The sequence below is a fragment of the Mytilus californianus genome, unplaced genomic scaffold (assembly GCF_021869535.1).
Source record: "Mytilus californianus isolate M0D057914Y unplaced genomic scaffold, xbMytCali1.0.p SCAF_5, whole genome shotgun sequence".
NCBI classification, from domain to species: Eukaryota; Metazoa; Mollusca; class Bivalvia; order Mytilida; family Mytilidae; genus Mytilus; species Mytilus californianus.
Window position 1 is genome coordinate 1,840,306 of NW_026262701.1, and position 144,179 is coordinate 1,984,484.

At 32.2% G+C, this 144,179-nt stretch overlaps 1 protein-coding gene and 1 long non-coding RNA gene across 4 annotated transcripts; both read right to left on the reverse strand.

Annotated features, from left to right (window-relative positions):
- Positions 1-7,810: 7,810 nt before the first annotated feature.
- LOC127701029 (uncharacterized) lies at positions 7,811-108,860 on the reverse strand. Of its 2 annotated transcripts, none has more exons than XM_052204799.1 (15): positions 108,792-108,860; positions 105,963-106,045; positions 104,160-104,228; positions 103,381-103,428; positions 95,462-95,545; positions 92,671-92,900; positions 69,523-69,751; positions 49,252-49,358; positions 39,078-39,140; positions 35,349-35,874; positions 33,920-34,030; positions 32,609-32,811; positions 23,533-23,710; positions 10,723-10,788; positions 7,811-7,998 (listed from the first exon to the last, which is right to left on the reverse strand). In XM_052204799.1, exons 1-14 carry the CDS (start codon positions 108,809-108,811, stop codon positions 10,742-10,744), a joined length of 1,998 nt encoding a protein of 665 aa, XP_052060759.1. In that variant the 5' UTR covers positions 108,812-108,860; the 3' UTR covers positions 7,811-7,998; positions 10,723-10,741. The 2 variants fall into 2 exon arrangements, with proteins under 2 accessions (XP_052060759.1, XP_052060758.1); XM_052204798.1 differs by having other exon boundaries at positions 7,811-8,001.
- Positions 26,420-30,902, reverse strand: LOC127701038 (uncharacterized). 2 transcript variants are annotated; one of them, XR_007981805.1, is made up of 3 exons: positions 29,941-30,902; positions 28,706-28,785; positions 26,420-27,067 (listed from the first exon to the last, which is right to left on the reverse strand). It is a non-coding gene; the product is annotated as an uncharacterized LOC127701038 (long non-coding RNA). The 2 variants fall into 2 exon arrangements; XR_007981804.1 differs by lacking the exon at positions 29,941-30,902 and having other exon boundaries at positions 28,706-29,933.
- Positions 108,861-144,179: the final 35,319 nt, after the last annotated feature.

Consider the following 144,179-nt stretch of genomic DNA (forward strand, 5'->3'; position numbering starts at 1 on the left):
TCCGTTAGTTTTACTACTGAATCATCTTTTATTTCGTCGGGCGATATTGTGTTAATGCAGACTGCGAAAACCGTTATAACCAATATGTCAGACACTTGTAACGGGGAAATAAGACTGTTGCTGGACCCTGGAAGTCAACGCACATATGTTTCTTAAACATTAGCTAGAAAACTTAAATTGAAAGTTGAATCCGTTGAAGAAGTATCCGTTATTACCTTTGGGTCCGATAAGCCGAAATTAGTGAAAACAGGAAAGGTCACACTACAGATGAAATTAGCGGATGGGACAAAAATGAAAATAAGTGCAAATGTAGTGCCAAAAATTACAGGAAGTGTACTTCGGAGACCCATTTCGGTTAAAAAGTGTCAAAATTATGAATATTTGTGGAATAACTTTAGTCTTGCGGACACCCTTCCGACAGAAAATGAGAAAACAACAATTGAGCTGCTCATAGGTAACGATTATATAGACATAATTTGACCCGAGAAAATTGAAATTCAGCCAGGACTATACTTGCTAGGTTCTAAATTTGGTTGGATGATCACCGGTCGAACTTCAGAAAAATCAGACGGCTTTGAGGAGCCCAGTATGTTGATTTTAAACTATGGAACAAATGCTCTCCCATTATTAGACTCATGTGCCTTTACTGCTATTGATAAATCCATGACTGTAAAACCACCGCTAGAAGATTTTGGGAATCTTGAAACAATAGGCATCAGTGAACCGTCTGAAAATTCTAATGATACAAAGGCATAAGAACAATTTAACAATTCTGTTTAGTGCACGAATGAACGCTACTTGGTATGCTGGCCGTGGAAATCCGAACTCGAAACACTTCATGATAACAAGGAACTGGCGTACGGAAGATATCGGTCCTTGTTGCATAGATAGAGAAACAAACCAGAACTGTTTGAAAATTATGATAAAATTATCAATGAGCAATGTGTAAAAGGGATTATCGAAAAGGTAGATAATGACCGATAAACATGTGGATCATACAACTCATTATATACCACATCATGCAGTAGTAGATTCAACAAAGCCGACAAAAAAGGTTAGGGTTGTTTACGATGCGTCAGCGAAAACAAGAGATGGTAATAAAAGTCTGAATAACTGTTTATACAGAGGACCCGTGATGTTGAAAGATCTTTGTGGATTATTACTCCGTTTCCGAATGTTCAAATATGCTGTTGTTGCTGACATCGAAAAAGCCTTTTTGCAACTCGGATTGCAGAACCCAGACAGAGATGTGACCAGATTTTTCTGGGCAAAAGACTGAACAATGCCGTTTTTTAATATCAATAACGTTCAAATATATAGATTTTGGCGTGCCCCGTTTGGGGTAATTTCAAGCCCTTTTCTCTTAGTAGCAACAATTGACTTGCATCTGCAGAAGTATAATAACCAGTTGCTACAAAGATTCAAGATAATATCTATGTAGATAATTTGCGTACAAGAGTCAATACTAACGATTAATTGAAAGAACTGTATACTGAATCCAAAAACATGTTTCAAGAAGCTTCAATGAATCTTAGGGATTGGTGTTCAAACTCAGCACAGTTCATGTCCGAAATACCGAAGCAGGATCAAGCAAACAGAGAGAGAGATTGAAAGTGATTGGCATTACTTGGACTATCAAAGATGATAAACTTTCAATGTCTGGACCCAAATTAGAATCTTAAGAGTTGTCAAGTACGAAGAGAGAAATTTTGCAATCAATTGCATTAATATTTGATCCGTTAGGAATCTTTTCACCAGTTACTTTGCTTGGAAAATTATTATTACAAACATTATGGAGTAAAAAAGTTGACTGGGATTTTAAGTTGTCCGAAAATGACTGCGACTTATGGAAAGAAATTGCATTTGACTTTAAACAAATACAAACACATACCATTGATAGATACATATGATTAGATGGCAAGTGTACATATCAGTTACTTTGTTTTTGTGATGTTTCAACAAAGGCTTATGCTTGTGCAATTTACTTGCGTCATGAAACAGATGAATCATGCCGAGTCGACTTGATTTATTCAAAAACCCGGCTTGCTCCAATTAAGAAAATCAGCATACCGAGATTAGAACTTCTTACCATTATCATAGGAATAAGATGCTTAGCATTTATTGAAAGCCATCTTAAGATCACTGTACAGAAGAAATTTTTATGGACAGATTCACAGTGTGTCATTCATTGGATAGCGTCGAAAAAACAAATGTCAACATTTGTCGAAAATCGTTTAAAAGAGATAAGACAATGCACTGATACCGAATTACGTTATGTATCAACCGATATAAATCCAGCTGACATTGCAAGTCGTGGAATACAGGAGTTTATTGCGATGCGATCAAAAATTAGAATCACCGTATAGTATGTAATGCGAAAACTTTTCAAGTTTGATTAGACTATTGAGAATAACTGCTTGGGTACAAAGATTTATTAGAAAACTAAAAAAGGACACTATTTCTGGACCGCTTACTGCAAAGGAAATTGAAGATGCAAAATTCATGTGGATTGTTCACATTCAAAGGAAACATTTTGCAAAGGAGATACATGATATAACTAAAAACAAGTCAAGTAATATTATACGTCAGTTAGGTCTTACAATAGACAACAACGGAATAATTCGATGTGTAGGTAGAATTGAACACGCAGACATTTCCGAAAATGCAAAACGACCTATCTTGTTACCGAAGAAAGAAGCATTCACAAAACTTCTGATTTACAACTACCACAGGAACTTGTTACATGTTGGAGTTTCTCAAACGTTATCACAAATTAGACAAAAATATTAGATTCCGCAAGGTAGATCAACAGTCCGCCGTATAAGATGCCGTTCATCCCTCCACTCCCTAAGAAAAGAGTAACTGAATCTAGTCCGTACACGTACACCGGAATAGACTACTTTGGTCCGCTTTATGTAAAAACTGTGAATAGATCTGAAAAAGTGTGGGTCTGTTTATACACCTGCTTAGTTGTGCATGCAATTCATCTGGAACTAATGCTTGATATGACTACCGATCAATTTTTACTTGGATTCCGAAGATTTATGCCCGTTGTGGAACTCCAATACAAATTATTTCAAATAATACTCTACAGTTTAAAGCCGCAAGTAATGTAGTACAACAGGAATGGAAAAAGGTTCTTAACGATTCGGATATTCAAAACTATGTGTCTAACAAGGGCATAAGTTGGAAATTCATAGTATAACTAGCCCCTTGGATGGGTGGTTTTTACGCGAGACTAGTGGGACTTGCAAAGCGTTCATTGCGAAAAACCATAGGAAAGGTTTGTTTTAGCGTTGAACAATTACGAACACTTTTAACAGAAGTTGAAGCCGTGGTAAATAGTAGACCGTTAGCATACATTGGTGAGGATATTGACTCTAATATTGTGTTAACACCGTCTTGTTTCCTCAGTCTAAATAAACACAACGGAATTCCAGAGCGAATCGATAATGACGAAGATCCAGAATATAAACCACAGTTTAGTTCAACTGATGATCTTTTGGAAATTTGGAAAAAAGGTCAAAAACATTTAAACAGATTCTGGAAAGTGTGGCGTGATGATTATCTGCTCAGCATTCGTGAAAGAACAACCGTTAAACTTAAAGAGAAAAGAGTGCGCTCAAATCAGTATCCACAGATTGGTGACATTGTTTTGATCAAGGACGATCTTCCGAGAGGAATGTGGAAAATTTGTCAAATTATAAACTTATCCAAAAGTAGTGACGAACAATGTAGATCAGCAAATAAAGGTATTATTGCCATCGAAGAACACTTAAAACAGAACTTTGAACTTCTTATATCCTTTGGAACGTCACGATGACAATGTTGAACAAACTGACAATGTTAATAATGTTGAACAGAACTCAAAGTGTGAGACGCAAACTTCATCTACTAGACATCAGAGACGTGCTGCGGAACAAGCAAAACAGAAAATCCATGAGTGGACGTCTTGATAGTGAACTTTGACTTTAATTTGTGTAATATACTTTCTGTTCCTTGGAAGTGTCACAAAGAACGCGAGTTTATTTTATTAACTGACATTCTGTGAACAATATTTTTCTGTATCGACTATTAATTCAATTTCAATCTTTTTTATAATTCAATTCAGTTTAACTTTACATTTATCATCGGAAAATTGTGATACCTATTTTAGCAAGTTTTTTGATAGACAGAAATTATCTCCCTTGAAAACGTGGGCCAAACAAAAACAAATAGAACTTTAAATTAGTATCAATGTGGACTGTATTATTGTAACATCTATATTATTAATAGAACATAGATTAGAAACGAATGGTTTATTCTTTCGCCACAATCATGAAGAATAAAGATAAAGATATATCATGTACTTTGATCATGATTTGTAAAACACAGGATGACAAGTAAATTTAAGACACAATTCCAAATTTTCAGAATATGTCAAGCCAAACTGAAAAATAGAATGTCGAGAATCTGTCGGGAAATTGCAAGTCAGTTTTCAAATGTCAAAATTTGTCAAGAAGTTTTAAGACCATATTTAGGATGTCGATAATTTGTTGATTAAATTTTATACACATTTGATATAAATCCGGATTTATTAAGACACATTAAGACAAAAGTCATACTTTTAAAGAATGTCGAGTAATTGTTCATGCAAATTGAGACAGAAATTGGTCTTTTCAGACTTTTGGGTTTTTGTAGTGCTGGCTTCGAAGTTATGCTCCCTTATTAAAATTAAAATTTTTGTTGAACAATGACTGTCTTGGGGATTGGTTAATATTTCCCAACTGGAAAGAAGGGGGCGAATTATTTTGATGATTGGACAATTATTTGTTTGTTTTTTGTTATTTTGTTTGGGGTGGGGTTTCTGTCATATCAGAAAACATTTAGAGGTAGTTTCAGAATTTTTTAAAAAGGTTGCACACTCTTTCATAATTTAAAAAAAAAAATTGTTCAGGCCTAATCAAATTTTACCTTAAATTCCGTAAAATTTGAGAGAATTAATAAACAGATAAGGGTTGAGTGGACACATTTTTAAAAACTATTTTGATAATTAAGATTTATGATAAGCAAAAAAAATGAGCAGTTCAATATGAATCTTTTTCATGATCCATCATTTTCGAAAATAAAAAGCATTTTAAGGATTCAATAAAACGTATTTGACAAGATTAAGTTGTGTTTCTTTTTACGTCAATTTTCAAAGTAACTGAAAACCAGTTCAACAGAAAATCAGAAATATTGTATATAGTCAAGGACGATTATAGATGTCAAGAAAAAGGACGCATACATAATGCATGTTGTAAACATATAATAGGTAGAATATAGTGTTTTAAATTACCCTCACGGTCACACATGGCTTGTACATTATTGCTGGGGAACCCATTTCTGTTAATAAATGCAGGTTCATCAATACTAGGCCCAGTAATCCGTAGGTGGGTCCCATCAATGCATCCACCAACGTTTGGAAAACCAGCTTTTTCGTAAAATCAAGCCCTTATTACGTTCTTCCTCTGGTAATCAAGCCACTATATGAACTGATCCTTTCTGGCACATAATGACTCCGTGATACGGTCCATCAACCAAGACTCAGTTGATTTATCAAATTTAATTGTGTCATCAACAACATGCAGTTGAGATCCACTGCCATAAATCCGCAAGGCAATCATAATCTGTTGCTTCACTGAAAGGGCTGTCTCTTTGTTTGCCCCACGCGTCAGATCCCCTCTCATTGAATCCGACAAGTACTCAATGGTCAAATTTATACCTCTGTCTTAACTCCTCATAAGAAATTTCCCATTAAAGAGGGTCAAAACCGCGAAAATGACGCTCTCGTCTTATCACAGGTGCTTGAAACAAAGCATTGACAGCTATCTTATATTTAGGTTAATTAACTGATTAAAATTTAGTCAACCTTAATGAACTCGATTAAATATAACGACACTTTGACAATTTTAAACGACTCGTTAAATTTAATGTTCAATGTTTTGAACATAAATTTGATAGCTACATTTGGCGTTTGAATTCGAATTTCAATTGTTCCTGTCGGAATATTACGGTATGGTTTATCCTTATGTTTGAAGGCCGTACTTAATTAGCCCTTACATGTATTGGCTTCAGGTTGGAATTAAATATTACCTCTTTTTTTAACAGTTAGAATAATCGGGATAGAACAAATTTATCCTATAACAATTCTAAATAAGAACTACAAATCTAAAAAATCGTAATAGTAACAAATATAAAAAAAAATAAGTATTAATCATGAAAATTAACAATGGTATCTCAAAATAATTGTTTGAAATACTTTAAAGTCAGTAAAATATAAAATCATTACATCCAAATGTGCAACAATATTAATCATAGCAGGCTTTGGTTTAAACAAAAGTTGCTGTTTTTTTATTTGACAATACGTATGCTGATATATATCACTAAATAAAATTGGAGAAAAACAACTACTTCACGTTTTTTTGATAATATCAACATTATTATCCTTCAACAAAGTCAAATATAATGACGACTTCAGTATGTATACTAAGGAAAGTTATCCCGTTGAACTCACTTTAAAATAAAGCTAATACTAACAATGACCACTGCCCTTTCCTCGATCTTGATATATATATCCTCAACGGGAAGCTTAATAAAAAAAATTACGATAAAAGAGATGATTTTTCATTTCCTATCGTTAAATATCCATTTTTAGATGGTGACGTTCCTTTGTCACCATCTTACGGTCTTTATATATCTCAACTTGTACGATTCGCTCGTGTTTGTAACAATGTATTAGATTTTAGCGAGAGAAATTTTGTATTACTGAAACATTATTACACCAGGGTTTTCGTTATCACAAACTAGTCAAAACATTTACTAAATTTTATCATCGGTACAAGGACATCATTAGTAAATATATCTCAACATGTAGACATCTTATACGTTCAGGTATTTCACATCCAATCTTTTATTGTAATATTCTTTACAAAGCACAAAAATGTCAGTATTCACCTCAAAAGCTAACAAAACCTTTAAACAGACTTATTAAGAAGGGATATAGTTACGATTATATTAACGATTGCATATTTTGGCTTTAATATTGATTCACTTATAGGGTCTTTGCATCGGAATTAAATATATTTATTCTTAAACCAGTTGTTGGCATGACACGGGTTATGTTCTTCTCATATATTTTATGATGGTATAATACAAACCCCTAACGGGAGAAATTGTGCTTGATTTTCATATAATGAAGACATAATCTTTCAATCAGTTTTATTAAGGTCTGGAGCTGGCATGTCAGTAACTGCTAGTAGTCCTATTAGTCCTTTGTTAATTTACGTATTATTGTCATTTTGTTTAGTTTCTTTTGTTACCTAATCTGACATCGGACACGGACTTCTCTTTAACTGAGTTTTACTATGCGTATTGTTATGCGTTTGTTTTTTCTACATTGGCTAGAGGTATAGGGGGAGGGTTGACATCTCAAAAAAAATATTTAACCCCGCCGCATTTTGCGCCTGTCCTAAGTCAGGAGCCTCTGGCCTTTGTTAGTCTTGTATGATTTTTAATTTTAGTTTCTTGTGTATAATTCGGAGTTTAGTATGACGTCCATTATCACTGAACTAGTAACATATTTGTTTAGGGGCCTGCTGAAGGACTCCCCCGGGTGCGGTAGTTTCTAGCTGCATTGAAGACCCATTGGTGGCCTTCGGCTGTTGTCTGCTCTATGGTCGGGTTGTTGTCTCTTTGACACATTCCCCATTTCCATTCTTAATTTTTCTAATAAGAAAATAAAACAGTTTTGATTTATATTTAATATTATGTTAAGCGAAGAAGAACTACATGTTATTCGTTAATTGTTTGTCTCATGTTATTTCCCATATATCTGCATACTACATATATTGATTTATTTGACAGTTAATCAGAAAGTTAAAAAAATTCACCACACACCTATTTACATATGTGTGACTACAGCAAAAACACTTTCGATAGGGACAATTTGATAGTTTCCAAATATCCAGAACCACTCAGCTGCTAAAACGAAAAAAAAAGCATTACATTACACATGACGGGGAAGTTCGCGAACTTTTATATTTAGATTATCAGAAATAAAAAATAATTTGATATGACATAAAGAGGATTCCGAAGCACATCCTTTAATACCAGTTTTTAAGAAACAAGGAGGTAAATCAAGATCGATTTATTAACCTAAATTTATTTAAACCTCATATTAAGTAAGCAAGTACATGAAATATAAATCTAAGATAATCGAATCAACCGCTTTCATTTAGTCGCTGCATTTGTTTGCACCTGTCCTAAGTCAAGAATCTGATGTTCAGTAGTTGTCGTTTGTTGATGTAGTTCATAAGTGTTTCTCGTTTCTCGTTTTTTATATAGATTAGACCGTTGGTTTTCCCGTTTGAATGGTTTTACACTAGTAATTTTTGGGGCCCTTTATAGCTTACTGTTCGGTGTGAGCCAAGGCTCCGTGTTGAAGACCGTACTTTGACCTATAATGGTTCACTTTTTTAAATTGTGACTTGGATGGAGAGTTGTCTCATTGCTACTCATACCACATCTTCTTATATCTATATAAGTGTTCATGGTATATAAAGTAGTGATTGATACGTGTGCCATAGACAATATCTTACAAGAACTGTACGACAAAACAACAACACGCGTACCGTGTAGGATGACAGCTAGTACATCATATGAGATTAAAAGAATTAAAATAGTGATGTACAGTACGTGCATTATGCATAAAAAATAAGAATATCAATAATCTAAACAAAAATATAAAATGAATGCTCATGCATATGTTTATTCATTGATTTATAAACATTTGTTTTAGTTATTTAAGTAAAATGTGTTCACAGCGATGATAACGCAGCGGAAAACGAAACCCACTTAATTATTTAAAAAAAAAAACTTTATATAGTAATAAAAAACTTAAACAAGTTGCGACAGATACCAGAGGGACAGTAAAACTCATAGATTGAAATAAACTGACAACGCCATGGCTAAAAATGAAAAAGAGAAGCAGACAAATAATAGTACACAAGACACAACATAGAAAACTGAAGACTAAGCAACACGAACCCCACCAAAAATCGGGGGTGATCTTAGGTGCTCCGGAAGGGTAAGCAGATCCTGCTCCACAAGTGGCAGCCGTCGTGTTACTTATGTTATTACAAATCCGGTAAATAGTCTAATTCGGTATGTCACATTCGTGAAAAGGGAAGGGAAGGAATTGTAATTACGACATAGGGAACATATCCGATATCATCTGTGAAACGGTTATCCCATAACGGTCTGCCAACTCGTGATGGGGTCTGTCAAATTTACGAAGGGATAATTTCAACTTCACCATTTGGAACTCTTGGTTTAATAGCTTCCTTGTGAGCAGCAACCCTCTATCAAGAAAATCGTGATGGGAAATACAAGGTGGGGTATATTGTTTCAATTTGGAGATATATACTCTGTATGCAGGCACTGCTGGAATGTTGCTACATAGAAATGGAAAGTTCACAATTTGGAAGCTGAAGTCATCTCTTTTGTGATAAAGTTTTGTTTACAACCTACCTTCATTGTCAATTTCTAAATGTAAATCAAGATATGAGGCAGACGTAACTGTATCTGTAGTATCCTTTACCTGGTCTAGTTCGATGGGATAGATTCGTTCAACAAAGTCACCAAATTTTGTATTATTTAGTAAGATATTATTATCCATATAGCGGAAGTTAAAGGATACTGCTAACTTCTAATCTTTCTTCCTAAGAAATTTCTGTATGAAGTCAGCCTCATAATAATAAAGAAACATGTCGGCACAATGGGTTCCCATTGGAATCCGACAGTTTGTTGAAAAATACGTCCTTCAAACGTAAATAGTTACCAAAGGTACCAGGATTATGATTTAATACGCCAGACGCGCGTTTCGTCTACATAAGAATCATCAGTGACGTTCAAATCAAAATATCTATAAAGCCAAACAAGTACAAAGTTGAAGAGCATTGAGGAAAAAAAATCTGTGCCAAATACGGCTAAGTTATATATGCCTGGGATACGAAAATCCTTAGTTTTTCGAAAAATCCAAAATTTTGTAAGCAAGAAATTTACTAAAATGACCATATAATTGATATTCATGTCAACACCGAAGTGCTGACTACTGGGCTGGTGATACCCTCGGGGACGAAACGTCCACCAGCAGTGGCATTGACTCTGTGGTGTAAATTGTTATCAAAGGTACCAGGATTATAATTTAATACGTAACAAATACTTTGTCAATCAGGGAATCAAGCATGTTGATAATGTCAGTTTCAGAGAATTTTTTGTTTGAATCAGATGTACAAAGTAGGATTTATCACTTCCCAAGACAAGATACTTATATCTACGTTCACCATTCTTTTTTATGAAACAAAGCAATACCAACTCTTTCAAATTGTCTTTTAGTTTGGAATGGGGAATACTTGTGTAAATTGTAAAAAAGTCAAATGTTTTAATACTATTGCAAGATGAGAGAGTCTTAGATTGTATGTACTCTAAAATATCTTTGGATTTTTTTAGTATCCACATCTGATTCACGCCACCTCTAGAATAGGCAGTTTCACAATAACTTTGAAGCCTTGCTTTTATAGCTGATAAAATAGATGTTAATAATTTAGTCTATGAACTATTATTTGAATAACTGATTCCTTCAACCACGAAGCAGAGGGGCTCAACCTACATAAAAGAACTTTGCAAAGTACGTCAGCTTACCAAAATAGTTATCTGTTTATCATTGTATTCTTTCACACATAACATCAGCTAACCTGTCATTTTTGTCTGTAAAAATTAAAACAAAAGCATTACTTTTCATGATCTAAGTATCGATTCCTAAGATAACGAATATTGTCCCGACCAAACTGTGAAAACATTAACAGTAAAATAAACATTTTCTGTAAAAAAAAGAACAGTTTGAAACTGACTAATGTAAAATCAATTCTTACTATGAAAGATAAATGTTTCAATCTCATGAAAGCTCAATGCCTTATCATTAAAAAATGTTTAATTTTATAACCTACGATATTTTTAAATATGTTATTGCACTTTTAAATCAAATTTGATATTATTAACCGGTTTGTATAGCCTTTCATGGTAACTAATGATATTATATCAAGTAGCAAAGGAAGTATGTTTTTGTTATATTTTGAATTGGTGTCTTAATGTTATTGTGGATCGGCAAATGATGAAAAAGTTCCTTAGTTAACAAGTTTAAATAACATAAATACCTCATGGAATGTTAATGTCTTAAAATGTCTATCAGTTATCTAACTTCTGAAAAATGTTTGTCGTAAATAACAAATGTGGTACAAAAGACTTTAAAACAGCCTTAGCTGTCGTTACCAGATTTGCATCGAATAACCCACTGCTAATACATAACTAAACCCCTTCTTAACATAATTTGTGAACAATATTCGAAAAAAACTGTTCTTCAACTTTATACATAGTAAGGACATTTTTAGATAGTCCTATATGGAAAGCACATTGCATCTTAAAATGATATAAAATAACTCTGAAAATCACCGTTTTTGACCTAGCAGTATTGGCACATGAAGTATAGGTTTATTTTAAAGGTACAACAGTAATACTGTCGTATAAAACTTCAATCGACCCGATTTACTTTTCGAAGTAAATTCGTAAGAAGGTAAATATTTGGCGAATTACCTGCTTTTATCCATATTTTATGTCCGAATATGTGTCACATATTTACCAACATTGTTGTAGTCCTACATCAAACGATCACAGTATATTATTTGCAAGAAACTTTCTCATAAAGGATGAAAACATTACAGGCAAGAAAATTCTATCTAAAAAAATAAATACCTATGATCTACCTTACAGATGCTGCCGTTAGAGCTTGCGACTCTGAAATGATTTATCGACTAGAGCCCGAATAATTTGCCCAAGAATGCAGTTTATCACGAAGCTTGTCTGACCACATACTTGGTATATAGACCACAATCCGCTGACAAATTTGCGTATGATATGGCCTTTGAAAGTAGTTAACATTATAGACAAAGACCTTATACGTGACAAAAAGTCTCTTGTAATGTCATCGATTTTGACAATGAACCAGTCTTTTTTGCCAGATACAATTAGTAAAATCTACTGTGATTCCTCTAAAGTTTAGGCTAATCTTGGGAAGCACTACAAGAATACCAATGTATACTTTGTTCAACAAGGAAGGCAAACCCAGCATTGTATTTGCTAGCAAAATTTTTATTGGAATTTTATGCATGCTTGTCTTTTCATTTAATATGTGATTATGTTATTTGTCTTTATGCCCAATTGTTTTTCTTTGTTGACATAATTGTTTTTTTTAAATTGATTTATAATATATACCAGTAGCAACATTTCAGTCTATAACGGTCATTTTGGTCTGATCCGGTTTTAATCGAATGAATTTACCGCTAAGGAAAACGTTAAGACCTGTTCATACTTTCAGACGCTGTTCCGATATATTGTGTTTAGTCAGATCAGTCGTGTCAAATTATATATATATATACAATCAAAGGGGAAGCATACGCTCTTTTGGCCCATGAATCTGACACTGACATAATTAAACAATTAACAAATTTGTAAAGAAATAATATAAAGAGTGTTTTGTATTCCTTAAACTGGGAATATTCTATGATATTTTGTGGACAATATAAATCGTAAATCGTTGTTCCAAAGTCATACCAGATAGATAAAATAATTGTAGTTTCTGACAAAAAGAACATATTTTAGAATTACCAAATAATTGCAATCGGATTTGGATTAGTTTTTTGCTCAAAGGAATATATTTATAGAAAAACAAAGAATATGAAGTATCCTCCAATGACCGATATCAGTTAATGCACAACAACAAAAAAGCACACACACAAACATCTGAGGAATAACGCTTTTATTGCTCTACCTCATCTCAAAGTGACAATGAGGCCTTAAACACGAAGCAATCAAACTCTCACCTCACTGCAAGTTTAAGACGGCCCCTATGACCGGCTTGAGAGGAATTCTGTGGAAATATAATTTGAATACACTTTATAAGATGTAACACCACCTAATTAGGACCAGTCAATAAATAACATTCTTGAAAGTAATAAACATTAAAAGCTAAATAGTTAATACGCATAAGGATACATCTTAAACTTTGTAGCATATATTTGAGTAAGTAAGGTATCAGATGAAAGGTGCTGTAAGATTTTTTAAAATATATATTCCTTCATAGTCATTATTTTGAGATCGAATTTAATTAGTTTCATATTTTTAAAATATGTTCCAAAACAAGAAAAAAATCAAACAGATTCGTTTGGATGTGACATGTCTTTTAAAATAATAACAGTTAAAATATTGTGGGAGGAGGGTTGAAGTTAAAGACTGAAAAGTGAAACCTTGTTCTGTTATCTATGTACCATAAGTTTTGGTACATATCTCGACGATTACTCGTTATCAATATATATTCATGTCTTTGGGGAAGACAATTAATTAACACTAATGTTTGTTTTTTTCGTAAGAGACATGGTTGCAAAATTCGTTTTACGTTCAATTCAAATTTTTGAAGATCTTCTTTCTTCATTTATGCTTTAAAATTAAAAACCTACAAACATTATGAAAATTTTTATTCTCAAACTAGACAGAATGAAAGATCAATACATGTTTGCAAGTGTACAAAGGGTGTTTTAAAAAACCAGAAAATTTCTTCGTCCGAGGATATGAATTCGATGTTAAATGTCCTTTAGTAACTTTGCAATACCCAGCCATGTCTTTTCCGTATATTGTGTGGCGTGATGGGCAAATTAAGAAGCCATTACTTTTATAATGAACAACTGCTCAGTTCAATTCTATTTTATATTCCAGCAATATATTTTCCGCGAATATGGCATTCATGTCCAATTGTCATCATGTCGGCCCGGATTTTATGCGTAGAAGTTCACTTAATAACGATGTTTTCAAATGTTATAATATGTAAACCTGCAATTAATTACCTTCTTAGATAGTATTTATATATCTTTTTGATGAAGGAATCGGTAGTTTGTCCTTAAATGTCCTGGTTATCTGTTTACATGTTAACCAGAAATAGGGACCATGTAACTGTATTTATTTTTAGCACAAGATGCTAAAAAAAGTATGACATTTTTTTTGTTTAAATCTGACGTTCACCTAGGCAGTTCATTACATTACAGTCGCAATATATTATTGTATTTAGTTATATTTTGCTCATATATTGTATTAACAATAATGTTACACACCATTTAAACTTAAATATTCGTAGGATTAAAATAAAACATTTATTTACTGGAAACATTATATTTTCCTTGCATATTAAATTTTTAATTTAAAGTTTTCTTGATTTGCACAGTCACAATACTTGTCATCTTCTTCAATGGTACATCTTCATAGTAACTGTTTCCTGTTATTCCAATTGGTTAAGTTTGTGTTAAAGGTGGTTTTGATGACCCTGTTTTGCCTTTTCCTAGCGTTCTATGAAATGTCCAAATCTTTGGCATTCAACATTGTGTTTCAAGTTGATCTCTTCTTTTTTTTTTTGTGTTTCTATTCTATGTTACTTTTCTCTTCCTGATGTTGCATATACAATTGTTGGATAGTTGATTGAAAAAGAGGGACGAAAGATACCAGAGGGACAGTCAAACTCATAAATCGAAAAAAACTGACAACGCCATGGCTAAAAATGAAAAAGACAAACAGACAAACAATAGTACACATGACACAACATAGAAAACTAAAGAATAAGCAACACGAACCCCACCAAAAACTAGGGGTGATCTCAGGTGCTCCGGAAGGGTAAGCAGATCCTGCTCCACATGTGGAACCCGTCCTGTTGCTCATGTTATTACAAATCCGGCAAATAGTCAAATTCGGAAGGGAACTTTCTCCTGTTCGTCTAGAAAGACCTCACCCAGTTCTACCTAATAGTTATCAAAGGTACCAGGCTTATAATTTAGTATCTAAACAATTTCTTCGTCATAGTCTGGCACAAAATCCTCCTCTTTAGTGAAGTTAATTGTGGTTTTGTGTACATCAGTTTAGATCGGCATGACTGTGTCTTTTCTTTTTGTTAGTCTGTTGAGTTACTTTCACAACATAATATGTCCAAGGTAAGTGTTTCACTCTTCATCAGGTCGCATTTTGATGGTTTAAAAACTGTGCGCCGCTCCTTGCCGACCTTTTTTTATTTTCATATGAATCGGAGTTCCTTCAGACACTTGTCAAAACAAGAAGATCAAAGAAGCCAAATTATTCATTTTACTTTCAGATATATTGATGATGTTCTTTCCATGAACAATCCGCATTTTTCTGATTGGGTTCCATTTATATATACCCCCCCCCCCCCCCCCCCCCCCCCCCCCAGAACTAGAAATTAAAGAAACAACAAACACAGCTTCCTCCACCTTATTTTTAGAATTTTTTGACATACACAGTCATCTCAGTATTATTATCTATGACAAACGAGACGATTTTAATTTTAAAATTATGAATTTCCCCCACCTTAGTAGCAATATACCAACTTCACCTTCATATGGGATATGCATTTCCCAACTTATTTGATATTCAAGAGCTTGCAGCTACTACTCAAGACTTTATAAAACGTCACCAGTGTCTGAGTAGAAAGATGATGAAGCAGAGGTGTGTCAAAGAACGTCTCGTCCTTTTTCTAAAAAAGTTCATCGGAAGGTACCAAGACCTTGTTGATAAATGTTTCGTATCAACCTTACAAATTATTCATGATGGTCTTGGTGTATAGATTCTGCGTTCTGACGTTGTTTATCATTTTAAAAATCTTTTATTTGTCTTTGTTTTATTTTTAATTTTATTTTTACTGTTTGGTCTGTTTTTGGTGATATCCATTTGACGTGGCTCGGTACTTGTACATCCCGTCAATGTGTTGTTTGTATTATCTTTCATTGTTGCTGGTGTGTTTTGTACATGTGACTTTTGTGTTTCTTTGGTACATATGAAAGACTCTACTTTTAAACATCCCGCCATCATGTTATTGTTCTAATATAATGCCATTATGCTATTGTTCTATTATAATTTTGAAAACACCTTGAACGACAAAATTATTCTATATCTCTTCCTGTGTGACGTGTACGTTCTGACGTCAAACACGCAACTCTTCACTAGAGTCGATGTGAACCTTGCCATTCAGTCACAGGACTTCAAGTATTTCAATCAGGGTTTAAGGTAGATGAGCGGGGATGGGGAAAGGGAGGGGGAGGGGGTCTAAATTAAACTCCATAGAATTTTTTCATCATTTGTCTTAATGTAATCTTTATCATGCTTTTTTCAAAAACATAATAAAGATTGTGGGTCACGGGGCTTATTTTCACGCTTCAGGTTGTGCAAAATTGTAAGATTTTGTATAGTTCATGCATGGAAAACCCAATTTTATGCAAGAAAACGAAAACTACACAATAGTATTTTGAGATAAACTATCAGATAAGAAAATAAAAAAATGGGATCACGAAACTCGTTTTCTTGCTACATAATAAAATAGGTAAATTCCTAACACGTTCTATTGTAAAATAGACTTCAAATATTTCAATCCTTTATGGGTTGATTTATTATACATATATAAGTAACCAATGAATGTGGTTGTTAAATTTGATAGATGCTTTTTTGTGCTTCTTTGTTAAAATATTTGTTTGTTTTGTTCTTATTGAGATTGTGACACGGTGATGACTGCTGTACCCTTTTTTTGACCATTTTATCTATTATGTATGTTTTGTTCACGCATCGTTGTAAATATAATGAAATTTAATGCGACTGTCATACAAGTAAGAGGTTTAGCGCTATGAAACTAGGTTCAATCCACCATTTTCTATATTTAAAACTTCCTGTACCAAGTCAGGAATATGACAGTTGTTGTCCATTCGTTTAATGTGTTTTATCATTAGATTTTGCCATTTGATTAGGAACTTTCCGTTTTAAATTTTCCTCGGAGTTCAGTATTTTTGTGATTTTACCTTTTTCAATTTCAAACCAGCTTTGATGAGTCTTTGGAATTAATTGTCTAATCTTGTTAAGTGTTCATGATAGTCTGAACTGAAGATGATGATATCATCAAGATATATAAGGAGAAGTTTCCAATGTAATCCAAATGTCATTTTACACTATTCATACAGTCCATATTTTGTGATTAAAGCTGTCTTTGGTTGGTCTTTTTCTTCCGACTGCAATTGCCAATAACCACTTTGAAGATCAAGATTACCAAATAAAGATGCTGAGACTAGGCAGTTGAGGCACATATCTATTCTGTGCAATGGATAGAAATCCTTTATGGTAAGGTCATTATATTTTCTAAAGTCTAAGCACCACCGGACAGTATTGTCTTTCTTTCGAACGAATACGAAATTTGAGGCCAATGCTAATTTAGATGGTTGGATCATCCAATTTGGTAGTTGCTCATCAAGGTTTTTCATGTCTTCGTTCTCAAATGCTTCTGATGTCATTCTTAGTAGTTGTCTAACCGGAGCAGCCCTAGCTGGATCAGTTCGATGTTTAACTAGTGAACATGTTCCTAAATCAGTTTTGAAGAGGCAAACATCTTGCTGTTCCTCTATAGAACTTCAGCTAGTTTTACTTTGATTATTTTACTCTCTATGCTTTTACTGCCTCTGTCATGAAGATCTTTGAGTTATTCTGGCAAGAATTGAAGCTCGGCCGTGTTCACCTGTTCATTCAGTTCATTGTTTTTACAAATATGTATCTCAGGTTCCCACTTTTTGGGTATATTTCCTTTTCTTAGGCATCAGGCAATGAAAAGTTATAGGATCAGCAACACAATCTTTTTTCAATCCCATTTCAAAGCACACATTCAATGTTTCTATCTACTTGATCCTCATATGTCTTGTACTATCTACTAAGTCTGCTTTACTCTTGCAATAGCGGGCTGACACTTGGCTGTTAGTCTCAGCCCGTTTTTATTTAACGGTTTTCCGTCTGAAGCCAGTCATTGTGTCTGTTTCTGATTAGAACATGACCTCGCATAAAACTGTAAATACAGAAAATATTTCGATGCTTTTATTGTTGCGAAAAATGCGACAGGGTTATAATTGCAATATATTAAACTCACCTTTTGACGTTTTTATATGAATTTAACAGAATTATTCTCAATATCGCAAAAGTTATAATCACATTTTAGTCTAAAATGACGAAATTGCAATAATGAATGCACGTAATAATTTCTGATTTAACAGTATTCTTCTTCATTACAAGCATAGAATCTTTTTGTTGCTTTGCCTCTGATTGGTGTCTTTTTTCTGCCATCATGCTTTTTTACTGTTAAATTTTTTTCTTTGGCTGGAATGAATTGAAAGTTGGTAGTCTTGTGTTCTTTATGTTTTCAACAGACTTCAGTTGGTAACTTCATTTGTGATACTTTCTGTAATCTCTCTACCAAAGTGATTAAGACGCTCCTCTGTAACAAATCTTTTACGTCCAACTCGTCTCACTTCTATGTCCTCAGACTGGTCAATTTCAATTTGCCTTATTTGAGTTTTGCTTCTCTTTCCATATTTGCATGTAGTGTGCCATGCTACAAAATTGATTGTTTCCTCCATAGTGTGAGGTCTTTTTGTCACAACACCATAGGTAATACTTTGATCATTTAATCCATTTAACATATATTAATTTAAAATATTGTTAAATAGTTGATTACCCATGCATGGATATGCCTTTCGGACCATTGTTTAAATGCGAGCAGCATATTCATTTATTGATAGATTGCAACACTTTTCTATAGGTTTCAGGCAGGTAGTTTTGGAATTTTGGGTCCTCAATGCTCTCCAACTTTGTACATGTTGGGCTTTATAACTATTTTGATCTGAGCGTCACTGATGAGTCTTATGTAGACGAAACGCGCGTCTGGCGTATTAAATTATAATCCTGGTACCTTTAATAACTTGTTTGTTATCTCCAAATCTTTTTCTCATATCTTTGGATAAAAGTCGATATGAGCTTCCTGTGTCATACGGTAGCTCAAATGTATTTTTTGCAGCTTCGTCTTTAAGCACCAGTAATATTTTCTCAGCCTGACGTCTTCGTCCAAAATATTTCTTTCAGCAATTATTTCGAATTGCATCTGCAATGTACTGTACGTCAGGAGCCTGTAATTCAGTGGTTGTCGTTTGTTTATGTGTTACATATTTGCTTTTCCTTCATTTTTTTGTACATAAATTAGGCCGTTAGTTTTCTCGTTTGAATTGTTTTACATTGTCATTTCGGGACCTTTTATGCGGTATGGGCTTTGCTCATTGTTGAATACCGTACGATGACCTATAGTTGTTAATTTCTGTGTCATTTTGGTCTCTTGTGGAGAGTTGTCTCATTGGCAATCATACCACATCTTTTTTTTTTATATTCAGTCACATCTTCCGTTGTAGAATTGTAGTCTTGAGTAATAACTATCTTGTATGCTAGATGTAGAAACGGTTCGATATCGCATTTGTTTTGTTGTCTAGTATAATCTGGTTGAAAATTTGCTGTCTTGTATACTAGTATTCTGATTGAAAAATTATGCTGTTTTGAATCTGGTTGTCAATTTTGTTGTCTTGTATCTGGTTGAATATTCTGCTGACTTGCATATTCTGATTGACAATTGTGTTGTCTTGTATCTGGTTCAACATTCTGCTGTCTTGTATATTCTGGTTGAAAATTTAGCTGTATTCTATAATCTGGATGGACATTCTGTTCTTTTGTATAATCTGGTTGAACCTTTTGCTGTCTGTAAAAATCTCTTTCATTTTCAATTTCCCTTGAAATTTAGCCAGATAGATGACGTATTCCAAAAACTCATCAAATTGTGACCTGATAAAGAGAGAAAATACTGTATCTTGGACACATAATGTTCTGAAAGTCACAAGCACCAAGTTAACCTAACAGACTCAAAAACCGGCAGAAAAAACACAGTTATGTCAATCTCAACTGATGTAAACACAAACACAATTTCCTGCACTGACGAGGAGAAATTTATGCCAAACTGTGACGAAGATATTGTTCAGTTAGAACTCGTTAGGATCTTCCAAGATGTACATATGGTATTAAACCAAATCCCTTAATAAGAAAACTTATTGAAAATGGGAAAAACTAGAAAGTCCCTAGGCCGATGAAAGAAGTATAAAAGTGCCCGGGACTTTGAACATACTCTAGACAGATAATCAAAGGTTTCAGTGAGATAGCTGCTCCATTTGACTAGTAAGAATGTCACGTTCAATCGGACAGAAGCTGCTCAAAGACGTTATGATAATTTGAAAACAGCTTTGTGCACCAGTCCAGTATTGCCATACCCACACCTAGATGGAAAATTTATCCTGGACACAGACGCATCTAAAAATGGTATAGGTGCAGCTATTCACCAAGTACAAGAAGGTAAAATGCGAAGGTAATCGCATTTGCATATAAGAAATTAGACAAAACAGAACAAAGATACCGCGTCACAAGAAGATAACTCTTAGCCATGGTAACATTTGTCCACCAATACAGACATTATACAGAAAATTCATCGTCAGAACTGACCATGGGTCTCTAAAATGGCTATTTGGATTCAAAGATCTTCAAAGTCAACTACACCGTCGTGGTTTAACCATCAAAACCCTGATGCACTTTCTCGACAAGAACATGGGGATACAGAGTACATTCATTCTTCATAGGTTGCATTTCTGTAAATATTTACAGTGCAATTTCCCATAGGAACTCCTTTTACGGCTAAAACTGTACCACTTTTACTATGAAGTTTTGAAAAAAATCTTATCCTAGAATTGAAAGTTCATATGCACTACAATTTTTTTCAAAGGTCAAAATATGGGGCTGTGCGGCATATTTTCAACGTTCATATGCCCTGAACTTCTCAGAGTTTAAACTAACACTAATTTTCTTAACTACCCTACCTCGAATGTAGGGTTACCACAGATTTCAATATAAACAATATGCACATGTATATTTACTGGTAACATTCCCAATTTATGTCTCTGTGAGATGCAACACAGAGAGCATAACTGGGAACCATTATGTAAACAAAATTAATTTTCTATGAATATTCTAGATCTCCCCAAAAGAGGCGTGGTTTGAGAAACAGCTGTATTTACAAAGTGCAACCTTCAAACAACTTGAAAGATACATGTAAGGCCTGTTAAGAGTCAGATGAGCAATGGGAAAATTTCAAGACCAAAGTAGATGATTTAAAAAAAACGATTTCCAATGTTACAGTTAGAGCTGTATTGGCCAGGTCTCAAACAGACCCGAGTGGTTAGCTAAATACTCAGCTAGCGACATGCAGTCTCTCCAAAAAGAAGACACAGACTTGACGTATTTGCACCAGTGGAAAATAGAAGGAAATATACCAGACAGAGAAAAGTGTGCAAGTGTAACCCAGTTGTAGGACGATATTGTTTAAACAAGGAGAATTTTGAAATGATTGATGGTATTATTTATCAGAAATAGACCAATACCAAGAAAAATCAAATCATTTACAGTTGCTTATTAAAGAAAGATATCTTGACCTTGAGCCATAAGGTGTAACACCACTAAAAAGTTATCAAGGGTACCAGGATTATAACTTAATACGCAAGACGTGCGTTTCGTTTACATAAGATTCATCAGTGACGCTCAGATAAAAATAGTTATAAAGCCAAAAAAGTACAATTCACTAATTCGGCCCAAAAAGCACAAACCAGAAAGTAGTACATATTTAACACAACATAGTTCCTACTCATGAGTGTAACTTTCAAAATATGTAGAATATTTATGCATTGTTGGTATCAAATGAAAGCCGAATGACTGATGATCATTGTTAAACACTTTTTAACTTTTAATTGTGATTATTAAAAAGACTGCACTAGATGTTATAAAGAGGGTACATTTTGCCTGTTTATCAGATCTGAAGTACCTGTTTTGGTACATCCGAAATTATGGGAACCAGTTTTTTCTTATATGTTATTAAAGTTATGTTGATTTTTTTCATTACAAGACACCATAAAGTGTTGCTTTGACATGCAATGATTGTCACTTTATTTGAACTTAAACAAAAGAGCTGACTCTGCGTGAAATTGAGGAATTTAACATAGAAAGCAATAGGGCCATGACTTAGTGGTGTACTTTTTATTACAGATAATCATCAGAAATTCAGTTTTTAGAAGTTGTACTTATTCCAATAAAAACAAGTCATATTTGATGAAAGTAATCATGTTTAATCATCTTTTTTTTTGGATGAACAGTTCTGTTAGTGGGAAATTTCAGCTCTTAAATTGACATTATTAGGTATTTTAGCCTTTTACATGTTTTATGGTCACACACCATGCATGCAGCAAGACTTGACTTCAAATTCTTATTTTTGCATTTTTGGGGGATTGCAATTAATAAAACATGTATATAATGACTTGTTTATTGTAAAACAAAATAGCTATTGGTCAAATAATCCTATGATTTTCTTCAAGTTTTATTGGTTATCTTGTGATAGCCTTTTACAATCTAGGTAATTGGTAAATACTCATATAAGAATTCCAAAATCTCACTGTACATGCAATTTAGAACTATTTTAGCAAGTTATCCAGCTGAAAGATATATAAACTGCTCTTTATAGTCTATAATGTACCCCAGAAATATGGTTTATATAAAAAATGTCCCTTTTCCAATTTGAACAAAAAAGGGGGACAATTTTCTCAATTATGTTTGAGGTTTGGTCTAATATATTTTTTATTGAATGAACAAACTCTGATGAAATATGACTATTTGTAAGGACATTGTTTCCAGAAGTTATTGAATACAACAATAATATTGAGAATAATAAAAGTATATTGGACATTGGTTATATCCATTTGCAGTTTTCTATGAATAACCCATATGGTACTACCAGTCAAATCTGAGCTTGAAATTAGTATTTAGAATATAGCTGGATGTATTTTTATTGTTTGAAATAGATAAAAGAACAGCATAAAGTCATGCTGAAGTCAGTATAGTAATTTTGGTTCTGTTATAGGTGTAATACCACTAATTTGCCCGGCTAGAAAGCACATACCAGAAAGTATTATATATTTTACAATTTTTTTGTAATTCAAGTGTATAATCCACATGAGGGGGAGCAACTCCTAAAATTATTCTGACTCACTGGATGGATTTTAACCCGATCTGAAACTTTTAAACGTTAATGTTAAAGTTATGCCTTAATTCGCCTAAAACTGTCTTAACAGATCGTAATCTAACGCTGGAGCCTTCTGTCTTGTTTGAACAGACCGAATACGACATATCGAAATAGTCTGTTTGTTTTGTTCACACATTGTTGTCAATACAATGTAATAGTATGTGACTGTCATACATTTTAGAGGTTGACCTAGCTATAAGCCCCCATTTTCTACACGAAGATATGTTTGTACCTAGTCAGGAATATGACAGTTGTTATTCATTCGTTAGATGTGCTTGGACTTTTAATTTTAATATTTGATATGAGACTTTGCTTTAAATGTTCCATGAAGTTCGGTAATTTGTAATCCTACATTTATATGGTAAATTGATAATTCACATACAACTTACCATTGTAGTAGACAAATTCAAAGTCCTTTTGTTTTCCTTTTAGCAATATCTCCATTATTTTTTCTACAGTGGTGTAAAATTTGATTACTTCCGTCTTCATCTGCTTTTCTGATATTATGTTTGCCTCTTTCATTTGGTATATCACATCGACTGGTGGGGCATATTGGCCAAAAAAACACTATTTAACATAGAAATAAATTATTGCAATTATATCGAAAAAGTGATAAGCGTGAACGTTCCATTTCTATGTATCATATTCTAGCAGCGCCTGCAGACGGAGTACATATCTACCAATTGATACGATATTCAAGAGCTCGTATTTCATATCATTATTTCCTTGATAGAAGGTTGCTGCTAGGAAACTATTAAACCATGAGTTGAATGGTGAAGATGAAATCATTCCTTTTTAAGGTTTACGGACGCCATCACAAGTTAGTAGACCGTAACCAAATATCCATTTCATAGATGATAGTGGATATGTTCTTAATGTCGATATGTCAACCGCGTCCCTCTTTTTTGAAAGTGACCTACATAATTTGACTTATTACTTGGTTTATATTAACATGAACACCTTGCAGGATGCTACACGTGGAGTACGATCTTTTTACGCTCCCAGAGCACCTTAAATCACTCCCCCCTAGTATTTGGTGCGGTTCGTGTTGCTCAGTCTTTAGTTTTCTATGTCGTGTTTTGTGTACTATTTTTTTTTTATCTGGTTATCTTTTTTGTTTTTTTTAGCCATGACGTCAGTTTTTATTTATCGACTTTTGAGTTTGAATGTCCATCTGGTAATGTTTGCCCCTATTTCGCTCCATATTTAAAAACAAAACAAAAATGTTGGGAAATTTGAATTAATTGGAATGCATACAACTAAACAGGCAGTACTCTATACAATAGAGATGTATCTAACATGAAATATATAAAACATTTGACAGTTCAGTGTAACTATATTAACATAACCCACAATTGTTTATAAATTTTGGGACATCTTTTGGATAGTAACGCCGACTGTACAATAAATCAAACATGAACAATGTAAAAAAAAAGCAGATAAAACTAGTATACTTCTGAATAGCAAATATATTGCTATATTGCTCAAACTAAGTAAACTTGTTTTTCAAATTGACAAAATTGAGAATGAAGACGAGAATTGCTTCAAAAAGATAATAGCCCGACTAAAGAACATACAGCAGCACAATGCCACTAAGTGTTCTTTGACACATCGGGAACATACCGCAACCGGACGCAGGCTTCAGCTGGCCCCTAAACAATAAGGTATACATTTTCAGCAAAAATAATCGTCACTCCGAAACATATACTTAAACCATAATTAAAAAAAGCAAAACAGGACTAACAAACGCCAAAGGTTCCTGACTTGGGACAGGCCCAAAAATGTGGCGTGGTTTAACATGCTTGATGAGATCTCTATCTTGCCCCTATTTATCGTTGTTAATTTAAAGTTGTTGTGAATTTGACACATTCCACGTTTACATTCACAATTGTATAATTTGTTTTACTTACCTTTTAATGCATTTATTATGGTCAGTTCAAATTAATGTGTTCCAACATTTTTTGTTAAGAGCCAGTCTGTGGTAAAATCATGCAAAATGGTCCGAATCCAAAATTATCCAATCAGACTGATATTTTGTATTTTTGATACCTTATATGTAATAACTTTTTGTGCAAAATATTTTGAAAAAATATTCAGCCAATATGTATGCAGAACATTCGATAATTGTCTATTTCTGTACTGACAAAAGGCCATTTTAAGCCTATTTTAGGGTATTTTGACCTGGTTTTTTGTACTATTATAGAAAAGTTGTAGCTTAATGATAATTAATACCTTAACAAACAACTTAAAATGAAAGAAAATTAGGATAGTTTTCAAAGTTTGACATTTCTCAATACCCCTACTAGCAGGTTGATATTGCATGGTTTTGAAAAAGTGCCGATTCAGCAAAATTTGTCTTGTAAGATCATGTTTTGTTTTTAATAAAATGTAATACAGCATGAAGCTTATATATTTATCTACAAAATGCAAGAAAATGGGGCTCGGCAAATGATACCTTCTTACGATAAAATAACAATTTAGGATGAACAAGATGTCAATTATGCCTTATTTATGAATTTTTTATTGGTTACAAGAGAAACTTTACAAATGTATGTGGTAGTAAAAATATAAGAAAATAATAACAGATATAATGTTTATTGCTTATCTTGATTGATTAAACTCAGTTTAACTTAGTTTTAATTGAAAATATACTACAGGAGTAGGCCTGGTAAGACCCCTTTTAAGCCCCAAAATTTAGCATTTTTACAATTTGTTTAAAATACATGTATTAACTTATCGCTACTTATTGAAGTCACTTTTCAAAAGTAGACTACTTCAGTTACTTTAAAATCATTTTTAATGGGCTGTTGTTTTACAATACTATGAACATTCAACAGGTACTATCATCATTAATTTATGTAGAATTTCTGAAATCTTCACAATTTTAGCATTTGTGCTAATTTTAGACATTTGTTGTCTAAAATGGATATGGCCACTTTTGTTCAGTCTTGATATTTAAATACATGTTGTATTTGATGATATTACATACACATATAAAAATTGAGACTTGGTGCTTCTTACCTAGAAAAGGGGGTCCATTTTTTATATTGGAATTAATCTTTATAAGCTTTTTGTCAAATATCAAGCAGATGCTGAGAAAAGTGTTACTTAAATTTTGTGACGCTAACATGAATGACAAATAGTGATCCCTATGTAGCTTCTCGGATAAAAGTCGACATAACAACAATGTTAAGTTTCCTCATAGAATGTAACCTCAAATAACTTGAGGCATGTGAATAAGAGTTAGCCTATTACTACCACAGACAAACAAAAATATTTCAAATGGAAATAAAATTTATTTTATACCTACATGAATAAAAACAAATATACAGATAAATGGTTCAACTGTCGTGCAGACATTTTAATTAAAATGGTTATATAACTATTCAGGCTGTTTGCTTATAATTTTACTGTCATATAATATTAGCGGAGTCTGCCATAAAGAGAAACATGCAAAACGGTCTGAAAACATGCAAACAGTGATAAGATCTGAAGCCAGGTTGGATGACTATTCAGGTCTAAGTTAGTAAGTATGCATCAATGAGAGCTTCAGTCAAAACATCCTGTTGTAATATTGATTGTGTTTCGTCTGTTTTCCTCTTTTCTACTACAGATCAGAACACTTTATCGACTTGTATTGTGCAGGTAAAACAAAATTCAAAATCAAATCAATAATTTCTGATGATAATTTTGTAGAAAAAGCCATTGGATTTTTTTGATACATCATCCCATGCCAGATTCAATTGGTTCCTAAATGGTGGATACTTTCCATTTCAAAGGAAATGCAAGCCTCTGTTGAGTTTCTCTTGGTCAGAAATGTTATCTGTTTCCCAATCTGATGCTAAATATTATGAAAAATTAGTTGATGCTGTGAATATACTCCTATGAGAACCTGAGTATCTTTAATTTGGCTTTCATCTCCATCTAAAAAGATAAAAAATAAATCTACAAATGTACTTTAAAAAAAAAATATATCCCTTATTAAATTAAAGATAAATGAATTCTCAAATATACAATGTCCATGATATATGAGATAACTATGAAATCTCTTTGGTTGGGACCCAATGAAAAAAAAATATATAAGATATCTCAACTGGTGGAGTAAAATCATTGCTTTACCACATCTAGTATATCTGATAAAACCTCAATGTCTTAATGCAAAAACTTAACCAAACCATTCATGCAGAAACTGTAGGCCAAAGTGACCTTATCAATAGTAACAATTTTGTACTACCCAAGATATCTATCCACTAGCTATAGTCAAGTATCAATGTAATACCATGTCTATTATCTTACAGAAAGACCTAAACACACAAAATTTACAAAGTTGCTCAAGTGGAAAATGTAGGTCAACATTACCTTTATAAAAGTGAATCATGTTGGACTATCCAAAATCAATACACTGGTTAAGTATCAAAGCTGTACAATTTTGTACCCGAGATATTGACCTTAATGCAAAAAACTTAACCATGTCACTCATGTGGAAAATGTAGGTCAAGGTGACCTAATTTTTATCATTTACCCTATTGCTCTACCCAAAACCTATTCACTGGTCAAATATCATAGCTATACTACATGTTTTATGACTATATCCCGTGTCACTTAAGTGAATATGTAGGTCATAATGACCTAATTATAAATGTTTATTAGGAAATTCTAATATGAGGTTTTTGATTGAATCCAAGTCCATGATAAAACTAATACAAAGCTATACCCAGTACTGTAAATTCAGAAATTATTGCGTGCATTAATAACTAAGATTTTGTAATGTAATTTTAGACTGAAATGCGAATTTAATTTTTGCAATATTCAGAAAAATCCAGTTTAAATCATATAGTAAATTTCAAAATGCGAGTTTAAATTAGTGCGATTATAACCCTGTCGCATTTTTCGCAATGATAAAAACCTCGCAATAATTTCAGAATTTACAGTAATATTTTTGACATTATCACTTTTTTGGTAATGGTTAAAAATTTTACCACTGGTCGTCTCATGATTCCCTAACCTCCACCCCTTCCCACTAAATATATCTCTGTACATTTTACAATCAGTTTAAAATTTTCAAAATGCCTTTCAATTGCCCCTGTAAATAAACTATGTGGGGATGTATAAGAACCCTGCCACATCATATCTCTGATTTTGTTAGATGTATTTATGCTCTGTGCCAATCTGATGAGTTAAGCCTCAACTGACACATGACTGATTTCTTATGTTGTACTATTACACTACTGTCCCAGGTTAGATGAGGGTTGGCGCCTTCAAACGAATTTAACCTCAAAGTGGTTGTTGTTTGTTTCTGTATACCATATTTGTTTTTCGTTCATTGTTTTGTACATATATTTACTCATTCTAAATAGTTTAACATTTGTGATTTCTGGGCCTTTGATAGCTGACTATGCGGTATGGGCTTTGTTCATTGTTGAAGGCCATACAGTGACCTATAGTTGTTAAATTTTATGTCATCTAGTCTCTTGTGGAGCATTGTCACATTTGCAATCAATTCAAATCAATTCTTTTTTTTTATAAATTCAATAACATTCTCATACATGTATGTTTTCTTACCATAATCTTTTTTGTATCAACTATGATTCCTCCATCAGCTACTGTTTGTCTAATCTTGGTAAAACACTGCTTGCAGAGACCTACAATGTATGCCTTTGTGAAAAAATGGAATAATGCAGCCAGTCAATGGTACCATACACACTAAAAACATCAATAAAACACGATCATGTCAATGTCCAGATGAGCAATGTTTCAGCGTGAACAATCAATCAATTTATAAACCTGTTGTTCTACGGCATGATGCCAGCGGATAAATTATAATAGAAAAATCTGTTTTATCAAATTAAAGGTTGAAACTAATTTATTTACAAAAAGGCATGCCTCATTTGAATACATGGACATGATGGAGACATTATTAAAGTCAGTAAGCAGAATGAATATCAGGACCACATGTAAAACGTAATACAACTTCAAGTGAGAAACTCACACCCTATAAAAACCTAGATTTTGTGCTTTCATTTCAGACAAATAAAAGGTGAATTGAGATTTTAGTGACAAAAACAAAACAAGTTTAACCTCACTACATTTATGTGTGCCCTTTCCAACTAAGGAATATATTATAGGTTGGTTTTTACATGTACATGTAATACCGCCGATATGTCCTTGCTTCAATAGATATTTATAATTTACAATTTTTTGTATCTAGACCATATATACATGTACATTTAGTGCAGGTTGTTTTTTTTTATATTTAATGACTCATTTCTGGTAATTTACAGCTCGCAATTAGATGGTGGTTGTGCATGTTGCATATATCACATATCTACATGTATTAGAAATAAATGCCTTTTTCCATATACATGTATATATGTTCATTGTATCACATAATTATATACCTCGCCACTATGTCATGCATATGTGGCAGTTTTAAAAATTAATCTTTTCATAATACAGTGGTGGATCCATCCAGGGAGGGACCGGTGGTCAACATAATTATGACGTCTTGAAAGGCCATTTTATTTTATGGCTATGCCTATGGCGCCTGCGTCGCAATAAGGCGTCAAGCATGTCAAAGCAAAAAAAATAAAATAGCCTTTCAAGACGTCATATATATTTGGACTAGGGACCAGTTGGTTAGAACCTTTCCTTTTTTTTGCTGATTAATGCTTTTGAATAGGGACACATGGATGAACCTCCCTTTTTATCCTCCTAAGAACCACCATCCTCCCCCCCTTTTTTTTAAATTGGCTAGATCCATCCCTGTCATAATTAACTAATTTATTTTTGTAGTTTACCTGACCCTTTTGGAATTAGTTGTCATTACAAAAGTCAGTATTCTTATGATAGGGTTAGTGTGGTTCCTCCATCACTATCAGCTTTTCACCTTTTGGAGTTTTGCCTAAATGTCAGCAGGACGATCTTTGAATCCACACTTTGTTGAATAGTCCCGCCAATATATCCCCAAAACGTCTCTGTGCCATCGGCATGGACATATTGACAATTTCATAGCAGCACGATCAACAGAAAGCAATGTCACTTATGTGTATAAAATACTAGTAGTCCTCCTGGAACATGTGGAAAGTTTGATAAACAGGCCTCACTGCCCTCAGTGCGGTGGATAAATTCAAGGTGGTGGTGGTGTCCTTTGTACAAAGATAAACCTTGCCTAACAGATGAGTTGTATAGGGTTTTGATTGTCCACAACAACCTCCAAGATTAGAAAAATCGGACCGAACAGAGACGTCTGATTTTCATAACTGGAAGCTGCCATATTGCCAGTGAAAGATTTCCACTAAGGGAGACAATTCAACCACAAAAATAACTTGAGGCTACCTTTGGGTAACTTAAAGTTAAATTTTGCAAATTAACAAAAAAAAAAAACAAACATTTAGCCAGAAATATTTTTCAACATAAAATAAATCAATTTTAGCCCAGTTACCACCTACTTTAAGCAATTTTAGTTAAATAACAAGAAACAAAAACAATTAGAATTATTGCATTTTATGGTTATTTTAATAGTATTTTTGATCAACTTTCCATTATTTGCCAAGCTGAAAATTTTTACCTGTCTTAGAACTGATATACACCTTTCACAATATTATAAAAGTTAAGAATAAAAAATATGATCTTGAGAGGAAACTGCTATTGAGTACATGTAGTATATACAAGTTGTTTATAACATCTGTTGCGCGAACTTTCTGGCAACCTGCCAAAAGGTCCGAAATTCTCAAAAAGCTATTTTTTTGGTTTAAAACTAATGTTCCTTCACAATATGGTAAAAATAATATTTCATTTAAATGCTATATCAATTATCCAGACCCTTAAAAAGTGCCTAAATAAGGTGTATTTTCTAGCCATTTTTTAAAATAATTCACTAATATGCAAATCAGGCGGTTTAATGGAAAATAGCGCAAATTAACAACAAAAATTTTTTTTTTATCTTAACTCCTGAACACCTAAAGTTTTTGGAAATATATATAATTTTGGCAAGTTGTAACTACCAATTTGGACGAAATTTGGGATTTTGCATGGTTTTATGGCAGACTGGCTCTTAAACGTACCTGTCAGAGTTATGAAAATCACTGGGACAAAGTCTGATTTTGATGTTTTCTTGAATTGGGTCCTATGCCAGGTCGGATCAGTTCTAAAGCCTACAGCAGCTTAATTGTGACCTATCAAAACGACTGGTTATCACGTACACCCATCTGTATTGATGGGCTACGGTTGTTATGTCAGCACTTAATATTATGATGTTTATTGTATGCTACGTCTTCCGCAGGAATAGGTTACCTTAATCCGAATTTTGCAAAACCTTTCGAAATATCAGTGCTCTTTAGCTTCGTACTTTACTTGAACTTCTTAGCTGTTCACGCGGCACTGATACTGTAGACGAAACGCGTGTCTGGGGTACATTTTGTTGTACCTGGTATATATAATGAGTTTATTGTATACTTGTATAAGGTTACATATTGGGAACACTAGGAAGGCAGCGTCTCAAAATCAGCAAACAAAAACCAAGAAAATAAGGAATCCTCCAATGGTTGCGGTTGAAGATATTGTAATGCTGACATTTTTTAACACTTTATATGAATTGTGTTTCAGTCTTTAAAATAAAGAGCAAAAACTTACTTTGTAAAAAAATGTAATTTTAGGGCAATAAGTCATCTGTTAAGTTTTGAGAAAGCAGCAGTAGGTAGAAATTGACTCTCTTGTGATTTTGGCTCTATCAGATTCAGTTATTTCTATTTTGTTATTAATAGACATTAAATACATTTTCACCGAATTGTTTTTGTTTACAATGGTTGTCATGTTTGTTTGCAGGCAGACATAAAACAAAACACACAAAGTTTAAACAAAATAACATTCAGATCCAAAGTTTGGCTAAATTTTATAGAACATTCAGATAACATGATTAATTGTAGAACCACTAAATCAATTTCAAAAAAATATGAAAGGCCATATCATCCGAACAATGTTGGATTACTGACTTCTGGTTTTGGATAGATAGATACGTATGATATTTGACGGGAATAATTATGTCGATGAGTTATCCACCTTTTAAAATACATAGGACAGTAATGTGCCTTTTTGTGCTTCTTTGTTTGTTTTATAGTGATTAAAATAATAACACAATGTTGACTGCTGTACCCCTGATTTTGACATTTTTTACCTATTATGTCTGATTGTTTTGTTCACACATCGTTGTTGATATAATGGAATTTGATGCGACTGTCATACTAGTGAGAGGTTCAGCTAGCTATAAAATCAGGTTCAATCCACATTGTTATCCATTTGTTTGATGTGTTTGAGCGTTTGATTTTGCCATTTAATTAGGGACTTTCATTTTTGAGTTCAGTACTTTTTATGCAACGGTACAATTACACAACGATTAAAAATATGAAGACAATGGATCATCAGATCAAGAACGAAGCGCAACTTTTCCCAATGTAAACATATATTTACCGTATTTTCATCGTCATGTAACTGGTATGCAGTTAACTGGTAGGATCTTTGGGATCCTTTTGTTGGTGTTGTGTCTGTTAATTTGCTGACGTCTTTTAAATTTGCCTCTATTTTGCAGCTTTCTGGGACGACAATAAACAGCTTTTTTTCAAAGTTATTGATTCCGCGATCTTTCATTATTTCTGCCCTTTTTCGTTTCACCTCTACGAAATAACAAATGGAAATTGCAAAGAAAATTAGGTTGATTGACTGCCAGTTGATTCACAACTTGTAATGTTGTTAAAATATAAATTATCGCTATTTCACGAAATTTTCCTTTGATCTTGTTAATGACTGATAATTTCCATTCTCATCACAGAATTTGAAATTGCCTTTCAATATCATCATTGTCGTGAAATTGCTTGGACTTATGTTGAGAAAATAATTGTGTGGAGTTCAAGATTACGTATTCGTTACAGAAAATAAAATAAAAATAAGACTTCTCTTATACTGAGTTTTACTGTGCGTACTGTTGTGCGTTTGTTTTTTCCACATTGGCTAGAGGGTCAGGAGCCTCTGGCCTTTGTTAGTCTTGTATCATTTTTAATGATAGTTTCCTGTTTATAATTTGGAGTTTAGTATGACGTCCATTATCACTGAACTAGTATACATATTTGTTTAGGGGCCAGCTGAAGGATGCCTCCTAAAGCGGGAGTTTTTCGCTGCATTGAAGACCCATTGGTGGCATTCGGCTGTTGTCTGCTCTATGGTCAGGTTGTTGTCTATTTGAAACATTCCTCATTTCCATTCTAAATTTTATCATCATAGAAGTGCGTCATTGTTTGTGATGATCAGTGGCGTCTGTCGTTGTTGAAAGATGTTTGTTGTTTTCTGTGGTTTGATTTAATCCTGGTATCTATAATGAGTTTATTTGCATGTTATGTTGACTACTATATTAATTGTGCTTTCAGTTTCTCAGTGATGAGTGTTTTTGCGTATTTTGTGCTGTATTTCTGTCACGTAGTGTTGTCATTTAAGCTATATGTTTTTTGAACATTGCCATAAAAGCGGGAGGTTTGGCAAGCCCTTTAACCAGGATCAACCAAACATTTTTTCGTTAAATGTCCTATACCAAGTCAGAAATACGGCTGACTTTACCGAATAGTTCGTTTCATTGTATGTTGGCGTTTGTTTGTGTTGCACTTCAGTGTTCCTGTTGTTCTTTTGTTTTCCTCGGTTTTGGTTTGTTACCTGAAATTGTTGTCTCTAAATCGATTTATGTCTCTTAAACACCGGTATAATACTGTTGCCTGTACTTATATCATAGCTAACCTGGCAAAACCTTGTTAAGGTAATTGACTGCATAACCCCATGCCAATCCAACTGCAGCTTCTCCTGGTCTCAGATATAAATCTGCCGACCTATCCAGTTCGACGTCCGAACCTAGAAATGTTAAATGCAACAATGATTGTTTTTTTAAAGTAACGAAAGTTGACTTTTACTATTAACAAAACGTACATACGATTTTGTGTATCTGTTGAACTACAAATGCTAAGTTTCCGTAAAAGCAACGAAAATATTACAATAGAAAAAGTGTATTTATGTATCGTGATGGTGAACTTTGAAGACATACGATAATATGATGAAAAGTTTAGATATTAGATTTTAGTTTGGTTCAACGAAATTTATACGATATATTTGGTTTACAGTTTGATTTAGAAGAAACACCGACATAGCTAGATAATACAATCAATTATCTAATTACTACCACAATTTGATATCAATAAGTATTGTAATTTTCATTGTTAATAATAAATGTAATACCAGTATTACAAATCTAATCTTAAATCAATCCTTATTCTATCGTATTTTTGGGAAATATTTTTACAAATTCAAATGTGACGTCACTTTGTGTGTGTTTTTAGAATTTCAAATTTAACGTCACTTTGTGCGTTGAGGCTTTGGGTAACTCGGCTGTGTATTTTTATGTGCTAGATTAGGTTGTTTTATGTAATGTATCCGTTTTTATTCTGTAGTTAGTCACCACTTCAGTTTTATCATGTATATCTATTATATAGTCATTTTTTTATAAAATTTACGGTTTGCAAAAGTATGAATTATTCTAAATAATAAGGATGTTCTTATCCCAGGCAGAAAACCCTAGCCGTATTGGGCACAACTTTTTTGGAACGTTTGGTCCTCAGTGCTCTTCAACTTTGTACTTGTTTTGCCTTTCGAACTTTTTTCGTCCGAGCGTCACTGGTTAGTCTTGTGTTGACGAAACGCACGTCTGGCGTATTAAATTTTAAACCTGGTACTTTTTGTTAGCTATTATTCGTGTGTTTCTCTGTCCTATATGTTCTCCCATTTATTTGTATTGTAGTCTTGTCATGTAATGTTGTCATTTTAATGTTATATTTAACATTGACATTACAGCGGGAGGTTTGGCATGCCACAAAACCAGGTTCAACCCACCATTTTTTTTCTTAAAATGTCCTGTTCCAAGTCAGGAAAATGGCCATTGTTATATTATAGTTCGTTTCTATGTGTGTTACATTTTATTGTTGTGTTTCTGTTGTGTCGTTGTTCTCCTCTTATATTTGATGCGTTTCCCTCAGTTTTAGTTTGTAACCCGGATTTGTTTTTTTCTCTATCGATTTATGAGTTTCGAACAGCGGTATACTAATGTTGCCTTTATTTACATGTAAGTTCTATAAGATAATATGAGAACAAATAACTAACAATGAACAATGAAAATTACCGCTCAAAACTTTGAACAAAGTGTGAACTATATCTGTGGTGATGTCACTGTAAGGAATGCAGGTAACCCATCTTAGATCATCATTTATGTGCAATTCATCGCTTTTATTGACAACGGCAACTGTTTGGACTTTTCTTGATTCAAGTATACTTTTCAATGCAGCAGCAATTGTGAAGGACATCAACGTTTTGTTCTCCGACCATATGCCTTTTGACATTTTATCAAACCAACCCTTTTCTGGTGTTGGAGAATCCTGTTTCTCGTCTAAAAGCACAACCCAGCGGCATTTAGTTGCAGCGAATTTTAAGGTTTCCAACCAGTCCTGTCCTAAACAATCTTTCTCCGACAAAATTTGCAGGTTCTTTTTTTTTAATTCTTGACTGATTTCTTCCACTGCTTGCATTTGCAACTTATCGTTGCTGTTGGCAAGTGAAGATTGAGCAACAAAAGCATCAAATTCATATACGACGTCTTTGTTTTCTTCTGCCGACAGTAGTTTTTTTTCCATCAATGAAGGTCGCGGTATCTTCATAAAATAATATAACGAAATGAAAATAATGAATTAGAATAACAAATGCGCATCTTGCATAGTAATGTTTACTAAATAGAGAATACGATGCATTTAATGAGAAAAAATTGAGTCAAATACAAATGGAAAAAAGTTAATAATATTTCAAAAAATCAGATAGTAAAAAAAAGAAGATGTGGTAATATTGTCAATGAAACAATTCTTCACAAGAAACCAAAATGACACAGAAATTAACAACTGTAGGTCTGTTTATGTTTTATTTTTGCTTAAACAATGTTAAATCGTTAATATCAACAGTGTGTATTTATACTGACAATCAAAAAGTACATATAATTAACAATTGTCTAAAATAAAACTATATTACAGCTATGTGTTTATGTATTAGAGCACATTCGAGACATAGTTGTTACTTAAAACAGCAAAGGCTGTTCTCAGTTTCAAATACGTCATAAGCATTTTCACAAGCCAAGTTTTCACGTATTCTTGAAATATTCAAATATACAATTCATATATAAAACCTTTTTTTATTAGAGATAATTAATCCGTTTCATTCCCTTATAGACAATGATCGAAGATCAATTCCATGTTGTACTGGTATGTCCGATTTTTACAGATATAAGCAGACATTGTTTTTACCATTATGGTGTCAAAGCCTTTCCGAATATCTTTTTTGATATAAATACACAATTCTCCAGATCACTTTCCACTTCTTGGAGATAAGGGCCTAATTGATGTAATCCCATCAATTATTTTTAGACAATTTGCAAATCACAATGATTTTTTTAGACAGATAGAATATATCATTATCCGAGACCGATTAACAAACCCTGAGTCCTCAAATAATAAAATCTATTCATTATATACCAATTGATATTCGATCATCATCTCTATTTTATTATTTACTGATACAAATTAGTTAACACAAAAATCTATGATAAACGGGACGATTTCAACTTCCCAATTATCAATTTACCATTTCTCAGCAGGAACATACCCTCTGCCACTTCGTATGGTGTTTACATATCTCAGTTGATACGTTATGGTCGTGCATGTTCACACTATACGGACTTCATATACAGGAGTGTGATCCTAATTCAGAAACTGCTCCAACAAAGTTATGAGGAGGAAAGATAAAAAATGACACTCCGTACATTTTATGGACAACATCACGAATATTTTGATCCATACGATGTGTCTTTGTCCAAACTAACTAAGGACATTTTCACACGTGTTAGATTGTGGTTTGTCAACACGTCGTTTGGTCTGATCTTTTAATTACCGAACGTGACTTATTCCCGATTTTGACTGTTTTGCTGAGTGTTAATTCGCATTGCTATAAGATGTGTCACGGTACTTTTCTATCCAAAATTCATGTATTTAGTTTTGATGTGATATTTGTTATTCTCATCGGATTTTGTCAAATATCTTATCGTTTGTAGTTGTAAATCTTATTTTTTTCTGTTGTATTCGTGTGTTATGGTAATTACATCCCATCTCCTTTGTTCTACCAGGGGTGATCTAAGCCGGATCACCCCTACCAGATCACCCCAGCTGAAGTTTCCTTGTTCTGCATGCTTTCCTTTGTTCTGTAACTTTTTGGCGGGAATGGTAAATCCACAATAACACTTAGAAATATTTATACGGAAAAGACTAACTTTCAAAATTTGTGTTGAAAAAATCCATTGTCTATGCTTGGGTTCGAACTAAAGACCTTTAGCATATAACTCCACACGTCAAACCCCTATACCCGGACGACTGGATACAAACTGTTAGTAATTAAACATATTTAAAGGAAACAAGATAACTCGTCCCACTCGAAATCGCCCAACTTTTTCACCAACTCGCCCCTTTTTTATAAATAGCGCCCCACTTTAGTACTATTTAAGTGAAGACTGTATCTGAGTGAGGAAAGTTGTCAAGACTAAATCCATCGTGGATTTTCTATTTTTCATAAGTGGGGCGAGTTGGCAGACCTTTATTCAATGGGATTTTAAAACTTTTCATAGGTTTGGCGAGTTGGTAAACAAGAGTGGGCCGATTTTTTAGAAAGTGGCGATTTAGTGTGGGGCCGATTGGCCAGTGTGGCGAGTTGACATGGTTTCATATTTAAACATCGTAATCGGGGGTCACAAAGGGTTTATATTATATAGTAATATATAAAGTATATTATAATGGATGTGTGGCGGTCTAAACTGGATTTTTTGAATTGTTAATGTTTTTTTCATATAATATAGAACAGCTTGGATGTAAAATAGTTATCCCATTCGGACTTGGTGTGTCAGTGTGAGATCACCCGCGTCCTCATGGGATAACTATTACAAATAATAATCACCCAGTTCATTTATTTGATTTTAGTTTTGGGTCAACTAAACTTATACGATATATTTGGTTAACAGTTTGATATAGAAGAAACACCGACATATAATAAGGTTATAACTTTGTATGATCGTTGTTTTCAAACACTTATTCACTGGCTATATAAATTTAAGAAACTGGCTGCACCAGTCTCCGACTTGTCAGTTTCACTTTTGTTTTCATTTGCATCCGAATCGTCGCGTTATTTTAATTGTGACACGATAATTTCGTTTTCACCTCCATCGTTCATTTACAACGTTGGTATAGCCGAATAAAAAGCCAGAATATTATCATAAAATATTTCATCACGATCGAAACATTGCCGGAATATTTATCATGTTGAATACGGGCAGTATTAGGATAAAGAAGTCATACGATACCCATTTGTATGTTATAATTGTCCAACTGTTGGTTTATCGGAATGATGGTTATTATTTTCAAATTAGATTCAGAACTGACCCTTAAATCAACAGAGGAATCACATTGAATTCATGTTTCAGTAAAATCTTACCTGTTATGTTGACTTACTGGGTAAATATTAATGTAGATCATATAGACCTGATTTTATAGTCACTTTTGCAGAGTATTCTCTACTATTGACAATATCATGGTAATGTATTTTTTAAATACAATTAATTTTTTATTTGTAAGACGCTATACTACAAGTGCTTGTCGATTAGGTTTGTGGTAAACAATACAAAAATCAAACATTAAATGCAAAATACAAAATTTAGTTACGGTGTTTTATATATAATATGTATCAAAATAAAAAAAAAACGTGAATCAACATTGATCTAGAAATGATATACGGAGAAAGCATTGAAATAGTCGATTCTTAATCTTACCTTTGTATTCTTTTCAATTACAGTAGTAGCTTTTGTAGTGCACGGAAAAATCATCTGCATGCTCTGTACCAAAACAAAAGAAAGATATGTTCTCGTATATTGCAGCTTAAATTGTTTTACAAACAAGGTAGAATATTTAGCATACAGATGGCTGCAGTCCTAACCTATACAGCAAGTTAACTTGATAACCAATCATTTGGTCTGGTCAAAGTTAACCTGTGACCGGATTTAGGACTGCTCAGACCAGTCCTAGGACCACAATGTAGCTAACATGAAAGGCGGACTCAGTCCTAGGACTGTTTTTATGTATTCCGAAAAGTTAACGTAGAAACAGGTCCGCTACTGATAAAAGTTAACTTCGAAACCAGTCCTACCATAAATTAAGATAAGTTAACTCCAACCGAACCAGACCTGATCTAAAATTAACTTTTGGCTGGTCTGCTTAATACAAAGTTAACTTGGAACCAGGACCGCTCTACATCAATTTAAAAAACAAATATATTTTATAATGTCTTTGTTTCTTGGTATAAATATAAAAGGCACCAATACAGAAATATAAAGTCAATTTAATACTTCCTTGATATAAAAAGTTACACTATTAAATACCTGTATTTTTAAATAAAGTACGCATAAAACTGTTCTTGTTATACAAATTGATATTTATCCGTGATCTGTTTTTCTATAAATTAAAAAACGATGTTGGTGCCAATGCTTACGGCCATTGACTATTTATTCCAATACATATCAAATTCTTTAAATGGTATAAACCATATTTGCACTTTATTACATGCATGTAAATTAATATTGCCACATGGTAAATCAGCAATATTTTTATAATAGAGATGACAGCACAATTGGAACACAATGACTACAAAATTTTGTCTGCATAAATTTAAAATGTCAGCATAAATTAAAAACGATGTTGGTTCCAATGCTTACGGCCATTGACTATTTATTCCAATACATGCATGGTAAATCAGCAATATTTTTATAACAGAGATGACAGCACAATTGGAACACAATGACTACAAAATTTTGTCTGCATAAATTTAAAATGTCAGCATGTCCTTCTTTTGTTCAATATATTGATACGTAACAAAATTTCAGTAGTTTTGATACCGTATCAACAAAAACGTACCATATTTGCATTTTATCATGTGAATCTATATAGCCGCATAATAATTCAGTAATATTTTTATGTCAGGAGGTATTGTATAATACAAATGACAGCAATATTGGAATAAAATGACTACAACATTTTGTACGCATACATTAAGAGTGCCATCATGTCCTCTTTTTTTTCAAAATAATGTCTTGCAACAAAATCTCAGTAGTTTTGATTACTCAGGCTGACTCCTTTAACAAAATAATTTAACCGCATAAACCAAAACTGACCATATTTGCACTTTATTATATAAATCTATACAGCCAGATAATAATTCAGTAAAATTTTATGTCAGGATGTATTGTATTATAGAAATGAGAGCAATATTAGAAAAAAATTACTACAAAATTTTGGCAGCATCAATTCAGAGTCCCAAAATGTACTCCTTTTGTTCGATATATTGATACTTAACAAAATTTCAGTTATTTTGATACCTCAGGCTGACTTGTACAACAAAATTATTTGACTGCATCAAGCTAAACAAACCATATTTTCACTTTATTTTGTAAATCTATATAGCTGCATAATAACTCAGTTATATTATATGTAAGAATGTATTGTATTATACAAATGACAGCAATATTGAAACACAATGTGATTACAAAATTGTGTCCGCATGCATTTACATTGACAGCATGAACTGTTTTTATTCAAAATATTGTCTCGCAACAAAATTTCAGTAGTTATGATACGTCCTTCTATAACAAAAGTAATTGACCACATCAACCAAAACTGACCATATTTGCACTTTATTTTGTAAATCTATATTGCTGCATAGTAAATCAGCAATATGTTTATGACAGAATTGAATGAATAATACAAATGACAGCAATATTGGAACATAATAACTACAAAATCTTGTCCACATACATTTAGAGTGTCAGCATATCCTCCTTTTGTTCAATATACATGGTATATTGGTAATTAACAAACTGTCAGTTGTTTTGATACCTCTGGCTGACTGGTATAGCACATTTATCTGAACGTATCAACCAAAACTGACCATATTTGCACTTTAGTATATAAATCTATATGCCTGCATTATAAATCAGTTTTTTTTTTCTATGTCAGGATGGATTGTATAATTAAAATGAAAGCTATATTGGAAAACAATGAATTCAAAAAATTTTCTCGATTAATTTAGATTGTCAGCATTTGATCTCTATATACATAATATTGCAGCGTCACTAAATTTGTAGTTCAGGATGGAGTGTATAACAAAACTATTTGACCGCATCATTCAACACTGACATGTCTGCATGATTACATTTGTACTTTATAATGAAAAGTATAAGAATTTCTCTTCTGGGAATGGTACACTGTTGTTATATTGGGAAAAAAGAACAATGCGATTACATATTAAAAGATCAGATCTGATATGAAAAGTCTTAAACACGGTAATCTGTCATTAACAGACCTGTCGTCAGGTCTGGTCAATATCAGAATTGTCCACATGTCTGGGCAGGAGCAGACATGTACACATGTCTGGTCTGGGGCAGACCTGTTCTCAGGACTGGTCAAAAGCAGACTGTTTACAGGTCTGGTCAGGAACCTGTCAATAGGTCTGCAGCTGTCCTAAAAAAGCAGACCGTAGGTCCGGTCTACCAACAACGAAGTTAACTTGCTTGTCTGCTTTAAATTTCTCAAGTTAACTTGGAAAGCAGTCAACAAGTCTGCTCCAAGTTAACTTTTTCGCACCCATCTGTATTAGTAATAGTACAAATTATGTATGGTGTATAGGGAACTCGGATGATTCTCGTTTAGAACTATTGTTTAAACGTAAAATGGTTCTGTTTAATACTTTACAAAATTGAAAACAACACGTTTAATAATTCCATGCGTCCGAAGCGCTTTTCTGGATTTACCTTCATCAGGAACGCTCACAGCCAAACATTTGAAATCCGAGGGATGTATAAGTACCGAAACAGTTCAAGAGCTATATGACAAAAATATTAAAACAAATAGCCAAATTCATCTAAGGTCAACTTTGCCTGAGGGAGTTGAAACCTTAGTTTCTTTATAATTTCAAAATTTAACAACGGACAATTTTAGAAAGGTTTGTTATAAATCATGTCAGTACCGAAGTACTGACTACTGAGCTGATGATACCCTCGGGGACTGATAGTCCACCAGCAGAGGTATCGACCCAGTGATGTAAAAAATTGAAAACAACACGTTTAATAATTTCATGCGTCCGAAGCGCTTTTCTGGATTTACAATTGGAGAACTGCAGGTTTTTATCATTTATATAAAGTGCCATTTCAAAATCTGACAAAATTTAGATGAATTTCATATGGTAAATGATTTGTTTATCCAATATTTTTATAATAAAGACGGGCAAAAGGTACAAGAGGGACATTCAAACTTAAATGTCGAGAAGAAAATGAACGCAGTGGCAAAATAAAAGAAGCAAAATGCAAAACGACAAACAACAGTAAACAAAACCCGGCGATAATAAAAAAAAAATGATGTGATATGCTAGCCAATAAAACAACTCTTCACAAAAGACCAAATGACACTCAAATTAACAATTATAGGTCACAGTCCGGCCTTTAACAATAAGAAAAGCCAATACCGCATATTCCGCCCCGAAATGACAAATGTAATACAATTCAACGAGAAAACTAACAACATAATTTATGTAAAAAACAAAGAACGAAAAACAAATATGTAACACATCAACAAACAACAACCACTAATTTACAGGCTCCTGACTTAGGACAGGCACATACATACAGAATGTGGCGGTGGTGTACTTGTTTGAAAGCTCTAACCCTCCCCTAATCTTGGACAGTGGTGTAACAGTCCAACATAAGAACGCACTATGAAACTCTGTTGAAAAAGGCTTAACTCATTAGATGGATATAAGTCTACTTCACAATTGGAACATATTCGTCATCATTAGTGAAACATATTTTATGTAACAGTCAACTCTCAACGTTTGATGGCGTCTGTCAAAAATTTGAAGGAATGATTCAATTTCAACACTTGAAACTATTGTTTAAAAGCTTTCTTATGAGCAGCAACTGTCTATCAAAAACATTGTGAACAGTAATTGACAAAAAAAAATCGTAAAAGCTGGGACATGTATACGCCATATGCAGGAATTGCTGAGATTTAACTATATAGAAATTGAAAGGTCACAACTGGGAAAATGAAACTATACCTTTCGTCGAAATGTATTGTTCTCAACCAAACCTCATTGTCAATTTCAGATGAAAGTCAAAATACAAGGCAGACATAAATGTATCTGATGTATCTTTTATGTCAAGTTCAACGGGATAGATGCATCCATCCTAGTCAACAAAATTTGTATTATTTAAAGAAAAAAACATGATCAATAGTGAAGTTCAAGCTTCGTTTTATTCTTCCTAGGATGCTGATGTAAGAAGACCCCGCATATGAATTCAAGCCGATGAGCACATCTCGTTCTTGTGGGAATGCCGCTTGTTTGTTGAAAACGCGTTCTCGAAACGTAACAAATATGTTGTCAATCAAGAAATAAAGCAAATCAACCGTTCTGCGTTCAGCCCATTGCCTTGGCAGGCCAGTCATTTTTCTTAAACAAAGCACAACCCTTTTTATTATTTTTTTCTTTCTAGTTTGGAAAGGGGAATACTAGTGTAAAGTGTCAAACAGTCAAATGCTTAATACTTTTAAAAGATGATGGAGGGGCAAAAGATACCAAAAGGACAGTCAAATTCATAGATAGAAAAAAAAAAACTGACAACGCCATGGCTAAAAAAGAAAAAGACAAACAGACAAACAGACAAATAATAGTACACAAGACACAACATAGAACATCTTAGATTGTATGCACTCTAACATATCTTCGGAATAGAAAGGATCACAATAAATTTATGTTACTGTTATAATTGCTGTTTATGTAGAAAGAAATTTCATGGAGTAATAAGAAAACCCAGCAATATAACGTTGTTTATGATTTAGGTATCAAGTACTGTGAATACATGTACTCTTATACATCTTTAGTTGAAATTCCATTGAAACATTTACCAGACTTATGATTATTGTTTCTTTAGCAATGATAAAAAATATCGCCAAACTTACAACACTATGTGACTTAAATACAGCAGAAATCACGTAGAACACCCTTCACAGAGAAACGTACAAACAAATAATATAATAGTCAACACAACATGCAAACCGCAAAACAACAACGAACATCTTCTATCAACGGCAGACGTCACTAGACATCACAAACTTTGTAGTACTTATGTAACAGATATAAAATCTTTACACAATTATTTTCATAACACAGGTCAAATGAATTTTCAGGACAATGATGGTATAGAAAGGCTGTTTTATAATTATTTGGACAACAAACGATATGAAATAACACATTATCCAACCAAAACTTTAAAAATGAATACATGAGTGTTGGATGTAATAAAATACCATACCGAGACACGTCGTACAGCAATTAAAATTCAAACTCTGTGACCTATAATGGTTTACTTTTATAAATTTTGACTTGGATGGAGAGTTGTCTCATTGGCACTCATACCACATCTTCTTATATCTATATCAGTATGATAGTTTGCACAAGTCCTATGTCAGAAATCTGATGTTCAGTGTTTGTCGTCTGTTTAAGTGGTTCATACGTGTCTCTCGTTTCTCGTTTTTATATAGATTATACCGTTGGTTTTCACGTTTGAATGGTTTTACACTAGTAATTTTTCGGGCCCTGTATAACTTGCTGTTCGGTGTGAGCCTAGGCTCCGTGTTGAAGACCATACCTTGACCTGTTATGGTTTACTTTTTATAAATTGTGACTTGGATGGAGAGTTGTCTCATTGGCACACTTCTTCCTATATCTATATTCGGGAATAGGTCAGGCACCGCCGTGTGACTGAACTTATATAGAAAAACTGACATCATAATTTTAAATTCTTGAAAATTCTTAATAAATATTTACGATTTGTCTGCTTGTTGAGTTAAACATGTTAAATGTTATTTTTGAAATTTGTGCTGTTTTTTTTACCATTTAATCGTTTTATGTTTTTTTTATACTAATTATGCCAGTGTGTTTACGTGCATGTATTATGTCATATTTGAGATTTCTAATGAGGAACATTGGTAAATTTTCCCCCTTTAATGATAACACAGGTGGCAGTGCTGTAGATCAGGTCCAACACACACAGCATCTCTTTTCTATAACCTATATATTTAGAATTACAGTGTGTTAATTACTTGTTTACAAGTTAAAATAATAAGTTTTTATTCACTAAAATGCCATTTTGTTGTGTACCTGCATGTTCTAAAAGAGGTGGATATACATGTGTTTCCATATTTAAAATGGGAAGTTAAAAAATGAAATGGGCAATTGCAATAAAACAAAATAAGTATATTTTTCTATGATCTTTTTTTTATGAGTGATAAAACATCAATAACAAGTTTTTGTGAATGAAAAGTATTCATATTCCAAAACAATAATTAAATAAATATGATCTGCTTGTTTTAAATATTTTTCTAAAACATCTTTCATTTCAGCAACACATTTTTAATTTCTTTGAACTGATATTAATTTCTGATCTTAAATATGTACACTAAAAAATCACATTCTTGTTTTCTAGATCAAAACATTTTTCTTTGTAGTTGAAAGTATAATGATGTTTTTTGGCTCAACACTTACTCCCCATTTACTTCAGACAAGTAAGGAACAGATTTAGGTGTGAAAAGTTCATTTTTGAATGTATATGGGCATTTGATTACTGATACTATATTGTTTTCTGTAAATCCACCTAGAGACGCAAATGTTGTGATCAAGTTTTCTCTGTCCTCAACTCCTTGAAAAAAACAAACTTTCATACCAAAACAAACTGCATTTATACATGTTTACTATGAGCTGTTGTGACTATACCAGCAGCACAGTCACAATTGGACACAATAATAAAGAGGTCTCTATTTTTTCGCAAAACATCAACTTTGTATGAGATTTTTCTTTTCACTTAAGTATGACACTTTGAATTGACAAACAATAAGTCATTTTCGATTCCGAGTCGCAAGTATTTCAGATATACTGTTTGTACTGCTAAACTACAGTACCTAGTATTTTTTGATAAGAGTCCTGAGAGATATTTTTTTTTATAGTTTTTTTGTTGAAAAACCCATCATTTTTTTTTAAAGCTAGATTTGGTTTATAATTTGTCATATAGATGTATATAGTTTAAATTTTAATTGAAATGAAAACCAAACCGAAAAATTCATTAAAATTTGAATATTTTTGTAAATAAATTTAATTAAATATTCAGTAATGAATACATGTTTCTAAAAACTTCTCTATATTCCATTTGTTTTTAATGAAGAAAGACATGATAATAATGCATTTATATTTATATTTATAAATATATTTTAAAGCTATCCTTTAATCAACTCTCTTAATTGTCTTCTTGTTACATCTGCACCTCTTAATTTCAATTGTTTTTCTTAGTTCAGGCAGTGTTCAATTACAAAACTTTTGACATTATATTGTATCATTAAAATATTTGAAATAGTTATAAATATAAAAATTAAAACAAAACATCTTTATTAAGACTAAATTATCAGCATACACATGTAAGTGTATCATGCCTATGAATGCATGCTGACTTCCTTATCATACAAACAGATGTTGTTGGACCTGATCTACCACAGCGCCACCTGTAATTAAGTGGGGATAATCTTCACCAATGTTCCTCATTAAATGGCATACACCCACTGTGTGGTTTGTATTTGTATCAATCTGATGAGTTAAGCCTTTATTCAACTGATTTTTAAATTTGTCCTAATTTTGTACTGTTACACCACTGGGTCGTTAGTTTCTCGTTTGAATTGTTTTACATTGTCATTTCTGGGCCTTTTATAGCTGACAATGCGGTATGGGATTTACTCATTGTTGAAGGCCGTACGGTGACCTATAGTTGTTAATTTCTGTGTCATTTGGTATCTTTTAGGGATTTGTCTCATTGGCAATCATACCACATCTTCTTTTTAAACGTACGTAACTTGACGTACAGACATAATTTGACTGGTTATTGCCAACTATTGAATTTCATAAAATACGTTGCTCAAGTTCAAACAATGTATTCCAAGACTTTCAAAATCACTCACTGGAGTTTTCGTCCATATAAAATAATTTTATAGTGATAGAAAATCATAAAAATCTAGCATTTTTAATTATCACGTGGTTTTCTCGATTCCCACCCTAATTGTCACTGAAAAAAGATCACGTATAAACACACGTATCACATACCTATCATACGTACGATTTGAGTTATCTCTCATGATTTCAAATATTCAATATACTTTGCAGGTGAACGCCCTATTATACTTTTTTATATATAGTTTATCTTCTTTTTATTATATGTGTTGTTTGGCAAATATTTATAAGGATGTTTTTCTGACAATTTCAGAAATATCTAAACAAAAGATTTTCATAATCTGTCTCTCTTTAAACATCAAAAGTTAAAATAAAATACTCGCTTCCGTTTTAATTCAAATCAAAAGTTTTTTTTAAATATATTATAAAATGTATTGATAATAAAATGCTGTTTTTTTTTTAAATTAAGGTGTGTTCGATTTGAGAGTGTTCTGTACTACTTTGTTTAATGGGAATGATATCGGAGTCCAAGCGTAATTCTTATGTATCCCAATGAAGGAAGTTAACGTATACTTTAATTCATTTTATCAATGAAAAATTAAAAGAAGGGTCACCGAATTCATTGTACTGAATAAATCATTAACTGAAATATGTAATGTTTGAACAACATAATTAAATAAGATGTTGTTGCCAGATGCTGATCCAGGATTTTAAAAGGGGGAATGGTATACGCAACGTGGAACAACACATATAGTATCAATAGAATGTAGAACCATATATATAAGTTTGTTGCATATGTATTTAATATTTTCATATTTTGGTTGAGAAGATGAATATGAACCAAACTGTGTATGGTACCACATTGAAGACGCGTTATCCTACCCGGACACATCTATTTGACCTCGAAGTAAACTCATACACCTATTTTCCAATTCGTATTTAAAATAAAATGTCCACTCCTTATTGGCATTGACGTCTATTAACCACGCGAGGCTTTGACTGCCAAGATTTAGATCATTTGCCTCGCCAGAAATAAAACTGAAGTTACTATACTGTCGATTTATTGATGGTTGCTTAACGTCTATTGGCATGCACAGACCAGTAAATATAATATCCCTTTGCTATCATAAGTTGATCATGCAACTAAAATTAGTATTCTACTTATCAAAAATTCAAGCAACTATTCCGTTCATGTCCGTTTTTCATACGAAGGATAAAAATAACCTGATGCAGTAAAGCGTAATCATTTTTTTTCTTATAAATTCCATTTGATAAAATTCTACGGAAAGGAGACAAAGTACTTTAACAAAGATGCATCAGTGATCTGAAATTTACCATTGGCAAAAGTATCGTGAAATAAAATAAAAGAAGAAAAAGCAAGTTGTGTAAACCAAAAAAAATGAGGATATGATCTCGCTTCAGGATTAAATATTTTTATTTTTGCAAACTTTAATTTCGATTTAGTAGCTTTAAAGAATTCATCGTTTGTGAGATAAATATATTAGTCAAGTGAAATGACGAAGTAATGATCGGTGCGTTGGATAACTGGTAACTGAATTAAACAATCTCTTTAAAAGTTGTGTTCTAATAAATAATCCCAAATTTGACAACAAAATATGAAAACTACTAAAAAAATAGTTTGTGCTAATTTTTGAATAGCATCTATTCCAACAAAGTATGAATTTTAAACGAGCCAAAAATTCACACAGTCTATGTTTCCTTCTGTCGTCCTTCACTGCAATAGACCGCGATACGGTCAGATATGTTTGTCTCTATTATGTTATATCTTGAAAACTGTGTATTTACTGTTTGAATAAAGTATTGTCTATTTTCTATTGATAAGTTCATGGTAAAAATTTATGTTAATTATCTAATTGATTAGAAAATATGTTATAAAAATAAAATAAAACCTTTTTTAGAAACTCAACCACTGTGTTTTTTGTAGTGTCTTTTCCCATTTTATCTATGTCTTCTTTAATTGCCTGAAGTAGAACTTTGGAAAGTTTCTCTTCCGATTCTGAAATATAAAACTTAAAAATGCATATTCGACCATAATCTTGCACTGAAAATATGACTGGACATAGGTACAATATACAATATAATTTACTGATAACTCATGTAATGTAATACATTCAAATAACCCATGAGAAAGATCTAATGTTTCCAATCAACGGATGAAATGATAGGTCAGATACGTATATACATAGAAGAATAAATAAACTTTAAATAGTATTAATGCATTATCATTTCCTATATAAAGGCAACAGTAGTATACCGCTGTTCGAAACTCATAAATCGATAGAGATAAAAACAAATCCGGGTTACAAACTAAAACTGAGGGAAACGCATGAAATATAAGAGGAGAACAACGACACAACAAAAACACAACATTAAAAATGTAACACACACAGAAACGAACTATAATATAACAATGGCCATTTTCCTGACTTGGTACAGGACATTTTAAGAAAAAAATGGTGGGTTGAACCTGGTTTTGTGGCATGCAAAACCTCCCGTTTTTATGGCAACGTCAAACACAACACCAAAACGACAACATCACATGACAGGACCACAATACAAATAAATGGGAGAACATATAGGACAAAGAAACACACGAATAATAGCTAACAAAAGGTACTAGGCTTAAAATTCAATACGCCAGATGTGCGTCTCGTCAACACCAGACCATCCAGTGACGCTCAGATGAAAAAAGCTTGAAAGCCAAAACAAGTACAAAGCCGAAGAGCACTGAGGACCAAAACTTCCAAAAAGTTGCGCCTAACACGGCCAGAGTTTTCTGCCTGGGACAAGAACATCCTTATTATTTAGAATAATTTATAATTTTGCAAACAGTAAATTTTATAAAATGACTATATAATAGATATACATGATAAAACCGAAGTGGGGACTAACTACAGAATAAAAACGGATACATTACATAAAACAACCTAATCCAACATATAAAAATACACAGCCAAGTTAGCCAAAGCATCAACGCACAAAGCGACGTCACATTAGAAATTCAAAAAAAACACACAAAGTGACGTCACACTTGAATTTGTAAAAATATTTCCCAAAATTAAGATAGGATTAGGATTGATTCAAGATTAGATTTGTAATACTGACATTACATTTATTAATAACAATGAAAATTACAATACTTATTAATATCAAATTGTGGTAGTAATTAGATAATTAATTGTATTACAACAATGTATCTAGCTATGTCGGTGCTATATCATTATATCCTTTTAAGTCATAAAGCGATGAAGATAGCGACTTAGAAATAAACTGCATATAGATAAAAATATAAAATGTCATTTTAGAGTCCGGGGATTAGTAATGAGTCTGAATCATTATAACTGTTATTTGTTTATAGCAAATAAGAAATGTCGATTTGGGCCAAATTGACTGAAACATAGGTTACATGTAACTATTTCATTTGAAATTTTGTAAGCTATACTGATTCATTTGTCCCTTTTGTTTTTGTCATAACATAGTCATTTTATACTCGACTAATGAGTTTGGATATCCCTTCGGTATACATATCTTTTTGCCTGCCTCTCTTTGACGGTTATAGCAATTGACTTATTTGGAAAAAATCATACCAAGCACTGAAAATGTTATTTAGTATAGTGTACTACAAAGTGAGAAAATCAGATCCCTCAGTCAATACTTGATTATGAATATTGTCTATGTCTTATAACACAATTAAAAAGAGGTAATTTAACGAAGTTTTCAGAGTTAATTTCACATCAATCACAATTTGATGGATCATTTTATTCTATAGACGACGATAATTCCGATTGTTCTTCAGTACTTTTTGATATTGATCGTAAAGGGTACAAACAGATAAGAAAATGGCAACAACATGATTGAAATAAAATGCACATAGGTCCGATAAGAACTTTCGCCCTTTCAGTAAGAAAAACCTAGGTGCTTCATGTTTTTACTTAAGGACACAGGTGGATTCATGAACTTGTTTTAGGTAAAAACATGGCTTAGATGTCCTTGCTTATCTGCCGACATTTATCTTAAGGGGACATTACTGTGAAATACATCAAATATTAAAAGCAATACTTGGTCTTTCCTAGATTAAGATATTTCAGTTCTATACTGGAAACTCTACACTAAACTTTACTTCAAAACCCGTTCGCTATAAACATGTCTGTAGTGACCTTTTGTAGTTCAACGAGAGAATAATCTATACATAACTGCTAATCTATTACGTCAGGGATTTTATAGCTACAAAGTGCATTACTAAATTCTTCCAAAGATACAAGGGTTTCATTTGAAAGTTTGACTTGACTTCCAGACCACTTATTTCAAACGAAATAACACATCCTTATTGTTACGGTGATGTTGTTAAAACAGCCCGAACATTAAGATACGATCTGCTTTTTATAGGTATAGATTTTGATTTAGCACATGTATGCACTGTTAAGGTACTACAACCTAATACATTTTATTTTTGCATTGTACAAGGTCATGGTTTCCAATGAAATGTATTGGTGTCTTTACATCAAATCCATTGGATGTTTAATATGTACGGATTGATAATTTAGTCCTATATGTGGATACTGTTTGTTATTAGTTGTTAGTTGTTATTGGCCTTGAACTAGCTGTACGTAACGGGGAGTACTCTCAGGTCTGTACTTTGCGTCTTTTTTTTTTGTGTTGAGAATGTATAAACAAGCCGCAACGACCGGTATGTGTTACTGTTAGCTATTATTCTACTTTTCAAGGATCAAATGAGTAATGCCCTTTCCAACTGAATTTTATAGTTATTTTTGTTGTTTTGTTTTGTTTTTAACAACAGTATAATTTTATTCATCAAATATTGCTTGTTAAAAAAAAATCAAGATTCCAAGCCCCTCTTGACGTTCCCTTTTACCCTCCACTGCCTACTCAGGGAATATTCAGTTTATTAGATTTATTGACATATACATTTTGTTTAGTTAACACTAAAGTACCAATATTATAAAATTATTCATTGATTATGTTTCTATTAAATTTTAGTCACATTGTCCTGATTTTCGTATGTCCATTGGTGTCTTCTCTCTTAATATATTCATTCACAAAAATTCTATAGACACCTATAGTTTGTTGTTTTCTGCTTAGACGTTTATATGGAAAAACTAAGTATTTTTATTAAGTAATACATGTAGTCGGTGATAATGTACCCACATATTGGGTGTTGTAGTTTTATCACAAGAGCTATATTATTGTTTTTAAGAAATCATTTATTTTTTACCAAAATCTTGTAAAAAAAAAATGAGCATGGTCTTCTTCTGGGTTACAAAATCACACATTATTGTTAGTAATTTTCCATTGTGAAAACAGTTTTTTGGTTAGTATAACACACTGTAGCAGTTTCCATTTGAACATTTTTAATTTATTTTCATTTAAATTAAACAATGAACTCATATTGGAGCTTCTTACAAAAGAAGAACTTTAAGCCACTTGTTTATCCCTACTGACGATTCTTTTTATTGCTCACTATTGTCATATAACATTTTATTTGAAAAATAAGTAGTCTCAAAATAATGACCTTTCAATGTGATTTTATTTCTCTGGACAGTTACTTTCTTTTAAAAGAATCTTCTTTTTTACCAATATGAATCCAATTTTATGGAATAGATTGTTTCAATTTATGAAATTCAGCAATTAATTTAACCTTACAATTAATTGTTTTTTTTTAGATATACTGATAATGACAAAGTGTCATCCATAGTATTATTAAAGTATATAATACCACTCTAAATACTGGGTTTTTTTTTAAAGATAATTGGTTTATTATATAATGTTATCAATTCATTCTCACACATTGTTTGATCTCTTATGGTTGTTTTTGTTTATCCACCCGCAGTCACACTCTTAGACTTTAATACTACTCTATAAAATTCTGGAACACATATGTTAAATGTATAAGATCATTTAAATTAATGTTGCATATAAACGAAATGTTATAAGACACTTTTAAATATCTAAAATGTATAAGTTGGCAAATTTACCATTTATAGGCCTATATACCCATGATGCCTTTAGCGACATAAAATAACTTTAAAAATCATCCGTTTGTAAGCCCCCTTTTTATATAGATGTATAATCAGTTTTTTTTATTATGTTGGGCTTCCCATCCAAAATATGTTTAAAGCTTCGTGTTTCTAGTTCTTTAAGATAACGTTCTGGAATTAAGCAAACACTTCCCATGAATGTAAATTAAATGCAAACATTAGTGCTTTTATATTAAGTATTTGTATTTGCCTAAAATAGGCAGATATCTTTTTTCGCACGTCTTGACAATTTTTATTATTTTTTTTCTATTTTACAATCCGAATTATATTTTGGACTCCTCTTCATCATGACCATAAAACGCCCCTAAAGTTTTAATAGGTTTTACCCCCAATTAATTCTGGCTATTTTATCTTGAAATGATTTTAACTTCCCAATCCAAAATCCTTGTTTTATTTCTATTATCAATGATCCTAAAACGAGCCAGCCATTTCTATTACGTTAATTTCAGATACTACATCTTGTCTATTTTTATAAAATAAGGTTGTGTCATTTGCTAATTGCGAAATCTTAATATTGTGGTTAACAGTGATTCCTTTTTTTTCGTTGCTATTACTGAATTTTAGAGCCATAATTCCAACCGCCAAAACAATCAATAAAGCTGATAAAGGAAAGCCTTGTCGGAATTCCCGTGAATTTTTGAAATTTTCTGATACTTAACCATTATTCATGGCACATGGTTGAACGTCTATATACATAGTTTTGACCCATTTAAGAAATATTCATTAAAACAAAAATGTTTTAAAGTCCCAATCATAAAATCCCATTTTAACGAATCAAATACTTTCGAAAAATCTAATAAAATAATTTCCACCTCAATTTCGTATGTTTCTGCGTAGTCTATAACATCTTGGATTTGTCTCAGATTAAACCCAATATATCTATTTGTAACATAACCAGTTTGGTCCTCATTTATTATTTTTAGAAGTGCTATTTATAAACGCTGAGCCGCAATATATGAAAAAAATTAAAAATCTATATTTAGAAGAGATATTGGACGATAGTTTTACAAAAGTAAAGGGTCCCCCTTTTTGAAAATCAAAGTTAATATTCTAGTACGTTGAGAAAATGAAAGACTGTTTTATCGTATGATGTATGTAAGAAATTTACCTCAAGTCATTTAAGTTTATTACAGAAAAATTCTATAAAACTCTCCTGTAAATAGATATCAAAGGTACCAGGCTTATCATTTAATACGCAAGAAGCGCGTTTCGTCTACATAAGACTCATCAGTGACTCTCAGATCAAAGTAGTTATAAAGACAAACAAGTACAATGTTGGAGAGCATTTTCAAAAAGTTATCCCAATAATACTGCTAAGGTAATATATGCCTGGGATAAGAAAATACCTTACTATTCCGAAAAATTCATATATTTGTAAACAGAAAATTTATAAAAATGACCGTGAAATTGATATTCATGTCAATACCGAAGTGCTGACTAAAGGGCTGGTGATACCCTCGGGGACGAAACGTCCACCGGCAGTGGCATTGACTCAGTGGTGAAAATAGTTATCAAAGGTACCAGGCTTATAATTTGATACGCCAGATGCGCGTTTCGTCTCATAAAACGCATCAGTGTCGCTCAGATCAAAATAGTTATATAGCCAAACAAGTACAAAGTAGCAGAGTAATCTATGCCTGGGATAAGTCCATGAAGACCTGGAAATTTATTTAGTTTGACTTTATAGATACCATGTTTGCATTCCTCCACTTTAATTTTCCCATCACACATGTTTTATCATTCTCTTTAACTTTATTTTCTAATTTTGTATCACTGATATATTTTTCTGTTAAATCTTTCTTTAAACAAATGTTCATAATAATCTTTTAATTAGTTTAGGAATTTCCCTTGATCCGAAATTTTTCCCCAATCATCTCCCTTTAGCTTACTCACAGTGTGGGAACGGAACTGTACGGTTTTTTTTAACATTGTGGTCATTCGGGAGACTGTCAAGCGGTCTCCGATATTCGAAATCATTTTCAGCCTCGGAGAAGGTGTTATCATTATCTCTGGGGCTTACTTGTAATGCATATGAGAACGTGTTTGTATCTGTCATCAATATTCAAACATTCGGAGTTGCAGAAAACATTCTTAAGGCAAACAAACAGAAAAAATTGGAATAAAACTAAGAGCTCTGACCCAAATTATGCAAATAGGTGTGTTCATTCAGCTGAAATGTTGACTTTAAAATATTTTTTTTTACTAAATTGTAAGCTGTTTAATAAGAATTAATATATAGATTTCCCTCAAATTAAGCTTCAATATATTTACACTCACTGATGTTCTAAAACTACGAAAGCCGATAAGGGCATTCGAAAGAAAAAAAAATGTCGTAATTTCGACATACATATCTTAATAACGACATCGCTATGTCGTAATAACGACAATAAATCGCTATATACAAAACGAATGTGTATAATGATTGCCAAGAGACTAAATGACACAGAAATTAACAACTATAGGTCATTATAATGCCTTCAATAATGAGCAAAGCCCCGCATAGTCAGCTATAAAAGGCCCCGAAATGACAAATGTTTAACTATTTACTTCAATCGAGAAAACTAAAGGCTTTGATAATGTACAAAAAATGAACAAAAACAAATATGTAACACAGCAACAAACGACAACTACTGAATTACAGGCTCCTGGTCGCTATGTCATAATTACGACAACCTTAGCGTTGTCACTTTTTGAGGCGATAGGAAATTCAAAATGGTCGTCAGTAAGGGCAAAGCTTGTAGCATAATCAAATTAATTTTGTTTAGGAGAATAATGAACACGAAATGCAATCAAGCTTACTTAAAGTTATTTACTTGCACATACTAAAACTTTATTTTATAATCAAGTCAAATGAGACCCAGTTGAACAGGGAATCAATTCATGCTCCTTGGAGCCTCTAGTTATGTTTGGCATGTACAGATTCGTGTTAAATATGACCGCATTTCTGTTGCAGGTTCTGAGGAGGATGAATTTTAAGCTTTTCCAAATAAAGACTATGTTAAACTTTGGACTCCTAGTGCTCAGAACCCATGTTCCTCTGTACCTTCATTTGTACACAAATGCATCTTAATGGCCTACTGATGCTTGATGCAAATTATTACTGCATTGCTACGGTTGGTTTCTTAATGAGATTCTTACAGCGTCCTATACATTGAAGTCTTTATTAAACTTTGGACCCCAAGTTCTTTAAACCAATGTTCCCCAGAACAACTATTCCTACAAACTAAGGGGGAGGATCCCACTAACATGTTTGACCACGCCACATTCTGTATGTATCTGTCTGTCCCAAGTCAGGAGCCTGTAATTCAGTGGTTGTAGCTTGTTGATGTGTAACATACTTGTTTTTCGTTTTTTTTATACATAAATTTGGCCTCATCATATAAGAATCATCCACTCTCTAAGATTGGTCCAATATGGCCTGGTAGTTCTTAAGGAGAAGAATTTTAAAGCTTTTTCTATTGGAGCCTATGTTACACTTTGGACCCGTAATACTCGAGTCTAATGGATCTCCTGACATTCACCTAACACCTAAGGAAGTTATGTATCGTACCTGAAGTGGTATGCGAACGATTGCTATCGCTTGTTGTCCGTCGTCATCTGTCGTAAGCGTGTTTTTAAAATCTCATTTTAAACTACTCTGCAAATATTTTTGATTTTTACTAATTAACTGTTCCATTCACAAAAGGCATTCACAAAAGGCGTGCTTCGATTTTTGACTCCTTAAAAACACGGCCGTTGTTACTCACTTGAAAAATACGAAATAATGGTCACACATTAATTTTTTTATAATGCCTCGAAAACCGTTACATTTATCTCACATCTGTTGAGGGTCCATCATGACAAAATGGACCTATGCTGAACATTTCAGAAAGATCAGTTTGACCCATATATAAGTTGTGTCCTCTAAAACATTTTTTTGGGATAGCTATATGTGTTATTATCACCTGGCGCCCATCGATTTTGACTGGCAACTTACAATATGGACAATGTGGACAATGTTACTAAACAAAGGCATCAGAAGTACATACCTGCGTTCAAAGGTCATAAATCGATTGAGAGAAAACAAATCCGGGTTACAAACTAAAACCGAGGGAAACACATCAACTGTAAGAGGGAAAAAACGGCACACTGAAGTGGACAAAAAATTAAAACCCTTAACATACATAGAACGAATTATTTGATAACAACTGTCATATTCCTGAATTGTACAGGACATTTTAAGAACAATTAGTGGGTTGAACATGGTTTAATGGCTAGCCAAACCTCCCGCTTTATGACAATGTTAAAAACATATCGCTGAAATGATAATTCTACGTGACAGAAATACATATCAAACACAAGCAAGAACATTCATCACAGAGAAACGCACAAACACATAATATACTACAGTCGCAAAACATGTAAACTGCAGAACAACAACGAACCTAATCCATTAACGACAAACACCACGGGATATAAAAAACAGTTACGCGCTAACGTAACTCACATGCAATCTCGAACTTTATGCAATCATTTTCACAATTCTATACATATAGACCACATAGCGAAATAGCTGATATTGTTTCGCCTGCGACAAAAGTCATAATTAGCGAAACAAAGCAATTGATTTTTCGGCGACAGCGGCAGAATTTTTATCAACATTTTATGATTTTTGTAATCTTTAATAAAAGTTTAACGATAACTACAGACAACGACGGACGACAAGCGATGTTAATAGCACCCATAACCCTTCTGGTACTAAACACATCTACTTGATGTGATCTAGATACATGCCAATATAAATATATATTCCATTCCGGAATTGGCAAATCTGACTTTGTCGCTTTTCAAGATATCAAAACAAAATTTTGCCCAGAGATAGATTATTAAAAAATAAAAAAAATGCCATATGTCCCAACCTGTCACTGTTGTCACTGCAGCTGATTAAAAGTACATTTCCCATGGGAAATTTGATAATTCCCATGGGAACATTTAAAGTTCCCAAGGGAAAAATGACTTTTCCCATGGGAAGTATAGAGTTTCCATAGGAACTTTAAAGTTCCCATAGGAACATAATTAAATTTTTTCTTCCCATGGGAAGTTCTAAATTTCCCAAGGGAAATTCTAAATTTTCCAAGGGAAATTTTGTTCCTAAGGGAACTCATTTTCTTCCCATGGGAAAATATTTTTCCCATAGGAACAATAATTTGTCCCAAGGGAACTCATTTTCTTCCCATGGGAAAATATTTTTATTACTCAATTTGCACTATGAGACATAGTGCTTTACTTTCAATTAAACATGCCGAGACAAAAATAGTAGAACACACAATTACATATTTCTACCATTTAGATACAAAAAAATATTTTACACCTAATAACTTAGTCAGTTTTGTGAAATTGCTTCATTCATGCAATGAGAGGAATTTTTTTTGATGTTTTTTTTATTATATCACTTCCCATGGGAAAAAAAATATTTTTCCCATAGGAACATTATTTTTCCCATGGGAACAATATTTTGTCTCAATGGAACAATAATTTGTCCCATTGTAACGATCATTTTTCCCATGGGAAGTGATATAATAAAAAGAACATAAAAAAAAATTCCTCTCATTGCATGAATGAAGCAATTTCACAAAACTGACTAAGTTATTAGGTGTAAAATATATTTTTGTATCTAAATTGTAGAAATATGTAATTGTGTGTTCTACTACTTTTGTCTGGGCATGTTTAATTGAAAGTAAAGCACTATGTCTCATAGTGCAAATTGAGTAATAAAAATTAAACTACTGTAAATTCAGAAATTATTGCCATGTTTTTATTATTTCGAAAATTGTGACAGGGATATAATTACGATTATTTAAACTTGCATTTTGAAAATTTTACATGAATCAAACAGGATTATTCTAAATATCGCAAAAAATAAAATCGCATTTTAGTCTGAAATGACAAAATAGCACTTATAAATGCAAGCAATTATTTCTGAATTTTCGGTATATAGTTTTGCATATGTCTTATACACAGTGTCATACGTTTTTCCATTTGAATGTTTTTATGTTTTTTCATGCAGACCTTTTATAGCTGATAGGCCTTCCTGCAATGAAGAAGAACAAATCCAGAATGATGATTAAGACAGTAACCAGGATGAGGTAATTGTTTTTTAATTCAACAGTTACTAGTATGAAAATTTAGACATATAGTTATTGCTTTATCAATTTACAATATATACACTGAAAATGCACCATTATCACTTGCATATGATAATACTGTCTTCAAACAAGCATAGGATATTGTTGTACTTGTATTTTACTTAACAATAATATTATGTTCATATTTGATGACTTTGTAATTGTTCTATAATTGTGAAAAGCAGAAATCTATGGGTTTTGAACTACCAGATACACCATTTCATCTCTTTTGTTTTTTAAATATTTTTAAAGAGTGAATCTGGTCATTCGTTCTGTTTTTATAATGCTTTTTCAGCCAGTCTGATAAGAAGTTAATTTTATTCTCTGAATATGGTTTAAAAACAAATGATAATGTCTCGAAATTGAATGCTTTGATTTTCTATATAGGATGAACTTGCAGTTGGCACAACAATTTCTGCAAGATAGTCAGATGGCAGTTTTTACAATGCTGTCATCGTCAGCAAGAGAAAAAATGGTAAGTTTTCATTGACAAAAACAAAATATCAACCAAACACAAAGATAATTTAAAATTTAATTGATGCAAAAGTTGAACTTTTGTCAATTTAATGACTGATTTGTGTTAATTGAATAAAAGCATAGGTGGTTTATGCCTCAATGAGACAACAAAGTATGAAAATTAGACATAATAAGCCAACGTAGCTTTTTCCACTAAATAAAATATTCAGTATAATATGCAAAGCTTCAAATAATCCTAAATTTCTTTACGAGATGAATGAGAAAACAAATTGCTCCCATGATCTGCCATTAAACATTATACATAAATTTTAAACAATATTATGTAAGAAATAATTGATGCAAGCTATACTTTATTGTAGTTTTAACATGGGTAGGCATTATATTCGTGATTATTTTTGCCTGAGCGATAGTGAGGGCTAAATAACACGCATATAATGCCTACCCATGTTGAAACTACAATAAAGTATAGATTGTATCAATTATTTCGATTCCGATTAGGACAGTTAAGGTAATTTCTATGTCCGATTTGTATAAGTGTAGAGCGTTTGTGAAGGCTGTTCCATGAACCTCCCTTTTTTGTTTGTTAACAAGCAAACGACTGGCAATGTGATTTTTCAGAGGGAGGACTTTTGAACAGCCAGCATGAACGGTTGTCGTATCTAGGTCAAATATGTCAATTTCGAATTGCAACACATTACAATCATAATAAATGAATTAGTAACAACATGTGCATCATTTAAGAGGTTAGAAGTGATTTAAGTTAATCAAATATATTAAATGCATGCCAATTTGATAAAATTCATTATTCTGCAGTAGTCAATTAAATGTGCAAACAAATTTTATTGGATTTAGAGCATGGGTTTATTCACAAAGCGAATGAAGCACGTCATATTAGAATGAATATTAGAAAATTTATGAATATTTTAGTTTAAACAGTAACTCTGTTTTCTTTAACTTAATTCCTTAAATTATAACATATATTATTTGAAGTGTTATCCTTTTCATGTTATTATGTAAAGTATTTTGATGGGTGGAAAAGAGTGGTCAGTAGACACGATATCAAGAGGTTATATAATCATGTAGAGAGTTTTTGAAGACATTTGACCGTTTCTATTATTAGTTAGAGAGATGAACAAAATAATTTTGAAAACAGATGTATATATAATTGTATAACAAATGAATTAAGTTTTTATGTAATAAATTTTGCTACGTAGAAGTATTTGGTTTTGATTTTCTTTTTTTTATCAAGAGAGAGTTGAAAAAGCAGAAAAATATTGTTACAGCTGTTTCTCATATAAGGCGACATAAAGATATCATTGTGCTTCAGTATTAACATTTATTTATGCAATTATCAAGCCCTGTGCAATATCTGATTTGAAGAAAGAGTTCCATAAAATGAACAAGTGATTAATATTGGAATAAAAGATGATAAAAGTGCAAACAAAATAAATATTACACAGGAAATGTTTGTCAATCACAAAACACACACAGAATTACAACTAAATGTTTAAACTTACTTCTCATTGCTTTATATTTTACTAAATAATAATAATTTCATGGAAGGTGCAACTCTGAAAAGTGTTGTTTAGTAGCATTTATTTCATGCATGTTCTGAATGAGTCCATTCTATACAAAACCATACTGAGTTCTTGCAGAGAACCTGCTGACTTTAATGATTAAACATAAATCCAGTATTTGCAACAAATTGTAATTTTTCTGTAAAGACAATTCAACTGCAAAATAATGTTCCTATTGTAATATTATATGTTCCTATGGGAAGAAAAATTGTTCCCATAGGAAGAAACAAATCGTTCCCATGGGAAGAACGATTGTTCCCATGGAAAGAAAAATGGTTCCCATGGGAAAATGTAATTCCCATGGGAACTTTTTGTAATCTTCTTTTCCGATGGGAACTTTAAAGTTCCTATGGGAACTCTAAAGTTCCTATGGGAACTCTTAACTCCCCATGGGAAAAGTCATTTTTCCCTTGGGAACTTAAAATGTTCCCATGGGAAATTCTAATATTCCCATGGGAATTCTCAAATATCCCATGAGAAATGTACTTTTAATCAGCTGCAGTGACAACAGTGACAGGTTGGGACATACTGCATTTTTAAATTTTTTTAATAAACTATCTCTTGGCAAAATTTTGTTTTGATATCTTGTAAACCGACAAAGTCAGATTTGCCAATTCCGGAATGGCAAATTTGTCCCGCACAGTGTTTAAAGATTGCACGCTAAATTGCATTCCATGTAAAACATCATGAAATTGGTATGTAAATAAATATTATGTAATTGATTGGTATTGATTATAAGTATACAGAATTAGCAGTCACAAAAAATAGAGGGTCTCTTAGATTTTTTTGTATTGTGATTACAAGTTGAAATCAATGCAGAAAATTTAAAAGTCAACTGAAATTTTTGATATAGAAACTTATTGAATATTCGAAAATTTAATTTCTTTGACTGAATATTGTGTGACGAGCTTTATTTTTTAACATCTAGATTTATTATCATGTAAATTAAATGTAACAAATATTAATATGAATATCACAATTGGATATTTGTTTAATTGCAATGATACAATAGCCGATACTTTAGAATACTTAGCTATAGCACATATGAATACGTTTTATTTCAAATTACACTTTTCGTCCCATACCATACACATATTCGTTTGTAAATTCGTGTACCGACACAGTTAAGTGATCAAAAATCATTAATAATTATAACGGCAATCATCCTTATCACACAAATCTTCAAATAAACTGTCCTCATGCAAATTGAAAAGTAAGCTTCGCCCGATTAGTTGAAATAACATTGGCAATACAATGGCTATAAAAAGTATCATATTTCGGTTGACTATTTATTTCGCTTTCAATGATTTCAACAAAACGTGTTTCTTGTAAAAACTCATAACGCTTAACGTTAACATTGAGACAACATAGATTAATTGTATTTGTAAATGTCATAGTTGATAATAAATACATTATAATTGTACTTCTATTTCAACACGCGACACAGGATAATAGTTTTATAACACTTAATTGCTACACAATTATAGTTATTTCTTATGTTGTGATGTAATACTAATGTCGTAGGTAAGGGGGATGGTAAAGGGTTCAAAAACGTGTTTAACGTCAACACATTTTTTATGACCATGTTTTAAGTCAGGAGTCTGGTTTTATGTCTGTCATATTTGTTTTTCATAAATTGTTTCGTTATAAAATAGGCAATAAGTTTTATCATTTGATTTTTTTTTCATACTTTTCATGTTGGTGCTTTTGGTAGCCGAATATACGTTATAGATTTTTCTCATTTTGAATGCGTATGGGTGCCTACAATTGCTTACATTCACTTAATTTGAACTCTGGTGATACGTTGTCTCATTGGGAATGATACCAGGGTACCATAACCCTTACAATAACCCTGACCTTTTCAGCGTACCACATCTACCATCTTTTATATTGAAACATTTGAACGAAGACTTGATTATGCCATAATGTAAGTTGCAGTTAATAAGGAGATTGCTGATATCAGATATATCAAAGTTATCTTAAGAAATGCTTACTTACAGGTAAGTTATCAATATGGAAGGGATATTAAGGAGCTCATCAAAGAAATTCATGTTAACAATAAGAAAAAAAAGAGAAGGTACCAAGTAGACACATTATTACTTTTGAGCACTAGCAATATTTTGGCCATGTAAAAGCATATGTAAATGCTGGGGATTTTTACAATGTTTGTCACGGTTAATGTACGGGCGCCCTCGAAACTTTTTCAGTGACAATGCTGAAGAATGACTGCCGCAAAACGACTACGAAAAGCTCGTGAAGAGGTGCAACCTGAAAAGTTGGTTGAACAAAACGTAGAAACTCCATGAATATGTGCCGGAAAAAAGGCCATGACAACAATTTATTTGCCCATTGTGAAAAGACCATCAAATCTACTATTGTGACAAAAAAGATGTTCGTTTGTTGTTAAAACTCCAGTAAGTTGTACATGTAAAAGCGCATTTCTATGTCTAATTAAAGGTTATTTAAATCTAGAATAATGCCTGCAACCTCTTGGACGTGACTTTTATTTACCGGTAGATGGCACATCATTGTAATCACAAATGTTGGCCTAAGCTACAAAAGCTGGAGAGAAGACTAGCTTGTTACCCTTGGCTAGCGAAGATTTTCATAAACATATACAATTTGTTGCATTACTGGAAAAACTTACACAGGAACGTAAATAATCCAACACGCCCAACTGCATTGAAGATAAATGATAGGACGTGCCTTATAATATATCAAATTTTTGGAACATACATATACAATCCAAGTTGTAGAAAACTGTTGTAATAGTGCAGACTGCGTTTCTTGCAAGAAAGATTGTTTTACTTGTGCAGCTGTTTAAACGTCAGAATAGAATCATGATAAAAATGGCTATACCAACATCAGGATGATTGAAGATGCCAACTTACATCCATGATGGCTCACTTTGCAGGTTTTGCCTGTTTCAAACTATACCCAAGTGGACTCCATTTTCAGACAAACTCTTCCCTCTTTGAATGTTAATTGTCATTGCAAGAACGGACACCCCCTACCCAACACATAAACACAACAAATGTATACTGGAAATTCATATACCAATTGTAAAACAAAAAAACATAAACCGAACTGATAAAAGAAATCAACGTGCAATAGACTCAAATATAAATGAAAAGGACATACATGTTTGCGCGGGATAAATTAAATCATGCCTGCCAACGTTTGGCAATGCTGGCAAAGTAAAACGAGTCTAATTATCGACATTTGTGTTGAAAGATGTGTAAAACACATAAAACATAAATAACCTAGTATACCTCAAACGTGCTGTCAGTAAGCTGGCATTTATATTCGTATACTAATATTTCTTCTTATGAAAATTATACTTCTGTGCTGACATGAATTATCATTGATTTATAAATTAACTGTTCACAAATCTTTTGAATTTTTGAAAAACTAAGGCTTTTCTACCTCACAAATAGATTACTTTAGCTGTATTTGGCAAAACATTTAGGAATTTTGGTCCTCAATGCTCTTCAACTTCGTACTTTATTTGGCCTTTTTAACTTTTTTAGACTCGAGCTTCACTGATGAGTCTTTTGTGGACGAAACGCGCGTTTGGCGTAATTACAAAATTTAATCCTGGTATCTATGATGAGTTTATTTACAACCACTGGGATAATGCCACTGCTGGTGGAGTTTCACTTCCCCGAGGGTATCACCAGCCCAGTAGTCAGCACTTCTGTGCTGACATTAATCATCATTGATATGGTCATATTTATAAATTAACTGTTAACAAAACTTTTGAATTATTGAAATACTAAGGCTTTTCTACCTCAGGAATAGAATACCTTAGCTGTATTTGGCCAAACTTTTAGGAATTTTGGTCCTCAATGCTCTTCAACTTCGTATTTTATTTAGCCTTTTTAACTTTTTTGGATTCGAGCGTCACTGATGAGTCTTTTGTAGACGAAACACGCGTCTGGCGTAAATACAAAATTTAATCCTGGTATCTATGATGAGTTAATTTATAGCGCCTTTCATTCAAAATGTTTTTAATTGTCATCTCCGGTAATGGTATAATTACGAAAAAACACAAATTCGGATACGGACTGTTATTTCGTAGAGTTAATTTGTTTTCAGTTCCACATATATTAAATGACTGGAAAACTATGAGTGAAATAATAGGACCATATTAACCACAATAAGTTGGGATGCTGGAAAACTTAATTTGGATAAAGCATTTTAATATTTCTACATTAAAAAGGATGAACTTAGGTGAAATTAAAAAAAAATCGAAGAAATTAAAATTAATACTTTTAGTCGAAAGATCATTAGTTAAGGAACAAAATAAGCTGAAAATATTGATAGGTAATCAATTGGGTTTAAAAAGATGGCTGACTCGGAAATGTACCTTATATTTGCATTGGTATTATTTGGGTCTCAAATAGAATGAAAAATATTAAGAATCTGCTTAAATTTGGTAAATTACCTTTTATGAGCTATTGAAGTCTTATACAAAAGAAAATGGGTGTTATGAGGCAACATTTTTTACCCTTTATAATAGGCAACTAAGGAGTCTGAACATCTGACACAAATTCCAAAACCTCACCTAAATTCATATTTAATTTGCTAAAATCAAGTATTTGTATACACAACATACAAATCCTTAGTCAAACTGAGTTGTAAGTTAATGATGGTATGCCTATTTATGGTCACTGATATAATAAACTGGCATTAAACAGCTCACAAATATCCCTGGAAACAGCATAAGTAACACAACTGTAAACCTTGTTAAAAATCAAATTTCACAGCTGTAATATTAACTTGGTGTAAAAATTACACGGCCTTTTTCACAACTGCAATAATGTGTTGAAAAAAGTCATGATCACATATAACTTTGAACTAATGGCTTAAATAGCAAAAACCAATACCACGACTTTTGCACAACTGCATTAGTTTTGTTGACACAAAATAATTAAAGAACTTTTCAGCTGTTCGTCGATATTTTCAAAACAATATAAAGGTCTTTTCACAACTGCATTAATTTGTTGAGAAGAATATCATGGCTTCTTCACGGGATATCAAAATTTTATCTTACCTAAAAAAGATTCCTGATCTTTTACGGGTTTTTGTCACGACCTTGTGATATTTCACAAACATTTCATGGCCTTTTCATGGGCTTTTTGTAACAGTAGTGAATGTTAATCATGTTTTGACGGAAATTACAACATGCAGTATTGGTTTCCAGTCACAAGTAATATAGGTATTTGTGGCTCTGCTGGTTGTCCGGATGAGCCTTTCAGGCTATTGTATCATAACTAAAAACATGAGTTTTTGGAATGTCGTTGAAATTATTTTTAGGAAGTTCAGTTGGCTTGGCAATTAACTGGTAATACAACTTATGTGTTGTTTTAAATGTATGATACTTTCACATGTGTCAGTAAACAACCATTAGAGGTAAGGAGGAGTGTAAAATAGATATATTTAATTATTTCTGAAAATAACCACGTGTACAATTATCAGAGCAAATGTCACATTAGTTTTGCGATTTCGACTAAGGTAGGGATAGTTCATTTTCAGCCGTGGCGTTGTCAGTTTATTATCGATCTATGAGTTTGACTGTCCCCCTCGTATCTTTCGCTTCTCCTTTATGACAGTCGCAACTTTGATAATATACATTACATGGAACAGATCAAATCTCAGGTAGTCTGTTCTGGATCGTAAGATTTTAACTAGAACTGATAGAGACATGACTTAACCAAGGCAGCCAATACTGTGTGAAAACCATTTACACTACAGCTGAAATTTTGAATGATGATTTGAATATTTTGAATTGTTATTACACGGGAGAATTATAAAATTATCCCTTTTAATTACAAAAATGCGAAAAACAAAACAAATCAACAATATCAAAATATCTAACTCTGATCTTGTAACAGCGATGTTGGATGTTGTAAATGACAGGCTTCTTTTAATATCAAAAGCTTAAGGTTGTAGGTGAAACAGGTGCAGAAGCTAAACGTCCACCATTACAAGAGGCTAAACGTAATTTGCTGAAGCAGATGAAAGGATAACAACTTTAGGAGAAGCAGCAGTTTCTTTTGAAATAGGACCATAAGAGTTTTTGTGATAATTTTATGTGATGATTTGTTATAAAGTTGTGTTGCTATTGATAAAAAGGCATAACTATTAATACAGAAAGTGGTTTAGAATTCAAGAGGTGTGGATAGATAATAATGTAAAAAGAAGATCAGATAATGTCGCTAAATTTTGTTAAAAAAGATTGTAACTATTTCTTCTAATGCAGAATTTTTTTTAAAGAAGGTCATGGGATTAGATTTTGAAATTATAGACACAAAGCACGATAGTATTTACACAGTGATCGGGGATGAGAGAAAACATAGTAACCAGATTCTCGTTAGTCATTTTCAGAATAATAGTCCTGTTAAATGAAATAAGGACAGTTCTCCTGTGCATATTCGTAAAAATTATGTATGAAGAACTTCATTCTGTCGTTAATTGAGACAATTTTGTACATGCAATTAGAAATCACTATAAAAGTAAAAAAGTCAGAAAAGACCAATTTTTGTCTGAATTTGCATGAATTTGTACTTGACATTTCTTCTTTGTCTGAAATATTTTAAAAATTTCTGACAAAGTCGAATTTGTCTTATACAACTCTTGATTTTTCTTGACAAATATCTTGACTGTATTAACATTGTCTAAAAATTTCTACACTCTTTCTTTATCATCTGATAAGTGTCGCGAATAATCTTGACATATTCCTGACATTCTAAATGATGTCTGAATATGTCTTGACACATTCTTGGCAGTCTTAAAGTTGTCTTAATATATCTTGACACATTATTGTCTTAAAGATGTGTTGACACTATCTCAACAGTATCAATTTCCCCTGAATTGTGTATAGACACATTTCTGACAGTTTTCTTTGCTCTGTTATACCCATTTCTATTATCGCTAATTTTAAACTAAACTTTGAATAATAAGTATACAATTTTATATTATATGAAGTCAGCATAAAAAAAATGTCATTATACTATTTATCGGCAATGTGTCTTAATGATATGTTGTAATGTCATTTTTATAAATTTAATGTTTGCAAAAGTAAGTCACACTAGTTGTTCGGTTGTATGAATGACGTCGCGTGCATTTTATTGTTACATTGATAAATTGATTTGGATGCACATGACAGTGCGACGTTAATTGCTCCACTACACGTGACGCCATTACCTGATGTTTTCGAGTTTTGTAGGATACAAAAGTCGAACAACATCATATTTATATGACATTAGAGATAATATAGGGCGAATTGCAACTCATTTAATGCTAAGTGGACATCATACACTGAAAAGTTATAATCATAAAATGACAAGTTAACATGATTAAAAAGACAAGTGCATATACTATAATGATGTTTCAACTCGTATAAATTAAGATTCTGATCATATCATAAAAAAAAAAAAACTTTTGAGAAAAACAAAAAACATCATTAGAAAGTATTTACGTTCCATAAAGACTAATGATGCCTGTTATTAGTATTGTATTACCCATTGCAAATCTATTGATAAATCTTTGTACATATAACATTAAATTGGAGCATGAGTTGAGATTATCCCTGTAAGGAAAAGATTAACCATCTGCTCGGACCAAGCAATAACATTTTATCGGTGTTAAACTTTCATTAATCGATTGCTAGAGAAAAATTAAGGAAAGCAAACAAACGGGATGACCTATTATATTGTACTATTGTTCGACTGTTACTGCATACACTAAAACACGTTTGAAAAATCTAGGTTGTTTTTGAAATTGTATTTAAGACATTATAACTGTTATTGTATATATTAATTTGAGTTGTATTGAAAACAAATTGAATCAAAGTTACATAAACAGTCCATTAAGTAACTCACCATTAAATAAAACAAGCCTGGCTTTGTCTTTGGTTGTATCTTTGAGACACAGTAACGATGTCATTGCGTAGTAGAATCGCATTAGCTGTACCAGTTTTGTATCGACTGTAAACGGCTGCCATGTGGGAGTTTTACTGGTAGGAAGTTTACAAATTCCGGCCGTTTGAATATCATTCATATTGTTTATTGTTTTCAACACAGGTGGGCATTCGCACAAACAGTAGTATACCTAAACAGATATAAAATATGTTAGAACAGAAATTCCAGAAATGTTAAGCCAAAAAATGGGTAAATTGAAAAAACTAACAAAACAAAACGCTCTAAAATATCAACCGAGGAAATGAACATATAGTTTTTGTTAGATGATATATGTTGATTTATTTTGTTTAAGACACTTTACGGAATCATGTCTCAATAGAAAGATAAACCATGAAGACATATCAACACTCAGTATATTTCCAAGGCTTATAAATTTGGTTTGCGTGACTATCGCACACGTGGTTAATTTGTCAAAATTCACATCACGAGAAAATGAAATGGTTTTATAGAGTCTTGCATGAATGTTACCAAACAAATTTAACAAACAAGTCATTAAATAATGGGCCCTTGAGCTTGGCTGTTAACTGAGAACCAGGACTTCAAATAATTGATCTACCAGAGGATATTAAGCATTTTTAATGTCAGTTTACTGTTTCTGATCTAGCGGATGGGACAATATGCGCAATTGTTTCTCCACAGGCGGTAATGGTAACGTTTTCTTCTGTAGTTCAGTCCATATCGTAAACTTAGATATGATGATGGCTCGTTTCGAAGCTGAGACGTTTTCACATTATATGTGGTTAAATTTTCGTGGTACAATATTACTTTTTCCGTAAATTAGCATATTTCGAAAATCCTTTGGTGATGCGTCTCCTCGTGGTAAAAATTCACTTTTTTAACACAATAAGTTCTTTCAAAATTGAATACTTTGAACACATTTGATAGCTCCATAGTTGTTACACATTTTGTCTATGTTTCTCTACTTTCTAAGTCAACACAAATGGATAAGCTCAGTCACTTGTTTAAAATAAAAACATGTCCAATATCACTACAAAGAGATTTTTTGTTTTCACACAACTTTTGAGTTCCTCATTTTTAGGCGCTTTAGGGATATTGACCATTTTTAAATCCATAGTTCAAATGTTTCCAAATATTCTTGTGTGATCCTCATTGTTATGACTTTCTGAATACATCTGTGTATTTTTGTCCATTTCTGAAAAAAAAAATTGTTTCAGCACTATAAGGCAATGACCCTTTTATCACTATATTTATTTATTCTGAAAACAATGTGTACGTATTATTAATTTCTTCCAGTATATCTTCACTAGTCATAATATGGACAAAACATCTGATAATAACCTTAAATTACAAAACACAACCCTGTTAAAGCATTTAAAAAAAGTCTGGTGCCTAAAAGTGCATTTTGACTGAAAAACTATATAAACATGAAGATTTCTTAAAAATAAAATTTAAAAAAAATACGTAATTTTATTTACCAGTGGAAATCGGGTATTTTTCATTGTCAAGAATCAGTCCGGTAGTGGAAATCGCGTATTTTTTATTGATATGCCTTAGCTGCTTTGACCAAGAAAAAATGAGGAGTTATAGTTTAACATATTTTATATAAAAAAAGAAGATGTGGTATGATTGCCAATGAGACCACTCTCCACAAGAGACCAAATAACACGGAAATTAACAACAATAGGTCAGCGTACGGCCTTCAACAATGAGCAAAGCGCATACCGCATAGTCAGCTATAAAAGGCCCCGAAATGACGAATGTTAACAAATCAAACGAGAAAACTAACGGCCTAATTTATGTACAAAAAATGAACGAAAAACTAATATGTAATACATCAACAAACGATAACCACTGAATAACAGGCTCCTGACTTGGGACAGGCACATGCATACCGAATGTGACGGGGTTAAACATGTTAGCGGGATCCCAACTAACCACCAAACCTTGGACAGTGGTGTAACAGTACAACATAAGAACGAACTATAAAAATCAGTTGAAAAAGGCTTAACTCATAAGATTGATACAAATAGAAATACATCAAACAAAAACACAGAGTGGACGTTGCAGGGTACAGTTGTTTTGTATTTGTATGGTGTTAACATATCCCAGTTGATACGTTATGCTCGTGCATGTTCACACTATACGGACTTCATATACAGGAGTCTGCTCTTTACGCAGAAACTGCTCCAACAAAGTTATGAGAAGGAACGATTAAAAATGACACTCCGTAAATTTTATGGACACCATCACAAATTGGTTGATCCATACGGTGTGTCTCTGTCTTAACTAACTAAGGACATTTTTACCACGTCGTAGATTGTTGTTTGCTATTTACGTCGTCTTGTCTTTTAAGTACCGAACGTGACCTATTCCCGAATTTGACTGTTTTGCTGAGTGTGATTTCGCATTACTATAAGACGTATCAGGGTACTTTGCTATCCAAAATTAATGTATTCAGTTATGATGTTGTATTTTGTAATTCTGATCGGGTATTGTTAAATGTGTTGTCGTTTGTGGTTGTAATTCTATTTTTTTAATATTCTCTTCGTATGTAAAAGTAAAGATAATTAATCACCCAGTTCATTTATAAGAATTTAGTTTAGGGCAACTTAAGAAATACCGACATAGCTAGATAAAACAACTAATTATCTAATTACTAACACAATTCTATATTAATAAAATTGTAATTGTTATATTATACATCAAATACCATAATTACTAACCTGATTTTGAACAATATCAAAATGTTTTTTGAAATTACCTGTGACGTCACTTTTGTAGCGATAGCATCGTGTGACAATGCAGGGTTTTTTTGTGTTGTTTTATGTGCTGTCCTAGGTTTTTTTACGTTTTTGTTTTTATTCTGTGGTTTGACATGAACATCACTTATATAGTCATGTTTATTAATTTATTGTTTGCAAAGGTACGAATTATTCTAAATACTTCGGTTTTCTTGTCCGTGGTATAGATAAAATTAGCCGTGTTTGGCACAACATTTTGGAATTTTTGGTCATCGGTGCTCTTCAACTTTGTACTTTTTTGGCCCTATTTTACTATTTTGATCTGGGTTCGGGGTGGGTCTTATGTAGACGAAGCGCACGTATGGTGTATTAGATTGTAGGACTGGTAGCCATAATAAAAATTAACATGTCGAAATGTTCTATTGTAATGTTTATTTGTGTATTTCTCTGTCCGTAATGTTCTTGCATTTATTTGTACTGTAGTCCTGTCATGTAATGTTATCATTTGAGTGTTGTATTAAACAATGCCATAAAAGCGGGAGGTTTAACTAGCCGCAAAACTAGGTTCAACCCACCATTTTTTATTAAAATGTCCTGTACCAAGTCAGGAAAATGGCAGTTGTTATCTTATAGTTCGTTTCTGTGTGTGTTGCATTGTCGTTTTGGTTTTTTGTGGCACTTCAGTGTTTCTGTTGTTTCATTGTTTTCCTCTTAGTTGATGTGTTTACCTCAGTTTTAGTTTGTAATCCGGATTATCCATGGACAATTGCATTGTCTATATTTACAGAAATGAAACCTATAACCGATTATAGATAATTATGAGAATGTAATCACAATCTAAAACGCATTGTTATCACAACAATTCCATTTCGTCGCACTTAAAAGAGTGCATCAAACAGCGTATAGAATACTCCACTGAAATCGTCCACTTGATACGGCAAAATGAAATAAAATGATATATTTTACATCAAACCGAGTTTCTGTTATTGTATTTCTTAAAACTAAATATACGAATAATGTGTGCGCACAATAAATTAGAAAGTTTGCACCTTTCAAGACCGGTTTTACTATCATGATTTAAATTTACATTCGCCATCAAAAAGAAACTTGTTGATGACAAAGATAATCAGAACTAACAGATATCTAAATACAACAGTATTCTTGTATAAGATGAAAATAAACTACTGTTTATAGAATTTGCTTGCCATTTTATTTTATCACAAGCTCTTCACCTCAATTAAAATTCATTGAACCAAAACAATATTAAATAAAAAGTAAATAATTTCTTCACAAAACATTATAAAAACGATTCAATAAAGATTTTAAGCTTTGAATAGGTACTTGTATGACAATTAACATGTCAGGTTAGGCAATTTCCCTGTGGATATATGGTGGAAACGATTCTGGAAGCTTGTGTTTTTTTACCTGAGCGTCACTGATAAGTTATATAGACGAAACACGCGTCTGGCGTATTGAATTATACGCCTGGTACCTTTGATAAATATTAGCATGTCTAAATATTCTATTGTATTGTTTATTTGTGTATTTATCTGTCCTGAATGTTTTTGTATTTATTTGTAATGTAGTCCTGTCATGTAATGTTGTCAGTTTAGTGTTAACTTAACATTGCCATAAAAGCGCGAGGTTTGACTAGCCACAAAACCAGCTACAACCCACAATTTTTTCTTAAAATGTCCTGTACCGAGTCAGGAAAATAGCAGTAATGTTGTAATCTTATAGTTCGTTTCTGTATGTGTATGTGCGCTATAAAACCAGGTTCAATCCACCATTTTCTACATTTGAAAATGCCTGTACCAAGTCAGGAATATGACAGATGTTGTCCATTCGTTTGATGTGTTTTATCATTTGATTTTGTCATTTGATTAGGGACTTTCCGATTTGAATTTTCCTCGGAGTTCAGTTTTTTTATAATTTTACTTTTTTTGCATTGTCTTTTGTTTTTTTGTTGCACTTCAGTGTTTCTGTTGTTTCTTTGATTGCCTCTTATAGATGATGTGTTTCCCTCAGTTTTAGTTTGTAACCGGGATTTGTTTTCACTCAATAGACTACTTTCGAGTTAATCCGTTCCGTCGAGTTTTCTTTGATTCTTTTGTACCTGGGTCACGTGATATCACTGATTTAAGGGGCATGTCTATTTCCGGTTTGTAGTGTTGACATTGGAAACATGGACAAATTGTAATTTAATGACATTCCAAAGTCTTACTGTGCAGCAGAGGGCTACAATGCCGACGCCAGGAAACGCGGGCGAAACATATTTATTGCAGGCATACTTTTTTCTCGTATCCTTCATCTGCTAAACCAGAAAGGAAGATGGATTGACTCGATTAGGCGTCGAGATAATTTTGATACTTGCAAGTATTCCCGTCATTTATTAAAGGGAAGCCAACGGTGCTGCTCCCTTATCCAAAGCTTTTTGCATAAAACAGTTACAAGGAAATCAATAACAGCAGAGAAGTTCCTCTATCTTGAAAGTTGAAACGGGAAAACACCCATTGTCATGATTGTGACAGTTTATCCAACACAGACACTGGCAGCAGTGATAATGTGATTAAAAAGAGGATGGAAATAAACAGGCAACATAAACATCATACCTGGTAACTATTTTTTTTTTGGGACAAGTTTTATTTTTCTCCGAACAGAAACATTGTTCTTGTCATTTGGGGGCCTATGGCTTTAACTTTTTATGCAATATTGGTTCATTAATGAAAGCCCTTCGATAACCTATATGCTAACTTCTAAGTATTTCAATTGGTATCATTGGCTATCATACCATATCTTCTTATTGTTTTATAACATGGACAACTAGCCTTATTCATTATACATGTAGAACATGTTTAAAAGTTTAACCCTGCCAGAGATGTACAATGTAAATGCCTTTCCCATATCAGGAGCCTCTTATTCAGTACTTGTTGTTTGTTACTGTACATGCTGTAGGTCACATTTGCTTTCAAATTGTTGTTTTAAACAAATTAAGGCTTTAAATTTCCTTATTTGATATGTTTTACATTTATCATGATTAGGCCAGGACCCTTTATACATGAAGCTTGCTTTGTGATATGGGTTTAGTTATTGTTGAAAGCAGTAAGTCTTATTGGGAATCGTACCACATCTGCTTATTTTATATAGATTTTTTGTAATACAAATAACTTATTTGCAATATCCCGTATTTTTTTAAATTTAAATATCTATATATACCTGCCATCATCATGTTATTTAACGTCAAGTTTAACGACATTTTAACTATAGCTTCAATTCTACAATATAATCAATTTATGGCTAATTAATTGCATATTTATTTGAAAATTTTCCTGTTCGAGTATTACTTTACAACTGAATAGTATTCCTTCTTGGAAAAAACTGAAGATAGGTATTACATGTGTATATAGTTAAAATGTAGATAGATAGATCCTTTTAAATGTATATCTGACTGATAAAATTCACCAGTTTATTTAAATGTCTATTGCTTTTTCATTTTAAGTTGATGAAGAAGGCAACTATCACACTTCTTTTACCATATTCCAATGAAGTAACTGTAGGAAATGCTAAGACGCCAACTACCAGTGAAACAATCTTCAGTAAGTAGCTTTAATAGTTATCAAAAGTAATAGAATTATAATTTAGTACGCCAGACGCGCGTTTCGTCTACACAAGACTCATCAGTGACGCTCATATCAAAATAGTTTAAAAGCCAAACAAGAAAGTTGAAGAGCATTGAGGATCCAAAATTCCAAAAAATTGTGTCAAATACGGCTAAGGTAATCTATGCCTGGGATAATAAAATCCTTAGTATTTCGAAAAATTCAAAGTTTTGTAAACAGGAAATTTATAAAAATGACCACAAAATTGATATTCATGTCAAATGGTGTAAATAGTTATCTACTTATAGTTAAAACTAGCTGTACTCAAAATTAAAATTGTTTCTCTTCATGAAGCTTCAAATTCTTGACTTATTAATTTTTTGTTACAATTTAGAAATAGAAAATAATTGCAAATGTCATTACTTGCTAGGAAAAAAGAATAAATATAGAAATTTCATTAAAATTCATAGTCATGATAAATGATATTTAATTTTAAGCATCATTATGCATGTTTTATGATTTCAGGAATATAAGAAGAATAGAAACAGCATCTGATGTCTACATTTACAGCTGAACAAAATAGACTATTGATTTGTGGTTTAACTAAAAAGATGTAAAACTCAATTACCATGATTTTTGTTTCTTTAAGAGATGCTTATACATCATGAATATATCTGGATTAGAACAGATGAAGTTTGATCCTAGGAATAAAGTAAAAAAAGAAGAAAACCCTACTCAAGATAGATGTTTGACAGCTGAATTTGTGAACAAAATGACCTCCACACTCCGCAGACATGAATGTGTCATCTTACCTTGGCATTTTTTAGCCCCTGATTGGATTTACCAATAAATTATTAAATGTACAATTTTATATCATTTGTGTATGCATAATTTCACAGAATCCATTAGGACAAAAAATAATAATACATGTGTTTCCCCTAACGTGCTTAGAAAGAAAGAGCAAAGACCAGTAATTTCATAGTTGGAATAAAGTTTTAATCCTGCATACTGTTACCATAGAAAAACTGCATGCATCATGTTTGAAAAAACAGCTAAGTGTCCTCACAAAGCAGGGTTCATAATTATATTACATCAATATGATCTCATCCTGGATATGTGATTTTAATTTGATCATAATTATAATCCATTTCTTAAATTGCAAGTTGAAAACTAGGTGTACTTTAGTATTGTGACAATTCTTTTATGTGCATTCTAAAATTTTAAACAGCATGTTCAGTACTTTAATATCTTATAAATTTACTAAGCAGCAATTTCAGTTCTTGTTATTAAAAGTATTCTTTGGTGTTATGAAAAATATTAACAGCACACCAAATGTAGCTGTTTCTAATTTCAGTAATAAAGTATTTCTATATTTAAAATATATATATCATTGATGATTGGTTGTGGAATCATTAAAATAATACACATGTGTTTATTTTCACAAGATACAAATGGTTAAGTGTCTAAAAGACCCAAAGCATATTTATTGAGATGATTTTACCTTAGCTAGTTGATCTGAATAAAATGATATTAGGGGTAGAAGTCAATTAATAAGATATAAAAGCTATTATTTCCAAAATGACATCTAGTGGACAACAAACAGTCTTAAGAACATGCATAAATAATGGTTTACTTTTATAAATTGTTACTTGGATGGAGAGTTGTCTCATTGGCACTCATACCACATCTTCCTATATCTATTTACTGATATCAGAACAATGTACCAAGGCCTAAGCTTAATTGAGGAATCTTTAAAAAGGGGCACAACTAGGAGACCTTGTGACTAATAATCCAATAATGATCAATACGATGGCTAAAATAATGGATGAATGTACATGATGTATATGTACATAACAGTAAACACATAATTTTCTATTTATTCTCAACCTAAATCAAAATGTTACCACATTCTGCTACATGATAAAAATTCCCACATATTAGTTGGTCAGCACCATGTCTGGCATTAGAAAAAAAAGTTATCATTCAATTTGTTGAAATAATGAAACTAGTGACAGAAACACAGAAATGACTGTTTTAACAATCAAGTGCACAAAGTAGGGTACATAACAATTATTTGGATACAGGAAAGTATATTGTGTAAGATTCAATAGAAAACAAACAAACGAACTATTAAATGATAAGATAAACGCATTTAAAAAAAATTCCAACATAATAATGACTTTTCCAAACAGTGTTCATTATGTTTATTGTTGAAATATTTTTTAATCGTCCATATACGAATAGATCATACTGTTGTTTTTCTTCTCTGTTGAGGCTTTTGATAGACAGATTTCATTTTGGATGTACTACCTTTGGGGTCCGACGTCCGTAAACTTTTCACTCTTTGAACTTCTATTTGAGAACCACTTAGAAGGATTTATATATTAATCTGTTATTTTTCTCCATTGTTGAAGCATATGATAAAAAGATCATAGCATGTCATTTTTCATATCGCATGCATTATCAGCCCTCGGACAATATCAACCCTCGAGCAATGCGGCTCTTGGGCTGATATTGACTTTAGGGCTGATAATACATGCGATATGAAAAATGACATGTAATAATCTGATATTATCATTTAATAACAGAAAATAACATATAATGTTTACAGTATGATAAGTGCATTAAATTTACGTGAATTTCATATTTTTTTTAGAAATGGTGTTTAGCGGGCTGGTATGAAAAATTTATCACATGCTTCGATTATTATACATGCCTTTTCGTAACGTTTTCACGTGGCATTCCGGCGATACTCGGCAAATTCCAGAAAATACACCTCAATGATACGTTTTTAGTGAAAAAAAATTACAATTAAAGTAGGGTACAAAACTATTATTACGATACAGGATAATAAATTATGTAAAATGCATTTTTTTTAAAAATAAATTCAATTTAAAAAGTGTCCAGCATAATATACAATGTACAAATGTTTATTTTTCCAAACAGTGTTCATCATGTTTTGTTGATTTTATTTTTCGTTACTATAAAAAAATATCATTCTGTTGTTTTTTCCCCTCTGTTAAGGGATATGTTAGAAAAATTGCATATCGGATGTACTACATTTGGCGTCCGACGCCCGTACACTTTTCACTTTTGAACTTCTACGTGAGAAACACTATAACGGATCTATGTATAAACTGTCATTTTCTCCATTTTTTGAAGCATATGATAAAAAGATCATAGCATGTCATTTTTCATATCAGATGTACTGTCAGCCCTCGGTCAATATCATAATACATCTGATATGAAAAATGCCATGTAATAATCTGATAATATAGCTTATCAACTTAATTTTCCTCATATATTCTTTCAGGAATTATTGCACCTTGTAGAGTGGCGAGGCTTTCATGGTACATATAAGCCGACTGGACATTTAGACGTTGAAAGTTTACAAAACTATGAATGTCAAATAAAATCGTCAGATCGTCTGTCATATGCCGCTAAACAATTCGATGATACCGTACAGCAGCAATTGGGATGTAAGGAAAATAGATTGGCGATACGTATTGACTTAGACGTATACAGATATTGTTTCCTGACAGATGAGAAGCTTTTAGTCATTGGCGTTGGAGACTTCAAAAGGTTTCCAATGTCAGATAACTGATATTATAGGATCAACGACAAGGGGAGAGGACTTAAATTGAGTTTTCAATTGACTTTGATTCCAAAATTGCAACTTAAAAAAGTACACTTCAAATCAAATCATACTACAAGAGAAGATCGTACAGTTTGAGACAGTTCGCATGCTTTCCGCAACTGAAATGGCAATTTAGATAAACTTAAATTAAAAGTAAACGCCGCTTTCGACAAAAGTAAAGTTTTATTTGGCCTCCAAAATGTCGAACAATTTTTCTAATTACTTCAAAGATAAATTTGAAAACCATATTGCCAAATTTTCTTCAACAGAACATTTACCGAGTCTTCATAAAGATTTTCGTCAAAGAGGAAAAGTGAAAAGTTGAGCTTACAGTTGAACTGAACAATCCTTTCATCTCGGAACTCTATAAAGCTTATAAAAAATAAACTTTTCATATGTAGATATATATAATACGCAAATTTACATTTTTCAGCTGAAAAGGACTAATACATGTAGGCTTGCAAAAAGACTGAACAACATATGTTGTCGCGTTTCTCAGAAATACAGAACCACTCTGCCATCTGGTAATAAACGAGTAAATCTTAACATGGGTAGCTCCAAAATTGCTATATATGAAACTGAAAATGTTTTAGAACTCTCATTTAAAATTTAAAAAAACGAGTTATGTTGAGCTGTTTGCTAAGTGCAAAAACTTACACAACGAACCATGTCAAGAACAGAGAAAATGTTTATTTTAATGCAAGACGAAGTTAATGTACAATGTTAAAGAAACAACGGAAACACAGTTGATTAACATGAAAAATCACAACGGTACGTTAGATTAACATATTTAAAGTCTTCTAAATACTATATTGCTTCAGTAGACAGATCACCGGAACGTGAGTTGGATTCTTTATCAACAGACGAAATAAAACAAAAACTATCGAGCCTTGGTGTCACAACTAGGTAGAGGAAAAGAGAAAAACTGTTATCCCTACTACAGTATACGTATGGACTTTGATTGTTGGACACAGGATGCGGCATAAATGATAGCAAAGTTTAGAAGCCGATTTAAGAAACGTTTACTCTAGATTTGAATAAATTCTTTTAATTTTGCACATTACAAATCAATATGTATTTCATTTAGCAAAATAAGTTTGAATGAAGGAAGTTCCTTAATTGTCGAAAAGGAACATTTATATTCGGCTAATTCTTCTTGAAATGATCAGGTTCTGTTATTTGTTGGGCTTAATTAATTTCATCTTTTTAAATTATAGTGTGCATTTATGACAAACTTTTATTTAGTTGAAATTCAAGTTGTTGTGTGTATATATATGTATGATGGTGTGTGTTTGGCAATTTAAAAGACATTTTTGGATTTGAATATTTGTAAATTCAGAAAGTGGTGAGGTTGGCTTCTTAAACGTTAACTACATATCTTTTAGCATCTTTATTTTTGTTAATTTTTTATTAGTTTGCATATTCGTCTGATATTCATTTCAAAAATTGTCTGAATCATAAGATTAACAATTTAATTTTAATAGATCGTTGTGATAGAAATTATTGTTTTAATTCATGTATGTTTTATTTTGAAAAGTAAACATTTCTTGTGTATAATTTGGAGTTTAGTATGGCGTCCATTATCACTGAACTAGTATACATATTTGTTTAGGGGCCAGCTGAAGGATGCCTCCGGGTGCGGGAGTTTCTCGCTGCATTGAAGACCCATTGGTGGCCTTCGGCTGTTGTCTGATATATGGTCGGGTTGTTGTCTCTTTGACACATTCCTCATTTCCATTCTCAATTTTATTATATATTGTCCTCCATGATACTCTATTATTAATGTACATACTTATTTCCTATAAGCATATATATATATATAAATGTCGTGTTAACAAAAATCTGTTTCGTCCTTTGTTCTGTTTCATGTTTAAATGCTCTATTGAGATATTAATTATTATGTAAATATCCACGGGATGACCTACCCTCCATCCACGAACTTCACAAGATAAAAGAGGGTTCTGTAATTTTTAATTGAATAAATTCGCTAACATAATTTATGAAATACTTTTTTTCTTTCATAAATATATATTTATATTTATTTATTTATATATTTCTGGTTTGACTTAGAAGTTAAAACAATAATTTACAAAATAAGACGATGGGGTATTATATTGGCAATGAGACAACTTGTCACCACAGACCAAAGGACCAAAGAACATTGTTGAAAGCAACTGTAAGTTATTGTATGGCCTTCATCAAGTAACTTAAACCATATCGTATAGTAGAATGGAAACGAGAAATATGTTATAAAACGGGACAACAACCCGACCAAAGAGCAGAAAACAGCCTTAAGCAACCTTTTGGTCTTTAACGCAGCGCAAGAATATTCTACACATGCAGGATGGCTCCTACACAATAATGTTTACAAAAGTTCATCGAAAAGAACGCCACACTAAACTCCGTAACATGAATGAACCAAAGTTTAACAAAAAAAATAAAATAATAAAAAATAACGCGAACACAAAACTAACAAAGGTTAGAGGTTACTGACAAGGGACAGGCACAAAAATGCGACGGGTTTAACATGTTTTAACAGATCTCATGTTAAATGTCGAAACAATTAAAACGGGGAAATACCCAACGAACTGGTACAATTGTATATTCTAAAACAATTACAACAAGAAAATAAATATTTTAGACAGCAAGAAACGACAACCACATAATAACAAGTAATTTGTTCCTTACTTTATAAAACAGAACTAAAAACCGTGGCATGCGGCGGGGTTAAAAATGTTTGTGAGTGCTCAAATATATATGTGGTACAAAAGCACAACACACGAACAAACTGTTGAAATTAGTAGGAAAAGGCTTCCTTGTCAGATGACCATGAAACTAATTCTACAGGAGACAAAAGATTTAAAGTACCCATATGAAGATAAATTATCTACCAGTACACATCCAACATACATATCAAAATAAAGAGATGTGGTATGAGTGCCAATAAGACAACTATCCACCAAAGTTCAAATGAAGTGGACGTACTCAATTATAGACAACCGCACGGCCGTCAACAATGAGAAAAACACATACCTTATAGTCGGCTATAAAAGGACCAACATAAAAAATATGAAACTATTCAATTAAGTAAACTGACGGTCTAATTATAACAAAACAATTTACGAAAAACAAATATGACAGACATTAAGCAACGACAGTTCATTTACCTCGAGGAATTTGTGCTGTTATCCTAACTCACTGTACTGTTAAATTTAATTTTTATGAACTGTCAATGGATGTTTGAAATTAAATAAAATGACAGACATTCCGAATTCTCGAGATACCAGTTTTATGTATACATATAAATAAAAAAAGGATTCGTAAGACAACAGCCTTTCGGTCAATTATATGTGAAATAGTTGAAATAAAATTTCAATTATATTTCAGTCAGTTTGATGCGCAATTCATTTTGAATAAGAATATCTATTTATGTATATATGCATTTTTCATTTACTAATTTGGGTCAAACATCTTGCGCCGTTTCAACTGGGACTAATACAACACTTCAGTAGTCCCAGGATTTAACAAAGATCGAACTGCGGAACTCCGGCCTTCAATTAATTTTACAAACTGCATCAAAATACAGAAAACATGAATCAAAATTTTTTTTACCGATAGCATCTGGTATTGGTTTTCACTGGAGTTATCTTTACAGGCCAGCGGGTATTCAACCCCTTAATTGTGCGTCTTATCGCACATGTCAAATTAGCAAGTAAACAATATTATTTGGAATTTTATATGGGATCGGAAAGTTAACCAAACAGAAAGACAGGTTTGTTGTTTTTATATAACAAAGGGTGGAATGGGCATGATTAGTATCGATTTATTCATTAGAAATAAGCAAATAACGTCTCTTTTTAGCATTCTTCGTGAACCGTTAGAAAGCTGGAATGCGATTGGCAAGTACTGGCTTCGACAATTAAATGACAAGTATAATGATCAATATTTGTATGTGAGTGTTCAAACGTTGACGGGCTAAATATTTATATTCCTTTATTTTATCAGAAAATGATCTATACATGGTCTAATTTTCTAAAAACGGGAGAGAATCCCAAAACTAAGACCGAGGTACTTAATATGAGATTTTGTGGTAATTCAAATCTTTCATTCCAAAAAAAATATTGTTTTTTCTTCCTTTCTGAACAATAACATGAAATATTTCAAAGAAATGGAATGAAGAAATCAACGATTTTTTTTACAGTTGTAGCTCTATATTTGAAAATCTTGTGGATAAAAGAAACTGTATATCGGAATTTTCAAGAGTTAAAGTTCAATACCAATCGACTTTTTACAAATTTAAGAAACTGGTAATAAAATTAATGAAAAAACAAACATAGAATTAAAACTTTCTGATGAAATGTTCATATTAGATAGAAATGACCAAAAAATCAAACCTAAAAAAGTTGAAACTCAAATATATTCAAGACATGATTAATAAGAATATATTTCCAAAATGTTAAAACAGATGGCAAGAAATTTTTGGACATGAATTTAATTGGAAAATAGTATGTATGGGACAATCTGAAAAAAAGCTAATATCATGAAAAAAATTAAAGAATTTCAATTGAAATGTATTCACAATATCATATATACGGAAAGTAAACTTTAAAAATGCGATAGTCAAATGGAAAATGTCAGATTTGCCAAACGGTTGATAATACTGAATATTTACAACATTTATTTTTTTATTGCAGCACAACCAAAATAATCATTAGTGAAAAGAAAGATTTTTTATCTTATGGAATATTCAATAGAATGATGTAAATTTAAAACATTTTATGCTTTTTGGGAGATAGCAGTGGTCAATCGAACCAAACTTTACCTGTAAATCTCTTTTTTTTATTTTGACAAAATGGTCCTAGTGGAAAATAAGAAACACAATCTATTATGATGGCAAAAAAATGTCACCTACAGATATTTCGAATTTTTAGAAATCATAGATGATAACCAATCTGAAATATGTACTCTGCTATTTATCTAATAATACAATAGACAAAGAAAAAATAAACAAATTAATTAATTTTATATAATAATTACAAATCTTGTAGGAGATAACAGGCACGATGTTATGTGGTCTGCCTTTTATGTCTTTTTAATTTGTATTAGGTAATCCATGGTTTAGAGGTGCACTCGATTATGTTATAATGTTATATTATTTGTTTTTATATTACATTCTAGAAAGATGTTCTTTTTCATTTATTGTCATATAAAAGAATAATAAGTATTAATATACTACTTTTTCTGGTAAAAAAAGTGCACTTTTTTTCAGCCTCCTGCTTCCCGGACAGTTAGTTTTAAATGTAAACGGGACTCCTTAGTTTGTTCCCCGGGTAACTGAGGAAATTGTAAACAGGAAATGTTTGGAATAAACAAGTATCAATTTATTAAAAAACATTTTAGCAAGTGACCCCAAGAGCGAGGATGGATTATCGTCCTTGTCGAAACAAATATATTTTTTTTAAATTGAGTTATCTCCCTTTAACCGGACAGGTTCTTGGCAATGCAACTATCAAAACCACCCTAAACTACTTTGATGGTCATTTGTATGCAGTGCAATTTTCAAAACTTGTCCTTTCACATAATTCTTTTTGAAAAAAAAGTGGTTTTTTTAATGTATTTCCGTGAAAACCCTTTAGCAGTGATAAATGCACATGAGGTTTTTAAGGAAACATTGTTACATCACACGTATTATGATGTCATTGAATAACGATCGATCCAAAAAATGCCAAGTTCAGTTTGCAGAGTTACACGAGGAACAGTTGCCTCAAGGTCTAACTCGGAATATCGATTCGAAAATATCAGTAACTAAGAATTTTTATATAATATCAAGACCATAGCAACAGTTTTCATATCAGCATATTTTCAACATACTGATTGTAATTTCAATTGCATAAATATCATAAATCAACAATTTAGAGCTTGCCTAATAAAACAAAATGATTACCAGTTATTCAGAACTTTTTAAAACCTCTAATTTGCCGTCTCAGGTTACATAGTAATGATATTTCTGAAATTGAAAAAAGACAAACAAATTTCTTAGGTTGTGTTTTCATTTTATTTCAATACATAAGTATTTATTTTTGAGAGAGAAAGTCAAATTCTAGAAATTTTTTTTCACAAAAAAAGAGAGATGATTCTCTCTTGTGGCTTATCAACCTTCATTTAAACCTTTTAAATGAGGAGCAATCAGTAGAAGCTTAATAACTGAATAGATGAAGCACTATGTTTTCAAAAGGTTAGACCCTCCCCCTTTTTCACTAAGAAAAGACAATATCTTGTGATTTACTAGTGCACACTAAAATATGATAATTCGTGATGTTCTTAAGACATATGTGTCTGTTTATTTGCATATCATAATGACCAGCTTATAATTAACAGTCAAATTATTGGTGTGAAACAAATGTAATGATGTATCAAATTTTACTCGTATGAAGTGTGTTATTTCCCTTGATTATAAGTTATTCCTGTAGACTGGAATGATAATTACTTAAAAATGTTTACTTACAATTAAATAATATTAAATGTTTCCATAAGAAGTTAGTGCCTAATTAAGTCAATAACAAGTGCCTTTCGGCTTTTCTCGGGTAAACAAACGTTTGAATGTGCCTACCAGAAGTGCTCCGCCCCGTGCCCGTAATGCATTTCAAAAGCAAAAGTTGTTGCTGGTCTTTATAGGTAATGTTTATCCAGAACCAGCTGTGATAACTAGGTCATATAAAAGACAACTAACCTTCATTTTCACAATTTTCTCTGGTGTCCAAGGTTCAGTCATGCATAAATCGGTCTTAGAACTTTGGACAATATGCGCAATTGTTTCCCCATAGGCGTTAATGGTAACGCTTTCTTCTGTAGCTCAGTCCATATCGTTAACTTGGATATGTATGATTGCTCGTTACGAAGCTGAGATATTTTCACATAAATGGTTAAATTTTCGGGGTATGAAGTGATATTATTTTGTCCGTAAATTAGCATACCCCGAAAATCATTTCGTGATGAGGCGCCTCGTGGTATAAAAATCCATTTTTAACACAATAAGTCCGTTGAAAAATTAATACTTTGAACACATTTAATAGCTCCATATTTTTTTTCTATGTTCCTCTAATTTCCAAATCAACACACATGGTTAAGCTCAGTCACTTTTTTAAAATAGAAACGTGTCCAATATCACTACACAGAGATTTTTTGTTTACACACAACTTTCGAGTTCCTCATGTTGAGGCGCTATATGTACATTGACCTAGCTCTAGCTTCCGAAAGTGTAATTCATAAAACAAAAAAAGAGACGTTGCAATCTAATAAAAAAAAAAAGCGTTTCAAACATTTCGAAAGAAGATTGAGATTCATTAATACATGAGCATATTGAAGAATTTCCCAGTAGTGGCAAAAATATGGCAAAAAAACTCTTCATAATTCTTCATATGATAATAATGTATTATAATCGGACACAAGACTATTGGAAAAGAATACACAAGGTGCAATATATTTAAACTTCAAAATCATCTTGCCAACTATTTTAAAGTTTTGGTTCAGCCATATGGACTTGGTCAGAATATCAACTTGGAACAATTTACCTGAATGTCATGCCAAAAGGGATTGACTTTTTTTGCTAAATAAAGCAATCCATCTTGACTGTGTAAAACTTTGTCACCCCCAAATTTATGTATATAACTAAGTAGCAAGATTTTCCATGGGGAGTGATTTAGTGGATCAAGTAATTTATACAGCCAAGACATTTTTTACACTATAGCATCGTTAGACCGCGATCACAGTGTTTTGACATTACCACTGTTCTCATCACTTTATCTGGTTTCTCTTCCCATAAAAATTTTTAAGATATATTCTGTATCTCTTTCAGAACCCCTTCTGGGGGGCTAGTAAGAACAGTCAGAACATGAACTAACATTGGAAGTGCTAAAGATTTAATAACTACAACCCTTCCAATATATGTTAGTTCTCTGTAAGCCCAAGTATTTAGCAATGACTTGATACTGTTTATCTTGGCTGTAAAATCACATAGAGTCTTATCCACTATAGCAAGCTCAAACTATATACCTAATAGTTTGAGCCTTCCAGAAAGGTTCCAAAAAAGATACCCGTTATTTAACACTGCACTAGAGGCATCACAGTAGCATGCTTGAATCCAACTCATAAATGTATGGCCAAAACCATAAATCTGTAAAGCCTCTAATATAAAAGACCATTCGAAGGCTTTTCAAAATCAACCAAAGATAAATTCTAAGAATGTCATCTTGCTCCATCTTTTCAATCCGATCAGAAATAAATCTAGTACATTCGCCTATATACCTACCTTTAAGAAACCCTTTATGTGTTTGGCTTATTATATCTACAAGCACCCTTTTTAGTCTATGCAAGACTTGCGGTAGCTATCTTAAAGTCTACGCATAACCGTGTGATAGGCCACCAGTTCTTCAGATAAAATGTTGACTTACCCTCCTTTGGTATACAAGTAATGATTCCTTGTCTTAGAGTGATAGAACACTTTCCATATTCTAAAGCCTCATTTAAAAATCTTACCAGTGGTTTCTTAATATCATCCAAAAAACAAAAATGTAAAATTCAACAGTGAATCCATCTATAACAGGTGATTTGGAATTCTTCATATGTTGAAGAGAAGACAAATATTTCTGCATTGTTAAAGATCTCTCACAGGAACCCACCTCTTCTTTATTAGGTTTTGTAATAAAAGGATCATTATGTTGAAGAAATGTGTCCATGTGAGTTTCAAGTAACAATGGACTAGAACTAGTATATATTTCCTTATAAAACTGTTTTTGTTCATTTCTAATAATACTGGGAACTGTTATCTTAGTCTCGGCCTCCAAAATAAGTTTGGGAATATTTTTTTCTGTGTAATGTTTTTTTTTCCCAAAATTACAAAAATAGTTATTGCAGATCCGTGGACTTTCATCTTAATCATATCCAATCACAGCTGATAGCTTACATTAAACTGTTTATCCTCTGTCTCGATATCCATAGATGGATCAGACTCATTTTATTCAGTGACAGTTTTGATGTCCCCTTTTACTTTCTCAATAAATTCAGTTTCCCTCAAAAGACTTTTATTAAATTGCCATGTACCCTGCCCTCTTATCTGACTCAAAATCTAAAATTAATCAATACAGGAGAATGATCCAATCTATAACTAAATATATATCTGATGAAATAACAAATGCTAGTATATCAGAGGTAATCGTGAAGTAGTCCAAACGACTTTGTTTGTGATTTGGACCCCGCCATGAGTACCTCTTATCAAAAAGGTGCTACTGGCGCCATATATCTAGTAAATCTAGTTCATGCATTACCTCATGACTCTTAGCTTTTGACTGGGGATTATTTCCACTTCTATAATGTAATGAGTCCATGTCATAATCTTGAACAACATTCCAATCTCCCACTACTACAATTGACGAATTGCCATAGTGGGAAATTTTGTGAGGTGAGGAGTCAGAATTTATCATTATGCGAACTACGTCATCGGTGCATGTAAACAATGGACTGGTTCAGTTGTATACATAAGTGTTCAGTAGAACCAGGCCAAGGTTGAATCAAACGACTAGAAAAAACAACAGTCTGTATACTTGTCATCTATATATTGATATTAGAATGAACGATGTCTCATACACTTGCATAAAAGTTCATGCTCAAACTATCATTAAAAAAGTTAAATACATATAACACAATTAATGTCTCAAAGATAACGAAATACGATAATTAAACGGTACATGGAATACTTATGTCCGTTCCTTTCTGAAAATATAACCAAACGCGATATAAAACATAGTAACTGTTGGACAATAAACTCATCATAGATACCAGGATAAAATTTTGTATTTACGCCAGACGCGCAATTCGTCTACAAAAGACTCATCAGTGACGCTCAAATCCAAAAAAGTTAAAAAGGCCAAATAAAGTTCAAAGTTGAAGAGCATTTATGACCAAAAATCCTAAAAGTTTTGCCACATACAGCTAAGGTAATCTATTCCTGAGGTAGAAAAGCCTTAGTATTTCAAAAATTCAAAATTTTATAAACAGTTAATTTTAAATATGACCATATCAATGATAAGTCATGTCAGCACAGAACAATATTTCATCAAACAGTCTAACAAGATTCTCTTTGTTTATAGCATCTAACAGAATTTGAAAGCATTGTCATTAACGGTCAAAATCAGCACAAAAAAAAACTGTATATTACTGAAGCGACTCATTTCAGTGGCAATCACTGGTATATTCCATGGATAGTGTACTGGACAGCATGCAGTCGAGGATAAACAATGTGAATCTGATTCAAGCACAAGCTGGTGTGGTGGGATTCTAGGAATTACTTCCAAACCGGTATAGTTCCGAATGAACTTTCCATATACACCAAGAATTATACTTGGTAGTTGTTGCCAAGCAGTCATCTCCGCAATAGTTCCTTCAATTCATGTCAGCCAGCTCAGCAAAATCTCTGCATTGAATTTCAACAGAAAAACTGTTCCTCCTAGCTAAGAGCAGCATATGTATAAAGGCCTCCTCCTGATTACGACGCACCTCTCCTTTTACCTGCTAGGATTACGACGGTGACGACAACGAATGCAGGTTGTAGTGTAATCAAGTTCAACTTCACCTATGGCAACACATAAATGGTTATCTGTCAGGGAATACATTTGATCCATCTGCCTCTGGGATATGCATTCTGCAGTAAGATTTGGATACATATATCGAAAGAGACGTAAAAACCAACGGGCAAATCCCAAGTCAGAAGCCCAGTTGTTCAATTTTGACGGACATGATCAGCCAGGTGCCACAGTGAAATTGCTTCAGTTAAGTTAGAACCTTCATATATCAGGCGTTATTTCTGTAGTAAATATTTCTGTTGTTTCACTGCCCCAGCTCGGGGTAGGAGAACTTCTATCAGTTTCCAGTTGAACATACATATGAAATGTTTTTGTTGATTGTAAATATAATTCGGGACAGTAATTATCGGCCCAAAAGTTCAAAAGTTTAGTTCTTGAGGTGAAAATTGGTTTTTTCACCAAAGTGTCAAGTTCCCTCTGGATCATTCTAACCATGCCATAATTGTTCAGTGAACACAACATAAGCTGGCACCAACGATGTATGTAGTCTTTGTCAAATACGGTACTTTCAAACCTATGTTCAATTGTATGTTGGTGCACCAAATTTCCAGCTTGAGCCTCTTGAACTTCAAAGCTTCAGCAGGTGTTATGTGGTTCCAAATACAATGGGAAATGCGTCTTTAAGACATGGATTCTCATTTTACCATGTGTCACTAACCCACAGACAAAACACTGATGTGTTACGATGCACGTTTTTTGTTTATCTCAAAGTCCGCTAAAGGCGTGTGATTATGTATACTTCCACTTAACTTCTATGGTGGAGATTGGTCTCATTGGCTATCATATTACAACTTCTTAATTACTGTGGATTCATTTATTTTCGTGGGTACCAATTTTCGTGGATTAAGGAAAACTGACTTGTTTGTTGATATTTAATTTCGTGGTTTTGACGAAGTCTGCATACAAGACTATGGAAAATTTGTTATTCGTTGAACAATTAATTTCGTGGTTCACCTGTACCCACGAAATCCACTAAAATTGGTATCCAACGAATAATAATGAATCCACAGTAAACAGATTTGAAAGTAAAAACACTAAACTGTTTACGGAATAAGTAACTAATTGCAATATGTTCGTGATCAGTGTTTTTATCTAATTTTGTTTTTTAAATAAATACTGCATTATTTGTTAGTAATAGTCAAATACAAATTTCACCCTAAACATGCTAAACAGATCAGATTTATAGAATAAATGATGTTAACAATGAATAATTTCTGTTCATTTTACATTTTTCCCTCTATAAATTATTATATAGCGAACACAAAATATCAAACCAGACAAAGAGAACAAGTAAATATACTGGAATATACCAAAGTGACGTACACAAAATGAAAAATTAAGCAAGAACAGAAATTTGAAAAGTTTTACCATCTGAAAGAATAACATATAGTGACATATTTGTTTTAATTCAATCATTTCCATTTCATTTGTCTACGAAGGCGTGCAATTAAGAAATTTGGCCAATAAATCTAAATTCTGGCTACTAATGTACGTTGTCGATAAAAAAAAAGTCCAGCAATTCTATAATGTTATCCTGTTTATTAATGTTGTCTGAATCGGTTTGTTTCATCGCAAATTTCGATCTAGCATGACTAATTAAGACAATGAAAGTGTAGCAGAAGTTGTAACTTTTGTAAATTAATTACTCTTACACGAGAAGATGACGTTGATCTTCCAATTGCACATGGCGTAGTGTCAAGCGTGAAGATTGAAGATTAAAGACTTAATGTTTAGGATTTGGAAGGATCCTTATATGATTGACAATATGTTTATCACACCTCATGGCAATATAGCTTAAGGCAGTCTTTTTCTTCTAAAGAATGATAGTTGGAACTTTACAACGATTGGATAATGCAGAATAAAGATGATAATTTCAAATTGTCTTTTTTATGAAAATGTCACATGTTAGAATATGTGAGGGATCCTTGTTTTTTGCTGTGAATTTCAAATTCTTTACAAAAAGTAAAATCACAAAAATACTGAACTCCGAGGAAATTTGTTTTTTTGGCAGAAACAACAACATCGGGGATTTGGCTTCTGAAATAAATAACATATTTTTTATAAGAAAAGAAGATATCTGAAGCATCGGAACTTTGAACGGATCAGAATCTTGCTTGTATGATAAAAAATGTACAAAATGAAAAGATCATGAATGCAATTCTGAATGCCTTTTGCCTAATACTTTTATAGCAAGCTGCAAAACAATACTGGGCGAAATCTGATACATATTAAGCGTCTACATTCATTAGAATTCAATATTTGATAAAATAACCAAGGAGGTTATCTATGAACCATTCAAACTATTATTAAACCTTTATTAATCACCCGATAAAGGAGAACAAACATATTGATTCGTAGTTTGCAACAAAAATAAAATCAGCTTCAAAATAAGAAAGTGGCATAGATATCATTGTTTGTTTTTGTGACATTTTAGTTTGAAAAATGGTATTGTATTGTTAAATGTGTATTCCTACCATTTCTCCATCTTGAATGCTAAAGATTGGAACTTTTATTTCTCTCTTGTTGCCAGCTCTGTCGACGTTTATAGTAATGCTTTCGACTTCATGTATGTTGTCATCATCCCCTTCAATATCAACATAACATTTTCTTGGAATCAATTCATAGAGTTTCTTTGGTAGTCTGTTTTGTTTTTCTTTTGAGAGCTTTTGGAACCATTCGGTTTTACCAATGTTCTTTTCTAAATCTAAAATATATCTTATATAGTCAGATTATGTCGTATTGAGAATTTTAAACTAGCGTGTTTATAGTTTAAAAGGTATTAATGTCATCAACATAGGCACAATCCTTCACTATAAATTTGCTCACTCAAAAATACCTCCCTATTCCAAAAATCAGTTTATGCTACCTATCAATATAATGGGTTTGTATGCGACTGGCATACAAGTGAGAGATTTAGCTAGATTTACAACCAGGTTTGATCCATCATGTTCTACAAAAGGAAAAAAGTAAAATAACAAACTCCGAGGAAAATTTTGCCTAACTTGATGGTCTTGATATCTTTGTTGGCAATTAAACGCTTTAGAAAGAATTTTTTTCCTTTTTCATCATTTTCAATGGGAACAGGTTTGAAAAGTCTGCGTTTCGAAATATCCGAGATGATTGCTGTCAGTTTTTGTTTGAATGGGGGTTTATTGCAGTGGTTTCTAAACATAACTTGTACAGAGAATTAAGTCTTGAAAGGTTAGTGAATAAAGTCCATGTATAAATGATATTTGTTTTCAAGGAAATGCCTGTATCAAGTTAGAAACATAACAGCTGTTTTTATTTTGTTTGCTGTGTTTGAGTTTTTGATTTTATCGTTGGATAAGGGACTTTCCGATTTAATTTTTCCTTGGTATTTTTGTTATTTTACTTTTTTCATACCGATACCAAACCAATTGCAACTCGAACTTTGAATTACAAACAAGTGTTACAGGGTCTCAATAATGACGAATTCAAGTGTAAAACTCCAGATTACACATGTGCTAGTTCCTATTCACATGTAATCCGTCTTACCACGGTATTAATTGTGATTTAAACATTGTCAATAACACTTTTCGGCAAAATGGGTTATCCTTAGATCCGACATATCGTGCGCCTCAATCCATCACTTTGCAAAATACAACGGGTTAATCGTTAAATTAAAGACTTTTCCAATTGGGAAACTACCTATTCTGGAAGCGGTGTTAATTGGACGAGGAAACTAAAAAAATTCAAAGGTATGTTTGAGTACAAGTTATTCAAAACACAAATAGCATTCCAATTGAAACCAACTCTGCTCCTCTTCTTGCCTAATTAATCATATGCGGCGGACTTTGTACAGGAGCTTTTCAGAAAGCATGGAAAGAAGTTAGCAGTATCCTTCAGCTTCACTTTCGGTTATAAAGATGATATTTCTTTACTGAACAATTCAAAATGTGGTGACTATGTTGAACATAAATGACGACGAATATGTTCCAATCGTCTCAACAACAATCCCACTACCTTCTCCGAATGTGCCCCTGGAAGTAGATGTATCAATATGTTTGTCTTACATGAGCAATACGACTGGTACCAAATGTGGAGCACATTATAGTACGACATTGTCATGTAAAACAGAAGTTATATCATTTAATCAAATGGTCCTTTGAAAAGTTTTATCATTACATTAAGCAGGTTTGAAGTGTTAAGCGATTCAAAGGAAACAGTGTATTTGCCGTTAATTTTTATCGTAAGATATTATTAAATTGACCATCAATAGATTTAGACACATTGCTAAAGCCCTCGGTCCGATATGGGAATATCATGAAGATTAAAAGGCAAACATTGAAAACGCCATGTAATAATTATATTCTGAATCAAAGGTACAAATGGTGGAAATAAATACTTAAATATGATATTTGTAGTCACTCAATATTGTTTTCAATATATTCTGATTATAATCGAATTAAACAATACAGTGGTTATCGTATTAAAAGTAAACGGGAAGATATTATTTCTGACTTTCTTCACTCATTAATTAAAAGAACAGCGACTTTGACTTTCATTCACTTGATTTGGCTCAGGTGTCTTCTTCAATCTTGAATTTTGAAGTAGCAGATAACAATTGGTCTAGATCTTTAATGAAATGTGCAAATTTTGAGAGCAGTGTGTAATTCAAGTGTAAGACTTTTTAATGTAAATAAACAAACTTATGTGTTCTCCATATTAGCGGATGTAATTTCTAAAAAAAAACACCATGTTTGTGTTATATTTATTTTTGTCAACTTTGCCAAAACAGGGGAGACAACTCAGATAGTAGGGCAGATAACTCAGATAAAGTTGTTTTATCATAGAAAGTGTTGTGAATTTACCTATTCTAATATGTAGCAGGAAAATAAGTTCGGTGACCCCATTTTTTCTTCTTCTTATCCGCAAGCATGTTAGAGGAGCTTAGCCTATCTTCTCACATTTTATCTCAAAATTCTATAATGTAGTTGTCTTTTTATCACACACACTTGAATTTCCATGCATAACCTATACAAAATCTGACAATTTTACACAACCTGTAGCGTGAAAAAAAGTCCGGTGACCCATACTTTTTATTACATTTTTGAAAAATGCTATTATCAAAACTTCATTTTGACAAATTATTAAACTTTTCCTTGTATTTCAATTAAGACGCACCAGCTACCTTAACACTATATTCTTTTTTATTTATATTACCAGACACACAAACAAAGATGCCAGCTTTAAATTTAGACGTAACAACAATTAATATAACATCTCAATATTGAAAAAAAATACCTGGTAAAACATATTGAAGATATCCACAGTAATGTGACCATGCTAGTCCATTTGCTACGTCGTTCCCAACCATGTTTCTTCTTGCTAATAATGACGAATAGAAAAAAATAGGTCCATTGTGTTCTTCTAGCGATATGAATATATGAATATTAAGCGACACAAAACAAAAAAACTATGAGTAAGACAGGTATAACACACACACAAGAAGGAATGTACAATATGATTACTCATAATTCACTGTGTAGACATCTAAGAATGTAGGCCTTGGTAACACGGAAACTTTCAATTTGTTAATTTGGTTATTTCACCATGTTATATGTTGACTTTTGTGCACTTTACACAAGCATTCCCAATTCAAAACTAAAAAACAAATCGAAAGAGTTGGCATTGCTTTGTTTCATAAAAAAGAATGGACAACGTACATACAAGTATCTTGTCTAAGGGAGGGATAAATCCTACTTTGTAAAGAATCACTCTGATTCAAACAAAAAAATTATCTGCAACTGACATCGTCAAGATGCTAGATTTCTTGATTGACAACATATTTGTTACGTTTGGGGGACGTTTTTTTCAACAAACTTTAGGCTTTTCCATGGGAACTCATCGTTCCTCTCTTCTTGTCGAATTGTTCCTTTATTCCTATAAGGCTAACTTGATACAGGAACTTCTTAAGAAGAAAGAATAGAATTTATTCATATCCCTTAACTTCACTTTTCGCTATATAGATGATGTTCTCTCACTAAATCATTCAACATTTGGTGACTATGCTGAACGCATCTATCCCATCGAACTAGAGATAAAGGATACAACAGATACATTAAAGCCTGCCTCAAATCTAGAAATTGACAATGAGGGTCAGCTGAAAACAAAACTTTACGACAAAAGAGATGATATCAGCTTCCCAATTGTAAACTTTCCATTTCTATGTAGCAAACGAGAAAACTAACAAAGTATACTATGACATTATTTCATTACGGTATATTGCATTTGACAACCGACAATGGAAAACAGATAAAATCAATTGAAAAATCAATTGATGTTAGTTATGTCGCGTGTTTTCGATATAAAGATTACTGTGTAAGTGTTAAGTAGATACACATTGAAGGGTAAATCTGAAAATTAATGGTGAAATTAATCGATTACATGTATATAGATGGTTGACAATTAGTACACAATCAGAAAGTAATGGAAACTCGGAAAATATTGCAAAACATGTTGATCTGCGTTAAAATCCTATAAAAATTGGTGGAAACAATTATCGTCTTTACAGATTGAAAACAATTTAGCTTACGGACATTAGAAAAAATATATAAAGTACACAGTATGCTGAAACATTTGTATTTTGATTTCTAATCAGGTATGATGATAACTCGGAATAATGCCCCTTTCATAAGTAAATGTATATTTGCATGTCGAATTTGTGTAAAAACATATATTTGAGAGTCTGGAAGGGGTTATAGAATAAAGACGAATAGTCAAAAAGTTAAGAATGAAGGGCAAACGAATTAGATAAAGGATAAAGGCAAAAGTCACAACGTTTGAATAAAAATGAGAATAATTGGGAGCTTGAGTATAATGGATATAGATAATTGGCAAAATAAAAACTAACATGACTAAATAAAAGAGAAAAATAATATGAAAAACGAACAACAAAAGAAATGAAGAACATCTAGACTCTTATATAATGCCAATTAAAATCTCTTCACAGACATAAATAATATAATAATGAATGATTAATATCCAAGATGGCAAAGTTTTGTTATTTATATACGTCTTCCGGTTATAATTTATTACTTACTTACATAATCAATGAAATGTTTAAAATTATATCGGAACAAGCCTTTACAAAATCATGTTTATTAATGTGTATACGTAATTTATGAACAGGACATTACTGCTACATTAAATCACAGCAAAGGAACATCTATATAGATTAGACCGTTGGTTTTCCTGATTGAATGGTTTACACTAGGTTTTTTTTGGCCTTTCATAGCTTGCTGTTCGTTGTGAGCCAATACTTTGACCTATAATGGTATACTTTTATAAAATGTGACTTGGATGGCGAGTTGTCTCAATGGCCTTCAAATATTCGGCTTTTGAGCGTTCCTGATGAAGGTAGATCCATAAAAGCGTTTCGGACGCATGTAATTTTTAACGTTTTGTTTTCATTTTTTATCCATTACCTGACGATCATACATTGCCTTTTTATCCTTAATTTCAGTTCAAAGTATCGATACGGTAGGAATACTGAATTTATGGGTTAGGGTTGAACGTTGTGCTAGCCACGAATGAAGGAGGGATTTGATAACTATTTACACTGCTACAAATATTAGTAGCGTAGGGCCATGTTACTGTTAAAATATATCTTTCGTTTCTTCAACTCATTGTGCTGATCTTGTAAAAGCTGAATACATTCATGCCATATAAACGTAACCATAAACATTAAAACCTGCATATTTATATAATAGTTGCCGCTGTACACTAAGCGTCCATCTATCCATCTGTAGGTGTCGGCATTTTAAAATCGTAATTTGAAATAATTTTAAAAAGTTCATATCACCGATAAACATATGATTAAGTTGAAGTGACCAATTGATATGGTAATCTATTTGGGAATCGGAAATATAAATATTGTCACTAAGGTGACACTATATTTGACTTGAATACTTAAAAATGCGCAAATAACAAATACGGAGCTATCCCTTAATACAAAAACAAATCCTGTTTCCTTTTATTTGCTATTTTAAAACCGGGCGGATATAGGACACCTAATGGAACAATATATATGATAAAACTTTTAACAAGCATCAGTTCAAACGTTGCCTAAGAGAGAAATCATTTAACTTCAAGGAGGATTAGGGTATGGTTTTTTGTCTGAGTCAAGTTTAATTTGGTTTTTCAATGCTATCAATCAAATTACTTTGTTCAAAATTTAACACTTTAAGGTATGGGGCAAACACAAAATGTCCATCCTGGTATCAATAAGTTTATTTTGATACATTATAACAGTTACCTAGGTCCAAGCTACTTATATTTTATCTTACTCTTAAATTCAGCCTTCAAAAGAGATATCAATGACCTATAACATTCGAGGCTATTACAACGTTCATTGCGACACCATGCACTCAGTATTCCTACCGTACCAATACTTTGAACTGAAAGTAATGATTCAAGACAATATATGATCGTCAGGCAATCGATAAAAAATGAAAGCAAAACGTTAAAAATTGCATGTGTCCAAAGCACTTTTATGGATCTGTCTTTACCAGTAATTTCGAACGATCAAAAGCCGAATGTTTGAAGGCCAACAATTTATATCAATCGAAATAGTTGATAAACGGTTATATATGATCGTTCAAAATGTACAATCAATGATTTCATCTGCCGACATGATTGTAGATAGTAAAAAGTCGTAAAGCAAAACAAAAACAATTGAAATAAAATTTATGAGAATACACGTGTATTGAGCTATTTTATTGCTTAATAATCGGTAGAAAATATATAAATACTCAACCCTACCATACTTTTTGACCTACTGCAAGTTGGTCAGTTTTCACTGTTACTCCTAAATGATGGGAAAACCAAATAGTTCTGAACTATTTATTTCAAACGCTAAGCTTTTGTTAGAGATTTTTTTAAACGTAAATCAACTTGGTTAAAAAACCCGAATTCTTCTTTAAATTAATTATTTTGCAATTAAAAATGATTTGATATATTTCGTGTTTTTTTTTATTCCTAACTTAGAATGATCATAATCAGAGCTGTATTTCTTGTTTTAAAATGAATTCTGCGCTTTTGAGAAATAATTATTTTGCTATCCAATTTTTCATGCTTATAATTGTCTGTCGCTGGTTTTATTTTATACATTAATTTTAAAGTTACATTCTAATATGACGTGCTTCTTTCGCTTTGTAAACAAACCCAAGCCCGAAATCCAATAACATTTGTTTAAACATGCGTATATTGACTACTGCAGAAAAATGAATTTCATCAAATTGGCATGCATTTAATATATTTCAATAACTTAAAACACCTTCAAACTCTTAAATGATGCACATGTTGCTACTTATACACATACAATGACTACAATGTGTTACAATTCGCAATTGACATATTTGACCGAGATACGACAACGTTTCATGTTGGCTGTTCAAAACATGACCTCCAAAGTAGAAGACATTAAATTATAACTTTCTGTTATATTGTGACACGAATATTGTTATTGTTCATAAATTTGGTAATTTCAATTTCAATTTTTTAATTTTAGAATTACAACTTTGCTTAATTAAACAGTGGTTCGAACTTACGATTTAGATAAAAACTGACTATCGCTCGGGCAAAAATAATCACGAATATAATGCCTACCCATGTTAAAACTACAATAAAGTATAGTTTGCATCAATTATTTCTTAAGTAACTGTTCATTTTATTTTATTTCGTTTCTTTTCGTTTTCAACGTTTCCGTTTTGTTCCGCTTTTATTCCATTTCGCACTTTACAGGTTCCCCTCTTTTCGCCCGTACTTTTTTTTTTTGATATCTTAATCAAAAGTTCAAAACATCAAACTTTCAAAACGCGAAATAATCAAAGCTGCACGTACAGTTTAGTACTTTTAAAGTTTGATCAAATATCCAAACTATCAAATTTTAAAAACGATATTTAGAATTTTAGAATTTAATTATTTGGTGAAAATTTCAAAAATTTCAAAAATTTTCAATAAGTTTGAATTTTGATATTTTAAAGCTATGATCAAAGTTCCAAAAATCTAAAATTTTAAAACTTTTTAAATTTTGAATTGATAAGTGTTACACGGACCCTCCATGTATATTCCTACTATATCGAGTTCCAATAAAATATCTTTCAAAACTAGATAATTAAAGAAACATCAGACAAATATTTCTCTGTCTTATTCTTTGCATGTACCTCGAATTTGATATCTGCGTCATCTCAGTACAAGAATCTTCGACGAACAGGATGATTTTAATTTGAAAAAACTAAGCTGTCGTCACATTATAAACAGCAATATAAAATTGAAAATGGAAATAGGGAATATGTCAAAGACAAAACAACCCGACAAAAATGCAGAAAACAGTCGAAGGCCCCTAAATAAACATGTGTACTGGTTCAGTGAAAATGGACGTCAGACTAAACTCAATAACATATAAATGAACTAAAATTAAAAACAAATACAACACTAACAAATGCCAGAGGCTCCTGACTTGGGAGAGGCGCAAAAATGCGGCGGGGTTTAAAATGTGTTTTGTTGTGAAAGAAAGGGGATGAAAGATACCAGAGGGACAGTCAAACTCATAGATCGAAAACAAACTGACAACGCCATGGCCAAAAATAAAAAGACAAACAGACAAATAATAGTACAGATGACACAACATAGAAAACCAAAGACTAAGCAACACGGACCCCACCAAAAACTGGGGGTGATCTCAGGTGCTCCGGAAGGGTAAACAGATCCTGCTCCACATGTGGCACCCGTCGTGTTGCTTATGTTATTACAAATCCGGTAAATAGTCTAATTCGGTAAGTCACATTCGTGAAAAGGGAGGGTATTGTAGTTACGACATAAGGAACATATCCGATATCATCTGTGAAACGGTTATTCCATAACGTTCAACCAACTCACACACAGCAATACGCACAGCAATACGCACAGTAAAACTCAGTTTAAAAGAAGTCCGAGTCCGAAGTCAGAATAGGTAACAACAGACCCTAAGAAAAATACCAATGATACATTATTAATAAACGACTACTACCATTAAATGACATGCCAGATCAAGACCTCAACTAAACTGATTGAAAAATAAAAAACGTTGTTACATACACGAACGAAGTTGAGATATATAAACATCAGAAGATGGTGACAAGGGAACGTCACTATCTAAATATAGATAATAAACAATAGGAAATGAAAATCATATTTTTTATCACAAATTTTGGTATTAAGCTTCCGTTAAAGATATAGATATCAAGATTCATGAAAGGGCAGTGTTCATTGTTAGTATTAGCTTTATCTAAAGATAGTTCAACAGGATAAATTTCTTTGTATGCGGAATCACCAAATACCAATTGCACTCATCAATAAAATACACATTTATCAAATCATACTATATTCTAGAGCATCGTGTTGTCACTCAGAAATTGAAAAATGATGGCGGACCAAAAAGTAAGTAGTTCCTTTTGATAACGAATAAATAATGACATATATTCACTGTAGAACCTTCCTTTTCACCCACATAAACCAATCCGCAAAGGTTACATTCTAATCTGTAGAATAGATTTGTTGATTAATTATTCTGACCATCGTAGTTTTTAGTATTGTAAGGTTTTTTAGTTGATTTGCAATTAAATTTAACATCTTTTATATTGTTGTTGTTAATGGTTTTGGTAGGCGACATCTTGTCGGATCATTTTAACTAGGCAACGTAAGAGTCAATAATCTGTTAGATTTTCGTTAGTTCATTCATTGTAATCGAATGATATCCTCTCGGAAAAATTGTCCATCAACATGCCAACAGGGACATCGAACTAGAAAAAGAGTTTTTCAAGAACCAATTAAAGGGACATTCAAACTCAGAATTCGATAACAAACGGACAATACCATGGCCAAACAAATGCCAAACAACAGCATACGAAACAAAAATAGAAAACTAAAGACTGAGCAAGGCAAACCGCATCTTATACCGGTAAAATCTCGAGTTCTCAACATGATTCACCCGTCATGTTGCTCACTAAAATATAACAAAAATGTATCAAAGAAAATACAATTGAAAATCTTCACGTTTCCCTGGGGAAGAATTTGGCAATCTTATTGAAAGAAGGATACTAAAGTCACATTTAAACTCATAAGTTGGAAATAAAACTAACAGCGCCACGGCTGAAAAAGATAAAGACAAACAGAAGGACACACACCAGTAAATAAAACAACATAGAAACCTCAGCAACACGTCTCTACCAAAATCTCGGGGTGATCTCAGGTGCTCCGGAAGGGTATTCAGATCCTGCTCTACATCGTTTGGCACACGTAAGTACACATCCGGTTATATGTCAAATTTGCTAGGTAACATCCAGGGGAAAGTTACGACAATTTGAACATATCCGTCGTCATCTGTGAATCAGACGTCATCTGTGAATCAGATATATTTTAAAAACGGCCAACCAACGAGTGAAGGCGTCGGTAAAAGGGATGATTTCAACTACACCAATTGGAACTCCTGGTTAAAAAGCTTCTCCTTGAGCAGCAATCATCTATCAAAGAAAGTGTGATAGGCAAAACAAGCCCTAAACTGTCAAAGGTTTTTTTCCGAAGTAAATGTTATAAAACCAATGTTAGTGGTAATTGCGGTAATGACTTACAAATGTTGATCAATTGGGTGTTTTACAATACATCTCAAATCAACTACTGAATATGTATTCTAGTATATCATTGTAATACACATGAGATATATTTTGTTAATAAACATGCCCTCTATTCAGCAAATCTTATATTGCAATGATGGAAACAGCCATTGTTAGCGCTCGCTTGTGCAAATGTCATGTGAAGTATCAATTGTGTATCAATTGTGTTTTAGACATATAATATCTAGCATACATTCAAAACTCCTTCCGTGTGGACTTTATTCCAAATTGAGAACTCGAGAAACTTTTGCTGTTGACAAATCGATTCCATATTTATTATTTATTACCATAATAATTTCGTAACAATATTTATTCTTTATACGCTGTAAAACATCATTTATGTACGATTAAAACTCAAGTTTGGGTAATGTTCACCTTAAACTATTATGATAATGATATATATTATATTTTATTATTACTGTTTAAAGAACTGTTAATATGTTGTGTTTTTAGTTCTGCAAAATGCAAATGAAACATATAAGAAACTTAGTTTTCAAACCACGCACTTACCTTTCGTCTCTGAGTGTTCTCTACGTTTTGTCGTAAGAAATGTAAATCCTAAACAACATCAATAAACAATTTAGCAGTGTATACAATGTGTAACAATGAACGTAATACTTAATCTTTTTTTAATGTGAAAACTTATATTTATATTTAGAAGTTAAGCTTTTAATAAATGTCTTTATAACTGAATGAACGTAGTAAAGCTCAGGCAGTCCTCCATATTTTGCAATGATTAAATAGTCCTCTGAAAGTGACTTCTTTTTTCCACAATTGTATTGATTGTTGTCACATTCATAATAACAGACGATGTTATTTCAGAAAAAGACAACAATTTCTTTTTATCTGTTAGATGTGATTGAGCTTTTGATTTTGCCATTTCATTACGGACTTTCCGTTTTGAATTTCTCTTGGAGTTTGCTGTTTTTTTGTTTTTTTACATCTTTTATACCAATGTTCAATAGCCACAATTCGATTAAACAAAAAACAAATCTGGTTATCAAATCGAGAGAAACACATCGACTATAAGAGGGAAGGTTACCGGAACAACAGAATCACTGAACTACAAATTTAGCACACACCAGCATACATGTTGGTCCTTGAACTACTAGTATCAATATCATAATATTTCAGAAATATTGCCCTTTGACTTTAAACAGATTAATGATTTATTTACATGAATATTCATATATTAGTTCCGTTGACTTATTAAGACTTGCGTTTGATTTTGCCAATTTCTATCTATCCTTTTAACAAGAATTGTCAAAAATATCTTTTATTACACATACCTTCGGAAATTACCTTTGCAAATGCACCGATTGCCGTTATTGAAACAATAATATTTATGGCTCCTTGACCTGCAAATTACACTAAGATATCATCTATGACACTTAAATAACATTCAGTTGCAACATACTCATGTAAATACAACACGTTTTTGTCCGCCAGTATGAGTTCATTTTTTTTTGAGACTGTAAAATAATATTGTAAGCAAAAACATCAATACAAATACGAAATATATTACGCAAAATTTGCCCTTGTAGGTAATTCATTCAAGCAGTAAAAAAAATATTGCTGGAACATCCTGCAAACGTTACACTAAATATAGAAAATAGAAATAGGAGATTTAAATCTTGATTGAATAGAAACTACACATTAACTTAAATCATATGCCTACAAATCATGGTATAAAACACACACTGAGGGGATTTGCTGATCTCCTAAGGAAAGACATTGGGTATGTCGACAATATTTTCTGTTATCATCGACCGCCATGCGAATCTACATTCATTCAATACGTGACAATACGGACTAACACATCAAGAAATATCATCACATACCGAGAAAACTTTAAAATAGTGTAAGCGTATTAGTCAATTAAATAGAGATTGTGACCATTAACAAATGTATCATGCTTTCATTCTATTTTTGTTGTTAATACTCTTTAACTTCGTTTACATTTTTGCTGCTTTGTTTTAGATTCTAGCACCACCAATGCATCTTGCTAGAACCCAGAGTAGAACTTAAAGCATAGTATCGATTCTTTTAGTTATTCTTCATAAATTCGCATTTATACTTTAATTGGAAAGCAGTTACTATAGAAGAAAAAAAAAACACAAAAAGGCAAATATCATTTTCAAATAAATATGGAATTGAATAGTTCTTTAGGTGTCTCGGGTGTCTTCCTCCATCTTGGATTTTGAAGTAGCAGCTAACAATTAGTATAGATCTTTAATGAAATATGGAAATGTTTAGAGTAGTATGCAATTCCTGTGTAAAAGAGATACCAGAGGAACAGTCAAACTCATAAATCGAAAATAAACTGACAACGCCATGGCCAAAAATGACAAAGACAAACAGACAAACAACAGTACACAAGAAAAAACATAGAAAACTAAAGACTGAGCAACACGAACCCCACCAGAAACTGGAGGTGATCTCAGAAGCTCCTGAATGGTAAGCAGATCATGCTCCACATGTGGCACCCGTCGTGTTGCTCATGTTATTACAAACCCGGTAAATAGTTTAATTCTGCAGGTCACATTCATGAAGGGGATGGGGATTGTAGTTACGACGCAAGAAAAATATCCGATATCATCCGTGAAACGGTAATTTCCATAACGGTCAACAAACTCGTGATGGCGTCCGTAAAATGTACGTATGGATGATTTCAACTTCACCATTTGGAACTCTTGGTTTATAACTTTCTTGTGTGCAACAACCCTCTATCATTGAAATCATGATAGGAAATGTAAGACATTCAAAGTTAATACAGAACAGTATTTGTTTTAACATATTTATGACTGTATTTTCTAAAAAAAACACACCTTGTTTTGGTTGAATTCATTTTTTCTTTTTTTGCAAAATAAGGGGAGATAACTCAGATAAAGTATTTTTTTAAATAGAAAGTGTTGTAAATTTTCCTATTTTAATATGTACCAAGAAAACAAGTTGGGTAACCTCATCTTTTTTTGTTCCTTTTTTGAAAGCATGTTATCCTGGTTATAAGAGCTATTTTAAATTCTATGACACCCTAGCCACCTTGATAAGATAATTGACTTAACTACTAGACTATGTTTATATATACATACCTTTGCTTATCAAAGACTCTGCCTTAACTTTGTCAATTACATACTTTTTCCCAAAATCTTTTAACGTTTTAAGATCGATTATCCTGAACAGAAATAGATCATGAAGATTAATAAATATTTGTGTTAAACAAAATTATAAATGATATCTGAAATAAAATCATAATTGCCATCCGTCCGAAGCGTTTTTTTATATATACAAAACGCCAAAAAGTGTATAAAACAAAACCAATTAAAAAAAAACAAGAGGCTCTCAAATGCATGACTCGCTAACTTGTTATTTTTTTTGCTTAAATCTTTCATCAATGATAATTTTTGCTTTTCAATATATATTAATGAGTGGCTTAAAATGCAATTTAAATGTTCATTGTAACTGTCATTTTTTCTTCAAAAGCAAATAAATGCATTTACCCATATGTTCCATTTTAGCCATAGTGTCTATGTTTCTTGACGTACACATGGTACAAGGAAATAAAATAAAAAATTTATACTAGATTCATTTGAAAAGATTTTTAAAATTAAAAAAACACAAACAACTTGTGTAAAATTGTCCTTAAAGGGTCAATTGACAATTTTGGTCATATTAACTTTTTTGTAGATCTTACTTTGCTGAACATTTTTGCTGTTTACAGTTTATCTTTGTCTTCAATAATTTCAAGATAATAACCAAAAACTGCAAAATGTCCTTAAAAAACCAATTTAGTGGTAGCCACCAAAAAATGGGTTGTTCGGTTTGCTTGAAAATTTCAGGGCTGGTAGATCTTGACCTTTTGAACATTTTTATCAAATGTCAGATTTGCTCTAAATGCTTTAGTTTCTGAGATATAAGCCAAAAACTGCATTTGACCCCTATGTTCTATTTTTAGCCATGGTCGCCATGTTTGTTGATGGATCAAAAATTCGGATACAATTCATAAACTAGATTCCTAAAGGATCATTAATTTAAAGTTAAAAAGTATTCGGTACAATAGTTTCAGAGGAGAAGATTTTTAAATGTTAGCAAACTTGATGAACAAATTGTGTAAAATTGTATTAAAAGGGCAATAACTCCTTAAGGGGTCAATTGACAATTTTTGTCATGTTAACCTTTTTTGTAGATCTTACTTAGCTGAACGTTATAGCTGTTTACAGTTTATATCTTTCTATAATGATATTCAAGATAATAACAAAAAACTGCAAAATTTCCTTAAAACTACAAATTTAGTGGAGCAACCCAACAATGGGTTGTTTGATTCGTCTGAAAAATTCCGGGCTGATAGATCTTGACCAATTGAACAATTTAACCCCATGTCAGTCTTGCTCTAAAAGCTTTAGTTTTTGAGATATAAGCCAAAAACTGCATTTGACCACTATGTTCAATTTTTAGCTATGGCGGCCATGTTTGTTGATGGATCAAAACTTTAGATACATTTATAAACAAGATACCCTAAGGAACATTTAGTTAAAATTTGAAGGTATTTGGCCCCGTAGTTTCAGAGGAGAAGATTTTTGAAATAATTTACGACGACAGACGACAGACGACAACGACAGAAGACGGACGACGACGGACGCCAAGTGATGGTATAAGCTCACATGGGGCCAATCGGGCCCCGGTGAGCTAAAAAGGAATATTAAATATAATTATCTATAATGCTTCGGATAATAGATATCATTCATCAGTATGATTATGATGTAAAATGAATCATATTAATCTATTATGATTAAACTATAACAATCTTGAAATTTATACAATTAAACAGTTCAAACCGAACACAGATATGCTTGTACAATTCTAAAATTTCAAAAATGACGTAGGTTATATAGCATTTTACAACAGAGACTGCAAATATATGTTTCAAATAAAAATGGTAATGTGCGATATGAACTAGTACAATTCTACAATTTCAAAGGTGACGACAGTTAAGATGTTAATTCAACGATTGTGTGAAAATAAATTCCCAATAAACAGCACTGACCGATCTCAGCTGGTATAAAATTTCAAATTGTAGAGCCATATAACCAAAGAAAAATACCCAAGCATAGCGAAATCCATCTAAGGCCAACTTTGCCTGATGAAGTTGAAAACTTAGTATCTTTATAATTTTAAAATTTATAAATGGTGAATTTTGGAAAAGTTTGTTATAAATCATATGATTACCGGAGTATATAACATTGAGATTGTGGTACCCACGGGGACTGATCATTCACCAGCAGAGTTATTGACCCAACGATGTACATATTAAAACAACATATTTGTTTTCATTAACCTTTATCAGAAACGCTTAAAATCGAACATTTGACAGCCAAGGATGTATGAGAACCGAAAGTTTTACTAAGGGAGTTCAAACCTCAGTTTTTCCCAATTCATAAACGGAAAATTTTAGAAAAAAAAATTATGAATCATGTCACTTCCATAGTACTAACTACTGAGCTGTTTATACCATTGGAGACTGATAACCAGCGGAAGTATCGCCTCAGTGATGTAATAAAAAGAAATCAACACGTTATAAATTTCTTACGTTGCTCTTTCGTTTTACTATTCCTGACACTCCCCGTTGTGTTATACAACAGGACACCCTCAAGGACTGGTAATCCATTAGCAGAGGTATCGACCAAAAGATGCAAAACAGTAGTTTTAAAAATCTAGAAAGGATCTACTGTTCGATTGAAAATTATATTTGTTGATTTATAATACATGTAATATGAAACTGAGAGAATGCTCTTTGGTATGGGTTTGCAAAATTCTGATAGGATTTATAATGACTGGGATTAACTTGAGTGCTAATATAGTTTGCTTACAAAGATTCTTTCTTTGTTACCAAGGCACACTATTTGATTTTTATTGAATATTACCTTTTAGGTTCGTCTGACATATTTTTAGAATTGTTTCCACTACTGTTTTTTCTTCGGAAATTTAATCACTTTTGGAAATGTTAATCTGGAATAACACAACAACTGATCATTTATGTGTCTACAATTTAAATAAATATGAATCTAAAGACTCATATGCATCTGGTTATAACATACATGGATTATTTTGAATACTTATTTGGTGTATTATCGTTAAATACTATGTTATTATATTAATTAATCTCTCTTTTCTGCTCTTCAAATATTGACATGTCAGTTTTTAAGATTTCTAAATCCTTACTGATGATTGTGACGTACAAGTACTTGGCTATTAATGTATTTAACAATCACAATTATATTTTTAGAAGGGAGGTTTATAGCAATGTAAGTTTATATATTGTCAATATTTGTTGTTATTTTAAAAACCGAAAACGTTGTTCACGTAAAACTCGTTTTGAATTTTTTAAAACAAGTAACGGTTTGTTAATGAACATAAATATACTTTGAAACTGTGTACAAGTAGCTGTGACGTAGAAATGATAACATAACCTTTATTTTACAGATATTGAGGAGTGTTTGACAGAATATTGAAATATACAGTTGATAAAAGAGGAAAGAAAGATACTAGGGGGACATGAAAACAATCACTTATTTAAGTCGTTCGTCATTCCCCTTTCCCGTACAAATGAAGCATAAGCACCTTTCAAAACACCTGTTAAGTTTCTTAGTTTTATAAATGCCTGACATAATCATACACTGTTAACAAAACAGTAGATAAGAACCATAGTGAAAAAGTACTGTACGTGTTCAGTTATGTAGTAGATTGCAAAAAAAGAAAAAGAAAATGCTCTATTAATGATTGATTTACATGGCAATTTTAAATTATAGCATTTTATAAGACGTTGTCGTCGTGTTCTTTGAACATGGAATAATTTATCAAGTTGGTTGAATATTGTATGGTCTACGTTGTTTTGCTACTATTTCATGCATGTTCATGTCAATAACAACTAGACTTTAAAAACAATAGATAGGTCTTGCAATTAAAAGGGCGAGAGCGAGGTTGTGCGTGAAATACGTAAATAGTACTGGAAAATGAGGGTATGTTGAATAAGGAAAAACAAATAACCTTACAAGGATTGCCACATCCGCACCCCCGACATAGTAAAGAGTTTTAATACTGATAGAGCATTGATCCATGAAATCTACTCAGTAGTCGGCCATGGATATCAACTTATTTCCAATTCAATTAAACGCATTTAAATTTGTGACAGACAAATGAACTATAAAAACAATATTATCACTTAAATGTGATTTTTATAAAGATTTGTTTAAGCCTTCAAGATTAAGGAAACGCTTAGTTTTTCATCAATTTTCACAACATTATCCGTGTCTCCCCAAAATGTTACAACATCACGGAACGTCAATGAAACATAATATATATATAAAAATAATTGACAGAAAGTGTCGATTGTATATATTTTTTACATTTTACATAACACGTTCTGTTATATGGTATTATTTTGGGAGAAATTTTTTTTTTTCAATTTATCTTAAAATTTTAATTATCAACATGAAAATTGGACTTCCTTCATAGTTTCATAATCCTTCGGTTGATCTTAAAGAAGTTAAATTTTTCGTTTAAATAATAATAATATCATGCAAAAGGTTATTTTTCTCAATTGAAAAAAAAATTTTTGGCGTGTAGCGTGGTTAGAAAAATTGCCAAGCCTGGCCCCGTATTCACAAAACTATCGTAACGTTACGACTGTCGTAAGGTAAGGTTTACGATATCGTAAGTTGTAATTTGTATTCACGAAAGAAACTTACGATGCGATGTGTTGTAAATATTGTAATACACTTACGACTGCTCGAAGCCTGTCGTAACTCGCAATCGTGATCGTAAAAGTGGAGGCAGCGCTAATATAAGAAAAAACGAACGATTCATTAGACGAACAAGGTCTTTTTGGATAGATCTTACCCCTGTGAAAGGCCAATGATTTCTTATTAATAGATGCAGATTTTCGAGGCATAAAATTGTAATTATGAGTATGTCTCTATGGTGGAAGTACACCTTTAAACAGAGAACAACTTGACATAAGCAAATATTGGTATAAAACATTCTTAAACATCCAATAAAATTGAGAATGGAAATGGGGAATGTGTCAAAGAGACAACAAACCGACCATAGAGCAGACAACAGCCGAAGGCCACCAATGGGTCTTCAATGCAGCGAAAAACTCCTGCACCCGGAGGCGTCCTTCAGCTGGCCCCTAAACAAATCTGTATACTAGTTCAGTGATAATGGACGCCATACTAAACTCCAAATTATACACAGAAAACTAAAATTAAAAATGATACAAGACTAACAAAGGCCAGAGGCTCCTGACTTGGGACAGGCGCAAAAATGCGGCGGGGTTTTTTGGGATCTCAACCCTCCCCCTATACCTCTAGCCAATGTACAAAAAACAAAGGACAACAGTACGCACAGTAAAACTCAGTATAAGAGAAGTCCGAGTCCGATGTCAGAATAGGAAACAAAAGAAAATAAACAAAATGGCAATAATACATAAATAACAACAGACTGCTAACAGTTACTGACATGCCAGCTCCAGACCTCAATTAAACTGATTGAAAGATTATGTCTTCATCATATGAATATCAGGCACAATCCCTCCTGCTAGGGGTTTAGTATTATACCGTCATAAAATATATGAGAAGAACATAACCCGTGTCATGCCAACAACTGGTTTTAGAATAAATGTGTTTAATTCCGATGCAAAGAACCTATAAGTGAATCAATATTAAAGCCAAAATATGCAATCTTTAATGACCTGACAACATTATCGTAACTATATCCCTTCTTAATAAGTCTGTCTAAAGGTTTTGTTAGCTTTTGAGGTGAATACTGACATTTTTGTGCTTTGTAAAGAATATTACCATAAAAGATTGGATGTGAAATACCCGAACGTATAAGATGTCTGTATTTTGAGTTATATTTACGAATGATGTCCTTATACCGATGATAAGATTAAGTAAATGTTTTGACTAGTTTATGATATCGAAAACCCTGGTGTAATAATTTTTCAGTAATACATAAATTTCTCTCGCTAAAATCTAATACGTTGTTACATACACGAGCGAATCGTACAAGCTGAGATATATAAACACCATAAGATGGTGACAAGGGAACGTCACCATCTAAAAATGGATAATTAACGATAGGAAATGAAAAATCATCTCTTTTATCATAAAGTTTTGTATTAATCTTCCCGTTAATGATATAGATATCAAGATCGAGGAAAGGACAGTGGTCATTGTTAGTATTAGCTTTATTTAAAGCAAGTTCAACAGGATACATTTCTTTAGTATACATACTGAAGTCGTCATTATTGAGAGCCAATATATCATCCAAATATCTAAAAGTATTGTTAAATTTTTGTATCAGATGTTGTTTCGATGGGTTTTTGCTGATTTTAGTCATAAATTGTAACTCATAACAATACAAAAACAGGTCCGCAATAAGTGGTGCACAGTTAGTCCTCATTGGAATTCCGATAACTTGACGATATACGGAATCTCCAAAGCGAACAAAAATGTTATCAAGTAAAAATGCAAGGGCATATATAGTGTCAAAGCATGTCCAATTGACATAGTTCTTTTGTTTGTTGCTACTAAAAAATGACCTAAAAGAGTTTGAACATATGTATTCGCATTCCGACTTTTTAAATGACCATTTAATTAGGTGTGTGATTTTTTTCTTAATAAGAATATGAGGCAAAGTGGCATATAGGGTAGAAAATCAAAGTTTTGAACAGATTCAAAATCACCAATATATGCATGCAATTTATCAAGTACTTCCAACGAGTTTTTGACACTACAACAGTAATCAATTCCACTATTTTCAAAGGCCTTATTTGTACGCGTGCGCACGCACATCGTGATAAAGTGACATGCGCATAGCCATAGCAGGACAAATAGCCACTCGGAAATTTAAAATATCATGCGGGTAACGTTCAGAAATAATCATTTTATTCTGGGACATTATATATCAATAAACTATTCCCAGGTTTTGTCACAATGCACAATAGCACGCTGTATTAAATACTACACACACAACGCGTACAAGGACCGTCTCAAAACATGGATTTTATAATTACGTTATTATTATACCAGGCAGATATTTGATAAACATTCGCATTATTAAAAACACATATGTTTTGTCAAAAGGTAAATGGGTCCCAATTTTTAAATGATTTTTGACTGCAACATAGTCAGTTTTTTTTACTCTCCGATCTACAAATGCACTTTGATTGTTGAAATATACAATGTCACGTTATAGCCTATCCGTAGAGGGACCGTATCAAAGACATACATAACTACCTGTATAAATGATCAAAAATTTTCTACAGGTTCTGAGAATCTTGTTTCCGAAGATTTCAGAATTGCCCATAGAAACTAGAGTACGATACATGAATAGCATTGGAGACCCAATATTCCGAAAGGTTTGGCCCAAGACAGCTAGGGTAATCTGTTCCTAGGGTAGAAAATCCATAGTATTTCGAAATGTTCAAAGTTTTGTAAACATTAAATTTCTTATTATGACCCGATGTCAATGATAATTCATGTCAACACCGAAATATTACATTGTTTTTCATTTATTGTATTTTACATAAATTAGGTCGTTAGTTTTCTTTTTTGAATTGTTTTACATTTGTCATTTCGGGGCCTTTAATAGCTTGCTTGCTTATGCGGTATGGGTTTTGCTCATTGTTGAAGACCGTACGGTGACCTATAGTTGCTAATTTCTACCGGTCATTTGGTCTCTGGTGGAGAGTCTTCTCATTGGCAATCATACCACATCTTCTTATTTTGATATAGACAACAAACTATCGAAAATTATAATGCTTTAGATTGGACTTACAAATTTAGGGTTTGGGCGTTCCTGGTGGAGGTAAATCGATAGAAAAGCTTTAATCTTCGAACATTTACAATATACCGCATTATAAATTCTTAAAATTAATTGAAGTAGAGAAAGCATACAAAGTTACCTCTTATAAATTGTAATTCTTATTTGATTTACGTAATTTGATTACAAATTTCCTGGTATACACGCCAGCGACAAATATCACATGAATGGTACATGTACGTGTAATATTAACTTGTTGAACATCATGGAAGATACAAACAGAAAATGTTTGGAAATAATTTAGTAGTTTGGCATTAATGGTTCTAGTTTATTATATTTATAAAACAAAATGTGGTGACATAAATGTAAAGACTCAAAATATACAGAATGCCACAGCTTTTATCTTACTAAATGAGAATCTTTTCATGTTTTAGCGATAATGTTTGAACTATAATTATCAAAAGCATTCACACTGTAAATTCAGAATAGAAATGAACTCGTATATCCCATACATATATAATTTGATGTAAATAAATATAACGGTATTCTGAAATTATATGTCTCCATAAGCCTGGGAACGGAACTTTGGGTCTCATATGTGATTTATATAAGATTTATATGTCCGAGTGCATTTGATATGACATCATATATTGAAAGCGTTTTAATTAAAATTCAATTTGGATTTTAAATCGGGCACTTGCTGAACAAAATCCTCCTTTGTTACGTAAAATGATTGTTCTGTAGATTTACCACATTAGAAACTGCGAGAAATTTGCAACAGTACTACGACAACGTTGATGAATACAACTCACGACATGTTTTATGCATGTCTTTTATTTACAATAAATAATTACGATACGACATGTTGTATCGTATCTTTAATGAAGACGGGGCCTGATTCTCTTGAAATAAACACACGATTTTCATTAGTTAATCTACACGCAAAGTTTTCCAAATATTACCCCACATTTTTTGGAGAAATATATGTAGCACAAGCTTTATAATACCGAGGATTTCGTTTTAGGAATCTAGTAACAGATACATCATTGCTGGTACGAATGTTTGTTTATACAGTTACAGTCATTTTCACGCATCCGACACACACCCGCATATAAAAAAATCTCATTCTATTATAAGAACTGTAAATCACTTTTTAATTTCAAACTTTATGAACATTTCCAAACTAAAGTTTTAATTTGAAAATATATTTCAGATGCTGATAGTATAGATTAAAGAAAAGCGTTCATTTTCTAAAAGACCCTTAAACTATTCGCGATCTGTAGTATTGAAACTACAGTTGACGGTGGGTTGCTAATATTCAACTAATAAACTCTTTGGTGTCGGCTGTTGCCATGCAATATATATGTCTTGACTAAGATACTTGTGATGACAAAATAATGTAAAAGAAATACATATTTTAAAAAACAAATTGATTACATTAAATGAGTGTATAAACAAAAAATGTAAAGAGGATGTCATTAACTTTTTAAAGACTGGACAAAGTATAACAAACAAGAAAAACAATAACAATAACAATAAAAGGTACAAAGAGGGGGTGATACATACACATCCTACAGAAATGCTAAATCTTGAAAAGGAACTTTATGAAAATATTTATAAAAGTTCAAATCCTAATAAAAATTTTATAAAAGCTTATGTTGTGAATACAGAATGTGATCATATCATAACATATAAATAAGGTTATATTATGGAAGGTTCTTTAAGCATTCAGGAATGCACAGATTCATAATTTTTTAAATGAAACTAAATAAAGCCCCATGTTTTGAATGGTTACGTGTAGAATTTTACAAAGCATTTAGGAACATCTTAAAGATTTTGCAGTAAAAGCTTTTAATTTCTCATTCAATAAAGGGGTGTTAACAAATTCACAACAATTAGGAGTTATTTCACTTTTACATAAAAAATGATCCTCTCTGTTTAGACAATAATATTAATCTTCACCCTCCAAGTTTTGTTCGGTAGGAAACAATGTAAAATTGAAATTAAAAGCAAATCTACTAGCCCTTCCCTCGTTTTTTCTCCACGTTTGAGGAAAACCAAAAACAAAACGACATAGTACGGGTTATTTTCTTATACATTTTATAATGCCAGTAACTGCTAGTAGTCCGTTGTTAATTTATGTATCATTGTCGTTTTGCTAAGTTTTTTTTTTGTTAACTATTTTGACATAGGACTCGGGAATCTTTTAAATTGAGTTTAACTGTGCGTATTGTTGTGTGTTTGTTCAATCTACATTGGCTGGAGGTATAGGGGGAGGGTTGAGATATCACAAAACATGTTTAAACCCGCCGCGTTTTACGCATATTCTAAGACAGGAGCCTCTGGTCTTTGGTTGTTTTGTATTATTTTTAATTTCAGTTCATTTATATTTTTTGGAGTTTAGTATGATGTCCATTTTTCACTAAACTAGTACACATTTTTGTTTAGAGTCAAGCTGAAGTCCGCCTCAGGGTGCGGGATTATCTCGCTGTGTTGAAGGTCCATTAGTGGCCTTCGGCTGTTATTTTACTCTCTGGTCGGATTCTTGTCTCTTTGACACATTCCTCATTTTCATTCTGAATTTCAAGAATTTACGATCAAAAACGGCCACTTTAAATAAATAAGATATGGACGTTTTTTGTAAATAAATTCTTTTTAGAGCCAACATTCCCAGATTTCGAACAGGTGTGTACAACTATCTGATCATTGATCGGAGATATTAAATCAGCTAAAATTACTTTGATTTTCTGAAATTGTAAATTATGGTACGGTGTTGGCTTTCTTTTTGACTTATTGTTGAACCCCTGATTCTTAGAGGGCGTGTTTAATGAGTCATGTCCGATTATCATTTAGTAAACCTGACCTCGATTCAAATACCTACACTGAGTTAATAAGTTCTGGGTACAATAAGTAAACAAAAGCGATCTGTTATGAAAAAAAGATTGTCCTAGTTATCTTAGATGATTGTTTTGCGTTGAATAACAGTTCAAAGTGCGCGAATAAGTTTGTAAGACATGTGATAATGCTGAAAATAATATTTTGAATGCCAAATAAACGTTTAATAAAGGCAACAGTAGTATACCGCTGTTCAAAACTCATAAATCGATAGAGATAAAACAAATCCGCGTTACAAACTAAAACTGAGGGAAACGCATCCAATATAAGAGGAGAACAACGACACAACAAAAACACAACATTAAAATGTAACACACACAGAAACGAACTATAATATAACAATGGCCATTTTCCTGACTTGGTACAGGACATTTTAAGAAAAAAATGGTGGGTTGAACCTGGTTTTGTGGCAGGCCAAACCTCCCGCTTTAATGGCAACGTCTAACACAACACCAAAACGACAACATCACATGACAGGACCACAATACAAATAAATGGGAGAACATATAGGACAAAGAAACACACGAATAATAGCTAACAAAAGGTACTAGGCTTAAAATTCAATACGGCAGTGCGTCTCGTCCACACAAGACCATCCAGTGATGATTAAAATGATTAATAAAAAAATGTTTCTAGCCATAGTATTTGGATCCTAACCACTATCAAATTAAATGCTTAACTAATAATCACATGTATACCACTTTAACAAGTTATAATGCTGCTCCTATTATCTTGACGTTCTTATTAGAATATTGAACGAAAAACTTACAGTCTTTAAATTTCAACACAATTAGGGTGCAGTTTTCAGAGGGGAGGGGTTAACTTCCACTGCATATAATTTATCCCGGGGTTCTAAATTTCGTATGATGATGGGCCCGAATTAGTGGTTTTGCACCAAATATCATAAATCACGTATCGCTTATTTCATAATATTCTTCAAATAAAATCTAAATAAATCTGTTTTTTAACACCATGGTGTTTCGTATGTAAAATTTAACGGATGCTTATGTTTATTTGTCATGCCAAAAGACAGAAAACCTCGGCTTGATATGTTTTACATGGATACTGTAAACCTTTAACGTAGGAAATTATCATTATCGTATTTACGGTCATGGAATGTTTGGTGCCCCCCTTTTTTTCTTTTATCATATCCCCGTTTTTGAGAACCAGACAGAAAAAAACCACAGTGGTATTGTGTAATCGAGGGAGTTTTCCTATGACAATCGTACATATTTTTTTTTTTATCTATATGAACTTGGTTATTATTTGGTAAACTTGTTTTGATTTGTTTTTCAATTCACTTGTTGTTTATGATTGATACACAATCTACTTATATGGCGTATTTAAATCATTCGAATAAAAATGTGGTTAATTGTATAATGACAATTATAGATCTTATAAAATCAACACATAACAGTTATGTGTATCCGTTTCTTGTAAATAAAGGCAACAGTAGAACACCGCTGTTCGAAAGTTATAAATCGATTGAGAGAAAACAAATCCGGGTTACAAACTGAATAAAGGCAACAGTAGTATACCGCTGTTCGAAATTCATCAATCGATTGAGAAAAAAAACAAATCCGGGTTACAAACTAAAACCGAGAGAAACACATTAAATATAAGATGAGAACTACGACACAACAGAAACACAACATTAAAATGTACCACACATAGAAACTGAGATAAACAAATCAACTAAAAGGGGAAACCAACGAAACAACAGAAACACTGAAGTGCAACAAAAAACCAAAATGACAATGCAACACACACAGAAACGAACTATAAGATAACAATTGCTATTTTTCCTGACTTGGTACAGGACATTTTAAGAAAAAAAAAATGGGTTGAACCTAGTTTTGCGGCTAACCACATTTCGACATGCTACTAGTTATCAAAGGTACCAGGCTTATAATTTAATACACCATACGTGTGTTTCGTCTACATAAGACTAACCAGTGACGCTCAGATCAAAATACTAAAGAAAGCCAACAAGTACAAAGTTGAAGAGCATTGATGACCCAAAATTCTAAAATGTTGTGCCAAATACGGCTAAGGTTATCTGTGCCTGGGATAAGAAAATCCTTAGTATTTAAAATAATTCTTACTTTTGCAAACAGTAAATTCATAAGAATGACCATATAATTAATGTTCATGTCAATTCCGAAGTGGTGACTAACCACATAATTGAAACGAACACCACGTAAAACAAAATAGGACAGCACATAAAACAGCACAAAAGAACCATGTATTGTCACCGACTGGATACGCTACAAAAGTGACGTCACAGGTAGATTTCTAAAATTTTGATATAGTTTAAAATAAGGTTTGTAATTATGGTAATTGATGTATAATATAACAATTACAATTTAATTAATAAAGAATTGTGTTAGTAATCAGATAATTAATTGTATTATCTAGCTATGTCGGTATTTCTTCTAAATCAAACTATAAAACAAATAAATCGTGTACGTTGAGTTGCCCAAAACTAAAATCTTATAAGTGAACTGGGTGATTAATTATCTTTACTTTTACATACGAATAGAATATTGTTGTAAACCACTTATCATAATGTCTTCTGTGTTGGGGTATAGTTTTATATCATCAACACTAAATCGAACTACAACTGGCAATGTTAGTTATTCCAAATGAACTAAAAGTGTTATAATTGGTCCTCCCTCCGAAATGTTGTTAATAATACTTTTGCAAAACATTATATTAATTCATCCGTTATGATAAACACACATAATGCAGCATGTTTTAAGTAGAGTTATAAGATCATAAATAACCACAAACCATTGACAAAAAAAATGCAATCACTACTAAAAAATATTCATAAACTTCCCTCACTGCTAGAGATGCCAACTCATAGACGATACATTTTCGAATTAAAATACACTTTTGGGCTGTCTAAAATTTCAATGTGTCTACCCTTCGGTGTTAATTCGGCGAAACCTAACTTCTTTAAATGCTCAGTAACCGTCTGTGGAAGTGCATTGATAATGAAATTGTATATTATAAGTGTATGAATCAGACAACGTATGTACATGTGTATGTTTTGTTCCGCCGGTGGTGATGTAGTATGACTTGTTTTTAAACACCTTCAGGTTTTTGTAATGCTGATTTTGTTTTATCGATTTCCGTGGTTGAATGCATCTGCATTACTCCGATATTAATTTCAACAGCATTCCATCGTATATTTTCCCCCTCCAGTGAACAAACAGGTGTTTTGATATATCTTTCTGGCACTTAACTCCTTGACTATTAATCGTATAGAATGATACTTTTTATATTTGTGTATGATCCTAAAGTTCTGTGTATGTAATGAAGAGGGACGAAAGATACCAGAGTGAAAGTCAAACTCATAGATCGGAAACAAACTGACAACGTCATGGCCAAAAGTAAAAAGGCAAACAGACAAATAATAGTACAGATGACACAACATAGAAAACTAAAGACTAAGCAACACGAACCCCAACAAAAACTGGGGGTGCTCTGGAAGGGTAAGCAGATCCTGCTCCACACGTGGCACTCGTCGTGTTGCTTATATTATTACATATCCGGTAAATAGTCTAATTCGGTAGGTCACATTCGTGAAAAGGGAAGGGTATTGTAGTTACGACATAAGGAACATATCCGATATCATCTGTGAAACGGTTATTCCATAACGGTCAACAAACTCGTGATGGCGTCCGTAAAATTTACGAAGGGATGATTTCAACTTCACCATTTGGAACTCATGGTTTAATAGCTTCCTTGTGAGCAGCAATCCTCTATCAAGGTCATGGAATGTTTGGTGCGCCATTTTATTTTCGTTTATCATATCCCCGTTTTGAGAACCAGACAGAAAAAAAAACAGTGATAGGGTGTAATAGAAAGTGTTTTCCTATGACAATCGTACATATTTTTTTATTTATATGAACTTGGTTATTATTTGGTAGACTTGGTATAAATGTGTTTCTCAATTCAATTGGTTTTTTTTTATTGATACACAATATACTCATATGGCGTATTTTGTTCATCCGATTGAAATTGTTGTTAACTAAAGACTGACTATATTAAATCTTATAATAGGAACAAACAACAGTTATGTGTATCCGTTTCCCGTATAATAATGTCTTCAGTGTTGTGGTATAGTATTATATCATCAGCACTAAATCGTACTACAACTGGCAATGTTAGTAATTCCAAATGAATTAATAGTGTTATAATTGATAGTCGCTCCGAAATGTTGTCAAATTTCATTTTTGCAAAACATTCCATTGATTGATTCGTTATGATATACACACATAATGCGACATGTTATAAGTAGAGTTATTAGGTCATATATAACCACAAACCATTGACAAAACAAATGCAATCATTACTAAAAAATATTTTTAAACTTGCCTCACATCTAAAGATTCCAACTCATAGACGATACATTATCAAATGTATAACACACTGAATTCCTTCGGGCTGTCTGTAAATTTTCGATTTGTCTACCATACGGTGTAAATTCGACGAAAAATTACTTCTTTAAATACCGAGTAACCGTCTGCATTGTACATTGATATTGAAAGCGTATATTATAAGTGTTTAAAAACGTACATGTGTATACTTTTATCCGCCGGTGGTGATGTAATATGAATTGATTTTAAACACCTTTTGTTATAATGTCTGATCGAATTTCATGGTTAAATGTTTCTACAAAACTCCGATATCAATTTCAACAAAAATCCATCATATACCTTGTCTTCGCACGCGAACAAACAGGTGCGATGATTTATATTGCTGGCACTCAATTACATGAATAGTAATCATATAGAATGATTCATTTTATATTTGAGTATGATCAGAAAGTTCTGTGAATGTATAGAATAAATTCGTTTCTAAACTCTATATGATCGGTGTTATGTATTTATAGAAAAAAAAAACAGCACTTTATAACTCTGTTGAATAAGAAAGTTATATGTATGCGTAGAATAATCTATTATTAGCATTATTGTAAATAGACAATGTTTTTTGAAAGGACAGCTTTGTACATAGCGCAAAATAATTTTAGTTTAAAATATAACAAACTAACATCAATATACTTGTGAATGTCTAGTAAAACAAGCTTTTTGAAATAATTTTGTTACTTATAAGGTTTAAAATTGCATTTTCATGATGTTTAGTAAAAAGAAGGAATGTGGGCTTTTCCTTTTCGATGCTACTGTCAGATTAAAATTTTGTTTGGTATTGCGATGTGTGTTCTGCTCCTAATGTGTGACTCTTAATCATGACTAACGAAGTTGTGGTAGTTCTTTAATGTTTGGTAATGGTTAAAGGTATGCATGCTTATGAAAAAGGGTTGCAATTTGGAAAACTTTCTCAGAACAGAAGTCTAATAATGAAAAAGTGCAAAACTGAGTCACAAACATAAATACATGTAGCTCATTGCATAGCAAATAAAGCATAGGCGCATGAGGCATCAATCACCCTTTTCGTTTCCATCTTTTATCGGTGTTTACTTTTGATGGTATTTGATGCGACTGTCATACAAGTGAGAGGTTTAGCGCTATAAAACCAGGTTCAATCCACCATTTTCTACATAAGAAAATGCCTGTACCAAGTCAGGAATATGACAGTTGTTGTCCATTCGTTTGATGTGTTTTATCTTTTGAATTTGTCATTTGATTAGGGACGTTTCGTTTTAAATTTTCCTCGGAGTTCAGTATTTTTGTGATTGTACTTTTTGTTAGTACACATTCTTAGATATTTTAGCTCATTTTCACCCATGTAATGTGTTGTTGCTCTTATCCATCGACAGTACGATAACAGTAGTTTGTATATGCTGCCCTCCTATTTAAATTTTGCACCAGAAAATTAAAAATTTAGGGACATCATGTATAAACTACTTCTTTTGTTATTTTGTATTGATAAAAGAAAGAACACATTGCATAACATAAACTAGTAATGAGCATTCCCAAAAAATAATTAAACACGAAACTAAGAAAGACAAGACATACTTAAGAAACCTGTTATATCTAGATAATTATGTTCGTAACAAACAAACACCATTATTTAACTTGGTCAAAAGAACGGAATTGTAGATAACTATCATACAAATCCGAGGTTTAAATATGATAGATACAATGGATAAACATTGATTCTTGAAAAAGAAACCATGAGCCCAGAAAATTGTGTTTTTTTTTCATGAATCGACGTTTATTAATTAAACTATTGTTTTAATGTCATTTCAAAATCAAAGCCTGGTCTTATTTAGAAGGTTTTGTAAATGAGCTTAAATAACCCTATTATCATGTTCAACGATACATAAAATACATCAGAGTTCACAATTATTTTGTAAGAGCAATACAAATATTTTATAACACGTCTGTCTTTAAATTATTATTATTTGAGGACTTATTTACAAAATAAGACATATTCGGTCTTATTTTTAAGTATTTATGGTATGTTTGTTACTTTCAAACAGCGGTATACTACTGGTGCCTTTAATTATCGACATTTCTTGCAAATAAACTTATATATAGGCACATTACGAGTAATCGCATATGGATTTGCAAATAAACATTTATAAAGATATGAAGTAAAACAGATGAAATCATACTATATTTCTTAGACAAAGATGGAAAAATTGAATGTTATCATTTTCATTTCAAATACCTTTCAAATTACAAAAATATCCACAATAACATACACAATAAGAAAAACGGAAAACTAAAGAACATGAACAGCAAAAAGAAAACAGGGATTCGAACTAAACCGACATTTAAAGAAACAACAGACACAGCTGCTCCCGCCTCACTTTTAGACTTATACAGCAAATTTGATAACAGCAGTCATATCCAGAATCAATGACATAATGAGACGATTTTTAACTTTGGAATTATCAAATCCCCCTACCTAAATAGCAATATACATGTACCAACTTCGCCTGAATACAGGATATACATTTTCAAACTCATTCAGTATTCAAGAGCCTGCAGCTGCTACTCAGACTTTGTTAAGGGTCACCAGTGCCTGAGCAAAACGTTGAGGAACCAGGGTTATGTCAGAGAACGTCTCGTCCTTTTTTCTAAAATAAGTTCATCGGAAGATACCACGACCTTGTTTATGTACAATAATCCGTATCAAATTTACAAATGATATATGATGGTTTTGGTGAATAGATTATATGTACTGACGTTGTATATCATCTAAGTATGTGTTATAGTGTTCTTTTATTTGTCTTTGTACATTATTAACGTTAACTGTTCGGTCCATTTTTTTTATATCCTTTAGATGTGGCTCGGTTCTTATACATCCCGCCATTGTGTTATTGTGTTGTTTTGTCAATTTTTGTATTCGTGTGTTTTAATGTTTCGTATATGCTTTTAAAAAAAATTGATTTCAAAATTGCACAACAAACAAAATATATACCAAACAACAATTCAAAACATACTAGCTAGTTTATATTTTAGCTAGTGGTGTGAATCAGATGTGGATACTAAAAAGTTCCAAAGATCTTTTAGAGTACATACAATCTAAGATTCTTTCATCTTGCAATAGTATTAAAACATTTGACTTTTCTACACTCTACACAACTATTCCCAACTCCAAACGAAAAGAAAAATTGAAAGAGTTTGTATTGCTTTGTTTAATAAAAAAGAATGGCAAACGTTGATACAAGTATCTTGTCTTAGGGAAGGATACATCCTACTTTATAAAGTATCACTCTGATTCAAACAAAAAATTCTCTGAAACTGACATTATCAAGAAACTTGATTTTTTTATTGACAACATATTTGTTACGTTTGGAGGACGTGTTTTTATTATTATGAGGCTGATTTCATACAGGAACTTCTTTGGAAGAAAGATAAGTTGTTAGCAATATCCTTCAACTTTACTTTCCGCTATATAGACGAATCTATCCCATCGAACTAGAGATAAAGAATACTACAGATACAGTTAAGTCTGCCTCATATCTTGACTTACATCTAAAAATTGACAATGAGGGTCGGTTGAGAACAAAACTTTACGTCAAAAGAGATGATTCCAGCTTCCCAATTGTGAACATTCCATTTCTATGTAGCAACATTCCAGCAGCGCCTGCATACGGAGTATATATCTCCAAATTGATACGATATTCCCGGGCTTGTATTTCCTATCATGCTTTCCTTGATAGTGGGTTACTGCTCACAAGGACGCAATTAAACCAAGAGTTCCAAATGGTGAAGTTGAAATCAACCCTTCGTAAATGTTACGGACGCCATCACGAGTGGGTTGAATAACCGTTTCACAGATGATATTGGATATATTCCTTATGTCATCACTACTATCCCAATCTCTTTTCAGGAATGTGACCTACCGAATTAGACTACTTACCGGATTTGTAATTACATAAGCAACACGACAGGTGGCACAAGAGGAGCAAGATCTGCATACCTTTCCGGAGCACCTGAGATCACCCCCAGTTTTGGTGGGGTTCGTGATGCTTAGTCTTTTGTTTTCTATGTTGTGTCTTGTGTACTATTATTTGTCTGTTTGTCTTTTTCTTTTTTAGCCATGGTGTTGTCAGTTTATTTTTGATCGATGAGTTTGACTGTCCCTTTGGTATCTTTCGTTCCTCCTTTACAGTGTTCATTCTACAAGAGTTGTTTCCCATGCAGGTTGACCATGAGAACTCTATAATTTGCGTATGATTAAACAATTGCCCCTATGAAAGACATATGTTACAAAATGTAAAAATAAAAAACACTTTCCAACATTAAATTAAATTATATTTATGTTTAAGAATATGTTAAACAGTTTTAAAGGTTGTGCCAATAAGCATAGAGCTTCAGGTGGAAAGTGAAAAAAAAAATCATGAATTTTGGTTATAACGAACATCTGAGACTTATAAGACTATACAACAAGCAATATCGATCAATTGAAAAGAATAAAGCTTTTTGCAGTCAAATAATGGTTATCATAGAAACTAGTCAATCTGAGACACTATTCTTAGTAAAACAACAGGATATTTCGACATAAAATATAATATCGGAATTAAGAATATTGGTCACTGCAAGTAAATATTTTAATTGTATAACCTGGTCCTCAATGCTCTTCAACTTCGTACTTTATTTGGCCTTTTTAACATTTTTTGATTCGAGCGTCACTGGTGAGTCTTTTGTAGACGAAATGCGTGTCGGCGTAAATATAAATTTCAATCCTGGTATCTATGATGAGTTTATGATAAGCTAAATAAATGGTATTTTAAAAAAATATTTTATTTATGGTTGCTATGGTTACAGGAAAATCAAACGGTTCAAGTTTATAAATTTTACACAACAATGAGCAAATTGTAGGTAAAAATTATAAAAAATCCAGATGTATGTTATAGATAATGCATATCTTAAGGTGTTTCTTGTCGTAGAAAACATCGAGTGTAGTCAGGATTGAACAAATGAAAAACCGACCGTAGGGATAAACTGACCACGCCAGGGCTAAACAACAAAAAGACAAACAACAAAGTCACAACACAGCTAGTCGGGATAAACATTTAGTTACTGTTTTTTTTTTCTTCTGACATGATTTATTCACTGAACTTATGTTGAGAAAATATGAAAGAATATTTTTGCTTTTTGCATTATATTCCCGGACACACACATATGTCTTGCCAATGCTAAGTTGTCACTGGTCATATAAAATTGTGTTTATGATACATGAAGCCTTTAAGTGTTAAATGCACAGTTAAAAATCAAGGTATAGTCTAACAGTTGATCAACTTCTGCTAACATCAATTTGGAAATACATATAAATAGTGAATCCGTCAAATGTTCTTCCAGATATAGTCGGAGGTTGATGTTATGCTACTTCTTTGTTATGGAAAATTGACGGAAGGGAAAATTTAACTATCAACTTTTCATATATTCTACATGTAGTTAACATTTCTTTATCAATACAAAAGTCAAGAAAAATATGTGTGTGATGATATGAGCCAGACCCCACTGTATGCTTCTTGTAATTCAATTAAGTTCTTTTATGATAATTCAAAAAAAGAATCAACTTTGTTAGATGATTTCATTCATTCAATCTTTCTTTTAAACAGCAATAAACGACTCATTGCATAGGCTCTTGTGAGAAGTTGTGACTAAACCAAAGTCCAAGTTTGATTTTTCAATACTAAAGGAGAGGGTGGCCATAAATATGTTCGGCCCTCTGCATACGAAAATAAAAATGTTATTATAAAAGTAAGATCTACAAACAAGTCAACATGACTAGTTTAAAAATGTATCCGATGACCCCGCCCATCAACCAAGATGGCCACCATGGCAAAAAACATAATATGGGGGTCCAATTCATTTTTTTGCTTATATCTCTGAAACTGAAGCATTTAGAGCAAATCTGACTAGTGAACATGTTCATCAAGACAAGTTCTATCTGTCCTGAAACTTTATTAAGCTTTAGACAAACAGTTGTTGAGCTGCCCCTGAATTGGTAATATTATTATTGATAAAAATAAACTGTATACAGCACAATGTGTAGAAAAGTAGAATCTACAAATAAGTCAACATGACCAAAATTGCCAATTGACCAATAACTCGTGCGCATAAGTTTCAAAAACTTGTGTGCATAACTTTCAAAAATAGTTTGCACGAGTTTTCCGCCGTATAGAATCAGTTAAACTTTGTTTGAAAGTCGTGCCCACTAGTTTTTAAAAGTTGTGCTTACCAGTTTTGAAATGTCGTGTGCACGAGTTAAAAAGTCGTGCGCACGATTTTCCAAACTGGCCTGCACCACATTAAATCTTCGGCAAATGAATATATCTATTATGTTTACATAACACTTGAGGGACTCCATAAACGTTTGACCATCTCTTCATATTTTTAATTTATTTGGTGATCAATCTTTGACCTAACAATATTTGTATTAAAAAATCGTCCCTGATTGAAAAAATTAAATTTTTTTTCTATATAATAATACAATAGATAAAACATTAATGCTCTTTAAGTGTTAGGTATAATCCTTCCATGGATAGGGATCAGTTATAAAATGAGAGTAGATTCAGTAAAATGACAGATAAACTCAAATAAGGAGTTGTGGTATAATTGCCAATAAGACAAATATACACAAAATACCAAAATGATGTAGATCTTATCTAATATTGGTCTTCATACAACATCCACCATTGAACAAACCCCATACTCTATAGCAAGCTATAAACAATGATAAAATTCAACAGCATGCACAAATGTTTGAAACAAATAAATGAGAAAACCCATGCCTGATTTAGGGTTACGCAATAAATTAAAACATGGCAGACAGCAACCAATGACTACCACTAAATCACAGGCTCCCGACTTGGGACAGCCACTTAACGAATGTGTGAGGCGAGGGTTTAATATGTTTACAATTGCCCAAACCTCCTAGTCTTGAACAATAGTGTAAATGTACAACATAAAACACGGTGAAAAATTTCGAAACAAAACTGGTTCAACAACTTCCAGCAAATACCTTGGAACTTTTACTGATTGAGTCAACAGATTTTGAATAATAGATGCTTGACCATAGTTGAAATAAAGAAAATAATTGATATTTAAGTCATTTTAATAGGATGTTGTGGGTCCTTTGCTTAGAAGAGGGAGTTGGGCCAATAATTAGAGTGAATTCTAATGAGATGAACTCTGTAAAGTTATCATCTGTTAAACATATAAAAAAATCTAATTTGTTTATGTGGAAAGGTTGGAATGAATGATTTGAATATTTCAAAAACAAATTCAAAATCATTTATAAAATTTAAAACTCAATATCACATTTGAGGAGCATTACCACGGCTGGTGAAATATAAGAGGGTTCAAAATAGTGAATTGTTAATTCCCATATTTGTTAAAATTTGAGACATTTTTAACGAATTTTTGAAAAAAAAATGCATGCCCTCTGTGCCTTCCCCTTTTTAAACCCTGAATCCGCCTTCATTACTCCCAAATACTTAATAATTGGCATATTCCATCTATAAACATTTATATTGTGAATAAAACAGTATAATTGTGTTATCAGATAAGCAGTAGGATGACACCAGGTCATTTCAGTCCACATACCATTTCTGGCAGACTTCAAAAAAACTTGGAACAAGAGAAAAAAAGGCAATTTTGAAACCATCAGCATACAACTTCTCTTTAAAGTCTACCAAATTTTATTATTTTAGTTAACAATATAGATATTGACTTTTAGGAATAAACCTCTATCAATAAAGCTAGATAGGTAATCTGCCTTCTGTCTCCACTCATAATCAGCTGGTGTAACTACAAGTTTATCAATAGGTGGAACTGCAGACGTCGTCACAAAATTACCAGACTGTATCCACTTAGGTTGCGTCCTTTGTCGACCTGATCGACGAGTAAAAACTGGAGGTATATCATCTTCAACATGAGCTGGATCAAGCGTCTATGATTATAAAGGTACTTCTTCGTGTCCATCAAGACTCTCTGTTTCATCATACTCAACATTGGTCGTTGATGTACAAATATCTCATAATCATTGCTATCGTTGTCGCTTTCCTCCATGGTACAGTCTGTGTTTGAGTTGTTCTTGTTGATTTTCGTTTGCATTCTTGTTCTCGGTCTAGGAACTGGTCTTGGTTTTATTTGTATTGTGGTCCTGTCATGTGATGTTGTCGTTTTAGTGTTGTGTTAGACGTTGCCATTAAAGCGGGAGGTTTGGCATGCCACAAAACCAGGTTTAACCCACCATTTTTTTCTTAAAATGTCCTGTACCAAGTCAGGAAAATGGCCATTGTTATATTATAGTTCGTTTCTGTGTGTGTTACATTTTAATGTTGTGTTTTTGTTGTGTCGTTGTTCTCCTCTTATATTTGATGCGTTTCTCTCAGTTTTAGTTTGTAACCCGGATTTGTTTTTATCTCTATCGATTTGTGAGTTTCGAACAGCGGTATACTACTGTTGCCTTTTTTTATCGTTGGTGGTTGACTTGAAATATATCCCAAACGCAGTAACAGATTTCTATGTAACGTTTGCTTACGCCCCTCGCGACTGTCTTTTTGTACAACGTAGTCGGGTATATCTTTGTTCGGTTGTTCTAGTACAATGTAGATATCGTTATCCCATTTATCGCACAACTTATGTTTACCGTCAAACGCAACTTTCTTTTCTAGTACTTTATCGCCTTTTTCTACGACTGCTCTTCTAACTTTCAAATCTTATTGTTCTTTCTTCTTCTTATTTGCCTTCTTTGCTGATTCTGAATCAAGCTTGTATGCGTCTACTAGTCTGTTCTTCAATTCTTGGATATGCAATGCATATCAGGTCCATTGGCTGTGTTGTTGTGATGTTGACTAGTGGTGCTCTTCCTGGATCTTTCAATTTCTTTACACATCTTTCACAACATTGGATCCAGTCCTCAATATCTTTGTTCATACCAGGCCAGTAAAAGCGTTCTCTAATAAGACTGGTTGTTCTATCTTTGCCTGGATGACCCATTTCACCATGAAGTGCTTCTAAAACTAATTTAATGCGTGAAGATGGAAGTATAAGTTGATGATGTATCTTTTCATCGATGGTAATCTCTCGGTAAAGTGTATCATCTATAAGTCTGAGATGATTGACCTGTTTATACAGTGGACTTGGTGTTATCTTTCCTTTTGCTGGTTTCAGATTTCAGTTGTTTTATCCATGTGTGAAGCAGTGGATTCATAGCTTAGACTTCTTACCAGTTTGTGTAAGTTGGAACATCTATATGCATATCCAAATTACTGATGTCGATGGAATCTGGTGATATGGCATAGGAGTCAATCAACGGAGTATATATGCATCCACATATTGCTTTGATAAAATCTTTGCTGATGGTTGTCAACCTGGATAGTCCATCTGCATCTGCATTGGTTTTGCCTGGATGGTAGATGATATTGATATCGTTAGTGGCTAGTGCAGCGAGCCAACGGTGTCCAGTAGCATTTAGTTTTGCAGACGTGAGTACATATGTGAGTGGGTTGTTGTCTGTGATTACTCTAAACTTGTGGCCATAGAGGTAGTCAAGGATGTTGTCAGTTATGGACCACTTTAGTGCAAGACAATCCATCTTATGTGCTGGATAGTTCTGTTCTGCTTTTGTTAAACCTTTGATTGCATATGCAATTACACGTTGCTGTCCATCTGCTATTGATATAGTACGACACCAAGGTCTTGACCACTGGCATTGGTGTGCAGTTCAAATGGTTTGAAGTAATCAACATATCCAAGCATCGGTGCTGAAGATAAGAGTTGCTTCAATGTTGTGAAAGCTTTTTCTTGCTTATCAGTCCACTGAAATGCTTCTTGTAGTTGTTTCTTAGTCTTTTCTTTCCTTTCTTTATATTTGAAGTTAGCATGATGGATGTAAGTGGCTTTGCTATCTGACTGAAGTTACGAAATGAACTTGCGGTAATATCCTACAAATCCGATGAATCTTCGTACTTCTTCAACTTTTTGGATTTTTGGGTCCTCAATGCTCATTAACTTTGTACTTGTTTGGCTTTATCTGAGCGTCACTGATGAGTCGTATGTAGACGAAACGCGCGTCTGGCGTATTAAATTATAATCCTGGTACCTTTGATAACTATTTACCCCCACTGGGTCGATGCCGCTGCTGTGGACGTTTCGTCCCCAAGTGTATCACCAGCCCAGTAGTCAGCACTTCGGTGTTGACATGAATATCAATTATATGGTCATTTTTATAAATTTCCTGTTACAAAACTTTGAATTTTTCGGAAAACTAAGGATTTTCTTATCCCAGGAATAGATTACCTTAGCCGTATTTGGCACAATTTTTTGGAATTGTGGGTCCTCAATGCTCTTCAACTTTGTACTTGTTTGGCTTTATAACTATTTTGATCTGAGCGTCACTGATGAGTCTTATGTAGACGAAACGCGCGTCTGGCGTATTAAATTATAATCATGGTACCTTTGATAACTATTCAGGTGACTTTGGAGTAGGCCAATCCATAATTTTATCAACTTTCTCCGAATCTGTTTCTACTCCCTCTTCAGATACAATATATCCAACATATTTGACTTTTGCTGGAAGAAAGAACATTTTGATTGCGGAAGCTTCAAGTTGGCTTGTCGAAATCTGTCGAAGACCATCTCAAGTGGCTCTAACTGTTCCTCATATGTTTTTTGCAAACATGATGACATCGTCTGTGAAAACGCAACATATACGCACGTACAGATCTCTGAGGCAATCCTGTATAAGACGTTGATAAGTGGCGGGGGCGCAAGCAAGTCCGAAAGGCATACGGTTGTACTCGAAGAGTCCGAAAGGTCCAACGGTGAATGCTGTCTCCTTATGTTCCTCGAGTATATCTACCTGATGATAACCAGACTTCATGTCTATGGTCGAGAAGTGCTTGTTGCCAGCTATGCAGTCTAACATATCTTCCATTCTCGGCAAAGCATAGGCATCATTTTTTGTCTTTAAATTCAATTCCCTATAGTCCACGCAAATTTTAAGTGTGCCATTCTTCTAATTTACTAGAACAACGTTGGAGGCATACAGACTATGAGATTTTCTTATAATTCCTCTTCGGAGCATTTGGTATAAATGGCCCCTAACATTTTCATCCATTGAAGGCGGTATGTGTCGATATCATTGTTTGAATGGTCGATCATCCTCTAACAGTATCGTGTGTTGTATTACGTTGATATTGCCAATATCATAATCATCTTTGGAAAATATATCATGGTATGATGTGATAAATCTTTACCAAGTTGAAATTGATGTGATGTTATTTTATCAGTGAATATATCTATTTGTTGTAATAACGGTGGTGTAAAGTCTTTCTCTTTGTTGATAGGTTGATCTTGGATAAGTACAGGTTGTAGTTCATCAATTATAGCATTTGGTTGAACGGTGATGTTCTTGTAGGTATGTTACAAATTCTAATGTTAAACATGCCGTTGTGCTGGTAATCTATAAATGCTGGTTCAATGTCTAAATCTGCTGGTAATATAGATTAAGTCGTATGTTGAGTAATAGCAGATGTGAAGTGGTATGGTAATTTTTTGGTTGTTATGGCTTTAATAGATATCTGATTGTTCGTTGGTATAATGACTCTTTCGTATTTAGCTGATTTAATTAATGCTATTCTGTTGTACATCTTTCTAAGTTCTTTCTCCCTCAGCAGTATACATCTAAATGAAGAATACCAAGGTATTGTTAAATCTGATGTTTAAAGAAATCGGTTGCCAAATCTATCTTTGATGGTTGTCAATGTATTTGTTCCCAACAGATTAGAACTTTGGAGTGATACAGACTATCTGGTACAAGTAGTATGGTTGAATAATGCTGATCAGTTTCTTTCCGTTGAATGTTGGCCTCAATATATCCATGGTACGGTAGTGAATTTCAATCTGTGCATTCAATGCTGATAATCTGTTCTAAAGGTTTGAGTGGTGTGTCAGTAAAATGTTGTGTATAAAATGCATAAGCTATTGTTGAAACAGTGGACCCTGTATCTAGAAGAGATGAAGTTTCAATGCCATTGATGATAATCTTTGATTCTGTCGGTTGTCCACAAAGTCCTGGTGGTATTGTTGATTTGCATAAATTCTGTTTAGGGCTTTGTATGTTCATGTCGATCGGCTGCCCTTTGTCGATGACATAATATAGTTTAATGGTTTGCTGTTGACATCGGTGTTGGCTCGGCATCCTCTGACAATGTGCGAGTCTCTACCACAACGGTAACATGTAATCGGTTGAGTTCTATAAGTGTTGTCTGATGTTGACTGATGTTGATTCTGACCAAAACCGCTGCCATAACCTCTACCATAACCTCTGTCATAACCTCTGCCATATTCTCTACCATAACCTCTGCCATAACTTCTTCCATGACATCGATTTCCTCTACCACATCTATTATAACCTCTACCTCTAGACTCATCTTGAATACATGGCTCTTGGTACGGTAGTAATTGCGTGTCTTGTTGTTGTTGAATTGGTTGATATTGTTACTTATTTGGTTTTCAAGATTCTAACTATTCAAGGTGTGTGTTTATTTGTTTTAGTATTGTAACAAGTTCAGAGTCCTGCTCTTTCTCGTTCATGTCATTAGCAATGGCCTGTTTTGATGTTGCTTTCACCTTTGGTAGTTCATCAAGATTATGTTTTTTCTCAATCTTTCTCAAAGCTACACGTAAATGATGAAATGTCTGAAGGCGTTTCTTCTCATAGTGGCTTATATGCTTTATATCTGGTTGAAGTCATTTCCAAAGCATGTCCTGCATAATGGTATCTGCCCGCGGCTTGCTGACTTTCCCGGAATGGATGGCTTTATCAAGTATTCTTTTCAAGCGACAACTCCATGATGGTTTCCTTCTGCTGCACATTGTAAAAGTCACTCATGATGGTTGAAGTTCATCTTAAATGCCAAAAAAAATGCCATCTTGATCATGATCTCAGTTAATGATGCATCTGCTCCTAAACGCATTGCTACTAATCCTGCTTCACCACGCAAAGCTCTACGTTTGGCTTGGATGATAGCTTCCTTTAAGTGGATCTTATCCTTCATGAGTCCACGTACTTCATATTTCCAAAGTTCATATGTTGTTTCACCTCCTTTCTTGTCACTACTACCACAGAAGAGATTGATTCTAGGTGGCTGAGTATAATGCGATGACGTTGATGTTGATGGTTTCGTCTTGATAGGTTGCTTCTGTTTCCCCATCTGTAGTTTTTCCATTGCGTAAGACTCAATCCACTGTTGTAATGCCTCAGGTGTATCGGCCTTTGGTTTTATATGCATTTGAATCAAGGTGTCGACGAGCTGTTGATAATCCTCATCGGCCATGATGTCAAAATATGAATAAATCTATAATAAAGATATCCTAAATCTAAAAGAAATATAATAAATATTAGCACCTATAAATAAAACAAAGTTATCTGAAATAAATACAGAAAATATAAGTATCCTAAAGAAATAGTTAATGAATGTTAATAATCTACAATAAACAGAAAAAAAAAAATGTGATAAATTTCCGAAAACGAATAGTATGTATATATTAAGTACATAAAATAAATACAAAATAGCATTAATTACCTACAATAAATAAGAAGTAATGTTAATTGCCTAATATTAATACAAGTAATGTTAATGACCTTCTATGAATACAAAGTAATGTTAAGTACCTTCAATGAATACAGAGTAATGTTAAATACCTTCAATGGATAAAAAGTAATGTTAATGACCTTCTATGAATACAGAGTAATGTTAATGACCTTCAATAAATACAAAGTAATGTTAAGTACCTTCAATGAATACAAAGTAATGTTAAGTACCTTCAATGAATACAAAGTAATGTTAAGTACCTTCAATAAATACAAAGTAATGTTAAGTACCTTCAATGAATACAGAGTAATGTTAAGTACCTTCAATGAATACAAAGTAATGTTAAGTACCTTCAATGAATACAAAGTAATGTTAAGTATCTTCAATGAATAAAAAGTAATGTTAATGACCTTCAATAAATACAAAGTAATGTTAAGTACCTTCAATGAATACAAAGTAATGTTAATGACCTTCAATAAATAAAAAGTAATATTAAGTACCTTCAATGAATACAAAGTAATATTAAGTACCTTCAATGAAAACAAAGTAATGTTAAGTACCTTCAATGAATACAAAGTACCTTTAAGTACCTTCAATGAATACAAAGTAATGTTAAGTACCTTCAATGAATACAAAGTAAGGTTAATGACCTTCAATAAATACAAAGTAATGTTAAGTACCTTCAATGAATACAAAGTAAGGTTAATGACCTTCAATGAATACAAAGTAATGTTAATGACCTTCAATAAATAAAAAGTAATGTTAAGTACCTTCAATAAATACAAAGTAATGTTAAGTACCTTCAATGAATACAGAGTAATGTTAAGTACCTTCAATGAATACAAAGTAATGTTAATGACCTTCAATAAATACAAAGTGATGTTAAGTACCTTCAATGAATACAAAGTAATGTTAAGTACCTTCAATAAATACAAAATAATGTTAAGTACCTTCAATGAATACAAAGTAATGTTAAGTACCTTCAATGAATACAAAGTAAGGTTAATGACCTTCTATGAATACAGAGTAATGTTAATGACCTTCAATAAATACAAAGTAATGTTAAGTACCTTCAATAAATACAAAGTAAAGTTAAGTACCTTCAATGAATACAGAGTAATGTTAAGTACCTTCAATGAATACAAAGTAATGTTAAGTACCTTCAATGAATACAAAGTAATGTTAAGTACCTTCAATGAATAAAAAGTAATGTTAATGACCTTCAATAAATACAAAGTAATGCTAAGTACCTTCAATGAATACAAAGTAATGTTAATGACCTTCAATAAATAAAAAGTAATATTAAGTACCTTCAATGAATTCAAAGTAATATTAAGTACCTTCAATGAATACAAAGTAATGTTAAGTACCTTCAATGAATACAAAGTACCTTTAAGTACCTTCAATGAATACAAAGTAATGTTAAGTACCTTTAATGAATACAAAGTAAGGTTAATGACCTTCAATAAATACAAAGTAATGTTAAGTACCTTCAATGAATACAAAGTAAGGTTAATGACCTTCAATGAATACAAAGTAATGTTAATGACCTTCAATAAATACAAAGTAATGTTAAGTACCTTCAATAAATACAAAGTAATGTTAAGTACCTTCAATGAATACAGAGTAATGTTAAGTACCTTCAATGAATACAAAGTAATGTTAATGACCTTCAATAAATACAAAGTAATGTTAAGTACCTTCAATGAATACAAAGTAATGTTAAGTACCTTCAATGAATACAAAGTAATGTTAAGTACCTTCAATGAATACAAAGTAATGTTAATGACCTTCAATGAATACAAAGTAATGTTAAGTACCTTCAATGAATACAAAGTAATGTTAAGTACCTTCAATGAATACAAAGTAATGTTAAGTACCTTCAATGAATACAAAGTAATATTAAGTACCTTCAATGAATACAAAGTAATGTTAAGTACCTTCAATGAATACAAAGTAATGTTAAGTACCTTCAATGAATACAAAGTAATGTTAAGGACCTTCAATAAATACAAAGTAATGTTAAGCACCTTCAATGAATACAAAGTAATGTTAAGTACCTTCAATGAATACAAAGTAATGTTAAGTACCTTCAATGAATACAAAGTAATGTTAAGTACCTTCAATGAATACAAAGTAATGTTAAGTACCTTCAATGAATACAAAGTAATGTTAAGTACCTTCAATGAATACAAAGTAATATTAAGTACCTTCAATAAATACAAAGTAATGTTAAGTACCTTCAATGAATACAAAGTAATATTAAGTACCTTCAATGAATACAAAGTAATATTAAGTACCTTCAATGAATACAAAGTAATATTAAGTACCTTCAATGAATACAAAGTAATATTAAGTACCTTCAATGAATACAAAGTAATGTTAAGTACCTTCAATGAATACAAAGTAATATTAAGTACCTTCAATGAATACAAAGTAATGCTAAGTACCTTTAATAAATACAAAGTAATGGTAAGTACCTTCAATGAATACAAAGTAATGTTAATGACCTTCAATAAATATAAAGTAATGTTAAGTACCTTCAATGAATACAAAGTAATGTTAAGTACCTTCAATGAATACAAAGTAATGTTAAGTACCTTCAATGAATACAAAGTAATGTTAATGACCTTCAATAAATACAAAGTAATGTTAAGTACCTTCAATAAATACAAAGTAATGTTAAGTACCTTCAATGAATACAAAGTAATGTTAAGTACCTTCAATGAATACAAAGTAATGTTAATGACCTTCAATAAATACAAAGTAATGTTAAGTACCTTCAATGAATACAAAGTAAGGTTAATGACCTTCAATAAATACAAAGTAATGTTAAGTACCTTCAATGAATACAAAGTAAGGTTAATGACCTTCAATGAATACAAAGTAATGTTAATGACCTTCAATAAATAAAAAGTAATGTTAAGTACCTTCAATAAATACAAAGTAATGTTAAGTACCTTCAATGAATACAGAGTAATGTTAAGTACCTTCAATGAATACAAAGTAATGTTAATGACCTTCAATAAATACAAAGTGATGTTAAGTACCTTCAATGAATACAAAGTAATGTTAAGTACCTTCAATAAATACAAAATAATGTTAAGTACCTTCAATGAATACAAAGTAATGTTAAGTACCTTCAATGAATACAAAGTAAGGTTAATGACCTTCTATGAATACAGAGTAATGTTAATGACCTTCAATAAATACAAAGTAATGTTAAGTACCTTCAATAAATACAAAGTAAAGTTAAGTACCTTCAATGAATACAGAGTAATGTTAAGTACCTTCAATGAATACAAAGTAATGTTAAGTACCTTCAATGAATACAAAGTAATGTTAAGTACCTTCAATGAATAAAAAGTAATGTTAATGACCTTCAATAAATACAAAGTAATGCTAAGTACCTTCAATGAATACAAAGTAATGTTAATGACCTTCAATAAATAAAAAGTAATATTAAGTACCTTCAATGAATTCAAAGTAATATTAAGTACCTTCAATGAATACAAAGTAATGTTAAGTACCTTCAATGAATACAAAGTACCTTTAAGTACCTTCAATGAATACAAAGTAATGTTAAGTACCTTTAATGAATACAAAGTAAGGTTAATGACCTTCAATAAATACAAAGTAATGTTAAGTACCTTCAATGAATACAAAGTAAGGTTAATGACCTTCAATGAATACAAAGTAATGTTAATGACCTTCAATAAATACAAAGTAATGTTAAGTACCTTCAATAAATACAAAGTAATGTTAAGTACCTTCAATGAATACAGAGTAATGTTAAGTACCTTCAATGAATACAAAGTAATGTTAATGACCTTCAATAAATACAAAGTAATGTTAAGTACCTTCAATGAATACAAAGTAATGTTAAGTACCTTCAATGAATACAAAGTAATGTTAAGTACCTTCAATGAATACAAAGTAATGTTAATGACCTTCAATGAATACAAAGTAATGTTAAGTACCTTCAATGAATACAAAGTAATGTTAAGTACCTTCAATGAATACAAAGTAATGTTAAGTACCTTCAATGAATACAAAGTAATATTAAGTACCTTCAATGAATACAAAGTAATGTTAAGTACCTTCAATGAATACAAAGTAATGTTAAGTACCTTCAATGAATACAAAGTAATGTTAAGGACCTTCAATAAATACAAAGTAATGTTAAGCACCTTCAATGAATACAAAGTAATGTTAAGTACCTTCAATGAATACAAAGTAATGTTAAGTACCTTCAATGAATACAAAGTAATGTTAAGTACCTTCAATGAATACAAAGTAATGTTAAGTACCTTCAATGAATACAAAGTAATGTTAAGTACCTTCAATGAATACAAAGTAATATTAAGTACCTTCAATAAATACAAAGTAATGTTAAGTACCTTCAATGAATACAAAGTAATATTAAGTACCTTCAATGAATACAAAGTAATATTAAGTACCTTCAATGAATACAAAGTAATATTAAGTACCTTCAATGAATACAAAGTAATATTAAGTACCTTCAATGAATACAAAGTAATGTTAAGTACCTTCAATGAATACAAAGTAATATTAAGTACCTTCAATGAATACAAAGTAATGCTAAGTACCTTTAATAAATACAAAGTAATGGTAAGTACCTTCAATGAATACAAAGTAATGTTAATGACCTTCAATAAATATAAAGTAATGTTAAGTACCTTCAATGAATACAAAGTAATGTTAAGTACCTTCAATGAATACAAAGTAATGTTAAGTACCTTCAATGAATACAAAGTAATGTTAATGACCTTCAATAAATACAAAGTAATGTTAAGTACCTTCAATAAATACAAAGTAATGTTAAGTACCTTCAATGAATACAAAGTAATGTTAAGTACCTTCAATGAATACAAAGTAATGTTAATGACCTTCAATAAATACAAAGTAATGTTAAGTACCTTCAATGAATACAAAGTAATGTTAAGTACCTTCAATAAATACAAAGTAATGTTAAGTACCTTCAATGAATACAAAGTAATGTTAATGACCTTCAATAAATACAAAGTAATGTTAAGTACCTTCAATGAATACAAAGTACCTTTAAGTACCTTCAATAAATACAAAGTAAAGTTAAGTACCTTCAATAAATACAAAGTAATATTAAGTACCTTCAATGAATATAAAGCAATGTTAATGACCTTCAATAAATACAAAGTAATGTTAAGTACCTTCAATGAATACAAAGTAATGTTAAGTACCTTCAATAAATACAAAGTAATGTTAAGTACCTTCAATGAATACAAAGTAATGTTAAGTACCTTCAATGAATACAAAGTAATATGAAGTACCTTCAATGAATACAAAGTAATATTAAGTACCTTCAATAAATACAAAGTAATGTTAAGTACCTTCAATGAATACAAAGTAATATGAAGTACCTTCAATGAATACAAAGTAATACTAAGTACCTTCAATGAATACAAAGTAATATTAAGTACCTTCAATGAATACAAAGTAATGTTGAGTACCTTCAATGAATACAAAGTAATGTTAAGTACCTTCAATGAATACAAAGTAATGTTAAGTACTTTCAATGCATACAAAGTAATGTTAAGTACCTTCAATGAATACAAATAAATGTTAAGTACCTTCAATGAATACAGAGTACTGTTAATGACCTTCAATGAATACAAAGTAATGTTAAGTACCTTCAATGAATACAAAAAATTGTTAAGAACTTTCAATGAATACAAAGTAATACTAATGACCTTGAATGAATACAAAGTAATGTTAAGTACCTTCAATGAATACAAAGTAATATTAATGACCTTTAATGAATACAAAGTAATGTTAAGTACCTTCAATGAATACATAGTAATGTTAAGTACCTTCAATGAATACAAAGTAATGTTAAGTACCTTCAATGAATACAAAGTAATGTTAATGACCTTGAATAAATACAAAGTAATGTTAAATACCTTCAATGAATACAAAGTAATATTAATGACCTTCAATAAATACAAAGTAATGTTAAGTACCTTCAATGAATACAAAGTAATGTTAAGTACCTTCAATAAATACAAAGTAATGTTAATTACCTTCAATGAATACAAAGTAATGTTAAGTACCTTCAATGAATACAAAGTAATGTTAAGTACCTTCAATGAATACAAAGTAATGTTAAGTACCTTCAATGAATACAAAGTAATGTTAAGTACCTTCAATGAATACAGAGTAATGTTAAGTACTTTCAATGAATACAAAGTAATGTTAAGTACCTTCAATGAATACAAAGTAATGTTAAGTACCTTCAATGAATACAAAGTAATGTTAAGTACCTTCAATGAATACAAAGTAAGGTTAAGTACCTTCAATGAATACAAAGTAATGTTAATGACCTTCAATAAATACAAAGTAATGTTAAGTACCTTCAATGAATACAAAGTAATGTTAATGACCTTCAATGAATACAGAGTAATGTTAAGTACCTTCAATGAATACAAAGTAATGTTAATGACCTTTAATAAATACAAAGTAATGTTAAGTACCTTCAATGAATACAAAGTAATGTTAAGTACCTTCAATGAATACAAAGTAATGTTAAGTACTTTCAATGCATACAAAGTAATGTTAAGTACCTTCAATGAATACAAACAAATGTTAAGTACCTTCAATGAATACAGAGTACTGTTAATGACCTTCAATGAATACTAAGTAATGTTAAGTACCTTCAATGAATACAAAGTAATGTTAAGTACTTTCAATGAATAAAAAGTAATACTAATGACCTTCAATGAATACAAAGTAATGTTAAGTACCTTCAATGAATACAAAGTAATATAAATGACCTTCAATGAATACAAAGTAATGTTAAGTACCTTCAATGAATACAAAGTAATGTTAAGTACTTTCAATGAATACAAAGTAATATTAATGACCTTCAATGAATACAAAGTGATGTTAAGTACCTTCAATGAATACAAAGTACCTTTAAGTACCTTCAATGAATACAAAGTAATGTTAAGTACCTTCAATGAATACAAAGTAATGTTAATGACCTTGAATAAATACAAAGTAATGTTAAGTACCTTCAATGAATACAAAGTAATGTTAATGACCTTCCATGAATACAAAGTAATGTTAAGTACCTTCAATGAATTCAAAGTAATGTTAATGACCTTCAATAAATACAAAGTAATGTTAAGCACCTTCAATGAATTCAAAGTAATATATATGACCTTCAATAAATATAAAGTAATGTTAAGTACCTTCAATGAATACAAAGTAATGTTAATGACCTTGAATAAATACAAAGTAATGTTAAGTACCTTCAATGAATAAAAAGTAATGTTAATGACCTTCAATGAATACAAAGTAATGTTAAGTACCTACAATGAATTCAAAGTAATGTTAAGTACCTTCAATGAATACAAAGTAATGTTAAGTACCTTGAATAAATACAAAGTAACATTAAGTACCTTCAATGAATACATAGTAATGTTAAGTACCTTAAATGAATACAAAGTACCTTTAAGTATCTTCAATGAATACAAAGTAATGTTAAGTACCTTCAATGAATACAAAGTAATGTTAATGACCTTGAATAAATACAAAGTAATGTTAAGTACTTTCAATGAATACAAAGTAATGTTAATGACCTTCAATAAATACAAAGTACCTTTAAGTACCTTCAATGAATACAAAGTAATGTTAAGTACCTTCAATGAATACAAAGTAATGTTAATGACCTTGAATAAATACAAAGTAATGTTAAGTACCTTCAATGAATACAAAGTAATGTTAATGACCTTCAATGAATACAAAGTAATGTTAAGTACCTTCAATGAATTCAAAGTAATGTTAATGACCTTCAATAAATACAAAGTAATGTTAAGCACCTTCAATGAATTCAAAGTAATGTTAATGACCTTCAATGAATATAAAGTAATGTTAAGTACCTTCAATGAATACAAAGTAATGTTAATGACCTTCAATGAATACAAAGTAATGTTAAGTACCTTCAATGAATTCAAAGTAATGTTAAGTACCTTCAATGAATACAAAGTAATGTTAAGTACCTTCAATGAATACAAAGTAATGTTAAGTACCTTCAATGAATACAAAGTAACATTAAGTACCTTCAATGAATACATAGTAATGTTAAGTACCTTCAATGAATACAAAGTACCTTTAAGTACCTTGAATGAATACAAAGTAATGTTAAGTACCTTCAATGAATACAAAGTAATGTTAATGACCTTCAATAAATACAAAGTAATGTTAAGTACCTTCAATGAATACAAAGTAATGTTAATGACCTTCAATATATACAAAGTAATGTTAAGTACCTTCAATGAATACAAAGTAATGTTAATGACCTTCAATGAATACAAAGTGATGTTAAGTACATTCAATGAATTCAAAGTAATGGTAATGACCTTCAATAAATATAAAGTAATGTTAAGTACCTTCAATGAATACAAAGTAATATTAAGTACCTTCAATGAATACAAAGTAATGTTAAGTACCTTCAATGAATACAAAGTAATGTTGATGACCTTCAATGAATACAAAGTAATGTTAAGTACCTTCACTGAATACAAAGTAATGTTAAGTACCTTCAATGAATACAAAGTAATATTAATGACCTTCAATAAATACAAAGTAATGTTAAGTATCTTCAATGAATACAAAGTAATGTTAAGTACCTTCAATGAATACAAAGTAATGTTAAGTACCTTCAATGAATACAAAGTAATGTTAATGACCTTCAATGAATACAAAGTTATGTTAAGTACCTTCACTGAATACAAAGTAATGTTAAGTACCTTCAATGAATACAAAGTAATATTAAGTACCTTCAATGAATACAAAGTAATGTTAAGTACCTTCAATGAATACAAAGTAATGTTAATGACCTTCAATGAATACAAAGTAATGTTAAGTACTTTCAATGAATACAAAGTAATGTTAATGACCTTCAATGAATACAAAGTAATGTTAAGTACCTTCAATGAATACAAAGTAATATTAAGTACCTTCAATGAATACAAAGTAATGTTAATGACCTTCAATAAATACAAAGTAATGTTAAGTACCTTCAATGAATACAAAGTAATGTTAATGACCTTGAATAACAAAGTAATGTTAAGTACATTCAATGAATACAAAGTAATGTTAAGTACCTTCAATGAATACAAAGTAATATTAAGTACCTTCAATGAATACAAAGTAATGTTAAGTACCTTCAATGAATACAAAGTAATGTTGATGACCTTCAATGAATACAAAGTAATGTTAAGTACCTTCGCTGAATACAAAGTAATGTTAAGTACCTTCAATGAATACAAAGTTATAAAAATGACCTTCAATAAATACAAAGTAATGTTAAGTACCTTCAATGAATACAAAGTAATGTTAAGTACCTTCAATGAATACAAAGTAATGTTAAGTACCTTCAATGAATACAAAGTAATGTTAATGACCTTCAATGAATACAAAGTTATGTTAAGTACTTTCAATGAATACAAAGTAATGTTAAGTACCTTCAATGAATACAAAGTAATGT

Excerpts from the sequence above, each read along its gene's own strand:
- LOC127701029 (XM_052204799.1), bottom strand. The coding sequence starts at position 108,811 with ATGTCAGACGAACCTAAAAG. Across the intron at positions 49,359-69,522 it reads CAGGCTTGTTTTATTTAATG|AATCGGAAGAGAAACTTTCC; the intron begins GTGAGTTACTTA and ends TTTATATTTCAG. Across the intron at positions 35,875-39,077 it reads TAATTGAAAAGAATACAAAG|ATACCGCGACCTTCATTGAT; the intron begins GTAAGATTAAGA and ends TATTTTATGAAG.